Here is a 144,179-nt window from a genome sequence, read left to right as displayed (position 1 = left end):
CCCAGCTGGCACGAGGGGTTCAAATGACACATTTTATATTATGTTCGAGGGTCCAGATAGTCAACGTTTCAGTTAAGGGGTCTAAATAAATAATCAGGACAAGTTCAGGGGTCCATCTATGACTTTGGGCTATTAATTATTAAAAGTGCACAAACACATGCCATGCAACGCCATGCATCTTTCGACTTAGGGTAAACATCAATTTCGAACAATTTTTTACCTCAAGGGAACCCCATACCCAGAGGTGGAAAGTGTAGTATAATAGTTCAATTCACGATCCCGATTAACTTTTGCATATATTAACGGATCCACTAAACAGCTATAAATTTTTTAATATGAATCCGATTATTATTATATTTTAATTAAAATCGTCTTAGTAAATAGTAACGTAACGCATAACTTTTAAAATTTATCACCAAAGAATGTGGTGCAGTGGGTGAGGCTGCTCTCAACCAATGGAGATGCAGGGATTCGAGCGACAGCGAAAAAAATCATTACATAAGTGTGACACAACATGAGGCCTTTACCGCAGAATGCATATTAATCGAGAACAAATAGAGATACCGGACACTAACAAGAAACAAAAAAAGAACTTTTAAAATCTACTCCGCGTCGGACCATATGGTGGGGCTGTGGGGACAAATTAGATATAGCGGAGAAACTTTTCTTTGAGATGAAGGCACACTGTACGTAGTATTAATTATATGCTGGAGAAAGGAAAAGTTTTATGATGGGTGAGGTACAAGTATGACTTGACATGTGAGGGCGACTATTTCTTTTTAAAAAGTGTATTGGTCCCACTTCAATTCTCATTGAGTGACTTATTTCTTTCTCCAACAGCAGCAACTCGATCTCCTCCTTTAGTTATCAGCCCTCCTCTTCTTTATTTTTTTATTTTTATTTTTGATGACATGAGAGCCGTCAATTTGGGTGGCATGGGGTAAGTCAATTTCTTGTGCAATAGCTCAAATCACATAAAAAGGAGTAACCCGCACTAGGCAAGCCCCGTGCGACGAACTCAACCCGGAAGGTAAATCCCCTGCTATCGTTGGCGGTGTTTAATTTCGAACCCGAGGGCCCGATTATGAAGCGCAACTTTCAATAATATGAGCCACCACAAAGCGGTCCTCTTCTTTATTTCTTTCATTCTAATTCTTCTTTTAGATCAATTTTCTGGTCACATTTTTTCCTTTAACTGCATTCTTTTTATATTCATTTATATATTTATCTTCATCATTTGATGCTTGGGACGTGTAGATAGATCTGATTGGTTCGAATTTTTATTTATTAAATTAATCAATTGTGTCGATTTTTTTATATCTATAAACAAAATCAAATCAATAATTTCGAGTTTTTATTCTCAACCTTTTTTATATTTCATGGTTTTCTTAGTTCGATGTGAAACGTCTTAATACAAAATTAATTTGCTTTTTGTGAAGTATGATGCAAATGCCACACTATTTCATACAATCATACCTAATTCAGTTCATTGTAATCTTACGCATAAAACTATCAATCACAACCCCATAAGGGGAACAAATTTCATATAATACATGGTAGCTTTAACTTTTTTAAGGTAAGCTCTTTTTAACTTTATAAACTATATATACTCAAAAAAACTTGATAAAAAAGGGATGGTTAGCTTCCAGGAACTACGAAAACATCAGGAATGTGATATATTCATTTAAGTTAATATATATGGATAGTGGGATAAAATTGTGAGGACAGACATGGTGTTGAATTGTTAAGAAACAAAAACTATGACAAAGTTAAAAAATATTTTCAAATTAGATTTTATAAATATATATATATATAATGTAATGTCAGGTTGATTTGGTCTTGGTTTTAGTTAAAACCAAATCAAATCAATTGTGATCAACCATTAGATTGAGGGGGAAAAATCAAACCATTAGATTATTATGTGATTCAATTTAATTCAATTTTTTGGTTTGGTGCAATTTGTCAATTTTATTTATACACCCCTAATGATACGATGGTAATTATGTGCACTGTGTTGGCGAATGATGAGAAAGTTACTTTTAATGCATGTTTATTGTTTCTCGGACGTAATTTAAAAGTTAAAATTCAATATATTTGTTTTTTCAATATCTTTTTTGTGAATGACTTTAATTAATTAATCACGAAAATATTAATTTCAGGACCTCACAAATTGTTTTCACCGCGTAACAATGTAATTTAAATTAGTGCAATCAAATGGCTTGCGCACACAAACTAAAATATTAAAAGTATTTTTATTCAGCGCTCAACCTAAAGCCAAATGGAGATTAGTTAGGGAGGGAGAGGGGTATCACAGTACAAAAAAAAAAATGCGGAGGTTGAAAGTTACAATTTGTGGGGTTTTTAGCCTCCACTAATTGCTTGAGGAGGAAAGTAAAAGCTCAGTAAATAAATGCAACTTCAACCTCATAAATGTCCTCATTTTTTTTTTTTTTTTCTGTAGTGTGTTCAGGAGGGTGAAGGGAAGAAACAGTAGTGGGTGAAGAGAGGGAAATGTTAAAAATGGAGTGGGACCCATAATGTATACTTGTCGAATAATAAAGACCCTCCCACAAATTTGACATGACATACCTCACACACCATAAAACTTTCCCGAGAAAGCATCAACCTAGGAAAAATAGAAGACGATTCTTTTTTGTTACATCCACATATTTCTCCATCCGTGTGTTGCGTTAAAGTCCATGCATGTCGGCCACCGCGTTTTCTATATTCCTTCTTACTGTTATACACTATGAACAAGGCATCACAGCTTTGTATGCTAGGTATAATTTATACAAGTACATCGATAATATAAAAAGAATTATACTGTTAAGTCATTCAAAGAATATATATAGGGAAATGGACTTTTTAAATGGGGATGAAAAATTCGCCTACCAAGTCTTTATTAATTTACAAATTCTTCCTTGGTTAATTTAATAATAATAATAAAATTGATTGATATTATGATAATATTAGGTAGCATAGATATCATTATCGGAGAAGTCGTTGATGTTGTGGAACGAACCATTTCCTTTCTTTTCGTAGAAAGAAATGATATTCAAGTAAGCAAACATGTCATGGTTTTTGGAGTCTATCTATCACTATAGACTTAAGGGCGTGGTATTTTTTTTTTTTAGAACCCTCGGGAAACAAACGGCGTGATCGTCATCCTTGAGCGGCTTGGATAACCCGTTCACCTGTGTAATAAGCTACAACAACACAGACAGATGTAAAATCGCACGAAACAGCCGGCGACGAACACTCTAAATCGAAAAGGTTCTTTGGTGAGGGAATCGATCCCAGGTCTTCCGCATGGAAAACCACTCACCCAACCCTTGCGTGTTTGATACAATAAAAATAGAGACTGAATCTATTCTTTCCCTAAGTGAAATCCGTAAAAGAAATCTGAGATCATATGGATGTCTGTTCTTATTTTGACTCTTGTATTAGGAATTAATAGGTGTACTAGTAATTGTTTGATTAAAAAGAAAAATATCTATAGGAATACAACGTATTATAACTGAGTATGCCGGCTCTTAGAAAAAATTTAAGCATTAGCAAAATGGACAAAATTGCTTATGAAATACAACGTAACTCCCCATAAAAATGGGATATATGCTCTTGAAATAAGGTAAGCTATCTGCTACTACGGATAAAAGGGACATGCAAGTGTAAAAAATGTTTACATCGTGTTTAATGTAGTAGCCGTTAACCCACTTATTTCAAAATTACATATCTAACTTTTTACGTAAGGATTACCTATAAAGATCTTTTGAATGACCTGATAGTATAGAGAACAGTTTTCACCATCTGTATATACAGATTAAACTCGAGTTAGATTTAATTTATATGCATTCATATGAAAAGAAAAAAAAAATTACACATAAATGTATCATAATTTGTTGATTGTTGTAGTAAGTAACCTACCTATAAATTTCGAGAAGATTACTAATCCCACTTTCACGGAGAGCTACTTGTAATTATTTTTTTTTTTTTTTTTTTATATATTACCGGGATATAAAACTCAATTAGGTTCTGTTGCTGATGCTTGTCCATGTTGATTATCGGGAAGGATTTTGACAAAAGGAGTTCCATCAACTTCATACACAGTGATAGCACTTGTGTATGGTAATACAAAACCGCACAAGCCTAGATATACTCAAGATCCAAGAAGAATTATTTTTATATTCCTATATAAAACGATTTTCCCACCACCCACCTAGTAAAATAACAATAAAAACAAGTCAGGAAACTCAGACTGGGACACACTGTCCACACAGATTACCTAGTTTATCGGCAGAATTGACAACCATTTTGGGTGGAAATATGACCATGAAATCATTTCAACAAGGAACAATATTAAAAACTATGTAAATGGCTGCTTGACAAGAATAGTCTAGTCAAAAGGTCACCAGTTATGCTAATGTACTGAATATGATTGGGATAGCAAAGTCAAGAATAACATACATTTTGCACTAATCATGTGATATTTGAATGATGACAAAAAACAAGAAGGCAGCAACTGCATGAAAAGAGAAGTGGTGAATGAATTTAATTGAATAAACATGATCAGTGAGGGGAGCCTTGAAGCAACGGTAAAGTTGTCTCCTTATAATATAGGTCACAAGTTTGAGTGATGCAATCAACCACTGATGCTTGCTGTCAAGGTAGATTGTCCACATTATACCCCTTTGGGGTTCCGCCCTTCCCCAACCCTGCCTGAACGCGGGATGACCTTTTAAACATGGTCAATGATAATTCATACAACCAATCCGAACTTATTTGGGACTGAAACATAGTAGTAGTGGTGGTGGTTGTTCACCCAAGGGAAGTAAACAAGCCCTCCCCTTTCCCTTATCAACTAGACATTGTGTAAAGAGTACACAAGATGATCAAACAAACAAGTTCACTACCAATCAAAATGAGATTTGAAATCTTTTGAGTCACTATATTCTCAGAACTGTGTCTTTAAAAACTGGCCTTCCAGAAAACTGCTCATCTAATACCACAAAAAAACTCATTTCCATTTTCGATATTGAAATAATCTAGTTACAAGATTCAATATTTCACTTGAATGTTTGTTTCAGATCACATTCCTAAACAAACATGACTCAGAATAGAAAAGAGTTTATAACACTAGATTCCATTTCTCTATATCAACGAGTCTCACTAACTTTCATGTATAACAAAACAAACTTTCCCATCTTATTCATTTTCTTGGATATCATAGAAAACTATAAATGCCGTTTTCAATGAAACTGAAAATACCAAGATCAGTAGTACCATGAGAGCTTTAGATTCCTTATACAAAATGCCAAACCCCTTCATTCATCATTAAGGATCTCCAGAAGATTCTGCAGCAAGTCACATATAATGACAAAAGTCACCACATATATTGGGAATAATATAATCTGCACTTCTGTGTTACCTTTCTCGCTGAAGGATATAATGTTCAGTCAACTTTTTCTTGTCTCCTTTTTCTTTTGTGCATATTGAAAATTACTATATTAACAGGTGTTTGTCAGCTTTGTTGACCACATGCGTACTAACCGTCCACCATCTTTAATATCAATTATCCTCCTTTTACCTTTTCTTTCAGGTTCTGGTGAAGTTGGTTCCGCAATTCTCACAGGTGGTTCAGGATTTCCTGTTCCTGTTGACGCTTCGACAACTTTGTTCACCATTTCCAGGACCTCACTCATTTTCGGCCGTGACTTTGGATTTCTGACCAAGCAGCGGTTGGCAACAATGGAGAGCTTCTGGGCTGACCTTGAGATTTTACTTTCAAGCCTTGGGTCTAATATTTTCTGAAACTTCTTAGAATCTGATATGTACGGTTTTACCCACTCTAAGAGCTTCTGCTCACTCCTGGGACGATTTCGATCTAATGGGCGTCGACCAGTAATCAGCTCATAAAGAAAGACCCCATAGCTCCACACATCACTCTTGGAAGTGAGACGGCCAGTTTGAACATATTCAGGAGCAGCATATCCCATGGTTCCAACAACCTGATACAGTTTTTGAACATGTAGATTTTAATTTTAAAGTATTCAGTTGATCAAATTTAATTTAACTTTAAAGATTAGTCAAATTGACTCGTAAGCGAAAAGTGTCACATAAATTGGGGAAATAGTTTTCAATAATCCATAGAACTGAAAAGGCCAACAAACAAAATCAACGCTAGATTACGCGGGGTGGGGGAAGGAAGAGGAGACTTGGAAAGCATGCTTCTTCTCCGTTTAAAAGCTAAGAAAAAATACATATTTACCACCAAAATTAGCATTCATCATTCAACATATAGGTTGAAACTGGTAGAGTTACTTTATTTTATTAACTAGATATACCAAACCTTATCATCTAGTGAAATGACAAATTCAACTAAAAATAAATTCAATTACTTTGACACAACACCTGGTGCAATTCAAATTAGAAATCGCACTGGATTTTGACATAATCTTTTACTAAAGGAGCGTATATTGTTTAAAATCATGAATAAGATTTGCTAAACTGACAGTGAATCAAAAATGAAGTTATGCAAAAGTTGACGGCAATTTTTGGCAACAAACTTCTTGGCTTTCCGTGAAAAGTAACGGCTGGACCTTTTTTGTTAAAAAAGTGACATGGATGAAAATTAGAATTAAGAGTCAGCGAACTATTCTTGGCAAGGAAATCCAGGAAGAAATTAGATAAATCATAGTTGATCCCACATACGAGTCAGGTCTATATGACTATATTAACGTCTTCTAATATCCTACATAGAAAAAATTAATGAACGAACAAGAAAAGCTGAAAAAGAAGGGAAAGATCTTCAGGCTACATGTATTGAGATGCATGCCAACAAGTTATGGGAGCATACTGTCATGAATGGTGAAACTGAAGTTGCTGAGGTGGATGCCAAATCAGATGCCTTGCTGGAAGAAGAACAAAATATGTCAATGCAAGGCAAACGAATGAGAAACCCCCCTCAAAAGTTAGCTGAATTTGAGTGGAGAGCAAAATAAAGCATGTGCTGATCACGCTGGAAGAATTTGGGACCATCTGGGAGCGAGAGGCGGAATGGGTTCAGCATTTAAGGTTTTTAACATTGAACCAATATATCTTTAAAGTTATGAATTCATATCTATTATTTTTTGCAAGTTTCGTGGATTTTTACATATAAATTTATGTTCTACGTCAACTAAAAGTACTCGGTTCAGATGAACCCGATGTCCGTATGCTACATCCGCCCTCTGGCAAGAGTTAGTTATAAAAGCAGGAATGAGCAGTAGCAATAGCAGGATTTGTTTCTTAGGAAACTTCTGAGCTTCTCATCCCAATTCTCTATCTTGAGATTCAGGTTTTCAGTACTTCCATTTTTCAATGCTTATCAGTTTGTCGCAGTCTTTCAGTTGAGTCATATCTATAATCGTTCATTATCAGTTGAAGTAATAGAAAGGTACCGGTGAGTCTTACTGTTACACATACCGCAGTTGAGACATGGCTTTGACCCTCAGGGGGTCCTAAACGAGCCAATCCAAAATCGGACAGCTTAGCATTCCATTGCTCATCCAGGAGAATGTTTGAAGATTTGAAATCTCTGAAGATGATCTATAATATCAAAAAAGAAAGACATCAGGCTTCTGAACGATAAAAATAGCTGATTCAAAACATTAACAACTTGAGCTAACAAAACAAAAGACACAAAGGGGCTGAAGTTTATTGCTAGTTACATATTTCTCCTCCATCCCAATTTATGTGACACTCTCCTTTTTTATCAGCCCCAAAAAGAATGACACCTTTCTATATTTAGTAAAAAATTACGTTTAAAATGCCCATTTTACCCTTAATGAGATGATTTATAGCCACACAAATATCTTTATTTTGGACCACAAGTTTCAAAAGTGTTCCTTTCTTTCTTAAACTACATGCCCAGTCAAACACCTTCACATAAATTTGGACGGAAGGAGTACATATTTACACTTTATATAGATGTAAGTAGCTAAGTGGAAAAAGCACCTGAACATCCATTTCTTCATGTAGGTATGTTAAGCCACGAGCAGCATCTTGGGCTATCTTTAACCTCATTGCCCAGGAGAGAGGCGTTTCTGACCTAGCTGACAAATGGTTTTCAACACTTCTGTTAGGCATGTATTCATACACTAAAAGCCGTTGGATTCCTCTCTCATCATCTTCTGCGCAGTAGCCAACTAATTTGACGAGGTTTCTGTGTTCAGCCACCCCCAGAAAATTAACTTCTGTCACCCACTCTTTGTGGCCCTGTTGTATACAAGTTATAAGAGTATATTAATTTACAAATGGGACAACAACATGTTTATCATGTTTTCTGTATTAGCATGGTTCATTCCATAGAATTACTGTGAACAGACTGGTTATTCACCGGGTTCACCAAATTTATGTCTAAAAAGATTAACTAAGCAGTAGCTAAAAATCAGAAAATTGGTGTGTGAGTCACAAGAAAACATGTGAAATAAGTTAGTTATTCTGCAGAAACTTCACCATAACCATGAAGAATTGGTCCTAGTGACCAAAGTAAGGACATCATAGAATGTCAAAAACTGAAGTATAAGCAGCTTTCCAAGTACCTTATTCGTGAGCTGGCAATGTACAACTATATACAGAGCAGAAGATTTTCTAGTTTACAACCTCTTTCCACAATTATATGACCTATTAAGTTTATCAGAAATTGACTTGATTAATTTTTGGTGTAGTATTGGATGATAATTGAACTTCTGTCATGCTTATCTATCTATGAAGTTGGGAAAAATAAACCCTTTTCCGTTCTCTATTCTCATTTTAATAGAGGTCATATTGGACAAAACCCCATTATGGAAAATGTTCTCTTCAGGCTACTAAGCAATCCAAAACTAATACCAGCACCAATCACCTGTCTATGTTGGGAAGAATGTTCCAATGGGGCAAGCTAAGCAACTATCTTTTAGGTCATCCTCAATCATCAGAAGATTTGATCACTAGAACTGTATTACCATCACATGTTAGAAGAAATAATTTGACCTTTTTAATTTACCAGCTATACTTCTGCCATTCAGCACTTTTTTCTTAAATGGTACTAATAAATTCTAAGGTTCAGCACTTTCTGTTCAAATTTCAAAAACCTTGCCATCTAGAGTTGTTCAAATATGTCGAGTTTTCCATCTAGTGTGAAATTACACTGGGTATGTTGTTGTTGATGTAGATGGGTTGAGCTGCGAGTACATCACTATACCACAAAGAAAGAGAGGAAAAGTACAAAACAAAAGACCACGTTTTAACATAAGAGATCATCCAAGTCCATGGGATTCCATGTGCACAGTTAGATTATACATTTTGAATAACATCAAGCCAATTCAAATTAGTGAGTATGTATGTTGTGGTGTGGGTCTATAGATGTATAAACATTTAAGTTAAAACATTTCCGTAGCAACTTAATACTGCAAAGTAGTTTGCTTTGTTCTTCCAAGCTTTTCTGTCCTAATCAAATTCCTGAAGTTCTGATTCAGCTCCGTAAATAAGGCTTACATGGGCAGAGAAATGACAGTGATTAAGGTAATATTTCGATTTAGTTTCAGGCAGCTAAAAAGCTTAGATGTCAAAGTGTAAGATCCTAATATTTCTAATACATAATTATTCGAACTTAAAAAAGAAAGGTACCTGTAATCCTCTCCTACCGAGTTGTTTTACAGCCACGTCAATCTTTTTAACTGAATCCTCACCGCTCTTTACAGTGGCCTTATATACACATCCAAATCCACCCTCCCCGATCTTGGTAATACGGTTGAAATTCTTCGTTGCTGCTTTCAGTTCTGAGAATGTAAATACCCTGAGATCGGAAGGCCTATCGGACAGGCTGGGAAATTGGCTCCTTCCTCTGGACTCTGTGCTCGTATCCGATGCATTCTGAGAGCCTGACTCAAGACGAGACTGCCTAAATTCACGATCAGAAAGTGCGGAAGAGGAGGATAGACCTGAATTTGACTTCACTGTGTTAGGTTCTTCCTTCTTCTCACCAGTGTAGAACGGAAAACACTTCATGTCTTTCAATATACTACTAAAATACCCTCCCTGCAGGTTCAAATCCAGAATGGTCCGTGAATATTCGAGTAATTTCTCATAATAGGTAACACTTGGCACGTATTTAAGTATATCCTATTTGAATATCTAATTAACACTGCCTTGATTAAGAAAAAATAAGAACATGATAAAGGAATAGACAACAATGAAAATGATAAATAGGCAGAAGACTAACCAACAATCCATGGAAATGGAAAAGGAGAAACCATAAGTAAACAGTAATAAATCAATTCTCTCCTACCAAACCCAATAACAAATGTTCCATGGCTCTCAAAAATTTAAAAAAAAAAGCTCTAAAAACCTTGAAACTGAAATAACCACTCAATCTCAAACTAATTTTCTTGGCTATATGAATTCTCAATATCCATATGTTTCATTTGGACCACAAAAGTTGAACTAACTGCTTGAAAACAATATTTAACTATCAACACAAGAGCTAATTACAACCTTAAATTTGCATATGTATTTGTTGCCATCACAATCAAGCAAAACAGAAACAACTCAAAAAGCTAAAATTACCAGAGATGTAGAAAACCCACCATCTACAGGGCAAACGATTCAATCTTTTTCAGTTCTTGGATAGCCAAAAGCACAAAATTACAGTTCCTGTGAACATAGAGGTGTTAAAAACTTAAAAACTCTTTGACCCATAAAAACCCCACATTCATATTTTCACTTTGAACGCCAATAGACACAAAAAAGAGGTTGAAAGGGTACTCAAGATCTCAAAAGACTTACCTTTAGGCTTCTAAATTTGAACCCGCAGCATAATTTTTATCTCAATCTGTTCATAAATGGAAGTATTATTTGGAGTTAGATAAATCTCTCAATATCCATTATGTTTCATTGGGAGTTAATTATCAAGAGAAAGCTAAATACAACCTTAAATTTCCATATATATTTGTTGCCATCAAAATCAATTTAAACAGAAACAACCCCCAAAAGGCAAAATTACCAAAAATGTAGAAGACCCACCACCTAAAGTGGACAAGGTTCAATCTTTTTTTAACTCTTAGATAGCCAAAAGCACAATATTACAGTTCCTGTGACTACAAAGGTGTTAAAACTTAAACCCCACATTCAGCTTTTCACTTAAACTGCCAAAAGACACAAAAAATGGTACTCAAGATCTCAAAAAACTCACCTTTAGGCTGCTAATACTGTACCCACAGCATAATTTTTATATCAGTCTAATCATAAATGGAAGTATTATTAACCTTATTGGCTTGGTTATATGAATTCTCAATATCCATTATGTTTCTTTGGACCACAAAAGTTGACCCAACAACAACAACAACAAGTATTTAATTATCAGGAGAAAAGCTAAACCATACAACCTTAAATTTCCAAATGTATATTGTTGACAACAAAATTAAGCAAAACAGAAACAACCCAAAAAGGCAAAATAACCAGATATGTAGAAAACCCACCGTCTACAGGGCAAAAGATTCAATCTTTTTCAGTTCTTGAATAGCCAAAAGCACAAAATTACAGCTCCTGTGAACACAGAGGTGTAAAAGGGCAGCCCGCTGCACTAAACTCCCGCTATGCGCGGGGTCACAGGAAGGGACGAACCACAAGGGTCTATTATACGCAGTCTTACCCTGCATTTCTGCAAGAGGCTGTTTCACGCCTCGAACTCGTGACCTCCTCGTCACATGGCAGCAACTTTACCAGTTCACTCCCCTTCTTAAAACTTAAAAAGACTCTTTCACCCATACAAACCATTCTAATTTTTACTTTGACTGCTAATAAACAAAAAAAAATGTACTCAAGAGCTAAACCATACAACCTTAACCTTAAATCTGATTCCATATGTATTTGTTGCCATCAAAATCAAGCAAAACACAACAAAAAGGTCAAATTACCAGAAATGTAGAAACCCCACCATCCACAGTGAATCTTTTTCAATTCTTGAATAGCCAAAAGCACAATTTCACAGTTCCTGTAAATAAAGAGGTCTGAAAACTTAAAAACTCTCTGAACCATACAAACCCCACATTCAATTTACAAAAAAAAGGTACTCAAGATCACAAAAAACTCACCTTTGTGTTGCTAAATTTGAAACCACAGAATAATTTTTATCTAAATATGTTCTTAAATGGCAATTTAAGCTCCAATAAAAGGCTCTTTCTCTTTTAACAGACGGCAAAGACTTAAGATGACTTGACAAATTAGAAAAGTCTTCACACGGCAGCATTTTCATACCCCACAAAAACAAATGAAAGTTTCTACAAACAATGTACTATATTCACACTGTATTTTTCAAGAAAGATTTGACCCAATTAGTTAATTTACTCACCAAAATGGAATCGTGGATGATCACTTTTTTTGTCTTCTTGTGGACAAACAATAAGTGGTTGGGTACTTGAGTATAGTTGGGAAAATTGGATGTTGGAAAGCTGTGGTGCTTTCAATTTGAGTGTATTAAGGGCTACTAGTTTAGTACCTAAGATAAAGGATAAATAGTTCCGAAATTAAATTTGAGATGAGTTTATTTCACGTTTAGTTAGAATAAAATCGCGATATAACTAATTTCGGGATTGTAGAATTATTTTATTCTTCTGAAAAGGTGAAATAACTAATTTCGTGATAACTAATCCTAAAATATTGGTATAACTTGTTTCCCAACCAAATGATCCGTGAAGGATGGTTTGGTTTGTGGATAAAGGATAACAACCTCATATAAGCATAGATTTTTTTTTTTTTTTTTATGGTAATAAGAATTTTTATTCATTAATAAACTTAAAGACTCGTTATGAAGACAGATTAGTCTAGGCAACATAGTGCCTATTCCGTCTTTTTAAAGTACAGTAATAATAAATGCGGGGGGAATGAGGTATATCATCAAGCTTCCAAAAGTATCGAGCTCGCATCCTTTTTTTTGCTAATTAATCCACAACTCTATTAGCTTCTCGGTATATGTTCTTGATCGATGCCCTTCCTATCTTTAAGCAATAGATACCTGCAATGATCAATCAAGTTTTGGTAGGAACAAAATCAGTGCCTCCATGTAGATAACATGTTGATAAAATAACTAATCTTACAATATTGTAGTGTTATTTTCTTATCACACTTAATGTTGGATAACAATCGTAAGATTAGTTATTTTCATATCACACTTAATGTTGGATAAAATTGTGAGATTACTTTTTTTTTTTTCTTGGGAACCAAATTTTTATTGATCACCAAAGAGAAACGTTACAAAACCATGATCAGCTATCAGTGGCAGAGCGATTTTCATCAAGGGGGTTCGAAATATGAAGAAGTAAACGCGCAAAAATTAAAAAATGATAAAGTGGCGAGTCGGAGCGGGAAGGGTAAAGACTAACCTTAACCCGCTAATTTTAACTCGCCTTGTCATGTCCCCTTTAACATTTCTTCCTACTTTTGCCCTACTCGTTTCGAGTTTTCTTAAAAAAAAAAAAAAATTGCCCTTTTTTCCTTTCACTTTGCAATTTTCTACTTTATTTTAAAGTTTTATTACTTTTTCCGAATTAGTGCCCCTTCAATCATGTAACACCGTTGAGAATCGCCGAGGTTCTTGAATGGAAAATAAATTGATATGATTTATGAATGGAAAATAAATTGATAATGAAATATACTATGAAAAATCTGTTGCTATTGAAAAAATCCAAAAATAATGATATTAATATAAATATTTTCTTACTAGATAAAATAATCTCTGTATTTAATCCCTACACTATAACATTATAGGATATTTTAAAAATATACATCATTTGATAAACTAATTTTTGGGAAAAGGTAGAGATTAATATAAGAAAATAGCAAGAACCATTTAAAGTTGTACATTAAGAAAAGAGAAAATCGTCAAATGCCCCCTCAACGTTTAGTCGGATTAATTATGACGCACCCAATCTTTAAGGGTGACCTATTACCCCCTGACTATTTTTAAACGGAATTATTACCCTCCTGAAATGCTATCACCAGATCTGTATTTGGGTGGTGAAATACACGCGCCTTACATGTGTATTTTACCAGTAAAATATTTTTTAATTTTTTTTTTTTCATCTTCTTTTTGTTTCTTTTCCTAATCTATCTTCTTCCACCGTCCACCACACCAAAAATCACCATTAAAAGATTTGGCCAAAGAAATTAACTTTTCTATTTATCTTGAGCACTAAACAACCTTTGATTTTTTTATTTCTCTTTATCTTCACCAATGATCTCTTTCGACTGTTCCAACTTCTTCGATCTTTCAATTTTGCCATGCTCTATAGTCCAAAAATCAATTCAAAGGGAAAATTGAAAGATCGAAGTTGAGCATAGCAAAATTGGGTTTTGAATTAATTTGTAGTGGAATGAAAATTGGGTTTCAGAATTCAAAATTGGGTTTTGAAAGATCGAAAGATCGAAGTTGATTTTTTGGACTATGGAGCATGGCCAATGCTCAAAAATCACCTCTTCTTTCAGTTTGTCTTGATTTGGGTTTTGAATTAATTTGTAATGGAATGAGATTACTAATTGGGTCTCTTGATATTTCATTTTCTCATCTTGTTTTTTCGAAAAAATGATTTGTGATTAATGAAAATTAGTTTGGAAGTTGTGAAACTCGAAGGGGAATGAAAGACCAAAAAAAAAAAAAATGACCGGGAATTGCATACTTCCGGTGAGGGGAAGTGTGTGTAACAAAGAAGAAAAAAGGAATAAAAAATAAAGAAGAAAAGGAAAATAATAAGAAATATTTTTATTTGCTTCTCACTCTTTCATCTCTCAAAGATGAGAGAGCACTACACTTTCTGTGTCACCTCACCATCTAGGGTGAAATTAATTCACTTTAAAATTGTCCGGGGGTAATAAGTCGCCCGTAAAAGTTGAGTGCGTCATAATTAAACCGGCCAAACGTTGAGGGGGCATTTGACGATTTTCTCTTAAGAAAATGCAAGAAACAAATAGAAAATGTGTAGGTTTCAAGCCTTGATCACTTTCTACTGTTAGATGGAAGAACAAAATTATAAAACCTGATATTTTTGGCGTATTTTTGATGCAATATACTTTAATGGGGGATTAAATGGTGTTGTTGAGTTGAGAATCAAAAATCAGGTATCCAACAGTGATTTGAAAGAACGGGAAGATGAAAAATTATACTTGGGCCTATTTCTAATTAACGGAAAAATGAAAAATTTCTTGTGCCTTGTAAATGTTGGAGAATATCTGCGAAATGGAACCATTTAGGTAAAGCTAAGAGAAGTGAAAAATTGGCAGTGACCGGAATCAAACCAATGACCTTGAGGTGAATTTGAACCCCCTTGACCACTGAGCTAAAATTCTCAATTATGTCAAGGGGTTCAATACAATACATATATGAAAAGTAATCAGAATTCACCTTATATATACAGTGTAATTTTTTGGCAAGGGGGTTCGGATTCCGCCAGCATGGTTGCGCCCCTACCAGTTATAACTCAGTCAGTCATCTAAAACAAAAACACACAAGACATTAGCATAGCAACTTCGGTACATAAACCTGCAAACTAAGTCTTAAGTTTGGTTGTTTGCTCTAACACATATAACACATGCCAGGTCTCGGGCAATGCTTCCCATAGTCTGCTTTTCTTCTCAAATACCCTGAGGTTCTTCTCAATCCACACCCCATGCACAACCTCTGTATAGATCATCTTAAACATTTGTGCTTGTTGAGACTTCCCTTTAGCCCTTTTGATGAGTAGTTCCCAGTTTAACACACCAACTGATAGCTATTGAGCCCATTATATAAGTCTATTAAGGACATTTAAAGCAAAGGAGCAAGAGCAAAACAGACGTTCAACAGTCTCATTACAACATTGACATAAAGAGCACTATTTATCCACTATAATTCCCATTTCAATAGCCCATCTGCAGTTAATAATCTCCCTTGCATTTGTAATCACATAGCGAATTTTGATTTAGACCTTGCTGAATTGGAGAATAATATACATTTCTACGGGACTCTGTCAGTATTATTCAGGAGTTGAGTATAGATCTGCCTTGTAAGTCCCATTTTTGAAACAGTTTGAATCTATACTTGGGAGAATGCGCCTCTGGACTCCATCACTTTCCTCAACATCCAGCTCAAGAGTTGGAATTACCATATCCTCTAGTTGTTGCCCTATGATGTAGTATGTGTGAACCCATTTTATTCATAGCATGTCTTGTTTACGTGCTAGGTCCCAGTAAGTTTTTGCAATGGCTGATCTATTCCATAGTGAGATGTTGATCATATTAGTTATTTTCATATCACACTCAATGTGGAATAATAACTTCAGGCTACTAATTTCAAAATAAAATGTCAAAATTACAAAGATATCCTTTTCCAAAGCTCTTCTCCCTAATCCTTTAAAAAAGTCAAGATTATAATTAAAAATAAAAGTTCATATCAATTTATCTCGAATAAAAACAAACACAAATTTTATATTATACCATATATATCTCATTTTTAGTTCAATGGACCAAATATTTGCCAATAACACTATTTGCACTCAACTCAACCTTAGGCAGCATGGATGTAACAAGAAGTCTTGCTACTTCCTTTCTAAGAAAAGACACAAGGAGAATGGGTTTACCAAGAAGTCTTCTTCCTCTCTGTCGTGGAATTCCCAAACATATATGACGTGTTCATAAGAAGCACATTGCACCAAACTTTCTCTTGGTATTCTTTCTTCCTTAGAAAAGGTTGCTTTGACCATTTATTAATCATGTGATTTTCTTGAATATATAAGTATCTTTTTTTTTTTTTTACCAAGACGCTCTCAAAACGCACGAGTAATAAAATTAGAGTTACACTAGTCATTAATTTCAAGAAAGAAAGTTCTACAACACCGAACGCTTACTTCTAACCGAAACAAAGAAGATTTCTTCATAGGTTTATTCTCCCTTCTTATCATATATTTACTTCCACTTCCCGCTACAGATATAAGCATAAAAGCTACTCTCTTATTTCGAATCGGAAGTATAATAAGAAAATGAACATGAATAACCTCTAGTAGCTTTATCATCATGCTACCTTCATTAGTAGAAGCATAACAAGAAAAGTGCGTAAAAGCATTATACCTTGAAGCATCTTCATCCTCATAATTGAGAAGCATGAGATCTTCATACTTACATTCTTCTTCATAGGATTTGTCGTCTTCATTTGCTCCACATCTTCATCATAGTAGCCTTCATTTTCATCATAGCCATAATATGTGAAGTCGTCATCATAAAGTCCAGTCGAAGTGATGGAAGACATTTTTTAAACAATCAATTAGCAACAAAAAGGAAAAGATTTTATCAAATTCACTTCCTTACGGGCATTACTCAAAATCTAGCACCCAACACTCGTGTACACATGAACTTACTAATTCTTGACTTTTACCTCTAAGAGAACTTCCTTTAATTTCTTAACAACCAACAACTTGAATGTCCCCCATAAATTTTCAAGGATCAATCCTAATAGCGTTTATGGCTTAAAAATAAAGAACAATTAAGCTAATGGACAGGATGTAAACAATTCACAAGAAAATTTCAAGAGTAAAGTACAAAAAAAAATGACACAAAAAGATTAAACTATACTTAATGAACTAATATTAAATTGATTTAATCCAGAGTTATAAAAACATGAATAAAATTGATTAAAACAACAATTAGACAATCAAAAGAAAAATGTTCAAGATGCTGCATAAATTTACTGTCATAATTCTAATTTTCTGAAATTGCTAGGACACTTTGCTATTGCAGTCAACTATGCACTACTGTAGTCACCACTATTAGATTTTTGCTACCACATTTTTCTGTTCGATTTGGCTTTTGAAAATTCACTCCAAATAAAAAGCCATGAAAAGTTTCCCTAATTGAAACTTGCTTAAGACGATAATTTAATAGCCTTGGAGTGCGTACGGACTCACATCACCCTAGTATAAGTTGGAAGGGCCTAAGCCAAATGGTTAAGTGCATAACTTATGAGAATTGGACTAAATATGATGCTAGTACGAGATATTAAAAATGTGGCTTCAATTGTTGGCACGATTGAAGTATGACATATTTCAATGAGACAAAGATTTGGAGGTTTCAAGGACACATGAAAAAGTATAGATACTATTACCAAAAAAAAGGTATAGATACAATTGCCCAACTATGGCCACGTTTGCACTCGGACACGAGAAGAGAAACAACTACTATGAGGAAAACATCACCACTATTCAACTGTAGTCTTACAGAGAGAAGAGAAAGAGGCAACTCTGAAGACCTGAAGGTCATGATCCCCGATTTAAAAAACATGAATTAGCAACGGACAAATTATGTAGCTAAATATCAAAATCCAGCGTTAGTTCTATTTAGCGACGGAATTCTGATAGCTAAGAGCAAATTAACGACGGATTAGCGACAAAGTTGTAGCTATTTGTTTTAAGTGAGCCAATTGTAGGGGTTCAACTATGGATGCAACTGAACCGTTGCGTGTTATAAAAAAACAGGAGAATGACGAGGCCTGAAGGTTAATGATTGCTTGTGACAATGATCATTCTAGAGGAACTCCTTCATATATAATGATGATATGCATACTTACAGAGAATCTTGACGTTGATAAGCTACTGACCTAATCTTAGAACTATGAAAATGATAATATTCTATCAAACAAAGAAGGGAATGAATAGTAGCAATTTGCACGATTGGCCTTATTCGGGGGTGGTCTTTAATTTTTGTCCCTCAAATTGGTGGTCATTAATTTTTGGCCTTCGCTAAAAACCCTTTAGTTTCGGGTTCGAATCCCTGCTCAATAAAAAAATTAAAAAAAACATTAATAAGGTAGTGTTTGGATTCGCAAGACAGAGTTTTGCCTGTAGAGTTTCAAACTTTATCTTAGGCAGAGTTTGCCTCAAACTCTAACTGATCACGCAGAATTTGACTGCAAACTCTATTTAAGGCAGAGTTTTACCTTCAAGCATAAGACAAACTCTCCCTTAAGGCAAAGTTTTACTTTCATTAATAAGACAAACTCTCCCTGAAGGCATAGTCTGAAGGCAAAACTCTAACTTAAAGCAATTTTTTTTTTACTCAGTTGGAATTTTGCATAACTCTGCATTAAGGCCTAACTTTTGCCTGAATAGGCCTAATTTTTCTACGAAACTCTGCCTTGCATTTTTTTTTACTGAGTCGGAATTCGAACCCCAAAACTCATAATATTAGGCGAAGGACAAAAATTAAAGACTAGCTATTTGAGTGGCAAAAATTAAAGAACAAAAAGATGTAACTTCTAGTGCGTACATACGAGTTTTAGAGTATTAAATGATTCCATTAGTTCTTTGAACTCCAAAAATAAAGTTACCAAGGATGAATTAAACCCAAATAGGTCTTGTGAGAGTTATAAGGGAAAAGGGTAAAAAATGCTCCTCTAATTTGGGAAAAGGGCTAAAAATATCATCAATTATAAATTTGGGTAAAAAATACTCCTCTCGTCATTAAAGTTTTCAAATATACTCATGTCTAAACGGAAATTCCCAAAATAACCCGATTTCATTTTTAAACCCGTTTCATTTAACCCGACTCAACTAAATAAAAAACCCATATGGATTACCCACTCCTGTGCCTAATGGCTTCAGATGTAGGACTCTGGAACAAGTTGGTTGCATATGAGTTTTTTATGTAGTTGGTCGGGTTTGAATAGAGCGGGTTTAAAAATAAAATTGGGTTATTTTAGAAATTTGGAGATCTCCGTTAAGACAGGGTATATTTAAAAACTTTAATGACGCAAGAAATATTTTTTACCCAAATTTATAATGGAGGATACTTTTAATCCTTCCCAAAATAGAGGGGCATTTTATACCCTTTTGCCTACTTATAAATATACACTCCTTAATATCAATCAATTATAATCAACCCCTATTTTTTATTTTAGAAAAGGAGTCCAAGACAGCATAGGACAAAACTATCTTGTAAAAACATTTGCATGCACTAAAGCATACAAACAGAAACATATTACTAACATGCAAACATTAATTCTCATCCTCCAATTCAGCCATTAATCTCTCAATGCCATTTCTCTTCCAAAAACAATGCAACTCCTCCCAGAATCTACACATCTCCCTCCCAATCCATCTCTCAAAAATTTTGACCCAAAAAACCCTTTCTTGTTTTTTTTTGGTTCTGGAGCTTCTTGTTGTCTCCATGGCCATTTGAACCCAATAAATAAAATAAAATTGTCCTTCACCCCTTGAAAAAATTCATCTTTTTGGTTCTTGGGTAGTTTCTATTTCCTATTTTCTTGAAAAATTCATCTGTTTGCTTCTTGAAAATTGTCCTTCCACCCTTGAAAAATTTCATCTTTTTGGTTCTTGTGTAGTTTATATTTTCCATTTTCTTGAAAAAAAATCTTTTTGATTCTTGAGTTGTTTCAGTTTCCTATTTTCTTGAAAAGAATCATCTTTTTGGTTCTTGGGTTGTTTCAGTTTCGTATTTTCTTGAAAAAATTCATCTTTTGGTTCTTGGATTGTTTCTACTTTCTGTTTTCTTGAAAAATTGTCCTTCATCCCTTTAAAAATTTCATCTTTTTGGCTCTTGAATTGTTCCTATTTCCCATTTTCTTGAAAAATATCATCTTTTTAGTTCTTGGGTTGTTTTCATTTTCTATTTTCTTGAGAAAATGCCCCTCACCCCTTGAAAAAATTTATCTTTTTGGTTCTTGAGTTGTTTCTATATTCCATTTTCTTGAAAAATGTCCTTCACCCCTGAAAAATTTCATCTTTTTTGGTTCTTGGGTTGTTTTATTTCCTAATATTTTGAAAAATTGTCCTTCATTTATTGAAATTATATATATTTTTTGATTCTTGGGTTGTTTCAGTTTTCTATTGTCTTGAAAAAATGTCCTTCACCCCTTGAAAAGTTTCATCATTTTGGTTCTTGGGTTGTTTTTATTTTCTATTTTCTTGAGTTTAATGTTTCATAAGTGGTGGCATTTTTCTTGGAAATTAATCTTCCTTAGGCATTACTAATTTGGAAATATTAGATGAAATGGGTAAAACTAGGATATGGTTACCCTGTTATTATTTGTTTATGATTCTTGTTTTGGGTTTTTCCCCATGTATTTTGTGTTCAAGTAGTAAACAATCTCCTGCTAATACTGCTGTACCCGTTCTTGCATCTTTCATTTATAATCAACTTGCAAATCTTACAAAGGTATTCCATACTGATATCACCAAAGCTTTGGGATTCTGCATTAATGATGTGTAAGTGTTAATTTTGCATTATAGTTTAACATAATTATGATTTATGTATATATATACTTCTATTTTTCTAATTATAAACTTAATCTTTTCTTGTTTTAGGGATGCTGAGTTGTTTGAGGCATTTAATTTTCGCAAAAACTTGGAATTCTTAAACAATTGCTTTAAAGAGACCAATGGTATTGATTCTTTTTTCGTTGTTGTAATCAATTATGTGGTCACGTACACGTTAAGGTGGAGAGCTCTAAGAGTTTACTAGCTTCATATAATCAAAAACCTTAATCATGCTTAATTGTAAACAAAAATTATAAGTTGTCATTATTTCTTGCATTAGTTTTGTTTATCGTATGTAATTCGCTTAGGCTTTTAGTCACAAGATGCTTTTGGCATGCGTCGATTTTAATGAACTTGCTGGCAATTATTTTGGTCACCACTTTGTCTTCTCAAATGAATTCAAGATTCGGAATATACTATGATTAACAGTTGACACTTGAAATGACCGGTTTTTATCAATTCATGGGGCATATTAAAGAAAGGGTTTATGTTCTTTTCGCTGACACATAACTCTCCATGTTAAGCCTGACATGCTTCACACTGTCTATGTGTATAACTTAAGCTCTAAGGGGTCGTTTGGTTCTGATAGAATTATGCAGGTATTAGTAATGCAGGGACTAGTTATGCAGGGATTAGTTATGCAGAGTTTAGTTATGCAGGGTTTAGTAATTTATGTAATTTGTTATTCCATCTTCTTCCCTACATAATACATAGATTCCCTCATAACTCATACTTGCATTAGTTATGCGGGATCGTAAGTTGGTAACTAGAAATCGTACTTGATGTGCTGAATTTTATACATAGCAACTAAAATGCTACCAAACTTGGTACTGGTTATGCTGATTATAATTCAGTTCCGAACTAGCAACCAAACGACTCCTAAAAGAAACAAGCTACAAAAATCAAGTGGAAGTTCTTGTCATTTTGTTTCCTATTTGTGCATCGAAATTTTGCTTGTTCAAATTCTGATACCCTTAATCACTAACGATATGCTGGTCATTTTAACAGACGTGACACAGAGGCTATGTAACGCTGCAGAGATGAAGTTCTACTTCTCAAGTTTTCTGGATACAAAATCAGCCAAAAAAACTCAAGTCTTAAGACCCAATAGGAACTGTAACTTGACATCATGGGTTCCTGGATGTGAACCAGGCTGGTCTTGCAGTGTTGGTACGAATCAGAAAGTTGACCTTAAGAATGCAAAAGATATGCCTGATCGGACTCGTGACAATCAACCTTGTTGTGAGGGTTTTTTTTGCCCTCGAGGCTTGACTTGCATGATACGTAAGCATATCTATCGACTCCCTTCTCAATATTTTAAATTATATGCACCGGTAGTATAAAGATTCTTGTGTTATCAATGTAGTTTAACCTGTGATAGCAGGTCAGTTATCATAGAGATTTACCAGTTATTACCATATAAGTGAATTTCATACTAGTAGTCACAGACTCACAGTATTGCTCTATAGTTTCTCGTCCTTGGATTTCTACTACTATTGTTGTTTCTTGTACTTTGATTATCTTGTTTATCTGTTGTACCTACTGCTCCTTTTTTCTGCTTTATCATGGCTTTTTCGCTTTCGTTATTTTCATTTTTCATACTGCTTTGAATTGCTTGTCCTTATCTGACCTTTTTTGTCAAGCTTTCTCTTGAGCCGAGGTTCTCTCGGATAAAACCTCTCTACTTTCCAAGGTAGGGTACACTCTACCCTCCCCAAACCCCACGTTGTGGGATTTCACTGGGTATGTTGTTGTTGTACCATATAAATGAATTGATTGTGTAAAGAGGTTTTTTTAACATTATCAGTGTAGTTTAACCAGTGATGGAAGGTTATATACCATTTTTACAAGTTACTAACTAGATTAGAGATTTACCATCATGTAAATATTTTTTAACCATGAATGCGTAGAACTAAAACCCATTCCTCAATAGTTGGCTTGGAAATGTGTTTAGAAGATTTTGTACGTAATATATGTAAGGATTTAAGTTATAAGTACTAAAAACAACCTTTTGGTAACCTAGCTGTTGCAAAAGTATTTAATTCCTCTGTTTGCAGATATTGTGTAATGCTCAATTTCATTCATCTGTGATAAAAGTCACTGTCACTATTTTGCTTAGTTATTATGGATATACGTTACTTCTTGCATGGAAATGAAGGCGTGTTCAGAGCTTTTGTAATGAGTCTAGGCTTGTCCTTGATGAAGGTGTGAAGTGTTTGTTAGTGAGTCCAGTCTTGTCCTGAAACACTCAATCTACAACACTAGCAACCTCTGCATTAACAATGATGTAAATTAGAATGAATGCTACCAAATTAAATTATGTCTTGACAAATACTCCTTTTGTTTCAATTTGTTTGTTTTACTTTCCCTTTTAGTCTGTTTAAAAAAGGATGTCTCTTTCCTAATTTTTCAACTCTTTAGTTTCAACATCCGACATGCTTGAGGTTTAAGACCACATTAAAGGGGATTTGGGTAGATTATACATATCTTTAGTTTAAGACTACAAGATTTAAAAGTCTTCTTTACTTTTTTAAACTACGTCCCCAGTCACACTACGACAAACAAATTGAAAAGGAAGGAGTATATGAATGCTACCAAATTGAATGTATGTTTTGCCAAATAAAATTTTTGTTATCTCTCTTTCAAAAAGCTTTGTGAGTAACTTACATTCCTTATTGAACTCCATCCTACCTTTGAAATTGATGAATAAGCTTTTTAAACCTTGAGGTTTTGTATTTAATCTGAAGGATCCCTATTATATGTTATGCAGCTTGTCCGTTAGGAGCTTACTGTCCTCGTGCTACACTCAACAAAACAACTGGTGTATGTGATCCGTAAGTTTTTCTAGCTCCACTTTTGCTTATCCTATTTCAGCATGCCTTCTATAGTCATATTATGATCAGCTAATACGTGTTTGGTAAAGAAAATTTCCAGATATTCATACCAATTACCTCCAGGCAAGGTAAATCACACTTGTGGAGCAGCTGATCTTTGGGGTAGTGAAACAAGTGGTGGAGAGTTATTCTGCTCACCAGGATCTTATTGTCCGACTACCACCAAAAAGGTTACTTGCTCGGAAGGGTATTGAATTTAACTTGAACTAGAATTTCCGTTGCATTAATTACCATCACTTTGTAAAAACTCTAGTACGATCTTAACTTACTATGTTTCTATTTGTGTATTTCCAGAAATTACTGCAGGAAGGGCTCTACGGAACCGAAACGTAAATCCTCTTGATTCTAGGAAGCTTTGATAGCTTAGCTTGGTAAACTGGAGATTACAACCACTATATATTACTCCCTCTGTCTCAATTTATGCGACACTCTTTCCTTTCTAATCAGTCCCAAAAAATTGATATCTTTCTATATTAGTAACAATTTAACTTTAAACTTTACATTTTACCCTTAATGATATGATTTCTTGCCATAAAAGTTTTTATGGCTTATTTTAAACTATAAGTTTCAAAAGCCTTCCTTTCTTTCTTTCTTAATCTCCGTGCCCGGTGAAACACCTTCACAAAAATTAGAACAGAGGGAGTAATATGTTCCAGCACAGACTGGACTATATCTAATGTCCATTGTTTAGGATCTCATCTAGTCCACTTTATTGTACTAAGTCGGTCTTGGCCTTTAGTTTCCACCTCTCAGTTACCTTTAGAGTCTCATCTTGAGACACTTTAGAGTCTCATATTAGTTGAGGGTATGGGTTGTTGTCTCGACTTTATTGTATAGGCTTACAGAGAACTTATTTCTTAGGCAAACGGTACTCTGATTTCTGTTTAAAAGAAGTCTTATTTAAATATCCAGATAGTTCTTGCATGAAAATGTACAAATCAACACTAGTATCAATTGTTTTACTTGGGGATCTGTTAAGTTAATTTTTTGCTTCAATGTTACATTTACGATGACAGCAAACAAAGATGTTCATTTTTGGCATTTTGACCATTGCAGCATGCATCAAGTTGAGTCAATGCCACGCACAATCAGATAAACAAAAGCTGCATGTATATGGTTTTATCCTTATTGTAAGTGGACTCTTAGTTTAGTCAATTTAATTTCTTTTCATGAAAATACACTATATTCCTTAAATTGGTTCTTTGATTTACATTGACTGAGGATTTACCAAAAGCTGTCACGGTTTTAAGTCAATGTTTGAGGGGGCTTACTCCCTCTGTCCCAATTTATGTGACACTCTTTCCTTTTTAGTTAGTCCAAAAAGAATGACATCTTCCTATATTTTGTACTCCCTCTATCTGAATTTATGTGATACTTTTCGTTTTTCGAGAGCCAAACAAGAACATCTTTGACCACAAATTTTTCGTATGCCCTTTAAATAATTTTAAATTGTTAATTATTGTGACTTATAGTACTTTTTGACTTTAAACTTCCCATTTTACCCCTACTGAGATGATATATAGCCACAAGTATCTTTGATTTATTTTGGACCACAAGTTTCAAAAGTCTTCATTTCATTCTAAAACTCCGAGTCTGGTCAAACACCTTCACGTAAATTGGGAAAAAAGGGAGTTAAAAAAGGCAGGTGTTGCTATGTAGAATACCATTTTATGTTAGAAAACCCGTCCCACATTTTGTGTACGGGTTTTCATAGGAGATTATTAGGTGTTGAATTAATTCAAAATTTCACTTATTATCTTATGGTCTTGGGTTTGGATGCTTAGATTTTTTCAGTGTCTCAACCTCTATCTTTTTCACTGAAGTATGAGAGAGCAACTCTTTTATTCAGAATTTAATGATCGATTTTTCTTAATTGAAATTTGCAGATCTGTCCAGTTTTGCAAAATATGACCAATTTTAGATATCTGGCTACTTTTGCAAATCTGACCACATTTTGAAATGTTTCCAGTTTCTTTTAAATTGCACAACCATTGTTCTTTCTAGTTTATTTTCATCTTTTCTTTTTAACTCTTAACTAGTATAAACTTGATATTAGTTCATATTGAGTTCTATTCTAATTTGCTCGAGTGCTTTATCTTATTTTGTGCTATTTCCTTCCTGTTTTTTTGCATAGTATCTGACCTTTCTTCACCTTTACATGTAGGGTGTTTTGAGTTTTATACTGATCCTCGTTTATAATTGCTCTGATCAAGTCATAAATACTAAGTATCGAAGAGTCGCCAAGTCGAGGGAAGCTGCGGCAAGACATGCGCGAGAAACTGCACAGGCAAGAGAAAGGTGGGGATTAGTAAAAGATGTTGCTAAGAAACGTGCTTTTGGATTGCAACAACAGTTATCTCGCACGTTCTCGAAGAAAACGAGTGTGAAGCAAGGACCAAGAGGAGGTTTCAACCTACCTAAAACTAATGATGAAGCATCATCCATACCACCTAAAGGTCCAAGCAGTTCAGCTGGATCTTCGAAAGGAAAGAAAAAAGGACAAAGTGATCTAACAAAAATGATGCATTCAATTGAAAATGAGTCGGATAATATTGAGGGGTTCCATATGCAGATTGGAGATAAGAATATAAAGAAGCAGGCGCTCAATGCTAAACAACTGCATACGAGGAGCCAAATTTTTAAATATGCGTATGGTCAGCTTGAGAAAGAGAAAGCTATGGAGCAAAAAACTAAGAATATGACATTCTCAGGAGTTATCTCAATGGCAACAGATGATAATACTGAGATTAAAACTAGGCCTCCTATTGAGATTGCTTTCAAAGATCTGACTATTACTCTGAAAAAGAAGCACAAACATTTGATGAGGTCAGTTACTGGAAAACTTATGCCTGGTCGGATTTCTGCTGTCATGGGCCCGTCTGGGGCAGGGAAGACTACTTTTCTTTCTGCAGTGGCTGGTAAGATAACGCAGTGCACGTTATCTGGGATGGTTCTCATAAATGGAAGGGCAGAATCTATGGATTCGTACAAGAAAATTATAGGTTATGTTGCCCAAGATGATATAGTCCATGGAAACCTCACTGTCGAAGAGAACCTTCGGTTTAATGCAAGATGCAGGTATCAGTTAAAACACATTCTGCATCTTGCCCATATTATCTTTGAGAGACTGAGGAGCACTTTCCTTTTTTAAGTTTTGTTGAAATGGAAGTATTTGAATTGTTATTTTGCTTTTCATCCTTCTTTAAACTTTTATTTGCTTTCTATTTACCAGCCAAGTTGAAAAGATAACTCCGGAATTTTGTGAATATAAAAGGAAAGAAATGGTAGAAAACCTTATCAATGAGTGTAAACTTGTGATGTTTCATTTATTTTGTCTTACAATTATCTTAACCCAGGGTTTAGTTGCATTTAACACCTTAGCTATTGGTAAATCTATATATGTTCTCCAGAAATGCATAAACTTCGACAACTCTTTTAGTTTTTCACTCATGGTGATTGTGTCTCCTGAGGGTCATTCTACATTTAGCAAGTGTTTATATGACACTTAATGCCTGTTTAATTTTTCAGTATCTTGCCTTGTCTTTGCAGTAACAACCCGTTTCTTCTCTTTTAAATCTTGTTGGATGAACTGTTATGTAGGGTGTGCTAATCTTAGGTTATATAGGCTCTATTTGAAATATCCACAATTCCACGCCCTGAGTTCGTAGTTGAAAATGTGGGTCCAAAAATATAATAACCTCATCTATTCCTAATTTCCACATGTATAGAAGGTTCAAATCGGAAGCTGTTGGTTCCAACCTGCTGCTACTATTGTGGATACGTCACTAAGGAGCCATTTGGCCATGAGAATTATTCTCTCTTTTTTCTAGAATAATATTTCATTTTATTTCAAAATCAGTGTTTGGTTATAAAATTTTCAAATCCAACTTGGAGTTGAATTCCAGATTTGGGAAAGTGCTCCAAACCTGTTTCCCAACTTTATCTTTATAAATTCCAAATAAAGTGTTCTATTCTCAAAAAAGTAATACCAAACACAAGTCCATCTTCAACTCCAACTTCATAAATTCCAAATAAAGTGAAAAATATTTGAAATATATGGCGAAACGCCTACTAAGGCTTTATTAATTTCTTTGTTCAACTATATCTTGAGGCTCTACTACATGCCTGTTATTAAGTAGTTGGAAAATTTGTCCTCCATGTATTCTACGTTTTTCTTGCGCATAAGATGTTATTCCAAGTGTACATTTGGAGCAAGTTTGATTAACTTGACATCTAAATGTTTGTTCTCATTTTCTTATTGTCATTTTATGTCTTCTGTTGAACCCTCAACATCGTAAAGACTAGCTGCAGACTTGCCAAAGGCTGATAAGGTTCTTGTAGTTGAAAGAGTTATTGAATCATTGGGTCTTCAGGCAGTTAGAGATTCCCTGGTTGGAACTGTTGAGAGGCGTGGAATTTCTGGTGGACAGAGGAAACGAGTAAACGTGGGGATGGAAATGGTGATGGAACCTTCACTGCTGATCTTGGATGAACCTACATCTGGTTTAGACAGCTCATCTTCTAACCTACTTCTTAAAGCTCTTAGACGTGAAGCTCTTGAAGGTGTAAACATTTGCATGGTTGTTCACCAGCCAAGGTGTGCGGATCTTTTTATCGCTAATCAACTTCTAGTATTGTGCACGGCAACTAGATATACAATTTAGTAGTTTTATCGAAAAAGTTATAAATAGTGGGGAAAGGGGCATTTGAACCCTGTTTACAACTATACCAAAACGTATATGTTGGAGCTATAATAAATTAAATAAAACAGCTTAAGCTTGTAGATCAGTTATTCACACACTTAACTTGGTATCAAATCAGGCGGTCCTGGGTTTGAGTTAGAATTTTGACGTGCTTGGCTCATAAAAAGAATCAAGCCCGCACGTGGGGGGCATGGTGGAGATATAATTAATAAAATATAAGTTGTGCTCTCTCTCCCAAACCCCACTTGTGGGACCACACTGGGTATGTTGTTGTTGTTGTTGTTGTCTCTAACAAATTAAGCTTTTTATATGAGATGGCCACATACTTCAATAGTATAAAAACAAAAGAATCACCCCAGAAATATAATTTCTTTCTATGTCTAAATAAGTTGTTCTAACAAAACGTTATTATAAGTTGAGCAATTTAGATAGTTTAAGATGCTTTTGCTTTTCTGTTTTCCCTTTCTTGCTCTATCAGTTTGGTTCCTGTTCATAGAAAAACAAAAAGCAAAAATTTTGAGCTGGCTCAGTAGGCATGTCTTCAAAATCATGTGACTATTGAGACTATGTTGCAACGGAAGGCAGGATTCATGTATGCACAGAATTTGACTATATTGTATTATATGTGTTGTTAATATAATTAAGTAAATAAAAGTGTGCTCTCCTAATAGCTTAAGCTTTTAGATGAGATGGTCACACTTCAACATAGTATCAAAGCAGACAGAGGTCCACGTGCTTGGCTCATGAAAAAAGAATTAGGGCCGCACGTGAGGGGGCGTGTTGAGAATATAATTAAGTAAATAAAAATGTGCTTTCTCTAACAACTTAAACTTAATATATATGGTAGAATGACTTATCCTTATGTTCTTCAGCTATACCTTGTACAAGATGTTCGATGACTTGGTACTTCTAGCCAAAGGTGGTCTTGTTGCATATCATGGTCCTGTGAAGAAAGTAGAAGAATACTTTGCAAGTCTTGGAATCACAGTACCGGATCGCGTAAATCCTCCTGACCATTTCATCGACATCCTTGAGGGTATGGTCAAACCAGGTGGAGGTGTGACCGTGGAACAACTTCCTGTCCGATGGATGCTTCATAATGGTTACCCTGTACCCCCAGATATGATGCAATTGTGTGATCAAATTGCAATGTCCTCCAAGGGCGTTGCAGCAGCTCCTGACCAATCTTTTTCTGTTGATGGATGGCATGAGAAGCGAGATTCTCTGTCTCATAGCTTGTTGAAACCTCATGACTTGTCTAATAGAAACACTCCAGGCGTAAACCGGCAGTATAGATATTATCTTGGAAGGTATTGTATCTTATGTTCTCCAGATTCATGTCATATTTTCCCGAGGGATAATTACATTTTTAGGCCGCTCAAAAAAGTAATAGCCAGCAAATGTATAGGCTTTGTATATTAATAACAACAACAACATACCCAGTATAGTTCCACAAGTGGGGAGTGCCGGGAGGGTGGGGTGTACACAGACCTTATCCTTACCTCTGTGGGGTGGTATAGGCTTTGTATATTAAGTATAAATATACATATAATATACATAATCAGTGTATATGTTTTATATTGGAAACAGCCTCTCTACCTCACACAAGGTAGGGGTAAGATATGCGTACACCCCCACCCTCCCCAGACCTCACCTGTGGGATCACACTGGATATGTTGTTGTATGTTTTGTATATTTTGGCTAGCGCCTGTAAGAAAACCTTACCCCTACTACAATCTCTTAAATTTCTAAAACTGTCAGCCACTTGTAAGAGTTGATGACATGGAAATACATGCAGCTAAAATCTGCTACTCTCTCTCTGGTCCAACAACTGGCGAAAGAATTAACGGAGAGATTAATTGGTTTGGCTGAAACTTGATAGAATAAAAAAAAAATTATACAAATAATCAAGGGAGAGTGAGACATTGGTCTAATGCAATGACGAAGCTTGTCACAGTTTCTGGTTTTTCTGACGCAAGTTATTATATGATAATGTTTAACGCGATTACCATCTTTCAGGGTAGGCAAACAGCGATTGCGAGAAGCTCAAGTACAAGGAGCAGATTATTTAATCCTTTTGGTTGCTGGAGCGTGCTTAGGAATCCTATCCAACCAGAAGGGCGACACCTTTGGATACTACGGCTATATGTATAGTGTCATCGCTGTGTGTAAGTGGAATACTTGCTAAATCCGAAACCAAGACATCTTCTAGCTGAATATATTTTCCTTAGATATTGTTGGATTTAACGTGCTTTACTTTCTATGGAAATATGATTCAAAGTTGTCTGATTGCCTCAAATCTAGAGCACATTTGTATATTAACCAAATAGTCAAACCTCTGTATAACAACGGATATTTTTTGGCTGCTGTAGTGAAATGCTGTTATGGAGAACATATAATGTAACATAACATGAAAAATCGGTTCCAAAGAGAACTTGGCCATTATAGCTTGGGTGACAACTTTTGATTAAAAATAAATAAATAATGAAATGTTGTTATAGAGGATGACTGTTACAGAGAGGTCTGATTGTATATACATCTATTACTTGTAGTACAACTTATTAAATGTGCTGTGCTTTTCTGTTCAAAATACTAGGCAATTTTACCTGCTTATGTCATTCTTGCAGCACTCCTCTGTAAGATTGCAGCACTGAGATCCTTTTCGTTGGACAAGTTAGAGTACTGGAGAGAGAGAGAAAGCGGGATGAGCAGTCTAGCTTATTTTCTTTCCAAGGATACAATAGACCATTTCAATACTCTTATAAAGCCTCTGGTTTTCCTGTCTATGTTCTATTTCTTAAATAGTCCAAGATCAACCTTTGGGGACAACTACCTCGTTTTCCTCTGCCTTGTATATTGTGTGACTGGCATAGCTTATGTGTTTGCCATCTGCTTTGCACCTGGACAGGCACAATTGGTATGTACTACTGTCACGTCTCCATTGACATGATGTTATTTCTTTTTCCTGATTCTTTATGCTGACAACAAGCTTCTTCTTGCCCCTTTCGAACAGTGGTGTGTCCTTGTTCCTGTTGTTTTGACTCTCATTGCAAACCAGGAACCAGATGGTACTGTCGGAAAATATGTAGCCAAGTTTTGTTACCCAAGGTGGGCTATGGAAGCATTTGTCGTTGCAAGTGCGCAGAGGTTGGTAGTTCATAATCGACATTTAGGAAACTATAGATTGATATAGCACCAGTTCTCAGAACTTTTAACATTGTTTTTGGTTTTCACCATTCACATTATGTTAGCATTTCCTCATTTATTTGGCTATGTTGCTCGGACTCTCCAAAAATGTTGTTACCTGTGTCGGATCCTCCAAAAATGAACTACTTTTGGAGGATCCGGCAAGCACCCGTCGGCATTTTTGAAAAGTCCGAGCAACATATTTTTGGTTGTTGTTGATCACATTTTTTGAGCATTTTCTCATTTGTTTGGCTATGTTGCTCGGACTCTCCAAATTTTTTGTCATACTTGTATCAGATCCTTAAAAACGCACTAACTACTTTTGGAGGATCCGACACACACCGTTGGAATTTTTGACGACTCTAAGCAACATAAATTTTTGGTTGTGGATCACATTTTTGTTAGCATTTTCTCATCTGTTTGGCTATGTTGCTCGGACTTATGCACCAGTTGGCATTTTGGAGAGTCCGGGCAACATATATATATATATATAAATCTGGTTGTTGTTAATCACATTTTGTTGCATTCTCATCTGCTTGGTTAAACTAGTTCAGCTAATTTTTTTTTTTCATTTCTCTTCAGATATTCAGGAGTATGGCTAATAACTCGATGTGGCAAGTTATTGGAACTAGGCTTTGATGTGCATAACTGGACTTATTCTCTAATTTTACTGGTTCTCACTGGTGTAGTTAGTCGTTTAATAGCTTACCTTTGTTTAGTGTGTATTAAAAAGAAATAAACCAAATTTTTTTTTCTTCACATCTGTTGTGTTGTTTACAACAAGATTAAAAGGCATAGGTTAGGGGCTTTTGGCATCTAATGTATATCCAAGCAAGTTTTTTTGACACTGAAAATGGGGAGTGCTAAAGTATCTTCATCATTGATGGAATGGTATAAGGGGTGACTTTTTGGACAAATAAAGAAAAAGTCCGATGTCCTAAGTTCTCGCTATGCACGAGGTCCTGGGAAGGGGCTGGACTATGTCGGATCTATCGTATACAATTATTGCATTTCTGCAAGAGGTTGTTCATGTGATTTTATGCTTTCGCTATGCGTGAGGTCCTGGGAAGGGCTGGACCTTGTCGCGTCTATTGTATGCAGTTATTGATGCAATAAAATGACAGTCTCGGTGCATTAAGCTCCCATTATGAGTGGGTCTAGAGAAGGATGGATCATGTTGGGTCTAGGGAAAGACCTGACCGTATAAATTTACAAAACTTAAGCGCAACATTCATTCACACATCTCTTATTAATACACGGTTTCATCTCGCTTTAAGAAAAATAAAAATAAAAAAAATCATCCACTAAATGCCTCAAAATTCTTTAAGAAGTCAAAATAAAAAAAATAAAAAAAATTGAAGTACCTCATAAAAGTTGGAACCAAACAAATCCAAGGCAAATCTTGAGTAATCTATGCTCTGATCCTTTGCTTCCATGGTATATCATAACTTCCTTGTTATGTTTACTCTCCGTTTGAAGTTATTAGCCAATCTAAGAGGACCATCTAGATATTGAAGGCTAATGTGAAGGTAATCCTTCAATTTTGGTGATTAAGAATAGGAATTTTATAAAATCGTGGCATCGTCTATTTAGGCTAGTGTAAAAGCCGAAGATGTGTGATCTAATAGTAAACGAAGTGAAATGAAAATTATGAGAGATCAGAGGTAATAGTTTTAGATGGAATAGTTATGGTATATACAAGATGGTTCAGATATGATCAACAATAATATATACAGTGTCATCCTATAATTGGGGCGCAGGATGATAGCATGACGCCACTATCTTTGTGGCAAGTTGTTTTAGCATGCTATAATCGGATGCGGGATTGCGAGGAAAATAAGGCAAGAAATATCAAGATGATAGGATGTTTGCCTTTGAAGAATAAGCCTTCTACTAAGAAAAGGAGAAGAGTAGGCTGGCCCTACCTTCTATCTTTGTGGGGCGAGAGAGGTTGTTTTCGATACTATTTTAGACTGCTCAATGTTCATTTATTGTAAGTACGTAATCGATGCGGAATACATAGTAATTAATTACTGCTTGGTAAGAAAAATAAAGGCTGACAAAAATATCAAGAATATAAGATTGTGTTTTGTATGTGTGCGTTCAAGTATGCATAAATATATACACGTTTTATTTTCTGCCTCTTAAGAATAAAAAATACACGATACCTAAATAATACTACTAAGAAAAGGAGAAGAGTAGGCTAGCCCCTACCTCTCGCGCACAAAATGTGACAATGAAACTTTTTTTTAACACTCCCATCCCCTATACTAACTTTTAATCCACCCTAATGTTTAATTACTTTGAAACAATTAGCCACTTTAAATTTCTTCAAATAAATATTTAAGATCATTAATTTTGCTCATCCATCTTTATATAAAAAAAGTATATTTCATGCTTAATGTGAAACATTTAATGAATATGTTTGCCAAGAGATGCGCAACTATCTTTAGACTGCTCCAATGTTCATTTATTGTACTAGTACTATACTCTTTTGAACCAAGTAGAATACATAGTAATTACTGCTTTGGTACTAGAAAGGGACTTATGGTCCAATTGTAAAGGCTGACGTGGAAGCTTTTTATTGCGCGCAAATGATGGTCCAAAGAACATAAGATTGTGTTTTGTACTTCTTTTGTGTGCGTTCAAGTCCCAATTTTACATGCATAAATATATATTCTTATCGTTTTATTTTCTGCCTCTTAATTTGATTAATTATGAAGTTTAGGAAAATACTCGAGATTTTCTAAACTTGTGATTTTAAATTTAAAACATGTTCAATGTACCAAAATATTTTGAATATTATGTTATAGTCTCAAATATACACGTGAGATGTTGGAATTAAGAAAGAGTAGCAAAATGTAGGTAGTGACACTCAGGTACGGATGCAACTATATTTAGTTGCGGATTGATTCCACGGAATCGAAATTTTATCCTAATCCAAGATAAATATAAACCCAGCTATCATGAGCTATTTTTGATATGCCAACAAAATTTAAGAATATAAATCTATTTATATGTAAAATTTTATTAAAGTACAACAAATAGTAGGTATAATTCTAATTTGGAAGAACATAAATTCAAATATAATAAAAACTTTGATGAATATAACTTTTATTTTGATGCAATACTAAAAATGGTGGAAGAAATACAAAGCAAGTCATCAGATACTCATATAACTTAAATTCTAGATTCGGAGAGTTCATTTAGCCAAGGACTATGATGACATTCAATTTAAAAATACTAAAAACGAAAATAAAATATAGTATAAATTAAAATATAGGGAACATAAGTTTCAAGTTTTGTCCCATATCCTTGAAATGTAGCGGCCTAGCGGGTAATTATTTTTTCCAAGTAGTGGTGGAGGTTGAATTTTTGTGTTCATATTTTTACTTATATTAAGTTAGGCTATAGTTTGGCCCCCCTAATATTTATTCAAATCATATATTTATGTTTTAAAATTCGAAGTTATATGTATATACATAATATATAAATATATAGTATATATATAACTCACACACACACACACACACACACACATATATATAAGTAATAACCTAAGTATATTGATATATATAAGTACTTTTTTTTAGGTATATGTAGTATAACTTAATGTATATATATATGTATTGTTGTTAGTCGTATATATAAACCTATAAATAAATATAACATGATAAATATACCTACGGATACTAATAAATACTATATATATATATATAATATACAAAAAAAAAAGAGAAGAGGTTTTGACAACTTTGAACCAAACGGTTCTGCTTATTTGCTACATTCTCTTATTTATGTGAGATGTTGGAATTAAGAAAGAGTAGCAAAATCTTAATTGTTCGGGTACGTATATATTTAGTTGCGGATTCATATAGTCACATCTGCTACATCGGAATATAAATTAACATAAAAATTTATTAAAGTCGAAATATAATAAATACTTATTATTTCTCAAAGGTTGGAGTCATATAACTTAAATTCTAAATTCATTTATGGACTATGATGACATCCAATTTAAAAATACTAAAAACGAAAATAAAATATAGTATAAATTAAAATATAGGGAACATAAGTTTCAAGTTTTGTCCCATATCCTTGAAATGTAGCGGCCTAGCGGGTAATTATTTTTTCCAAGCAGTGGCGGAGGTTGAAGCCAGGCTCAAGTTTGGTCCCCCTAATATTTATTCAAATCATATATTTATGTTTTAAAATTCTATATGTATATACATAATATATTTAGAACTCAATTATTAACACTTGAAGTCGACTTTTTTTTTAATTGCTTGTTCAGATTATTAAGATACACTTTACTCCTTCTCTTATTATTATCTTGCTATTATCGCTATTATTATCAATTATTCATGATGTACTTATCTTCTTGATAAAAAGCGAAGCGTTATTGTTGTCGCCGTTGTATTCCGTTCTAAACTTCCAAACTTATAAAATTAATATTCTGGTTTCATCATCGTTCCTAAGCCTATTCAATCAAACATTATAGTAACACTTTCGAGTAAAAAAAAAAAAAAAAAAAAAAAAAAATTTTAACATTACATTAAAAGAAAAAGAAATAAAGGAAAAAGCTTCTAAGAATGTCTCAACTTTAATGGCCTCTATAATTGAAAGCTTGAGTTTAGCCCACACAAAAACATAAAAAAAGAAAAAAAGGTGCCACGTGTCAAAAGACAAAGACATGTAACAACTCAAGAGTGCACTTACACCCTAGCGGACTCCAAACGCAATATATATTACATCAAACTGACAACAACAACAGCAACCTATAACTCCTTTCGATTCCGTCCCATAAATGGTTTTATTGTACCTGCCCCTCTCTATATGTCCCCTTCACTTTCCCCTTTTTCCTGTTCATCATTTTCTCTCTCTCTCTCACACACACACTCACTAAATTTCACTGTCTGTATTCTTCACTACAATTGAACTCACTTTACTGATGAATCAGGTTAGTAATTTTGTGTTTTCTTTTGTCTTTTTTATGTTCTGTGTTGTATTATCATTGTGCCTATGTGGAATTTGTTGTATGACATTAATGTATGGTTAAAAGGGGTTGTGGAATTTGTGTTTGTTGATAGAAAAATGTAGTCTTTTTTCTTGTATTGTGAGTTAATGGACTTAAAAGGGCACTTGCATGTTGAAATTTTTGCTCAATTTTGGTTGTTTTGCTACCCCTTTTGAGTAATTTAGAGTAATAGTGGTGAAGAAAGAAACCATCTTTATAGTAATTGAATGACATAGATACTCTTTCCTTCTATATTTTCACTAAAATTTACTCTCTTTACTGATGAACCAGGTTGGTATTTTGGTTTTCTTTGTCTTTTTTTTAATGTTCTTTCTTGTACTTTGATTTTGCCTATGTAGTAGACATTCTGAAATGTATGGTTAAAAGGGGTTGTGGAATTTGTGTGTTTTGACACAAAAATGTAGTTTTTTTTTTTTTTTTGGTATTGTGAGTTAATGGACTCAAAAGGGCACTTGCATGTCAAAATTGCTGCTCAATTTTGGTTGTTTTGCTACCCCTTTTGAGTAATTTAGAGCAGTAGTGGTGAAGAAAGAAACCATCTTTTTATTAATTTAATGACAAGCACACTCTTTCGCTCTACATTCACTAAAATTGACTCTAATCAGTTTAGTATTTTGGTTTTCCTTGTCAAATTATGTTCTTTTTTGTACTATGGTTGTGCCTATGTGGAATTTGTGTCTGACATTGATGTATGGTTAAAAGGGATTGTGAAATTTGTGTAACAATGTTTTTTGTTTGTGTTGCAAGTTGCTGGACTCAAAAGGGAACATGCATGTTAAATTTTTGCTCAGTTTTCAGTTTTTTGGTAGCCCTTTTTCGAACTTTACAGTTATAGAGATGAAGAAAGGAACCCTCTTTTTATTAATTGAATGACATACATACTCTTCCACTCTACATTTTCATTAAAATTGACTTTCTTTACTGATGAATCAGGTTAGTACTTCGGTTTTTCTTTGTCATTTTTTATGTTCTTTCTAGTACTATGATTTTGCCTATGTGGAATTTGTGTATGGCATTGATGTATGGTTAAAAAGGGTTTACTGAACTCAAAAGGGCACTTGCCTGTTAAAATTTCATTTTAGTTTTGGTAGTTTTGAACTTTAAAGTAAATAGAGGTGAAGAAAGGAACCAAGTCACCAACTTTTTATTAATTAGTAGACATCTTCAGTTCCAGAATTTACTTTCTTACTGACAAATCAGGTGTTATTTTGGTTTTGGAAGTCATTAATGGCTAAAAAGGGCACATGCATGTTAAAATTTCTGCTCAATTTTTGCTGTTTTTGTAGCCCTTTTGAAGAAAGAAACCATCCTTTTTTATTTCTTAGTAGATATTTTAAGTTGTGTATGTGCTTGAAAAAACATTTGAGGCTTGCGCTGTCAACAATTGAATGACAGTTAGCGGGAAAATTTACTTGTACATTTTTGAGTTATTTAAGCCTTCACCCATGAGTAAATTACTTGATTAATGCTCAATGACGTATCATAAAATGGCATAGAGAAGAATCTATGAAAACATAAGTTATAGATAAATAAATAGCACTGGAAAGAACCTTCTTAAAGTGAATTCCTTCCTTGGCATTATGGAGAGCTTGTATCAATAAAGAAGTCTTGGGGTCCCAAAACAGGATATTTAGGTGTGTCTTGAAATCCTTTCCTTTTCGGGGGACACGTGGTTCAACTTGTTTCCCTATTTCCCTTTCCAAGACAATCCCTTTGACTTTCTTTTTTGCGAATGATAGATTAAGGTTGAAAGCTCGGGCGTTTCCCTTTCTGGGTGTTTTCCTGTTTTTTCCAAGACATCCTCTATAACTTCCCTATCGCTGAAAGAAAAGTAAGGTTGGAACCTCTCTTTCGGGAGCCTCTTTTGTTGGGCTGAGTAATGGGACTGCATGTTATTCCATGCACACATGCTTGAAAATGTTGAATCTAGTTTTACCTAATAAGTTGATTGCTTTGGTATGTGGAACAGAACGACTTTGTAATTCGCTAGGGTTAAAAATGACCTGATAAAGGTCCTGGTTTTTTTAAAATTTTGTGACAAAGATAGTGGGTTTTCCTCATAAGTTAGAGAAGCATGAAATGCTTAAAATTGTAAAACCAATAAAAAGAATATAGATTGCTAATTACCATTTGAAGTTTTTGTCGTCTCATTTTGAAAATGACATAACAGATTTTGCTATTGGTAGGGTTATTGGTGAATCATGGTAATTCTAGATGAATTGCAATTTTGAAGTTTTTAACTGATTTGATGGTTATTTGGTGCAAAGGCTACTTGATTTTTATAAGGCTTATTTATTATTTATAAAATTTGTTGCTTGCACCTGTGCCTCGGATGTTCAGGCTAGCCCAAAGATTATAGGACTGTTGTTCTCATTGAAGCTTACAAGTTTGTTGAATATATTCCTTATGCCCATTTTTAATCGCCTCAAGACAGGTGTAGAAGGTTTTCAAAAGTATTTTCACAATAACCCCACTTTTTAAATACTGCCACTTGATGTATGACCTGCCTACACAGTGTCCCATTACACAAATGCTTCATCTGTGGTGACTATGTATGTTGTGAGAAATAATGAAACAGGAGAGGAGATTGAAATAAACTTAGACTAACTTACACCTAAATGCTTTTACAGGCACATATTAGACATTTTTATTTAATGGGGGGCATAAGTCCCTTGGGATGTCCCACATTGGTTGAGGGTTGTGTACTTATGTGGTTTTGGACATGAGCTAGCTTTTGGTGTTGAGTTAGTCTGGGGTGCCTTTTGTTTACGCCTTTTTTTTTTTGAAAACTGGTAAATTGTGTTTTTTTAACACTTAATGTGCTGCATCTATGCATATTTTACAAAGAGCGTCTAACATTTGAACATCTCTGTTTGCAGAATTCGGCATATCGAAGTGGTTTTGCTTCTCTAGGAGTCTGGTTTGATGAATCAGGTACTAACTTTGATGCATTTCTACAATATAATGATTCGAATTGTGGATGCTTTGTGCCGGTGCGAGATGTTAGTTGTCTCATTGTTTAATAGTGTCAAACTACTTGTTACTTCATATTGACTAGTATATCCCTTGTTAATTTGTTTTGTTTTTCCTTTTCTCTTGCTTATGTGATTCAGATACTTTTTTACATTTATGATTGATGTGGATATCCTTTATAGGATTTTCTCGTTGTCTTGCATTACCAATTTGTTATGATCTAAGGAAGTCATTACGGTGTTCTTTCTTGTTAAATCCCAGATGAATATGAAATCTTGGTACATTGATTATTCTGTTCTGGGATTTAATGGCAGCAGGAGTTATGTCTATATTACCGCTTACTTAGATTGACCACAGCGGTAAGTTTGACACCCAAAACTGCATTGGTGTTCTAATAGGTCATTCAGGTTCCACAATATGTGGTTCCAAGCTAATTGTATATGCAGAGAGTAATTATTCAGTTGTATAGCATACCTAGTCAAATATTTTATGTTTAGCCTTTTATATGTCTGATGATAGTATCAGCTATTGGGTTCTTTTATGTGGACTTAATTTTACTCATGCAACAAAAGGAACAAATCTAACTTGAATTAGTGCAGCATGACCATAAAAAAAAGAAGGAAAAAGAATCCAATCCTTATGCAGAGTGAATGTCATGTGTTGAGACCAGCATATCTCATAAAAAGAATTGTTCACAATATATATTTTCTTGATGATTTTTTTGACCTTTTTTTGTGGTATTGTAATTACTGATTCTTAGCTCATATAAGATGAACCTGTGTTTCATGCTTTACAAGATGATACAATTTATGCTGTATGTTGATTTTAGAAACCCGTGATGATCATGCTTCTATCTCTGGTGTCTTGTGTTTTGATGAGAAGAGGGTGTTAAAGGGCATGGAAAGGAAAGGTGTTTTGTACAATATAGGTATGTCATCTCATGTTATTTTTAATCCTTCGGAAGATGTTAGTATAATGTGGCCCTTTGTCTTTGACTGTTATATGTGTTCTTTGTCCATAATTATGCTATGATCACTTCTAATAGTTCCTTTTTGTGGATCTCAGATTCCAGTATTGCGCCTAAAAGGGAAAATGAAATTAACCAAGAAGTATGTCACCTTCCCTTTTGGTAAATTGCTTTTTTAGATTATGGAATATGTCTAATCTTGTTTATTACTTTTTTGTGCTTTTGTTTGCCCTATCTGTTAACACTTTTAGCCCATGTATTTTTTGCTTTTCCTAGTTTTGTTTGGCCCATTCAGGAATTTGATACTTTGTTCATAATTTATGTCATTGTTTACCCCCATTTTAACATATCAGAAGAAAAAGCTGTTATCCCCTGTTTTTTATTTTGGAAGAGCCTGTATCTTTTTGTACCTTTATCAAGTTTGTCTCGCTGTTTCTTTCCTTTTATGTGTATGAAGAAATTTGTCTCAGTGTCTTGTTTAGCATTTTACCGACCCTCTCTTTTAGATATAGGTACCTCAATTTGATATCATAATTTCTTGAAGGCATGGAAGTTACGGGATATCATCTTCCATGGTACCTTGTGAAAATACATCTTTGTGTAACTGCAAGGAGTATTGCTCCATGGTGCTGGTACTTTTTTGATGAATGTTAAATACTTTGGAGTATCAGTAGTTTAGACATCAAAGAATTTATTCCTTCAAATTGCTTTGACATTCTGTTGTATAACAAATTTGCTATGCCTCCCTTGAGTTGATTTCTCTTTCTTTATTGTTGGAATGCCTAAGTTGTTCTGTTCCTCCCTGAAATTTTTTCGTTGTGGGAATTCCTTCCTGTGCATGTTAGGTTCAGGGGTGTTTTTTCTTTTGGGGTACCAATATATGCATTTTCCCTTCTCCATTACTTACGATCTAGGAAACAGAAAATGTTGTTCTTTTAATCATTATTATTTTGAGATCTTTGTCTTTGCTAAATTACCTGGTAACAGTGCCAGGTGCTTGATCTAAAGCGAAGTCACTTTGAAGCTGGGAAAATTCAAGTGCAAAATGATCTCTCCACACCATGTGAAGATTATCTTTTAGGTAAAACTGTTTTCGTAAGTTACGATCTTATTTTTATGACAAAATATTGTATATCAAGAAGAACTACATGTGTTTCTGGTCTTCTTGGAAACAGATATTGAGTTTGCTGAAAGCATCACAAATTTGGATTATGGTTCAAGTAGAGGATTGCTGGACCCTATTTTAGAAAGTCAGATCCCACTATCTAGTTGTGATGATGGAAGTGACACCTGTGGAATGCCATACTCTTCAGGATTAGCTGTGCACGAAGCTCAAAGCCATAATGCTATGTTTGGCCTTACCAATTCAGAGTTGCATGACCTGTCTCGTGACAAATGTGAAAATCAGATTCTAGTGGAGTATAACGCTGTCAAATTCCCTTCTGTGTTCGCTCCAGAAGATATTAGCAATGTGGATGACGTGGCAGGCTTCTTTGCTGAAGCTAATGACAACTTGATTGACCATTCTGCACAAACATCTGACGGAATGTCTTTTATATCCAATGCTATGCGAAATGGGGGGCAAGATTTTGATAAATCCGCAATAAGCCCTCCAGTCACTTCTCAAGTAATGAACATTGACACTCCTGTCACTCAAAAGCGACTGCGCAAGCCTACACGAAGGTATATTGATGAATCCTCAGATCTTAATGCTAGACGTTCTAGGAAAAAAGCAGAGGTTTCTACTTGTGCATCAGAATCAAAGAATAAGCTTCTCAAAATCAAATGTCAGAAGAAATCTCGTGCAGAATCTATGGAAATGGAATTGTTTCCGGAAGAGTCTTCTTGTAAAGCTATTCAAGTGCCTTTTGCTTCTCTTATGAACGAAGAGTGTGATAAGAGGCCAACATCTAATGCAATACAGGTACACTCCAAAAACTTTTGAAACAAAATGTTTAATTGCATTAATGTGATCAAGCAATGTTCGTGTATGAGCACATTAAACTTGCCACTTGTTAGGTAGTATATAATTTCGGTCGTGCAAGTTAGTTCACAAATAATTGCACCCAAGGGTGTGGCCTAGTGATCAATGAAGTGGGATAAGAACCATGAGGTCTCAGATTCATATCCCAGCGGAGACAAAAACGCTAGGTGATTTCTTCCCATATGTCTAAGCCTGCCTTGGTGGACAGAGTTAGCTGGTGGGAGAGTCGAGGTGTGTGCAAGATGGCCCAGACATCACGATTAAAAAACAAATACTAACAATTAAGCAACCTCTTTGCTGACAACTTGTTCAAAATAACACTGTGCTTGCGTGAAATTTTTGGGTGGTGGGTGCTAGTAGGTATGTGTACTATTTGAAAACAAAGGGTGATCTTCCATAGCATTGTGTTATTGAGCAAACTGTGATACCCTCCGTACTTTTCCTGGATCTTCTTGCAGCTTTTTAATATATCTGAATCTTCGATTATCATTTTCCTAAACATGAACGTTGTCTCTTTGAAGGTTGTTCCGAAACCTCTTAAGGAGGAACCATATAAGGAGGCTATAGTTGTGAAGCCTAAAGATGTTGCTATTGCACCGAAGAATTTGGATCAAGATGGTGCACGGAGAAAACATCACAGGCTCTGGACTGTTTCAGAGGTCAGAAAGTTGATTGATGGAGTTGCCCAATATGGAGTGGGAAGATGGAGTCATATAAAGAAGCTTTATTTCTCATCATCTGTTCATAGAACACCTGTGGATCTCAAGGTAAGCACAACGAGTCAAGAAAAACCATGCATCATCCGGTGTTTGCATGTTAATGTACCTAAAGTTGGCACTCTGCTGTTGCTTAAACTTCTCGCAGGATAAATGGAGAAATCTTCTTAAAGCAAGTTATCTACAGAAACAAAGCAAAATAACGGTTAGTTTTCATTTTTGAAATCTGATTAATGATGTTCGGTGCTTGCTGTGAATCATGAGTCACTAATTTTGACTTAATGCAATGGTTTCTAGAAGTTTGAATCTCGAAAAGCGAAAAGTGTCTCATAAATTGGGAAAAAAGGAATATTTGTAATCTCGAAAAGCGAAAAGTGTCTCATAAATTAGGAAAAAAGGAATATTTGTTTTCCCGTTTCAAAAAGGGAATATTTGTTTTGAAGATCTTTATTTGTGTTTGTGCACTGGAGTCCATATATGAGTGTTGGTGAAATTAGATTGTCGTTTAGTTGAGTATACTTTCCACTAAACTTATTTATTCATGTTTAGTTGCATTTTCGTTTTCAAGTAGCATGAGTTGTACTCATCAAATTAGTAGGAAACTCAACTGTCAAGGATCTATGTCCATATATGAGTTTGATATTGTTTAGTCGATGATGATCAATAAAGAGATGCGGAATGTTACGTTGTTCTTTAGATTTTCCAATTGTTTCAGAGTGCTTGCTTTTCTCATGATGGTGATTGGATTGTCATTGATGCAGGAAAAGGGTAAACACAACCTGTCTTGGCGACCTTTGCCCAAGTCTGTCCTGCATCGAGTCAGTGAACTGGCCAACATGCATCCGTATCCAAGAAACCGGAGGTGCAAGGGTTCTCGTTCTCCCTGTGCTTCATCTTCTCCCGAGCATACTAACAGGACTAACATCCAGTGATGACCCAAACTGTCCATCCAAAGACGTTGAGCTTTCTTTTAGCCAACTCCTATGCATAGTTACAGGAGTAACATTCAGTGGCGAGTTTACGTGCAAACTTGGTTGAGCTCTCTTACACCAACTTGCTGCATAGTTCGTGTATAGGGCAGCTTCATTTCAAGTCAAAAATAGGTTTTCTGTATAATCCTCATTACCTCTAGAAATGCATGTCACATCTGTAAACCATTTTGAAATTTCAATTGATACAGGGGATTTAGTTTGTGCTGCCGCGCTGATTTCTCATTTACTTCTAGAGATTTTTGTGCAAGAACTGAAACATAAGGAAATTGATTCATGTCACATTCTTTACTTCAACCGCTTTCATAGGCCGACAGTTTTTCTGGATCGAACTATGGGAAGAAAATAGAAGAGGTAGACTGAGTGAGATCAACTTTTGTATTCCACATTAATGTAGCAACTTGGAAATGGAAGGCTAGCCAAGAGCTTAACCATTTCTTAAGGGGTTGATTGATTAGTCTACAGGGTAAGAAAAATTTGGTAAAAAATACTACATTGCATATCTTATAAGCACTTCACCAATTGTTGTTGTAGTTCTAGTTTTTGATTAACTAGTTAGACATGAACTTTCAATTGTTATTCAGTAGAAAAGTTATGAAGAAGTGCTTATGACATACAATTTGAATAGAAGTAAATGAGCCTACAAAGGTCGTGTTTTATTTGAAAATTTCTTGTCTTACCATTTACTGATGTCCTACGAAAAATGTCATATAACCAAATTAGTAGTCGGAGTCCGGGTCAAGAGTAAAATATCAGTCATATCCATTTAGTTTCTTACAACTTACATGCAATGCCATTACAACAGATGCTTTTACTCAACTATTCATCATTTGGAGTATGCCAATGATGAGATCTATTTGGTATCTGGAACTCACTGATGTAATTCGTATTGAAAATTTGCATGATGGATTGATGGTAGGTAAACTTGAGGATTAAAACACTTCTCATAAGGATTCACAAATTTACATTGAGTAGGTACATTAAGGGATAAAGCGCTCCCGTTTCATATACTGTAGATGGAAGGTATTGATACTCCTAACAAAGCTGGAAAGACGAAAACACACAGAGTTACAAGGCGTACAAAGTTCAACGTCTTCCGGTATCACCATTATTGCCACCACCATCACCACCACCAGTTGCAGCTCCTCCGGTAGAATCACTTCCCCTTTGATTGTAGTATTCTCTTGGTATGCTATGATGATTGTCGATATCACGATTGGGGTACGTATGCTCTTTCCCAACACCAATTCCCACTTCATTGTCCATTACATGTTCTTGATGTCGTCCTCCTATCAATGCTTTTCTAGGATATGCCACTCCCAAGCAAGAACCAACCATGAAGCTAATCAACACAAACACTATGAATATTTTCATTGTTTAAATTTTGAATCCGCTTCTGGTCTAGGATAACAAAATACAACGCCCCCAAAAAGGAAAATACAACGCCCCCAAAACGGAAAAGAAGAAAATAAGGCTTGAAAGTGTGTGTCTTTCCTATTTGTACTTGACGAGAAGATAATTGTGGAAATTTAGGTTTCAAAGTTGTTAGGTTATAAAGAGTTGAGATGTTATGTGGGTTTTATGGGGTCTCCACCATAGAAGAAAATCATAAGTGGATTTTATGATATTAAAGTTGCACTTCTATTTTTTCTCAATACATCCTTCCAACAAGATGAAAGCAGCCTAAACAGGAAAATCCCACATAATGAAGTGGAAGTGGCAAGACTTTAGTAAAGTCAACAGAAGCATCATTAATTTGCATTATTAGCTGCCCTACTCTATTATTATAATTAACTTAGTCTGAAGTATAAGGTCAAACAACATTTATTTCTCAGTTCCAAACAAGACCGGGTCGGCTATAAAAAACTTCACTGATCATGCATGTTTCTCTAATAAGCTCAAATTTTGAGAATGGATCATGAATTGACACTCTTTATGCTGACTGTAATGGTTAATTTATCGCAACTCTTCTTCTTTATTTGAACTTCAAAACCGGCAACGTAAGTAAGCTCACATGCAGCGTTACTATTAAGCCCACTCCCTACAAGTACTGTATGCGGAAATTGATAAAAGACAAATTGCTTTATTTTGGCCTAAACCAAATCTTAAAAAACTACGTTTTCTTATAGTTGAAGAAGTGTGATCTCGGACAAGGATTACATTATCTACAGTTTTTGGCACTTAAAAGTTACACACACACACCTTTTTAATATTTTTAAATTATAAAAATTTGAGTGTGCAACTCAAAACCTTAAGGCGAATGGTGAAGCGGTTCAGGACATTATAAATCAGGTTGCAAACTTTTATACCGTTCTACACGTGTAATCAGAGGGTTTACACGTGGATGTACTATCATTTCTTAATGTAGAGACCCTATTTGTTTTAGATAGGAGGAGACTCGATACGGCACTACTAAAAAATCTCTATTTTACCTAAAAAATGTTCAGTGGCTATTTGTCACTGAATGTCCATGGAAAAAATCTAAATAGTAGAGTGAAATCACACGAAAAAATTAGAAATTTTTTTAGCGTTTCAATGGAAACCTGTTTCCCACCATGCGTGTCCTCAGTGAGCTGGTTCGGTAGGAATGAGGTGGAAAAATCATGTTTTGTGGTACAATTTCTCACTGAATATCGATGGAAAAAACCTCTATTTTAATAGTGCGAGTAGGCTTGGCATAAAAGCAGACAAAGTAGATACAAGTCATACAACAGATTAATGAGTGGAATTGAAGCAATATCAGTGTCTCGATAGACTGAATTGCAAGAGAGATGAAATGAAGAGTGAAGAAAGAAAACCGTAATAACCTGTGAATACATTTTTAATTATATCATGAGGGGATAATTATAGCATTCTCTTAATTAACACATATCATGAAGCAGAGATTATTCCTTTTTTTGCACTTCTAGTCACGTGTCTTCGTAATTTTCTGATTTTATTTTTGTTGCTTTTTTAACTCATCTGACTTTGAATAGGACATGATGTCCTAAATATTCACCTCTACTATGATGTATGATGAATAATATATACAAAGACATATTCAAAATTTGAACTGTAGAAATTTAAGATTCTACGACTGTGATTCAAGTACTAATAACTAGGTTAGATATTAATATTTATATATATTTACTGAATTTCTTAATATGTATATAGCATTAAGGTCAAAGCTAGTGAATTCGATCGAACTCATAATTTACACTATAGATCCGCCCCTGAACACATACAAAAGTTGACAAATTAGATTGAACCAATTACTGAACGTAAGCAAACTTGGTGGGAAATTGAAGTGGAAACATATCCCACCAGCTACAGAACTTCCTACCAACTTATACAATAAAACTTATAGATTCATCTTTGTGATAAAAAAGTATCTCAGAACCGATTACATAAGCAAAGTAATTGCTTCTCATAACTAATATTTTCTGTCTCAATTTAGTGTCATGTTTTTCTTTCGGTTTGTCAAAAAAATGTCATACTTATTTGGTATTGATTTAACTTTAAACTTCTTATTTACTCTTACTGTAATGATTTATAGGCACACAAATGTCTATGACTTGTTTATACCACAAGTTTCAAAATTATTTTTTTCTTAAACTTTGTGCCCAGTCTTTTACTCTTCATATATAAATTGGGACGAAGGGAGTAACTTATGTTACATGGAGTTAAATACGTGTACGTACATAAGTAAATAACTGATACGGGTAAAAGTACACGTATATAGATATGTAATTATTATTATTGCTAATTTTTAATGTATTTTAAAGAATCCACACCAAGTATATATTCATAACCATATTATACTCGTTCGATATGAGTGGGTAAAAGCAAATGAAGAATCATTAAGCATGTAAAATAGGGGCTCAAACATTACATGTCATGCATTTATTGGTTGAGTGTAAAACACCCAAGTGTGAGTAAATTTTCACCTAATACACTTTGCAATAGAAAAAGTTTTGTGCTCATGACAACCTTTTCTATATATAAACACCTTTTATCCAAAAGAGCAATTTCCTCCTACTTATAATTAGAATTGAAATATAGGAGTCCGGAGCATAAATGACACAAAATTGGACCAAAATTTCCAAAAGGGATTGTGGGCTACACAATAAACCAAAAGGGGTTTATCGTGTAGCCCTACACGATTTATCCACTTTTTAACTGTTTCCGTCTTTTCATGCATGAAATTTAAAAAAAAAAAAAATAAAGGGCAAAAGTATTTTTGCAAATCGTATAGATGTACACGATTTAACCTTTAATTTTTGCAGACTACTCTTAGCGCAAACTTTGTTTTCTAACAGCTAAGAAAGGAGACACTACTAGAAGAAAAGCCCTAGCAGCTTATGATAAAAGCTGGACTTCTTATACTTACTGTTTTTGGACTTCTTATACTTACTCTTTCATCGGGAAAAAATACCCTTTGAAAATCATATTAAAGCTAAAATAGTTTTGTAATTGATGGAAAGTTAACTATATATGTTTGAATAATGAAATAAGATACTCCCTCCGTGTCAAATTATTTGTCGCTTTTTTGTTTTACACGCCCCTTAAAAAATATTAATTAGGAGGGAATTTTAACTACTTTATCCTTATTTAATTATGTCTAAGTTATAATCTATCTTTATTAAATATTTACTCTTATATATGTGTGTCATCCATTAATAACAAAATTCTACTAAGGGTAAAATGAGATAAATTTAATTAATTTAGTCTTGAACTTCTAAAGCGATAAATAATTTGAGACAACTATTTTTAGTAGCCACGACAAATAATTTGAAATGGAGGGAGTAATAGCAATTTGTTTATTGTACAAAGTGATTAAATGAAGGCATAAAAGTTATTGTTACATGTCGAATTTAAATTAAATGGTGTATTAATTTATAGATGCTAATCACTCTTATCCCAAGATTATTAATGATTCTACACAGAGTTGATATTAAATACTCCCTCCGTCTCATATTAGTTGTCCAGTTTCGCTTTTCGAGGGTCAAGTTGACTAATTTTCGGAGTTAAATTTGATTAGATCAATTCAATATTTTAAAATTATAAATTAAATATTTAAAAACTACACGAAAAACACTACAAGTTACAACACTACAAGTTACAATCCTTCTCATACTAATATGGTGGAAAATATATCTCAAACTGTTGGTCAAAGTTTATACAGTTTGACTTTTAAAAAAGAAAAATGGACAAGTAATATGGGAGGGAGCGAGTAATCATCTACATTGGAAATTGGAATATGGGGTATTTCAATTGAATTAGCAGTAAAAGGATACTTGGTGAGTACAACAGTAGTTTACTTATTATAGTCAATTGTATATAACCGATTAGGCAAACTGATGTACAATTGTTGCACTGTAAATGTATAGAAATCATATTCCAAGAAAACTAAAATTGCTCGTTGAATTCATTGACATGGGATGAATTAAATCGTGTACATCTGCACGATTTGCAAAATGAATTTTGGCAAATCGTGTAGTGGTATACGATTTGCCCTTTAATTTTTTTTTTTTTTTTTTGTAAACTTTACGGCCGGAAAGATAGAAGCAATTAAAAAATGGGTAAATCGTGTAGGGCTATACGATAAACCCATTTTGGTTTATTGTGTAGCCCACAATTCCTTTTGGAAATTTTGGTCCAAATTTCTGCCATTTAGGCTCCGGACTCGAAATATAGTGACCATAAAACCACCATAAAAAGTATGGAGGATGAGGGAGTATTTGGTTAAGAATATGGAATGATTTTTATTAATTATTAGACCATGCACACGAATGGATTGTCATTAAAAGTTGGTGAGGACAACGATTTGTATCTCAACTGATTTTTTTGAGAACATGGATTGTCTCTAGATCACATCGAGGGAAAAAGGAAGAATGGGCACCTTCCAACTCTTTTTTTTTTTTTTTTTGATAATAGAATTTTAAATTATCATTGTGATATCAATTGTACAAGTAGAATAGACGAGTGAAATGTAGAAAATTGAATACAAAATGTACGTAGTCTATAGGTGAAGAAGGCAAGCAAAGTTAAAATTGGAAGAGAAGATTTTTCGATTCACTCCATATATTTTCTCTTACATAAATAAAGGTCGTCGTATTTCGAATCTTTCTTTGTTGTGTTTCCACCGCAAAAAAAAAAGCATGGAAGAGGAATTCTCAACACGTGGATCTAGCGTATGAGTAATCGCTTATTTAATTTTTCAAACTGATAATCCTCCATTTTATTGTTTATTATAAGCCTATCCTTTTGTATATTTTACAATTTAATTAGAAAAAGAATTCATGCATAATAATTCAAATAATTCGTTGAGGTAATACTTATAATAAATTTTAAGGTCGTGCTTGAGTTGATTGAGATACTAATTAGCAAATTAAGTGGTATAATTCATCACGGCCTCATAGAAGAGTTGAAGCCACAGCATGTTACACGAAAGCGCTGCTTTAACCAACCACTTGAGCTAACACATAAGCTAGTATGTTTCGACTCAAAAGTCAAATCTTGTCACATTTTTTTGTGAATCATTTTTCTAGTTACTTGAAATAACGTAGCAGAAATTTTAGAATGACCTATTTAATGTTGAATCGTAAATAATTAAAGTAGGATGAAAAGGGAAAATATGCATTAAAATGCAAAAAAGAAATAAAATATATACACGTGTAATGAAAATGCACGAGTCCAATCAAATCATTGTTCCTAATTAAATGGTGTGATCCATGTCTGAGTTGGCCGGTGGGCTTTGTTTTGTTGCATTTTATAATGAAATGAAGTGTTGCACAACATGCATGTTTGCTTCCTCTTCCCTGTGGTAGTAGGCCCATTTCTTCATGTGCTCTTCATTACTCTTTCATCAATGCTTCCACACTCCCCCCCCCCCCCCACCCCCCCCCCACCCCGACATACACACGCCCCCACACCCTCCCCCCTCTCTATGTCATCCCTTTTTTTGTTGGTATAATATAATTATCTGGTAACCGAAATTTATTGACCTAACTAGTTTAGATTCACGCCGTGTAGAAGCCATAAAGGAGGAATCACTCTCCAACCAGGAGTTTCTCTATTTTCAGGACTCGAACGTGAGGGTTGAGATCTAGTTAAGGATGAAGGTATCTCATTCATCCCATCACATTTTGGTAGTATATGTCCTCCGTCATAGGCTACTGTTTCATTTTGTTTGTTATAGTTATTTCTTTCACAAACTGGCCAATTATATTGAATCGTGATTGTTATTGGCCTGGTTGGCAAAACATTCAAAATTTGCATATTTGGAAAATGCTTTTCGAAAATGTGCTTCTGGAGAACAGTAGTTTATATTTGGCTACTTAATTTTAAAAAAGCTCTTTTAACAATATTGAGAACAGTTTGTGCTTGGCCAAACACCTGAATTTTCAAAAATAAACGTTTTTTTCTTTCCAAAAGCTTGGCCAAACTTCCGGAATCTCCTCATTTGGACCAAAACTGAAAATGCATAAAAGGAGTATGTTTGAATTATGAAGAAATATTTTCTAACAAAACAAAGTCAAAACTAAATATAATCCTTGTTCTCTCTCGAAAACAATGCAAATAATTAAACCTAGATTTTGACTTTTGCTTCAAAGTGGACTTGCTGAGAAACTTCTCAAATGTAACCACCAGGTTTCCTTGATTAAGACATCACATTCTTGTGGTATGTTACAAAAAATCCATAACTGTAGGTAGCAAGGCACATACAATGCTATTATAATCTTTATTCCATATGAAAAGCATATGATTATTTTCTATTATGTGACCAAATATTCTTTCCTTTTTAATAATGTTTTGAGAGCAAAGATCCCTCTCCTCCTTATCTTTTTTTTTTTGTGTGTGGAAATTTCATGGTCACACTGTGGACAGTTTTATTAGTTAAAAGAAGGTTAGTCGAATTGAGAAACCTTTTTATTTTGTTTCGTGTTATTTACTTAACGGTCGATAAATAACAAAATAAATTTTATAAATAAGTCGTTACATGTTTTGATAGAGTACTGAAGTCGATAACAAACAGTTGATGTATTTGGTAAAAACAAAATATTGATAAGCAGCCTTTATGTTACAATGACTAAAATAACTTTACGATTATTTATAGTAATAATTATAAATTAAAACTATTTTTACAAGGAGAAGGAGGAACGACATATACAGATTGAATAGAGAGTTAAGATTTTTGTAGGGAAGAATATCTTGAGAATTAGAAAACATGTTAGGAAATAAAATTTCTGATTAAACTAAAAATGCTTATAAAGTGAAAAGCTATAAGTTGAGTAATACATATTTATGCAAATAGGCAAAATCTATGAGTGGAGGGCTTCTAGCCTTCAAAAGAACAAATTACTTCCTCTGTCCAGAAAACCAGGCATACACCCTTTTTTTTCCCCCCTCTGATTACACTCATGTTTACGCTAACCTTATGCGTATATTGATCATGGATGATCACCCAAATTTCACTTTATTGCATCAATATCACAAAATTATATTTTGTGACGAAAAAGTCAATCAACACTACCTAAGTATCATAAAAAGTCATTGCATTGTTTTTTATAAGGAAAAAGCTACTCAACTCTACCTATATAACAGAAAGCAATTTATGAGAAAAAAAATAAGACATTTTCTATGATACCTTGTCAAAGTTGAGTAACTTTCATACAAAAAGAATTGTCAAGTGTCTTTCAATGATACTTAGATAAAGTTAAATCACTTTTTGGTTATAACAAATGGTTATAACAAATTGTTAAAAAGTAGCTTATAAACTAAAAGCCAAATTGGTTTATTTTTGTACTTTTCATGCTTAAAAGTAAGTGCTTTTAAGCACTTTTTATCATTGCTAAACACCATAAAAACTAGAAAAATGCTTAAAAGCCAATAAGCACTTAAAATAAGCCTATTCAAACACCCTCAAATATAATACTCCCTCCGTTTCAATTTATGTGAACCCATTTGACTGGGCACGACATTTAAGAAAGAGTGAAGACTTTTGAAATTTGTGGTTCAAAATAAGTCTTGAATATTTGTGTGGCTGTAAATCATTTTATAAAGTGAATTTGTTTCCAAATTAGAAAAGAGGTCATTCATTTTGACACTGACTAAAAAGAAAATAGGTTCACATAAATTGAAACAGAGGGAGTAGTTAAATAGAGTAGAGTGACTATCAGGAGAATGAACCCAAAAGACACCGCCTACCAGTTTTTGACTTTGCTGGCACTTATCTAATCTCTTGTAATTTTTACTTACTTCATTAACCGTTAAGCCACACCCTCAGTTAAAAATAAAATTAGTTGCATTATTACAAATGTGTCAGAGGTTCACTCTATGATTGGATAATGCTGACAAGGTGGTTACAGTTGGAGAGATTTCATCTTACAAATGATTGATTCTGCAACTGAGTGTCCTCTTCTTCTGTGGTCAGTGATGATGTGGTGTTCTTCTCCAAAGACCAAGTGTCCATCACTTCACACTTCATATGAACAGTGTACTTGTCTTTAGAGGATGAATCCATGTGCTGGCTTCTGCAAGTATACCACATCAATTTATGAACAAAAACCAAAATCACAAAGTAAATTCATCGAGTTGGCCTGCATATTTATTTATCTTTGAATCTCACAACTCAGATTTGGTAATCTTTCTTCTTTTCCAGACTAGAATTTGCATTTGGCCCTTCAACTCATTCCAATCATTTTATCGTATTGAATTAGAGGCGATCTCTCCTTCCTTAATCAGAGATTTCGAGTTTCAACCTCAGTAGCAGTAATACCCCTTAGTGACCAACATGGCGCAAATTTAAACTAGTCGAACCAATATTTAAACCAGCTCAATAGGTGGAATAATACAAGAATGATTTTCTTTTAACCTAGTCATTTACTTATTTTACCTAGTGTATACATTTTTCGAAAGTATCTTTAATTGCATAGTGTACAACCCAACAAGCATAACGGTAGAAGTAATGTCGGATCCAGAATCTAAACATTGTAAGTTTTGAGCGGAGATAACGAGTTCTGAAATGTATCGAGTTTTGAAATGTATATCTAACTGTATCTATGCTTAATTTTCATACATGTATACAAGATTCGATCCCCCAATGAGTTCCGAGCTCTACCAATGCATCATGAGTTCATCCATAAAACAACTTAATTGCCACCAGCCCATCACACATTTGAGAAGAGTATAAGTTATATGCATTGACAATGTAAAGAACTTTTACACTAGCAGTGTAATCTGGCTGATGTAAAGAACTTTTACACTACAGTGTAATCTAACCGGTTATAACACATTATTAGTCTATTTTCTAGGTTACCATATCTGCTATTAAATGTTAACTTAAGCTAGTAGCGTAAGAACTCATTTAAGAAGGGCATTATATTCTATTGACTTCGAATGTTTGATTGGCAACAAAGTGTAGAAAAAAAGCTAGCAGATATATCCAATATGGAACTGCACTTTGCCTCGAAATCACTGCAAAAATACTACAACCTGCAAATGCCAGTACAATTTTTTCTCCACTTAAGTTTGTCCCATACACCATCAGATACAAAAGTTCCTCAAATACTATACATGCAATGTATTAAAATTTGGAATCTTTGATGTCAGAAAGTTATGTGCCTACATAAGGATTACCTCTGTACGGCAGTACGCACTACCAATGCTCTCTGTTCAAGATGATAACTTGTTCTACCTTTATAATAAGCAAACAGAATCAAAGAAGCTTTTAAAAAAGAAAAGTGCATTTTCATAAAGAGAGTCAAAAAATAATGAAACTTTGGTTCATTCTTTCTTCTATAACACACAAATATATGAGCAATTTAGTCCTAATTGAATAATATAAACCACAAATAAAGTTAACAATTGTCATAAGCCACTATAACCCCGTTTCGATAGCGATCAGCCTCTTCCTTCTTTCTTTCTCGATCATTCAAAGAGAGTCAAAAAGAATGAAACATTATATAATCTTTGCTTTAATAACACACAAATTGTGACTGTCAGCACTACTATGAACCAAAATAATGAGCAATATAGTGCTAATTGAATGATATAAAACACAAATAAAGTTCAAAATCGTCATAAGCCACTATTAACCCCGTTTTGATAGCGATCAACCTTGCTTTTCTTGATCATTCAACATTTACAGAAACACGATTCAAATTCTATATTCGCGAAGCCCTCACTTTTCCTCCTCTCTATCTCTCTCTAAACGTCCATAACTTATTATATCTAATTAGATGACAAGAACTACAAGTGGGAAATGGGCAATAGCACTGTGCCCAAGAAGCTTATCCCATATTTCATCTTTCCTACCTTATCTACTACTCATTCACCATTGTGGGGTCTAAATATTCAAGACTTCAACAGATTATTTATCTGGCATCACTCCCCACCCTGGGACATCATCAGATCACAAAGGAAGAGAGAGAGCTAATGCAGATTTTTGTGGCACGATCTATACATGTATATGACACTTAAATCAGGCAATGCATGTTCGTACATGATCGTATCAAGAAGCACTATCATTACAGAAACAGCAATGCACAGGCAGAGAAAATGTCAATAATAGTCACTTATCTTTGATAGTAGGTTCAAAATAGTCCCTTAAGTATCAGTTGAACAATTTTGGTCCTGTAAGTTTGCCAAAAGTGAGCATTTTCGATCTCCGACTAATATTTACCAAACTCTGATTGTTAAATTTAACTAGAACTGTGAAATTTTATTTTAACTAGAGACACTAGAAATTGCCGTCAAATGTTTAGAAACTGCAACAGAAAGAACCACACCATATACAAAAAATAGTCCAAAAATTGCACATAAAAAAGTTGCACTAGACTCTTGAAAGAGACCAAAAATAACATAAGCTATAAAATTTGTACTTCCACTTCCAGATGTGAGTTCATGTTAAATATTTTTTATTTTCACAATTTCGATTAAATTTGACAATTGGAGCTCAATAAATATCTTGAAAAAAAAAAAAAAGTGCTCATTGCTAAAACTACTTTTTGAACCTACTATCAAAGATGAGGGACCATTTTTCTCATTCTCATTTTATGATATCAGTCATATTTAGTTTGCCTCTCAGCTACAAAACCGTCATACTATTTAATGATTAAAAAAATATTGGATCTTCCAAACTCTTGTATATATACCTGTCTCACTCTCACAGACAACACCACTGTACTTTCTCCTCTTCCTCCAGTTTTATTGTAGTGGTCCATTTCCTGCATAGTCCATGCAAACTGATACGAAAATGATGGACAAGAAGTTTCTCAAGGCATGCCAAAATAAATGGCAAAAGATAGGTGGCAAAGTCATACCTTCATCAGCTTGCGACAAATGTTGTAAATGGACTATGTGGCCTTTTCTAAAAGAAGAGGAGGCGATTCCTAGGGATGTTCCAAAAGGTCACGTTGTAGTTTATGTAGGGAAATATCAAAAGAGGTTTGTAATCAAAATCACCTTGCTGAAGCACCCACTCATCAAGGCATTGCTAGATCAAGCTCAAGAAGTTTATGATTTCACTGCTGATTCGAAATTATGGATCCCTTGCGACGAAAACATCTTCATTAGTGTCATCAGATGTGCTACATCACCAGAAAGTCGACGCATCTCAATTTGCTTTTGATGGTCCAAATCACAAAGCTCGTCATAGTAATTCATCCACGATGATTAACTCATTGCTTAGAAGGTTGACATCAAAAATCATAACCTGCTGTATACTATATCTATTGAATGTAAATTCATTGTCTACGAAGTTGAGAATTACTTCTTTATTCAAGAAATCACCGATTTCTGATTGAAGCTACTAAGTCAATGAAAAAGAATCTAGAATAAGCACTAATAGGCACAATTCCTCATGCCGTAATAAGTTTAGGGACTAGGAAAAATTACAAAATCTACAGTGCATCAGATGCTATTAATTTATTTTATAATTTATTAGAATGCAAGAACTACAAGCATTTCATTCACAATATGCAGAACGACAAGCTAAACTGAAGGCACAGAAGCCTTTATACACCACAGCCCAATTCGTACGGGCACTGAGAAACGAACAATTTGATACTGGAATAAACTGCACTATAACTGGTAGATAAAATGTAATGCTTGATCAGTTCCAGGAAGAGAGAACAGGCATAAACATTAAGCACATCATGGCATCTGATGGCAAGAGAGAAAGCATCCATCCATTGAAAGAAGGGGAAAGGCGGAATACATCGGCAGCCCCTTAAACTTGCCAGTAAATTTCATTTAGACACTCGAACTACGACCTGTTCCGATTGAGCACATGAACACATGATAAAGTGTTCTTGTTAGAGACTTCCAACTCAAATTTTGGAAAAGCTTATGTGTGTTCTTAAGCATTTATTACGTAGATAAGTTAACCACTTAAAATATATCACATCCTTTGATTTATTATATGCATTAGCTTCAATAAGTCGAAAAACTCAAGCTTGTTCCTCTAGAGACTAGGCCTCTTCCAATTAAAGCCAATGTGTACAATTAAAGGAGGTGGCATATTTTATGTGATTAACTTATTTACGTAATGGACGCTTGTAAACAAGCGCACATACTTTTCCATGTGTTTCGGTGCTAAATTGGAACAGGTCGTAGTTCAAGTGACTAAAAAAAATTACTGATAAATTAAAGGGGTTGTCGATGTATTCAGCCAAGGAAGGAAAAGAAAAAACCAAGCAATACAAGCCAAGTTTGTATAAAGCATCTGACAAACAGCCCAACAGCTCCACAGCCATTTTAATCAACAGGACAATAATGTAGCAAGGAAAAGTAAACCTCCATAATAGAGGAGGATAAACAGTCTCAATGTTGTATCAGATCCAAGAAGTTGACAGTGCCACGATAAGTATCCTTTCTTCTTACATTGTGTTAACCAAATAACAAGAGTAGATGAACCTGCAGATCTAAAAGCTTAAATTGTTAGAATTTGGACACATTTATTTATTTATTTTAAGTGTGAAACACGGCACCGTACGTGCAGACATAATTCCTTTTTTTAAGCCAAATATGTGAAAAGTTGTGTGGGTTAACGAACCAAAACTTACGCCTAAACTAATAGTACTTATTGAACATGTTGAATTGTGTTAATTGTCTCATCTTAAACTTTGAGATGTGAGACTTTTATTTATTTATTTATTTTAGGTACAAGAGCAAGCACCCAAAGCAATCCGTTTCAAATGAAAAATGAAGATTTTTGAAAAGACAACTAATCAATCCTCTGTTCTGGTCGCAAGCAGAGTTGAAAGCTGAATGTTCCATCTCTTATGACAGATCTATATCTAACTCAAGATTTTAGCTACTCTTAGCCATCAACTTACTACTAATAACAAATTAAAGTATATCAGGGTAAGTAACGTAAGCGACTATTTCTTATGACACATTAAAGTAAAGAGGGGAAAGTTGTGTAAATGGAACCAAAATATATAGAAAGAACTGTAAGGGATAAAAAGTTCTCCCAAATTCCGAAGGTGAACTGGCAGAATGTTTCTTTATCACTCATCCAATTCCCCTTTTATTACTTTTCCAGGAAAATAATTGACTATAAGAGCCCCATAGGACTAAATCAGAAACTATTCCTAAAACTAAGAATGGTTTTACATTCATTATTATATTCTCCACACCATTTAGTTACACTTACTGCCCCATTAGGCGCCTCACGAAAAGTTTGACCTATTTACTTAAATGGAAATATATTTTTTTCCCTCCAACAGTTCAAACTATTATTACTTTATATTATTTCAATCTTGATGTAACATCTTTTCAACAAATTCAACTATTTCATAATTCAATTATATCTCCCACCCCTATTGAAGAATTAACCTAAATAACCGTCCATCCAACCACTTACACTAAAAATAACCAGCATCCATCTATGGCTAGGAAAAGTAAACAATGAATCTGGCCGGCTATTTAGGTGAAGATCCCATCTATTTAAACATTTTACTCTATAGATCTGTGCAAGTCAAAACAACTCTAACTTGTATTGGGATCTTCAAAACAACTTTTCCTAGCCATAGATGGATGCTAGTTATTTTTAGTATTGGATGGAGGAATTCTTCAATAGGGGAGTGTGATACTGCTAGGGTAGGGTGTTACAGAGCCTACATACTAGTGAAGCTTCAAAGAATCCAGACAACTTGCACAATGCAACCGGAGATAGATGAGATTAACAAGAAAAGGAATTGCAAGATGACATTATTTTTTATCTAAAAGAGTTCTAAAATCAACCAAGTCCAAATTTAACATGATGAGCTAAATTCATTTTTAAAAAAAAAATAAAGAACTATCAAACATAATCATCCATTTCACAAATTCCTTTGAATGGATTAACTAATTCCACAGAAACAAATGGAAAAGATACAAGCCTATGAGTGAAAGCATGAAAAATACCAAAAGCGTGAAACAAGTCACTGCAGTCGCAAATACTCGAGACAAATTGTGGAAGACCAGCTTTTGCAGGACCTTTCCACATTTAAATGTTGAAGACATAATTTTAAATAAATAAAAGTGTGCTCTCTCTAACGGTTTAAGCTTTTTGATGAGATGGCCACACAACTTTAACAAATATCTTCTGGAGTAGGAGCTTAAATGAACTGCGGTGTTACCTACAGCCTATGCGTTTACACAGATTCACAATTCTGAACCAGGAAATATACAAACAGCATAAAACAAATGAAAGAAACACGCTCTAAGTTGCTTGGCTATAGTGGAAATTACTGATTAAGTAAATGGTGGATGCAAACTTTGTAATATGCATGTATCAATGGAAGATTAACGCCAAACCATCCATAATCATATGAAGGAAGGGGGGAAAACTCAGCTCAACAAACGGGACCCAGCCACCGGGTAAAACAGGCAGTGAACACCAGAGGGAAATCCGCAAAATATCATCATTCAGAACTGAACGTGGAGGCACAAGCAGTCTAACTAGCAAACTCTGTAAATTCCAAAGTACATTACCTCCTGACGAAATGTTAAAACATAGCTAAATACCAAGAACAAGGAACGTTGTGAAGTTGACAAATATGGTCGGATAATCCCTGAAAGGTGAGTAAGAGGTTAACACTGGAGATACAGAACAAGTTCAGGCAACCTATGAACCTTAAGCATGAAGATATTTTGAAGCAAGACCAGAAAGACGAGCCATAATAGGCATAATCTTGAAAAGAAACCGAGCAGGATATTACAAACACAGAAGATATAATAGATGCGGTATGTTGATGAAATAACAGTTGGTAAGAAAGTGATAACGCTATTGAATTCTATTCTATCCTACTGGTCTTATGTAACCAACACGGTGGTATTTCAAGAAGCACACCATCTTCAAGACTACCAGAAGTTTCATAGAGTGAAGTTGATCAGATTCGCGACCCGTAATTTTTTTTGTCTTCTAACATTATTTTTTTCATTCTTAACTTGCTGCTGAGTTAGGTGCTTTCTCACCAAACATGTCACTTAGTTGGTTAAGTCATACCTTGAAGGTGTCGTTAAATGTTGCCATTCTAAGATCAAACCCTTTCTATTGCTTCGAGTTTGATAATGCAACTATCAAGAAAGGAACAGATGAAAAAAGGAATATGCATCTATGAAGAAGAGACGGTATGAAAAAAAGGATATGTTGGAGAAAGTTGAAAAAATCCCATACCTGTTCCACTGATCAAAATGAGAAAGAAAAATGAGCTTCTTTGTAGTGAAAGAGATTGCTAGATGTAGACTGTAAACTAACTCTCAAACCACCTAGACCACAGAATAGTCAAGTTCAAAAAGCAAGGAATGAGCTAAAGACCGAAATCACATCAGGTGATATACATAACAGTATTCAAGCACCCTGGGAACGGGAATTTCCTTCAGAGTGCAAATTTTGTTATATGTTAACTACACTTAAGTATTAGCAAAATAAGTGGGAAAATGCTAAAATTTAGTCTTCCCACGAACTGATGGTGAACAAGTCAAAGTCTAAAGAATCGGAATGCACAAAAGTAGAGTTTCAAAATAGAACAATCTGCTCATAAGTAGAGAGAAATACCAAATAAATAGAGTAATATTCTACTTCAATATTATTAATCTACTAAGACTTTTCGTGATTGCAAGAAATGTCTCAACCCAATCTCTAGCTTAGAGCCAATCTTTATTGTCAGATCCAGCCTTCCAGCTATAAAGTATCAGCACCAATTTGTATTGTCAGTCCCAAGCAAGGAATTCCACAAAGTACATCAATCCATCTAACAGCATAGAGATAATGTAACATGCCAACAACTACCAAGAAAAATAAAACCTGCGAACCTGACCACCTCCCTGGAAAAGGGGATAATCTGTTATAAACTTGAAGTGACAAAATTTGGTCAAGGAAACAATTTTCTGGGACAAGTTAGTGAGACTGAAACATAGAAGGACAAAGACACTTGTCCATGGTAAAGAAAATTAGTAAATTCAAAGTACTACTCCAAAACTTATAGTTATTGTTGCAGACCACTTTCGGTGATCGGGTAAAATCTTTCAAATAAAGACCTAGGTAATTAGGCCAACTATGCCACTTGCAAATTCAAATCAGAAAATGAGTTTCTGGATCCAAAAAAAAAAAAGGGTCTGTCTTGAACTATCAAAGTAAAAACCAATATTCCTCCAATTTATCAACATCAAAAATTATTATGGAAGTGTGCATGTGATTGCTAAGACCTCTTAGGTAGCAATTCAAGATGACTAATATTGAGCAATCAGCTTTCGTAAAATGGAGCTAAAATAGCAAGAGGTAGCATAGGTTCTATCACCTTTTGAGCATGTCTGTTACACAAGTAGGACTACATGAGTCATTCCAAACATTTTTGGATCCCAATATAAGCAACATTTTTTTCTGAGAAGGTAAAGCAATTTTATAAATTAGAAAAGCACAAAGGATGTGCTGTTGGAACTGTATAATGTAGAAAAGGAACAAACAACAATAGTGTGCCCCGTCTAATCTTGTAGGGATTCTAATGTTTGCGGAACTGTTTCAGCCTCATCTACGTGTTCCATCCTACACCATAAGCAAAACAAAAAATATACAATTAGACTTTATTTTGTTGGTGGAGCTAGCAGAACCTTCAAAATATCTTCTGTTTCTTTCCGTCCAGACAGTCTGCCGAATACATGCAGGTGTAGTAACCACAGTAGCTTCTCTAGAGGCCTTTTCTGTGCCAACAGCTCAGCAAATATTTTCTTGACCTTGGACCCATTGCAAACCAATCATACTTGAGAAAAGCTGCCACAATTGCATAGTAACCTGGTAGCGCAAAAACAAGTGGCTGATGCTCTCTGAATTAGAGTAGGACCAGCAGTTAGGAATGAGAGCCTCTCTAAATTAGAGTTCTAAAAGACCATTCTAACTTTGACTACCACATGGAGAACTTATGGATTACCAAGTTTTACATCAAAATTGTTACTGTAATAATATTGAGAGGTATTTCAGTTACCTCTGTCTTATCTTATATATTTATTATGTGACATCAGCCAAACATGTGAAAAAATTACTAGAAAATTGATAATAATTATCCTGAGCTTTAACACCCTGTTGATGGAACGTAGAATGAAAACTGTTTGGGACTTGGAATGACTTCTCTAGGGATCATTCGTCCAAGATCACTCAGCTGGACATGTGTTATGCCTCTTCATTCTGTCCGTGAACCAAATCCACCATTTTCAACTAAGCCATCAATTACTGATATTGTTATCATTGTACAAACTCTTTACATAACTCTAATGGAAAAACAGAGACTTTTAGAAAACAAAATTTACAACAGGAGAATGATGTATCCGGTTATCAAAACTCAGAACAAGTTGCTGATGACATGACATCCTGATGGAGCTAGCTTAACAGTGTTCTATATACTGTATCTACTAACTTCTAACAGAAAAGGTTCAGTGAAGCATGAGACGAATTAGAAGTTGTTCTTTCAACAGAGATTTCAACGAAGGGATTCAGGAATATCTCTACGATAGCCTATAGAACAACACTCTTAAAAAAAAATATGCTTATAATGGTCCAAGTAACAAAATGCTGACATATATATATATATATATATATATATATATATATATACACACACATAACATATTCCAAAACATACTTAGCTGAACACGAAATTTCTAAAAGCTGAGAGATCCACCCACTAATGTACATACAACAGATACAGAAGGGTGAGGCAATCTATGATTGCAAGTGAACTCCTATGAAGGTAAAGATATAGCGAGAGAAGCATAATAAGTAACTTCTTGTAAAGGTGCCAAGTTGAACAAGAACAAGCTGAAGAACAATGTTTTTTAAAAAGCAAAGTTTTGTGTGCTGTGTTCAACACGACCGATCTGTTCCCTTCTGTTAGTGAGTTGTAGCAAATTTGACACTGAAAACATCATTGTGCTCTCCAGGTTACCTCGTCACTTTCATTTGATACAACCACAACGTTCCAGACACTTGTTTCCCTACATTGAACACTTAGCATCCATCTCTTCTAAGAAGCTCAGCTACTGTCGCCTCCTTATTCCTCAAATCATTGTAATATGGAACAAGTGAGGAAACTCGTCTGTCAGAGTTGAGTGCCCACACCATACATCCTACCAGAAATAGGATTCCTTACCTGACTCTAAAGCCTATACATGCTAGGGAAGACAAACTTTGATATGTGAATTACCAGAACCACCTAGTTTTTTAAGAGATAAAAGTATTAAAACCCTATTTCAGTTTGTAGACACCTTATTGGTTCTTTAAGGAGGCACAGCGTTGTTTTTTTCTGTAACTAAGCAAGCAAGGGGCAGAAAAAAGAAAGAAAAAGTGGAACCATCTAGCCAGAAAATGAAAAAGGAACAATATGAATTCTTCTCAAGCAAACATGAGATTTTTTTTAGCATTTACTCAATAGCACTAATTCTTCAAATATTAAATTCTTCCAAAATTACAAGGTAAAGAATCACTTGAATCCTAAAAACTTCAAGCAACAAATGTCCAATGTTCAAACATTAACCAAAAGAAAGTTCAAACTGGCTACTGGAAGCTTTAGTTTGATCTTTTCCATGGAGAGGAGTGGAAAGGTTTAGTTCAACGATAACCATGTATCATTATACAAATCAAACTTACTTAGAAACAATGGAATCTACAACAGAAACGTGATCAAAAAAAAAAAAGAGGAGGGCTCACCTAATCTCTTACCCTTAGTGGTAAAAAAGAAAAGTACAACAATTACAACTAGTTTTCAGGTTTCATCACCATGAAAGACTTGTATGGTAAATCATATACTCTGAAACGGACATGGAATAGTCAACAAGAATTCCCATGAAATATACAAGTCAAATTGCCTCAGAACAGAGTAAATACAAAGCGTAGCTGGTGACTTCTTAAACAATGCTGTGCTGACTCAGAATTTCGAAGCATTGAACGTCAAAAGCACAAAAAGATTACCCCACCGGCGCGACAGTCCATCCAGTGAAAGCTTCTTTCAATGAATCTTTAGCAAAATTCCCACCAAGTATCATCTAACGCCCTCGAGAAAGCCTTCCAATTCTCTTCGACCAAATGTCCTCCCAACTGAGGAAGCATCATTATACCTTGCAGCCAAGTAAAATGTCAACCAAGCTACCATGAAATAAACTTCCATAACAGACTGAAACGCCAATGCAAACACTTCTCCAAATAATCGACCCAATAACCATCTCGTACACCATCCACAAATCAAAACTTCCCAACATTTAATTCCTATAGCAGGATACACCATAATACCCAACAAATGACACCCTTCTTTAACAACCTCCCTACCACTTTTCCTCGAATCAACAATCGAAACCCAAGAATCAACCGCAAAAATAAACCCCACTACCAACTCAACCAAAAACCACGATACAACAAAACAAAAGCTTTCCTTCTCATACCCTTTAACCCACGGCGCAACATCCGAAAAGGGCATCAATTTCATCCTAACGAAAACCTTAAAAAACGCATATTGATCCTCGATTTCTCCAAAAACCCAAATACCCAATAATTGAGCTAACGCATCCCTTACCGCCCACCTCATCAAAACAAACCCCGATAACCTCCTTAAACCCAAATTAGAACCTTCCCAAGCAGTCCTAAAAACCGACCGATAATTCCCTAACACATTATCCAACACTTGCAAAAACACAATCCCATGTACCCAAGTATAAGTAACCAAAAAAGCTAACACAACATAAGCATAAGCACCAGATAACAAACTAACAAGAAACAACAATGACGTGGCATCATTATTTTCAATACCCTTTATCAAGAATTGCAAATCAACAACACCCTTTTCATTTTCATTTTCATTCTCACTATTATTATTATTTGTTGTTTTCTCCTTAAATGAAATAAACCCATTTCTAACAACTTTATTCCAAAAAACCCCATTATCAATGATTTTATTTTCTTGACCCGAAAACCCTAAATTCGGGTCAAGAACCAGGTAGGTAAAATTAGGGTTTTGTTTAATAGAAGGGTAAAACAGTGATTTCTCAAAATCAGAATCACTAGAAAAGAAATCATCATCTAGGGTTCCAACACGAGATAAATGAAGAAAAGGGCGTCGATTTTGTTGATTTCGACCCGAATTGAGGGATTTCGGGTCAGGTGAATTGGAATTTAGGTTAATGTGAGATAAGAGGGATTTTAAAGAAGGGTTGTGATCGATTAAGGAAGTGATGTAATGGGTACCGTTTTGGAGATTGGAATGAAAAGTGAGGATTAAAGTGGAAAGGAAGAAGAATAAGAGGGTGTTTGAGAGAAATGTTGTGGTTGATTGTTTGAGGATTGAGGTTGTTGTTTGGTGGTTTATTTGTGGTGGTTGACGGTGGTCCATGGTGGTGGAATTTTTGGTTTTGATGATGATGATGATGATAAAGTTTTGATTTGATTTTGTAATTGTAGTTTCAGGGGTGATATTGATCAATTTGAGAACATTTGGGTGTGGAAGTTAATATATTATATTTGCAAATTGCAACGTCGATCCAAAAACGGAAAGATGTTGAGGAACAGCAGCTCAACTAGTAGGATGGTACGGTAGGTAATTTTGATTTTCAGGTTTTACAAGAAAAATTACCATTACGGGCCTGTTTGGAAAGCCACCCAGGTAATTGGAATTGGGTATAATTACACACTTTGGCCTGTTTGTTTGACCAGATAATTATACAGTTAGGTGGGAATCGGGTGTAATTGAGACGATGTAATACACTCTCCAATTCTCATAAATAGAATTGGGTACATTACACCTCGTAATTACGGTTATTTTTAGTTTATTTCGTTTTAATTTGTTTTTGAAATGCTATTAACTTGTTATTTCACATCGTAAGTATTGTTTATTTTTCACTTACAAATGATAGAATTATTGTCAAACATTTGAATAGTATGGCATTTTTAATTTTTACCCATTGAATAGTATGGCATTATATTTATAAATATTCTTTTTTTGTCAAACATCCAATCCCATGATGTTCTCACAAAAAAGGTATGCTTTTAAGTTTTATAATCAATTAAAATTAAAATATTATTAATTTCAATTATATATCAATTGTTTTTGACAATATTAGTTACAAATATATGATTATTAATTAACATATTTTTAAGAAACAATGTATTATTAAATAACTAATTTAATATCATTTATAAAGGCACATATTTTTTAAATATTAATTTTAATTTTTTTATAATTAAATTTTATTTTTAAATTAAACTAACTGTGTAATTACACTTGTGCAACCAAACAGCGCGCTTGTAATTACACTGTACTTACATTATGATAAACAAACAGATCGTTGTAATTACACCAATTCCAATTACCAGGTGGCTTTCCAAACAGGCTCTACATGTTTTTAAAAATGGGTGAAAATGATTTTCATTTCCTAATTTTGCTTTACAGATCAAATTCTCTGTCACGACCCAACCTAGGGCCATGACAAGTGACCGGGCTTACCCCGTCTGAGAACTCAACCTTTACTACTTACACTCGAATATGGCGATCAATAGTTTTTTTTTTTGAGATTCTCGATAAAATACTAAAGTCGATTTATAACTCAAGCGTCTTAAACGTGCCGACAAATACGCACATACACAAATATATACATTGTACAAGACAAGGCGGGCGAAGAGGCTACGCATTTTCGTACAATAACATAGTGTCCGACGAAACCAAACAAAGACTCTACAAAGACCCACATCGTTCGCGTACGTCTAAAAGTACGACTTACCGAATATATACACAAAATTATACCAAAATAGAACAACCTAACGAGTGGAGTTGTCCGACTTCTGTGAGTCGAATCCCCCTAAGTACCGGATCGCCAAGTCGCGTCCCCGTACCTCGGCGGCATGAACGCACTGAAGGAAGCGGGCCGTACGGAATATGTATCGAATATGTAAAGCGAGGATAGATAATAATCACCGCGCAATTTAGGAAGGAAGAAATCACAATCAATCCGTAATACTGGCAGCCTTCGCTTGGAACACATAAATAAATACACAGAGTCCCAAACAAGCTTTAAGTAAATAATGCAATCTAGAACACTTTTTCTAAAAGAGTAATGCAATACATCACACGTGCCGCTTCCGGCAAAATTATGATAACCCCCGGCAACCGCTTCCGCTCGATATCAATAATGGCCCCTTTCGGCATGCCCGCTCCGCGTAGGAACGATGGCCCTTGCGGCATGCGCTTCCGGCATAATAATAAAAATAGCCCGTTCCCCTTCGGCATATTAGTAATGATAACGTAAACATAAGTAGTAAATGAGATAAAATAGTAAAGCCTCGCACCCCCTTTCGAAAGGTTTAGAAAGTTTAGAAAATAAAAATCAATTTTATGTTTCTTTGTGCACAACTAGTTATTTAAAAAAATCATTAGTGAACCACAAACGCGTTTCCGAAGCCATCTTTGGAAAACCGAAGCAATAATTATATTAGTAACGTTGTTACACAACAAAGTATATTATAGAACATAATGAGGTAGTTCAACAACCGTCCCGTAAATGTTGTACGAGAATAAGTCGAATGGAGCATTACAAGAGTCTCGGGGCCGCGGGGCCTACCTCGGGTCAAGTCGAGGCGGCGAACATAGACAAAGATTAGGCTCCCTAAAGCCATCCATAAAGGTTCCGTGAGCGATTCGGATACATCAAGTAACCGTTACAAAGGTTTAAGCATTCTTTTAACCAAAGATGAGGATTTTAGTTCAATTGCACAATGAATGAATAGTATGCGAAATCAAACTCGGGTTTCCAAGAGCAGACTATTCCCGAGGTTCCGATCTTCACCTAGTATGACTCAGACATGCCAAAAGAAGGAAAGGTAGGCTTTACATACCTTATTCGCGTCTTACGTCCGTCCGAGCTCCACTCCCGTTTTTACCAAAATCTCACAATTGGTCATAATTACCAAATGGGAGTTACAAGCTTTAAGAATTCAAGTTAAATCCATGTTTGCCTACCGAAATTTCGGAAGATTTCCATATATATAACACCCCGAGAATCATCTCTGAAGCTCAAAATATCAACAACAACAACAACAATCATCAACAACCATCATAAACTATATTATGGCACAAAAAGTCCCCTTACTACATAGTTCAATAATTTTCATCCAAACTTCACATAATCAAACTAATACCAACATTTTCCATATGCATCAACTACTTCAATATCATTCAAACATATTCCAATAACATTCTATACATTATTTATGAATTCATGTATTTCCACCAATTCCATATTCCATCCAACTCTTCCACAAACACAACAAAACCTCCAAATCACATTGCCTATCCTACAAACTTATTAGCAACAATCATAATTCACATTTAGAACCTTACTTCCATCATTATATAAAAATCATATAAAATTCACATAAATTCCCATAATCACATACAAGCAACTTCAATGCCATTTCAAGTCATTAAACCTTTGTTTGCATTACTAAGATCACAACAACACAACTAACAAACTAATTAAACTTGAATTCATTTCTCTTCCATATCCATATGGCTCACGGCCAACATGCTTTTTCACACACACATACGCCATGCACACACACACCACACTTTCATAATTCTCGTCTAATTCTAATCATTATAACATACTCACATCTCCCATAACATAAAACATAGAATTCTTACCTTTTTCCTCAAATTCCAACTTGTCGCAAACGTAGTTTTCTTGCTTAACCAATTATACCACGTCGAAGAGCGTCTTGAGCTTGTTACTAATTCAAGAAGAACAAGATTTTTGGATTAACTTAAAGGGCTTGGAAATTTTTTTTTCTTTTCTTCTTTCTCTTTCTCTCTTGGCGAAGGCCTTTTTTTTTTTTGTTCTTGATTTCTCCTTTGTTCTCTTGAAGTTTCCAAGATAATCATCCTTATATAATTGGCACATGGTAAAAATTTGATCAACTTATGGGTTTGGGCCACAAGTTGGCCGGCCACCCCTTCTTTGGGCCTAGTTTTCTATTTTTTTTTTTTGGCCCAACAATTTGGCTACTTTGCGTAATTCATAAAACGAATTTCCAAAATCCCAATTGTTGCCCTTAGTCTTGCTCGATATCCCCGCATCCATACTTCCATAAGCAACATTCACATATAAAAAAATATCCAAACATGACCTTATTCCTCATAAGTCAAGGTTATTTCCAAATTTTCGAATACGCAAAAATGCCGGATGTAACATTCTCCCCTTAACTTTGAACAATAATCATTCTCCCCCTTTTATCCTAATTAATTTTTTTGAATTCCTATTTTACCCTTACATTATCAACTTATCTTTTTTACTTTTACTTCTTTAAAATCATGATTCTTTTTATCTCTTTAATTTATGTAAAAGGTTTCCTATAAAAAAAATTATCACTTTTGAGACGGAAAAAGAAAGATGAGAAATACTAGTTGAGTACATAACTTAATGCCATTTTATAATGAAATAAATGAGAAGAAAAATAATTCCTTTTTATTAATAATAATCAAAACTCTGATATTTATTTATGCAAGTAAAAATAACCGATAATAATAACTTTATAAATATCTTTCAATGTAGATAATACAAAATAATTAATAAAATAGAGGTATATTCCATAACAAATTCCTAAAGATCATCTATTTATATTATAAATGAATTTTAAATTCTAATTAAAAATATTCCATTAGTGACAACAAAACTCATTTATATATTGACAATAGAGAACAAGAGAGAAGTGAGACTTAAATATACATATATATGTTAAAATAACAGGTAATATGCGAGTGAGTGTGTGCATGTGTGTGTATTAAAATATCAATCATAAAAAGTAACATTAGCTTTTGTGATAAATTCATAAAAGGATTATTCTACTTATAATATGAATTTACATAAAAATAAATTTTATATAATATAAAAAGGTATTACATAGATGGAAGATTGAAAATGACAAGGGTAAAATAGACATTGCTAGGATAAAGTGGGGAGAATGACTATTGTTCAAAGTTGAGGAGGGAGTTTGATTTTTAAAGCAAAGTTGGGGGTGAAAATTATTTTCACCCTTTTAAAAATGCATATCAAATACCATACTAAATATCATAATACAAGAATCCCGATATAGAAAATTTCGACTTCGGTATGGTAATCGGTATATACCGACTATTCCCACCCCTAATAACATGTATCTAATACTCACTCTGTCTCAATTTATGTGATGCAGTTAAAATTTGAAAATTCAAATTTCTAAACTTTGATGTAAATATTGAGGTGGAAGCTTTAAGTTTTTTGAATTAAATTTTATATATTTGAATACTACGTAAAAAGTACTATAATTCACAATAATTGGCAACTTAAGATATTTAAAAGGCATATAAAGAAATTCCGATAAAAAATAAACTTAATTGACTTTTGAAATTTCAACGGTGCCACATAAATTGGGACAGAGGAGTAATATTATTAGGAATCGTTTGGTTAGTGAGATAAGGATAATAATTCCGAGATAAGATGCAGAGTTATTTTATTCTCCATTTGATAATGGATATTAACCAGTCTCGAGATTATTTTATGCCACCGTTTCCACTAAAATGGTGGAATTAGTGTCCCATCGGAATCCTTGCTTAGAGGTGTCAAAATGGGCTGGCCCAACCCAACCTTAAAGGGCCAACGAATTAAAAGAGGCTAGACGGGGCCTTTGTCTTTCAATCGAAGAACTGCAAAATGGCGACCTAACCCAAACTAAGCGAGTCAAGGGGTTAGGATGGGCCAGCCCTTTAAGTTTTTTCATCTTCCAAAATAACATTTTCTAAGTGATTTTTGGTATAATTTGAACATGAAACTTTTGCAATATGAAATAGAATCTTCTACCACCCATTCTTGCGCAAATCCATATCATAGAAGAAAAGATTCAAGAGAACAAATATAAATTATTATTTTTAATCACTAATTCAGATCACGTTCAAAAGAAATTAAACATAATATAAATTCTAAGACTAAAAAGTATTACTCGAGTTTCTAATTACTATTCTTTTCTCATTAATTTTTTATCTTTTGGTTTAATTTACTTATATTTTTAAAAAAAATTAATTAATTTATTATTCTTTTACGCCCTCAAGGGCCCTCAAATACCCTTGAGGTTTAAGAGAAAGCCAAGAGAGGTTTGACTTTGAGCCTCACTTCATATGGGCTAAAGAAATCTTAAATTTCAACCCTAGTTAAATAAAGGGTTGGGTTGGGCAATCTGTTGGCCAAGTTCTATATTGGCTTTCTATCCTCATTGATCTCATCCCATGAATAACTTACTTCTTAGCAAACAACCCCATAAGTTATTATTGTTTGGTGGTTGATTGGTTGTATTAGTAGTGGTTGACGGTGGTGATTGTGGTGGTTCATGATGGTTTGATTTTGATTTTGATGATGAAGTTTTGATTCCGGTTCAGGAAATTTGGTAATTGGGGTTAATTGTACTTTCCGATTGTAGTTTGATTGGGGATGGTATTGATCAATTTGAGAACACTTGGATGTGCCAGTTATAAAATTGGATTTTATATATTTGCAAAGAAGTAATAACGGAAAGAGTTTGAGGAACAGCAGCTAATCTAATAGGATATCCATATCATCATAACATGCGTATTTAATAATACGATTATGAGCAGTTTGGTTGTCGGTTAGAGTTATATAGGTATTAGTAATGTAGAGATTAGTTATGCAAGATTTAGTCATTCATATATATTTGTTAATTTTTCTGCTATACTAGTTATGTAGGATTGTGTATATTGCCATGACTTCATTACTTTTGTTAATTTTTGTCTGACCTTCTTTGAAGTGTTTTTTCTTGAGGCGAGAGTTTATTGAAAATAGCCTCTCTACCTCTCAAGGTATGTTACGGGATGCGTACACTCTACTCTGGACAAACCACATTTATGGATTATATTGTGTATATTGTTGTCGTAATTATGTAGAATTGTAAATAAGTAACCAAATACCGTATTAATATGCTGAATTTTATATATAACAACTAAAATACTACCAAACATTGTACTCCCTCCGGATAAAAAAGAGTGTCTACTTAACAAATCAAGAAAAAATTAATCTTACTTTTCCAGATTTGCCACTATTAAGTGTTATGGGATCAAATTTCAATACCTATTTAATTAGGGACAGTTTAGTCAAATTACCTATTTTTGTCTAGAAGTTAGTATTTTCTTAAGGGGTGTGCAAATGACTAAGTGGACACTCTTTTTGATCCATAAGGAGTATTATTTATGTTGATTTTTATACACGAATAACTTACTTCTTAACCAGCAACCAAACAATCTCTTGTCTATTATTGTTTGGTGGTGGTGGTGGTGGTGGAGGTTGTGGTGGTTCGTGATGGTTGATTTTGATGATGAAGGTTGATTCCAGTTAGGAAATTTGGTAATTGTAAGTTGATTGGGGTGGGATTGATCAATTTGAGAACATTTGGGTGTGGAAGTTAAAAGTTTTGGATTTTTATATTTGCAAAGAACTAGTAATAACGTCTATCCAGAAACGGAAAGAGTTCTAATAGGATATCCATAGCATGTATCTAATAATAATACTATTAAATATATAGGGGTCTCGTCTTCGAGTCCGCAACTTTCATTCTTGATTAATGAAAACATCTTTGACAAATGGTTTAGTAGTTGTTCGTCTTTCAAAAATTTAAAAATTTCACCTCTGACTATAAAATACGAATGTCAGTGTGATAGGATCGGACCGAAATGTTTGGTTGTTGTTATATAGGTATTAATAATGTAGGGATTAGTTATGCAGAATTTAGTTATTCATGTATTAGTTATTTCATTTTCTATCCTGTATAAAATAATACATAGATTTACTCATAACTTATACATGTATTAGTTATGTGGAATTATAAACAGATAACCAAATACCGTAATTAATATGCTAAATTTTATACATAGCAACTAAAATACTACTCCCTCTGTCTCAATTTATGTGGCAGTTTTCGCTTTTCGAGAGTCAATTTGACTAAACTTTGAAGCTAAATTGAATTAGATTAACTCAATATTTTAACATTAAAATTCATATATTTGAAAATTACATGAAAAAGTACTATAGGTTGCTACTTTTCCAATATCAATTTGGTGAAAAACTACATCTTAAAATATTGGTCAAAGTTCATGCAATTTGAATCTCGCGAAGCGAAAAGTGCCACATAAATTGGGACAGAGGGAGTATCAAATATGATAGCATTAGTTATGCTGGTTTTAATACATGAATAACTTACTTCCTAACCAGCGACCAAACAACTAATTTATCATTGTTTGGTTGTTGATCGGTGGTGGTGAAGGTGGTGGAGGTTGTGGTGGTTGACGATGATGATTGTTATGGTCCGTGGTGATTTGATTTTGATGAGAAAGTTTGATTCCGGTAAGGAAAATTGGTAATTGGGGTTAATTTGAGAACATTTGGATAAAGTTGGTAATTGTAGTTTGAATGTAATTTGAGAAAATTTGGATATGGAATTGAACTTCTTGGATTTTATTACCGTCTATCCGAAAACGGAAAGAGTTATGAGGAACAGCAGCTAATATTCATATTCCATAGCATGTATGTATCAAATAATATTAATTTACAACTCCTCAAATTTGTCACTAAATTTTACTTAAATACTCAAACTATGACTTGTTTCGATTGAGCAATTGAATCATGATAAAATGACATATTAGACATTTCCGACTCAAAATTTTGAAAAAATTACTACACGTGTTCTCAAAGATTCACAACGTAAATAAGTTTGTTGTTAAAATATCACCTCCTTTAATTTCATACATTAGCTTCAAAAACTGTAAAAATCTCATGTTTGTTTCAATTGGTGTCGATGTGTATAATTAAATAAATTCAAATTTTATTGATTTCTCAATTACTGTATGATTGACGCTGTAAATATCTAAAGGAAATAATTGCACTATAACATGAAGAAATAATTTCATCAAACATGTAGTTGTTCTTATCGACAATAAAATATGAAACAAAGCTATGTCTCCAACAAGACAACATAAGTGTTAAAACCTTAGGGGACCATAATCATAGAAGTCACGTGCAGATAAAATGAAGAAGTTTTGGCATTATGCTTGAACAAGAATAATCTATAAGATTATTTAAACTTCTTTTGATGAAAGTTATACGGTCACACGTAGAAAAAGTTAGTACAAAGTTTAGTAGTGAATAGTATTATAATAAATTTGTAGCTTTTTATAAATTCATTTTTTAAAATTTTTTTATTTTATTTTATACATAAAAAATCTAAAATAATACACAAAAAATTGTGAAGGGTCATTTTCTTCTAATCAAATTTAAAAACTATAGCCACCTATTTCTTCTTCATAATTTGACGATGCGACCTCCATGAATAAATTCATTTGTCAAACTTCTAGTAAAGCGATAAAAGAATTAGACCAAATAACATAAACCTTAGAGTTTGACTCCCTCTAGTTTATATATGTCTTCATTGACTAACACAACTAACTTAGCATAATTAATTTACTGCTATGTGTTTAACATTTAATAACGGTAAAAGAATTAAATCTTATACTGAACTATGCAAAATAATCTAAATATGTCATCCATTAATAATTTAATTCAATCATAATTTTTATAAGTAATTCTTTATTACTATATCTTTTGCACGCGATTGATGAACAAGAGAATGAGGGAATAAAATTGGTTGCAAAATGGGGTTAATTTGCTAGAAAGATCACATGTTGACACCACTCTTGGTTATTTTGCAAAATACAGTAATAAACAAATTGGCGCAGGAAACAATTTAATTTTTCTAATAGAATGTTATTCTCAAATGATATCAAAAGGCAACCAAAATTCCTTACAACAAGCCAAAAGTTTGAGAATAATAAGCCCAAAATTTGGAATTACTCGGTCGAGTTGAAAATAATAGAACCTGAGAATATGTTCTCTCAAGTAAGGCATAATATTGGAAACCAAAAAATAAGAATTATTTTATGCAAAATCTAATTTCTCAGGGTATGTGCATCCGTACCTCTGGATGATAATGTTTGATGCGTAACAGCCTGCTCTTACACAAATTATGATGGGTTTTCCTTGAATTAATTGTGACAAGAATCCTCCAACAAATACATCCCTTATTAAGTGAAGACAAAACATGTTAAATGTAGCCTAATGTAACATTAAGACGACTGAATACATTTCATGGATTAACATTAGGATTTATTTGACATCCCAAAGTTAGTTCCTTTATTTAAGTTGTCTTTCCTTCTCTGTTTGTTTTGTGTTTCCTTTGATATTCAATCTGTGCTTTATCTGCTTTGTGATATACTCCCTCTGTTTCAATTTAAACCATTTGGGGAGTCTTCGAGGTGATTTTTTGACCATGTTTTTATCATATTTTTTCTAAATTATTTGAATTATAGATTATCATGACTTATGGTACTTTTTAGGTAGTTTCTAAATATATAATTTTATTTTACAAACTTGAAAATTTTATGTCAAAATTTACGGTCAAAGTTATAAAGTTTGACCCTCGTACTTCAAAAAAGTTCACATAAATTGAGACGGAGAGAGTATCTATTTTCATGTTCCCTCAGTTATTCTTATTGTTTTTTGTCAAATGATTTAATAGATAATGTAATTTGTCAGTTCACACTCTTAAACTAAAAAACAGATTTGATAAACTGAAATAGATTAATTGGGTTAACTGAGTTTCTGGTTCATTTTTTATTTTGCTAAGGTATTTGATGATATTCCTTAAACAACTTAATTATGCAAGGAAGTTGAATTCACGTTTGTCTCTCGCGCTAAAATTAATCAACAGTTTTTAGGAGAAATATTCTCTTCCAAAGCAACTTCTTCTTTCTTTGGTTATGTCCAATTTTATAATAACAACACATGTTTTCATCTTTTATTCCTTGCAAGTTTTTTCTTCTTTGTCTTTATCAATGAAAGACTGCGGGTCTGCACTCTTACTCGTCATGTCCAATACTACTAGGTAAGAAGAAAGTAAAAGAATCAAGTTGATATGACTAACTTTATTTCATTATGATGATTACACTTTTCTTATCACTGCAAAAGAATCTAGCTCAAATTCCAATGCTCTAGCTTTGCTATAACGAGAATTGAATACCTTTGAGCACGACCATGGTTGAAGTTCTATAAAATTAATGTGCAAAAGGCCAATCTCCAATATAACATCTATCAAGTGTCTAGGGTCATATCACCAAACACCAAGAGGTATGATATAAAGAGTCTATAATGTGGTTTTGAAACTACTTCAACGTGACGATGCTTCTATTGAATTCCTTGAATTAATAGTCTTTGTCTTCTTGATGGTATTACGTAAATTATCTTGGACGGAAAATGGCTAAGTTTAGGGAACTGTGAGAGATGGAAAAAGAAAATTAAAACATCTTGACATGTTTTGGAAGAGGTATGTTAAAAATCTTTCCTGTACTTCATGGTTTCTTTTTTCCTCATTACTTTAATATGCATGTGGAATTACAAATTTAGTTAATTATTTGTTTTAGCTGGTAATTGTACCAACTTTTGGCAGATGATATTCAGAAATTCTGAACCATCTTAGAGGGTAAATTGCTTAATTTTCTGGTGTTTGTGTCTGTGCCTATATGCTAGGTTTGCTTTAATTATCAATATACATATTGGTGTGCAATTATTTAAAGAGGAGAAGATTGAACATTGATGGACTAAAAGATAAAAGCATATGAAGGAACTGATACTCTACTACACCTCTCGGAAGGAAGTCTTTAACAAGATAAAACGTTTGCGATTTGATATAAAGGAACTAGAGTCCGCAAATCGCTCACATCGACGGGCGTACTCATGATAAACATCGATGAATAGAACTTTCTAGTTTGTGTATTTGACTCTATTGTGAATATTCCTCTCAATATTTTCTATCATCATTTGACTTAGCTGCAAAGTGCCTTGTTGTTTTGGAAAATATGAACCCTCAAACATAGTTTTAAAATTTTAAAAGTAGTTATGGAAGTCGAAGATCAAACAACAACCTTGTATTAAGACGTTGACTGATTTATTTTTACAAACAAAAGTATGTTCATCGTATCCTGATGAAAACTATTTACACCGAGATCGATGATGTATGATTCACCGTTATTGACTCTTTACATTTCCCATTCCTTTTCCAAAAGACTATTATATGATATATGGATATGAATTACAGTACGTTCCATTGAATATGTGATACATGCAACATACACCGTAACTAGGTGTCTTCGGTCCTGAAGAATGTATTCGTATGCTCGTTCGTTTGTTTATGAGTTTTAGATTAATTAAAACTTTCATGATTCTTTTATATATATATATATATATATATATATATATATATATATATATATGTTACCAATCAATCCTCAATTTATAATTATATTTTGGTATAGTATACATTAATATGTTATGTGTAAAATACCCATTCTTTTGTGAGAATGCTAGACATCATGCCATCTGAAATTGTTTTAACATATATATATATACTTTATCTGCTTTGTGATATCTATTTTCATGTTCCCCTCAGTTATTCTTATTGTTTTTTGTCAAATGATTTAATAGATAATGTAATTTGTTAGTTCACACTCTTAAACTAAAAAACAGATTCGATAAACTGAAATTAGATTAATTGGGTTAACTGAGTTTCTGGTTCATTTTTTATTTTGCTAAGGTATTTGATGATATTCCTTAAACAACTTAATTATGCAAGGAAGTTGAATTCACGTTTGTCTCTCGCGCTAAAATTAATCAACAGTTTTTAGGAGAAATATTCTCTTCCAAAGCAACTTCTTCTTTCTTTGGTTATGTCCAATTTTATAATAGCAGCACATGTTTTCATCTTTTATTCCTTGCAAGTTTTTTCTTCTTTGTCTTTATCAATGAAAGACTATGGGTCTGCGCTCTTACTCGTCATGTCCAATACTACTAGGTAAGAAGAAAGTAAAAGAATCAAGTTGATATGACTAACTTTATTTCATTATGATGATTACACTTTTCTTATCACTGCAAAAGAATCTAGCTCAAATTCCAATGCTCTAACTTTGCTATCATGAGAATTGAATACCTTTGAGCACGACCATGGTTGAAGTTCTATAAAATTAATGTGCAAAAGGCCAACTTTCTAATATAACATCTTTCAAGTGTCTAGGGTCATATCACCAAACACCAAGAGGTATGATCTTTAAAGAGTCTATAATGTGGTTTTGAAACTACTTCAATGTGACGATGCTTCTATTGAATTCCTTGAATTAATAGTCTTTGTCTTCTTGATGGTATTACGTGAATTATCTTGGACTGAAAATGGCTAAGTTTAGGGAATTGTGAGAGATGGAAAAAGAAAACTAAAGGATCTTGACATGTTTTGGAAGAGGTATGTTAAAAATCTTTCCAGTACTTCACGGTTTCTTTTTTCCTCATTACTTTAATATGCATGTGGAATTGCAAATTTAGTTAATTATTTGTTTTAGCTGGTAATTGTACAGACTTTTGGCAGATGATATTCAGAAATTCTGAACCATCTTAGAGGGTAAATTGCTTAATTTTCTGGTGTTTGTATCCGTGCCTGTATGCTAGGTTTGCTTTAATTATCAATATAAATATTGGTGCGCAATTATTTAAAGAGGAGAAAATTGAACATTTGATGGACTAAAAGATAGAAGTATATAAAGGAACTAATACTGATGATAAAGATGAATAGGTTTGTTGACCTATTGTGTAAGAACAATTTGACTCTGCAGTGCCTTGTTGTAAAATATGACCAAACATAATAAAATTAGAAGTATCGAGATCAAACAACAACCTTGTATTAAGACTGAATGTATTTTACAACAAAAGTATGTAAGTGTGAAAACCATTTAGAGATCATGTGATTTTTATTGACCCTTTTACAGTTCCCATAATTGAATCTGTGATAACTTATTGATGAACTAATCAACCTAAATTTATAATTATAATAGTTTAATATGTAAAATATGCTCTCTTTGCGAGAATGCTAGACATCATGTCATCTGAAGTTGTTTTAGCATAATAACATCCTATGTCCCTTTTGTCTCTGAACTTGCCTCTACTTAAACTTAAGCTTATCTACCCTTCTGCTATTTGATATTTTGAGTTCTTGACCTATCGACATTTCAATTTATGATTTTCTGTTTGTTTGTTTTTTGTTATTTGGGATTGATGCATCTTTTTGTTTAGCAAGATCATTACATTGCTTCCCACATGCAGATTCCTAAGAAAAGGAAGATTTATTCAGTGAATGAAGGAAATGCTAAGAACTGGAATGGTCCCACATCCAAGTATGTGAAATGACATTTTTTCTTTTTCTTTTAGTAATGTGTTTGTTCAGATCTACTTGAGGCATACCAAATTCGTTGATTTTAAAGAAAAGAGCGTAACCCTTGATAATATTCATCGAATTTAGGGACTGTTAGTAATGATTTATGAATAATGGTAATTTCAATTTTTAAGTGGAAAGTAATTCAGTGATGGCTTTGGCATTTTCCAGCTTTTGCAAAAGCAGATCAGTAACTTCTATTCTTCCACTTTCCTTTGAATTTTTGGTTCTCTTTAGATTTTACTTGTTACATAAAAATATTAAGAGTAGCACTTCTGTGCTATGCTTATTTTTGTGGTTATTAGTTCAGAAAAACATAACAAGTGTTCCTCTTATAGAACTCTAATGTAATATCTTAAGATTTATGCATTGTTTCTCTATCTGCTCTTTGAGTTGCGCATCTTCATAGATTTATTTCCTACCTGCTTTTGCAAGAGAAAAATATCTAAAGAAGTTGTCCTGAGAAATTGAAGTAATGTTATGTCAACTTCCATATTTTGCCAATGTCTAGCTACCTCTCTTTATTTCCACTTTGAATGAAATTACAAAATATTATTCCAGGTCAAGATAATAAACTTACTTTTGTAATTTTTGGATTTGATAATTGTATGAGTTTATCTTTTTGGATGATGTTAGGCTACTTCTACAAATCAAATAGTGAAGGTTAACAACAAACTCTTTTTCTAAGCTCTTGAAGCACCATCTTTCATCAGCATGAATACGTGCTTCATAGCTTCCTATTAAAAAAAATAACTGCTGATCACCTACGCCGAAAGCAGTAGTAGCAAATGCATTTTCTCATAGAATAGATCGACACAAAGCTTATATAAAGCTTTAATTCATTGACTCATATGTTAATTTAGATCTTTAGTTAAATTTACATTGTGGCATTAAAGTTGTATAATTTCAAGGGAGTGATATCTCAAAGCAAAAACTTGCTCATCTTCTACAGTTAACAAGCAAAAACATGCTTTGCAATCTTTTGTTATAATTAGCAGATAATTTTGAATTGTAATTTGTAGGGCCCATGCTGAGCATCATATATAGTTCCATGAACTGAAACAAATAACAATACTCCTTCAAAACATAATTTGGGAAAAAGTTTGAACAATTGGAAAAGGTTTTCCTGAAAAAAAAAAAAAAAAAAAACTTGTGCAAAAAAAAAAAGGCCTTTGGTTAGTTAAAGTATTTTTGAAGATTTATAAGTATTGTGCGACTGGAAAAAGAGTTTCTGAAAAAAGATTTTGCAAAAACTTTTTTGATAAAAGTTAAACAAATACTTCTCTTTGTAGATTTTCAAAGCTATTTCTTCAACATTATTGGCCACTGCTATCCATTGTCCATATTTTTTTATTTTCTAACATGTATCTGTTTTGGCCAAAAAATGTTTTACTGATTGTATGTTCTAATTTTAATGTGTTTTGACCGAAAATGGTTTACCTATTTTAGGAAAAGAAGGAGAGGGTAAAGTTAATTTTTAAGTGAGGCATGTCCATCCCATTTCATATAGTATAGTTTAGACGCAAATTCGACTATTTTCCAGTTGCCAAATTTTGGACACGTGGTATTAACAAAGGGCATTCCTTTTTCCTTTTATATATGTCACGCAAGTTACCAAATTGTCCATAAATTGTAAAGGGTAAAACCTTCCATACTAAGTTCAGTGTTGTGGTAACCATCATTCCGTTACTTCAAAATCTATGATAATAAATAAATAAATTTGCCCAGGAAACAATTTAATTTTACTAATGGAATGTTATTCTCAAACGATATTTAAAGGCAACCAAAATTCCTTACAACAAGCCAAAATTTTGGGAACAATAAGCCCAAATTTTGGGATTACTCAATCAAATTGAAAATAGAATTCGAATTTTGTTCTCTCAATTAGGCATAACACTGGAAATGGAAAAAAAATAAGAACTATCTTATGCAAAATCTGGCTTCTCAGGGTATGTGCAACCCGACCTCTGGATGATAACGTTTGATGCGTAACATCCTGCTCTTACACAATCAGCAATTGGTTTTCCTTGAACCAATTGTGACAAGAATCCTCCAACAAATGCATCACCTTATCAAAGTAAGAACAAACATGTTAAACAACAACCTAATGCACGTTAAAACGACTAAAATACACTTCGTCGATTAGAATTAGAATAGAGTTATGCTAACACCATATTAGTTCACTACTAGGTTTTGATGAAAGCGTTTTGTCCCAACCGTGTAATACTGATACTAGCTGTAAGAACTAGCTCTAGCTCATAAATTGAGAATAGTCAAAGAGCATATAAGAAGACAACACACCTTATTTCTTCAACTAATGTGAGACACTTGACACTATTATAACATTTTGGACAAACTTTATGTAGCTAGCTGAAAGGAGGGAAAAACTCAAGAGGATCAGTCTGGAATGGCTACCACTCTGTGTCCTCTAATAGGGAACAAAACTGGATTAAATATTTTGAATATTCTGTGAACATCTTTAAGATTTTGTGAGATTCTGTAATTTCCCATGAACTTCTGAAGAAAATAACACTACTTCAAAACAGACTTTGGAAAAAGTTCTGAACAAAGTTTGTGCGAAACAAAACATCTTAGGTTAGTTATGGTATTTTTGAAGATCTGTAAGTGTTTTGTGAGTGGAAAAACTATTCTTTGAAAAACACCCTCAAACGCGAAAACTTTTTGATAAAAGTTAAACAGACGCATTCTTGGAAAAACTATTTGAAGAATTCAACAGAAAAAAGCCACTTAAAGTTTCAGACAAATGTTAAAACAGAACATCATAATGTTACAGTAACTACCCAAAGAGTCGGAATATTGGATTTAACACACTTCTCGTTGTAGTATGTTTACACAAAAGATTGGCTTATTAACTCAGTTAATATGGTATGATTTTATCATGATCCAAAGACAAAACTTAATGAATACCACTTAATCAAGATTGGTTGATCCTTATATTTTGTCAGTAAAAGAGAGGGTATTCTAACTCTATATAAGCAGAAACAGGTATAAAAACCATAGACAACATACCAGCACCATTGGTGTCAACAAGTTTCTCTTTTGGCAACGGTATAACAGGGAACAACTTCACCTTCCCATCCTCAGCAACAACAACGGGATCAGCACCCTGTGTGATAACGGTAATCCTCTTGTGTGTTCCAGATGCCTTTGGCCATTGGGAGATTTTCAATGCTATTTCTTCAACATTATCAGTCTAGTAGTCAAAGCAGCACGTTAGCCATGTACCATAAAAGTCAAACATCAAAGTGAGAAACATCAAGCTAATAGTCCTTTACCTCCCAGCCATGTACTTTTGAGAAGGTTCTTGCTTCTGTCTCATTTCCAAATACAAAGTCCATATACCTGAAAAACAAAAACGTCAATCCCAAGATCAGTATATCTTCTACCTTCATTTACCTTGACGAGGTAGGAAATTGGTCTTACGGCAAGGCTTTCTCTTGAGGATCTCTGAAGAACTCGCAGATGAATGGCGCTGAAAGGTTCATTGAGAAGATCTGCAGCAGGACGGAATATTATGTTTGATTGTTGTCATGCACGAACTACCAAAAAGCCCAAAAAAACTACCGAAAAGACCAGTCACACATAAACAATAAAAACTGCATACCTTGTTATTGGCAGCTGCATGCTCAGCAACAAGCTGAATAGATTCTGGGGAAACGGTGAGAAAGAATCCAGCAATGTAGTAAAACTTGGCCTTCTCAACTGTCCACAAATAGATGTGTTAGCTTTAAAATAGACTGAATATCTAAGGTCTAATCTGCATAAAAACAGGAATGCAATTCCTACCCAAGGCCCAGTTCTCTGGCTTTTTCAAATGGTCAACCTTGTAGCAGTTTGCAGCTGATAAGTTGGCTACCAATGACCTGCATATTCAATAGCAGATCATCACCTTAGCAAGAAAGCATGTGGAAATTCATGGATGAAAAAAAAATATTAATCATGTATTTGAACCTTAGTTAGAAAAAGTAGAATGTTTCTTTTTCTCTTCCTTTCCCTCATTCGTTAACAAAAAGGAAAGACTAAAATCTACACAAGAGCCATAGTACACATAACGCAAAATTGTGTAAAACTAACCTCTCGCCATCTAGCACACAAACAGCACAAGTCCCTGTTGGAGCAGTCTCATCCTCGTAGTAATGAACCTATTTTAATCCAAACATAAAGACAAGTTGGGATTAAAGTATGTCTTTATCATGTTTTTTTTTTTTTTGAAACTGGTAACTATTGTATATATATATATATAAGCGGGCAACACAGTACATGGGTTGTACTGAAACCATATTTACAATTTTACTTCAGAAGCTAAACTGATCTACCTCATATTGAATCTAGCACATCAATTATGGTAGCAGTATCATCTGAAAATATCTGTTTACACCAAAAACTTAATAGCAAAAGACAATTCAGTTTGATCTTCTGCATGCTATTCTCTATATTTTTAAAACATCTTGAATTCCTCTCCTTCCAGATTGTCCACCAGATGCAAGCAGGGACAATTCTCCATCTCCATCTAATTCTCCATCAAGTATGTCTTTATCATGTTATAAGTTCAAAACCGTAGACAAAGGCAAACAATGAGCAATAATTGCACTTATAAATCCACAATGCACCGAAATACAAAAAGATAGTCAAACTAAGAAGAGAAAATTAAGGACTAAGAACTTACATTAACGCCAGCATCCTTGGCATTTTTCTTCATTTCCTCCCCATACTTGTCCTTCCCAACAGAGCCCATGTAACTTGTTGCGCCTGCAAATGGTAGCATCCACTACAAATCCCAAAGGAAAATTATTCTTCTGAATTGTATGTTCATGTCAGATTGCAAAGAATCACTAAAAACTTATGAAGACAAGACACCTGAGCCACTCTGATTGAGTTTTGTGTTGCACCTGTATTGCAGAATTAAGACCATGAGATCAATGATTCTAGTATCTTCAATGCACAAAATTAACAAATACAATGTGTCAAGTTAAAGGGAAAATTACCTCCAGCAATGTATTCAACAGTGGGCTTGGCTGACATTTCATCATACCTGGTATATAAAAGATCATTCAATATTTTTGAAGAATCAAACAGCTTTTTGACTAAATGCATAAAACTAACTCTTTTCTTCAGCAGAACGTGGTCCGGTAGCCTCTCTTACTTAATGTTATTCTATCACAGTTTAAATCAGCAATGACAAGAGGCCCATTACTAATTTTTGTAGGCTCACCGTTCACATAGCTAGTTGGACATGTTACCCAAAATAACACCTATTTAAGAAATTCCTCCATAGAAAAGGTATTCTCACCAGCCAGACACTTACGCAGACACTTACGCAGGAAAAAAGAAAGCCCAACATCCGAAAACTTAAGAAATTTCAAAGATACAAAATTTTATTTCTCCAAACAAATTCTACCAGAAAAGGATACTTATGCAACTATAAATCTATGGAAGTTGAAGATCTGTAAATTTACTCGGCACATGTATAAGCTAATCTTAACACCAAAAAAAACATGTATAAGCTAATCTCAATCTCAAAAAAAAAAAAAAAAAAGTATAAGCTAACCCCTAATGAAGTATTTACAGTAGGGATCTAGTAGCTCAGTTGGTTGGCTACCTGAACTTCACCTTGTTGGTGAGAGTTCAAATCCTCACATTGTAATCCCCTCCCCTACCCCTCATGTAATTAAAAAAAAATGAAGTATTTACAATTTAAAAAAACAACTACGACAAAAAAGAAACCACTTACATAGGCAAGTGCTTTTCCTCAGCAAGAATTGCATTGTTTGGCTTGATATCATACCTATGAGTTAAAAATCAAGTCATTGAAATGATAAAATGAAAGGAAACAAAGAGAACCTAAAGCTGCAAGTAAAACCAATGCACTTTTAGACTATGTTACTCGGACTCTCCTAAAATGTCATCGGGTGCATGTCGGATCCTTCAAAAGTAGTGTATTTTTGAAGGATCCGACATGGGTGCGGCAACACTTTCGAAGAGTCCGAGTAACTTAGCTTTTAGAACTAAAATCAACAGTGTAAGTCAGAAGATGTGGAGTATCATCAAATCCACATGCTAATTTATTATAAATGCACATTTATGAGAAATTGTTCAGCTATACACATAACAAGAGGAGGGTTGTGGGTTGACAATACCAGCTCCCCTTATACAGCCACCCTTGTAGTAGAAGCAGATGCAACTTTACTTTACCGGGTTCATCTGAACCCATTACTTTCAGCGCGGAGTATAGTTTATATGTAAAAATCCACTAACAATGTAACAAATAGTATATATGAACCCATAAACTTCAAAAATATAGCGGGTTCAATGCTAAAACCTTAAGGGGTCGTTTGGTTGGAAACAAGTTATCCTAGGATAACTTATCCTGGGATTAGTTATCCCGGGATTAGTTATTCCACCCTCCCACAGGGATAAAATAACACTACAATCCCGGGATAACTAATCCGGGGATTAGTTATACCACCATTTTATCCCAACCAAACATGGGATAAATTCATCTCAAATATAATCCTGAGATTATTTATCCTAAAGGTTGAACCCATATAGCTTAAATCTTGGATGTGCCTCGGCCCTTTAGGCTCTGAAACACTAGCAGACTACAAATACACAGATATTATAAACACTAAGATCCAATTTAAAAGAAAAATGAAACCACATTGAAAATAAGAAATAGGAATGAACATAGTCAGATTGTTTTCATTTTGTCATTTCTTTTTCTTTTGCCATCTTATTAAAAAAAAAATTAATCCAAGATAGACAAATCTAAGATCAGTATACACATACCACCATATCAAGCACACACATAGATAAGTAGATAACCATTATGTACATAAAACTTAAGGAACTAACGATGGAGCTAAAAATAGGGAATTTAGACATATGGGGTGGCATGAAATGTAACAAAGAATATTACTTGTTCAAGAAATCTTGATCTACAACAGCTGAGATGTCAAGTAATGGATTTCCCATGCCCAAAAGAATTCCATCATACTCCATTCTTGATTTTTTTTTTCTTTTTTCAGATCTTGAAGTAAGTGTGTGTAATACTGGCTATGTGTATAAAACTGATTATATAGTAAAATGTGTCGGCTAGTGGGTTAGTGAGTGACAAGGGTTGTTGATGCAGTGTGTGCCTATAGTTTATTTTTTTGAGATCTGAAGAATATCAAAAGTAGTGGGTGCAAAATGTCCATTGAGGGGTCTACTTACCAAACCCTACGATTTATTTAATTTTATTTTTTTTGGTCTCCTTGAATTAATCTTTTTCAGTAAATAAATTTGTATGAGGGATAGAAAATAATAAATTGTGACAAGAGTGAATGAAATTCATTAATTTGTAATTACTTTGTTGGTATGCGAATAAAATCACACAGTAATAGTTGAAAATATCGAAAAGTTATACTATATAAGTATAAGAATATTTTTAACGATGTGAGTTTTTTGAAAAAAAATCAGGTTTGACCCAAAATAAATAATATCATCAATGATTCGATGAGACAGAGTATGGGAACACGAAATCATGGTATGGGACCCAGTGGACTACCTTTATCATGTTAAAGGTAGTTTAGCGCATAAGAAGAAACTAACTCTGCACTTTGATAACCATAGATGTTCGACATATGTGTGACATACAGTGGCTTTCGAAAATTGACATGTAACTATGAGCTTTGGTGGTCATAAGCTCAGCTCTATGAGTAAAATGCAATGATTCTCGAAATTGATCTATGGATCATGGTACGTAGTAGGTCACATGAAATTTAGTTTGAGCAGAGATCATTAGTATGCGAATAAAATTTCACATCTATAGTAACAAAGATTGAGAAACTACATATCGATGTATAAATATTTAATGGTGTGATTTAGCTCAAAGAGAACAATATATCACATATGTTAAACATGAAAATTTTGAATCAAACTCTTAGAAGTAAATAAAATCAATCCTGATAAAAAATGTTTTTCCTCGTAATTATTATTGAAAGAAGTGAGCAAAGAGAAGAGAGAGAAAATTTCTATGACTTGTATGTAATACACTCATTTAGACCCAAAGAAAAAGGCAGCTGGAAGAAAGTCAAAAGTTGTTGGATTCATGATAATATAAAAAAGAAAGTAAAGGTGAGAGAGTAGTTGAGCTCATGATATAGAAAGAAAATGAGAGGTTCAATAACAAAGGTTATTCCGTAAGTTTAGCCGAAAGTAAATACTGATAGTCAGAGACAATTTTATACTTAAAATTTGGGTCACGTGAACAATATAGTCATTCATTAAACTCGATATATTATGTGTATAATTTTAAAAATATATCTAATATTAACGAAGGATAGCATGATCAAACTAAAATTATGAGTGGAGCATTGGTTAGGGAGGGACTATGTATATTTCTCAAGTCTTGGGATCAAACTCGAGCTTTGCGTGTATTTGTTTTTCTTTTATTTTCTAAAGCATCAATTTATTTTAACTTTCATTTTTATATTATTCTAAATTCTTTTTCTTCTATAATTCTAATTACTCAAAAGCAAAAAAACGTGTTTTTTTTTATATTACATCTAATGACTTATTTTCCCCTTTACTTCTGATTACCCCAAGTCCCAAAGGCAAAAGAAATAAAAAAACCATTGTGATTGTAGCAACGAACCTTTTCAAAAGAAATCAAAAAATCTCATAGCTAATGGTAAATCCATCCTCTTGAAATCCTGGATTCGCCTCTGCTGATAGTTTTTTGTTCTCAAGATCAGATTATCGACACCGATATTGGGGTAGCAAGAATATATATGCATTGACTGATAATATATCCATCACCGTTCTTCGGCCTATCACCATAACATGCTTCCCATTGGCTTCTCACTATACAATTGGTCGCACGGAAGATTGACACGAGAAGTCGATGTGCTTGGTACAATAATCCAGGCTTGTTTCTTAATTGTTTAATTTGTTAGGCATTAGTATGAGCAAGAAACATACAAGAGAAAGTCAAAATAAGGAGAAACCTTGGAGAGCTAGTGAAAAGAAATGATTAAGAAATAACACATATGTGATAGAAATCGAAAATGATTAAGTAACTAGAGACAAGATACTTTTGTGCGTCAAGTCATACACTAATTGGAGTAACTTCACTACCCGAAGAAAAAAAGTTGCGGCTATTGAGTTATTCTATTGTCTGCCGGTTAGCGAAACTTTTCCGGTCATACAAATCGCTACGCTTCTCCTCTTCTTATATGATAATATGCATTTTTACTCAATTTTCAATAAGCATATTCCTTTTTGGAAAAATACTATATACGATGCTCGATAGTAATACGAAGCCAAGAATTACGTTTACTTTTTATAGAAAGAACTTTAATTTTAAATTTATTAAGATTTATCATATAAGTCATGAAGTTATAACGAAACAGAAATATTCAATAGCAACAACATGGAGTGCTGATACAAAAATTATTTTGCTTATTCTTTAAAACACATCCTTATTATTACCGGAGGTTGGAGCGAATGTAGAGGCGGATTCAGAATTTAAATTCTATATGAGTTCAACTTTTAAGGTTTTTAACATTGATTCTATTATATTTTTAAAATTATGAGCTCATATCCACTCTTTATTGCAATTTTAGTGAATTTGTACACATAAATGTACACTCTCTATTGGAAGTCTTTGATGGGTTCATATGAACTCGATACTGAATGTTCATCTTTGAAGTCACATTTATTTGTTGTAGCAGGTAAATCTATTTTATTTCAGAAATTACAAATCCATATTTTAGGAGATTTATCCATGAATATTATCTAATAATGTCTAAAAAAAATTACTTTAACAAAATTTTGTCATACCTTTCCTTGCTGCCCATATTTATTGCACAATAGCATGCCTAAAATCCCTGCTCATTAAGCGTCTAATCTTCTATATCTATATAAAGCTAGGCATTAGAGCAGGTGATGTGGCACTCTCTTAGGCCAAGAAAAGGATTTATCTTTTTTCTCCTTTTTTTGACATTTTCCTTCCATTTTTCTATTATGTGTTATACTCAAAATGCCAAAAGTCACGTATTTTAAATGCTTTTAATAATTAATGAACGGTTGCAATTTCAAAAGGTGCTAGGCAACTGAAAGGTTGGCGGTTAAAAATTTTGACGTTAACTAAACAACATTTAAACCCAATAAACACATTACACTCTCCATGAGGCATATAAAAATTTAAACAGACATGCTAAGAAGACTAAAAGACCTCTTCTAATGAATAGTCTCCGATATATGGCCACCACTTTGATGAAGGTCGGAGAATTTTTTCTTTTTTTTTTTTTGTAAGAAAAGATCGGAGATATATTCTTAAGAATTTCGTCTTCTGACATAACAGGCAGACACAAGTTCTCTTCAAGATGAAGATATGAAGAAGGAAGTTTAATGGCGGTGGAAGACTTATCGAGAGAGATGATCAGGTTAGTAGCTAAGCGTAAGTATACCATTCAGTAAGTTTTAGTTTGAACTATTGACAAATAAATTTAGATATATTTTTTGGTGCTTATTTTAGTAATAATTGCATTTATTCATCTCTCCAAATACAAGATATGTACCCTCCAAGAACAAGGCTCTATCACAAAGTTTTATAATTTGTGTTTCAAGGGCCAGAGGAAATGATTCGACTTTTTATTTTTTTGCTGACATATATATTCGCCTAATTATTTTTTTGCTGACATAGATAAAACTATGTATTTCATTATATAAATTTTTACCTTCTAAATATACGACTAATAATGATTTAAGAATTTCTGTTATTTGTGCAATAAGTAATTTGAACATGAGGTTTATATGCCACTACTATTCCCTTCACAACTAATCCTTTACCCTTTTTCCTCTTCATAAAGCACAGTACAAATTATTTACATACTTACACCAAAGATTTTTTTTTTTTTTAAAAAAAAAAACTCAGAGAAATTAGAGAAGGCTTTGGAAATATTGGGTTTGAAGATTCTACTACTGCATACAGTATTACTTAAATTTCTTTAGACTTTTCTTAATCAAGTGCTGGCAGTTTTTTATGGAACATGTTAGTGTTGTGATAAAATAAGAAAATTATATAAACAATTACTCTAAATCTCACTTACCAGATTTCATTATAGAAGACGCAAAAATATTATAATCTCTTCATTTATATAAAAAGGGTCTTGGGCATTTTAAAATAGTAAGAAGACTTCGATAACATGAGAAACAAATCTTTTATGTATTTACCTTTTATGAAATGAAATTTAAAAAATGGGTAAACTTTTATTCTGAAAATATTTATTCATTTTGATCTAAAAAAAAATTATACCTTTTGAAATTTTAAATAGAAAATGAATACAAATGACTTGATAAGTTGACTAGATTCTTTATGTATTGGCAAAATACTTTTACCTAAAACTCTTAAAAGGTAACGATGTTATCCCTATTCGCTTAAACCTCATATACAATAAAAATCATGCACAAATGAAACTTCGTCTAACTAAGTACATTTAAGATAATTTTGACATTTGAAGCGGAAGAATAAGTAAATAAACTATAATAAAAATGATAAATTCTATATAACAAAATGTTATAAGAATACAAATATCTTACAAGTTTGAAGTCTGCAAGGAAGTTATTACTAATTAGTTGATTTATCTTATTACCAAAATCACCATTTTCCCATTAACCCTTAATTTTATTTTTCTCTATCAAGTATGTGAAAAGGTTTGTTAGAAGATGTCTTGCAATTTTAGATAAAGATATTGTAGGTGAGCCAACAATCTGAGTTTTTTCATGTTCTCTTGAGAAATTGAATATGTTGAGACTCAGCAATACATACCGTAATGTTTTAACATTATTTTCTGAGAAATATATTTGAGTTTTATTCACTTTATATTTGACAATTTTGTTCTACAAATTTATGGATAGAGAAGTACAAAAGAAAAATGTTCCCGGTTATAATTTTTATTTTAGAGAAAACATAAAATCATATCATTATCATCAAATCAATTAAACTTGAACTCTAAGTATATTTGACGAGTAATATATTTATGTTAGTCAGATATTGAAAAAATAACATTTTATGTTTTAACGACCGCGCACAGCGCGGATAATTCACTAGTGTTTTATAGGTCTATCTTTTAAAGTTGTTTGTTAGTAATTGTTTTGCTAAATTTGCCCATGCATTTCCTGGCTTTCGTGAAATGCTCTAAAGTCAACACAATTTTAGTAGCTTTTAGTTTATTCTAATTCATATTTTTCTCTATCCTATCTTCTAAAAGTTGAAAGCCAAAATGAAGTTTGGAGCACATAATATATTAAAAGGGGTGGTTTGGTTGAGAAACAAGTTATCTAGGATTCTGGGATTAGTTATCTCATCTTTTCACAGGAATAAAATAACACTATAATCCCGGGATAACTAATCCCGGAATTAGTTATACCACGATTTTACTCCAACCAAACGTGGAATAAACTCATCTCAAATTTAATCCCGAAATTATTTATCCTTATCCCGCGTACCAAACGAGTCCTAAGAGTCATAAATCACTATTAAAAAAACGCAAATTCCTGAAGGACGTCCAGTCTTGAGCCGAGAGTCTATTGGAAACAGTCTCTCTACCTTCATAAGGTAGGATAAGGCCGTGTACACGCTACCTACCCCAGATCATAATGTGAAATTACACTGGATATGTTGTTATTGTTGTTGTCTCCCCGAAGAATGTCGGGTGGGTAATTGACGAAAAATTCACCGAAAACGTTTCTTACGAATAAATTTCTGACGGTACCGAAGGGAATTTGATTTTTCTAGTAGTGAATCCTGTTTGGAGATATATTGATAATAACATTTTGCGTTGCAAATAAAGTGCCGATTAAAGTTAATGAATTCTCTAAACTAATTAGTGCTTAAAATAGCCTAAGCTCAAGCGTAATTATGCAATGCCAAAATAATATACTTTCAAATGTTCTTTCTCGATTTTAATTTAACATATTATTATTTATTTTTCAAATATTATCTTCATCAAAAAGCTGCTCTATTGAAAGTTTGGAGAGAGAGTGATTAAAATGGTCCTTAAAGTACTACTTAATATACTTTCAAACGAAATTAAGGATCACATAAAGATTTTTATCCTAAGAGGTGTTCGGAAAAAAAGAAAGCTAAATATACAAATAATTTTTTAATCAGGGTGTTCGAAAGTTAATATATGCACATAAATACGGTAAAATTTACCCTATATATACATGACATTTTTTAAATGTTCGGGTAACACCCTTGGTTAGCCTAAGCATCCGCCAACACTTTCAAATGTTCAAATGTTACACATTTCGATTTTAATTTAAAATATTATTAATATTTATTTTTCAAATATTATCTTCATCAAAAAAATCGAAGATTGAAAACTTGGAGAGAGAATGATCAGAATGGTCCTTAAAGTATGGGAGTTGGATTATTTTAGTCTTTCATATATATCATGCAATCGAAATAGTCCTTAGTGTATGAGAAACATAATTATTTTAGTCCTTAATATATACCACATAATCGAATAGTACTTAACGTATTCAAAAAAAGTGATCATTTTAGTCCTTCACATACACTACGTAACCGAGATAATCCATAATGTATGACAAAAGTTAATAGTCCTAAACCTTGAAGGTAACAGTGTGAGTTAAAAAATCTGTTAAGTTTAACCAAAGAACGTAACTCACATGAACTATATAAAAACATAAGAAATAGGAGTGAAATCTTTTGACCATAACCAAAATCTTATATGATATGAAGAAAGGTCAATGTCTGCTACCTTTAATGAAAACTCTTATATCAATAATTCGGAGTGAAACTCATGTGTGAAATGTAACACCTCGTGCCTTCGAGCTATGGTTTGACTCGTAAGATAGGGATGTAATGGAACCAAGATGGGAAGTGTAGGAAGTGTTTTGAAACCTATAAAAGCTATAAGAAGAGTCTTTTGGGCAAATCGAAGCCGGAAGCTACTCTACGGAGCATGTTTTCAAGTGAGTTTGCGAATATCACTTAAATCGAGTTTACGGATAAATCTATAAGGAATTTGGGAAAACTTCCTTTGTGAAAGTTGTAGCCCTTTGAAATGCCTTTTCAACGATATATGGCCCAGATCAATCGAAGCTCTGTGCTAAGAGTTATGTATATTGAACTAACACTGGTCAGAGCAGAATTTTCAGATTTTAGGTTACATTTTTAGCATTTTATCACTCGAAGTGAGACTCCTTATTTTATGAAGTAAAAATGTCTCTAACACTATTCTAAACCCTAAGAGACTATTTATACTCTTTCTACCTCCATCCCTAAAGAACCTAGGCACTCCGATCCTTCAAGAACCATTTAAGAAAAATCAAGATTGGCAATCTAGTTTCCTGAGGTTTCCTCTAAGGTAAATCTTTCAATCAAGAACCTTTGAATTTTGCAAGATTGCATCGTTTCTAAACACTAGAATAAATTCATCCACCCTCACCTTATATAATCAAGAGTCGTGAAGAGTTAGAGAAAACCCTAGTATTTTCTGTAGATTTTCACTCCGACTGAGTATTCATAACATATAATTATTAAATATGAACGGTGGAGATTTGATTTAAGATACAGAGCACTTCCCTTTGATCTACGAACATTAGCTACGAAAATCGATAAAAATTTGTAAATATTAATTGTGCAATATTCAAATTGGATGTAGAGTGATTAATTTAAGCGCAGAGCTTAGATTTGGAATGTTTTAATGGGATTTAAGGTAACGAAGAAGAGCAGGATTGTGATACAGGTATAGAGTAGGAGAACTTGCTGCTTTCTAGACTTATTGATTAAAGTCGAAAGGGGTGAAGAACGTTGTAGTACGCTAAAAGGCCGGAATTGAGGTATGTAAGACCAACTCTGTGGAAACGTTATTGATCTTCCCCAGACCTCGTTTTTCATTATTTCTATGAATTACATCTGAAATATAGATTATGCCCTAGTTCATGAAAAGTTCAGAACTTCTATCCTTTGAGAATATAGTTTCATTGTTGTTCATGATTATCATTATGAATATTGTGAACACAATATATAATCAGTATAAACTCGTGTTTGACATCCCATGAGTCTCTGTCATACACCACAAATTTCTTATGTAAAAGTTATACTTTAAATCCCATGAATAGTTCATTAATCCATGTCTCAATTCAATATAGAAGTAGTTAGTATTCCATATCAGAACCTTAGTATGAATTCATGTTCAGTATCTCATATTAGTATTTCAGTATGACTCTCAAATCCATGTTAGAACTACAGTATGACTCCATGTCTCATGATAATAAAGAAATGTTCAGTATCCATGTCAGAACTACAGTATGATTCTCAAGTTCATGTCAAAAATTACATAGTGATGATCACATGTATTTGGGCCGGAGGCCACAGTTTATTTTTATGTATGCTTGGGCCCGAGGCCACGGGGGACCCCCGCATCTTTATATGGGCCAGAGGCCAGAGCTACATACAATTATATGGGCCTGAGGCCACAGTTATATATATAATTATATGGGCCCGAGGCCCCAGTTACATACAATTATATGGGCCCGAGGCCACAATTACATACAATTATATGGGCCCAAGGCCACGATTATGAACTTATAAACATATTGTTTCCCATGTTCGGTGGGGTACTTAGTTTGACATCCCGCAGTCTCTTTGTCATACACCACAAATTTCTTATGTAAAAGTAATACTTTAAATCCCATGAATAGTTCATTAATCCATGTCTCAATTCAATATAGAAGTAGTTAGTATTCCATATCAGAACCGTAGTATGAATTCATGTTCAGTATCTCATATTAGTATTTCAGTATGACTCTCAAATCCATGTTAGAACTACAGTATGACTCCTTGTCTCATGATAATAAAGAAATGTTCGGTATCCGTATTGATTACGGTATGATTCTCAAGTTCATGTCAAAAATTACATAGTGATGATCACATGTATTTGGGCGGAGGTATGTATTTTTATGTATGCTTGGGCTTGAGGCCACGAACGTATATATGGGCACGGAGGCCGAGCTACATACAATTATATGGGCACAGGCCACGATTATATATATAATTATATGGGCCGAGGCCCGATTCATACCTTATATGGGCACAGGCCACAATTACATACAATTATATGGGCCCAGTTGTTCATGATTATTATGAACTCTTATAAACATATTGTTTCCCTATGTTCAGTAGGGGTACTTAGTTTGACATCCCATGAGTCTCTGTCATACACCACAAATTTCTTATGTAAAAGTAGTACTTTAAATCCCATGAATAGTTCATTAATCCATGTCTCAATTCAATATAGAAGTAGTTAGTATTCCATATCAGAACCTTAGTATGAATTCATGTTCAGTATCTCATATTAGTATTTCAGTATGACTCTCAAATCCATGTTAGAACTACGGGTATATATGACTCCATGTCTCATGATAATAAAGAAATGTTCAGTATCCATGTCAGAACTACAGTATGATTCTCAAGTTCATGTCAAAAATTACATAGTGATGATCACATGTATTTGGGCCGGAGGCCACAGTTTATTTTTATGTATGCTTGGGCCTGAGGCCACAGAATTCTGCACTTATATATGGGCCAGAGGCCAGAGCTACATACAATTATATGGGCCTGAGGCCACAGTTATATATATAATTATATGGGCCCGAGGCCCCAGTTACATACAATTATATGGGCCCGAGGCCACAATTACATACAATTATATGGGCCCAAGGCCACAGTTATGAACTCTTATAAACATATTATTTCCCTATGTTCAGTAGGGGTACTTATGATTAGGATTCGCACGTTCAATTCAGTTATCCTTATGTTCCAGTTTACAGTTTCAATTTCGTATTACTTCATGTATCTATGTTTTTTATTTGGGTTGCCCATTCCCTGAGCACCCCACAACTATTTATTCTTTCAGCTGGTTTTACATACAAGCATAATTCAAATGTACTTACGTCCTTTTTCCCAGGGCCTGCATTTCACGATACAGGCATTGATTTACAGGACGACAGATCTGCTCGTTAGAATATCATTGTATCAGCTAGTTGGTGAGCCCTACTTAGAATATCATTGTATCAACTAGTTGGTGAACCCCACTTGCTTCGAGGTGTTGTCTTTACTTTCAGTAGTCATGTCATGTTAGACTGCCAGGTATGCTAGAGCCTTATCCCAAAAACAGTTCAGTATTTTAGACTTATGTCAGAGGTTTCATAGACTAGTTGGTATGTCATGTTGGGTATTCAATTATGATCAGCCTTGTGGGCTACACTATTATGTTTTCAGACTATCTCCGCACTTACAGTTTATAAAGTATTTTCAGTATTATTATGATGTCACATGTTTTATTCAAACTATTCATGTTTTAACTTATATTCCGCATCAGTAAATGTCCCATTGATTCATCAAGCCATGTGGTTCGCTCAGTCACATGCAGTCAGACATCGAGTTTCGTGTTACGTCTAGGCCTAGGTTCGGGGCGTAACATAGGAGCTGTATAAAAAACAAAATTGTGTTATATGGAAAGCAAAAAAATGTCTACTCCATTGTTGCAGGCGGTGGTGGTTGGAGAGAGAGGGTAGTTTTTGTTCCCACACCTTAGTTAGTTGCACGTGAGTGACTGGTTAAACTTAACAAATTATTTGATTTACACATTCATTTTTAAGGTTTGGACTAAAATGATCATTTTTTCCATATATTAAGGAATATTCGATTACGTCGTGATATATATGAAGGACTAAAATGATCATTTTTTCCTTACATTAAAGACCATTTCGATTAAGTGGTATATATGAACGGCTAAATAGTCCAACCCCCATACAACAAGGATCGTTTGATCATTTTCTCTAAATTTGAACTTGGCAATATTCAATTCAAGATCAAAAAGTGCGTGTTCCAAACTTGTAAGGTACAACATAAAAATACTTGTAAGGTGGACCCACTTTGTCGTTTCCTCGTATGTGCACTCCATTACATAAATCCCGACGCAATTAAGGGCGATTCATGTAAAATTCAGCAGAAATAACTTAATAATAAGTTAATAACACAACAAATTTAGTTAATAATATGCATAAATACCAATATGCAGACAAGTAAGGTATTTCTCAAAATAGTAATATGTTGTGTTATTTATTCACCATATAAATATCCGTGTGTATTTATTTTACATATAACATTTTTCATATTTATTAGTTTTCATATAACAATTATCTAGTATAACTAATTATCAATCAACTTTCTTTGATACAATGGAAGTACTAAACAAAAGCCTTAGGCCTCATTTGTTTTCATTAAGATTAAGACGTCTGAATCTGAATGCACATTTGAATGATTAAGTTGTTGTCTCTAGGTCTGAACACTGAATGATTAAGACTGTTTGTTTTTCAACATCTGAATGTGCATAATGTATTCATTTAAACATAATAAATATACAATTTAAATAAAAAATAACTAAATATCAGAAAATAAATACAATAAAATAAAATATTATTTGATAAAAAATGAAACACTTATGTTCACTAGTAATGGTGGAGATGATTTGTAGTCGTGGTGGGTGGTGAGTGGAGGTGAAGGGGTGGGTGGGTGGTGGGTGGTTGGTGTGAGGGGTGGGAGGTAGTGGGGTGGTGTTGGTGGTGAGGGTGGTGTGGAGTGGGGTTGGTAGTGGGAGGTGGGGGTAGTGGGGAGTGAGAGTGGGGTGGGTTGGGGTTTAAATGGGGGGAGCGGGGGTGGGATTGGGGTTGGTCGCGTGGGGTGGTGGGGAGTGGGGGTTGGAGTGGAAGGTGGGTGGTGGGGTTGAGGGTTGGGGGTAGGGGGTGGGTTGGAGTGGAGGGTGGGAGGTGGGGAGTTAGAGTAGGGGTAGGTGGTGGAGAGCGGGGGTGGGTGGTGTGGGGTGGGATTGAGGTTGGTCGGATGGGGGGTTGGAGTGGAGGGTGGGTGGGGGTTGAGTGGAGGGTGGGTGGTGGGGTTGGGGTTGGGGTTAGGGGTGGAGCTTGTGGTAAAAAAAAAATTCATACAAAAAGACCTATTAATGATATTAAGACTTGGTTTAAGATCTTAATGATTAAGAGCTATTCAGATCCAATAAGTGCTTAGATCTTAATGCAAACAAATGAACTTAATAGCCTAAGGTCTGAACTATTCAGATTCAAACCTCTAATAAGTGCAAACAAATGAGGCCTTAATATCGTTTGTAAGTTGTACAGTTCAAATTTCTAAGGAAAAGAAACTCTATATCCTTAAGTATATCGTTTCGGATCAGTAAATTTTCTTTATGTTTGTGACCGTTGTTTGTTAGGAGGTCGGACACTAATTGACCTCACTCGAGATAGTTTTAATGGATGTCTTTCTTACTTCGAACAACTATTTACAATCTTTAATAACAGTTCTTAGCGGGCGACACTATTTGTTCTTCATTAATAAGTTTGTTGGTCAGAAGACAATCTACCTCTAATAAGTAGACAAATATCAATTTAAACTTGCCTCTTTTTTTTTTTGAGTTTTAAGAGGTTTTTTGGTACAACTTAATAACCTAAACTGACTTAAGTTGGTGAATTTCAGGATTTGGAACTCAAGAAAGGCATTCAATAGAGAATTTGATCAAGAATGATGAAAAAGCTGAAAGTTGGAGCAAACGATTAAGAAGACAAAAAAATCGTGCCCACATTTTGCTTTGGTAGAGTCGTTTCTGATGGTAGAAAAACCTGAATTTGCCTAAGCACAAGAATGGCCGTCCCAATCCACGAAAATAAACGGCTAGACGAAATTGATCAACGAAATTGAAAAGTTTAAAGCTACCAGGGAGACATGGAGATGAAATAAAAAGGTCTCCATGATTTAGCTCCATCAAAATAAACGTGGTGATGGTTTTGGTCCACAAAAATTACTTGGAGCTTGAAGAAAAAAGACTTGAGGAAATTAAAGAAAATCAAAAGGAAAACGAGGAGACGAAAATATTCCAACTCCACAAATTTGGCAGCCAGGGGTATTTTTGTCAAGATTTTCAGACCACTATAAATAGAAATTAGGTTATTTTAAACGAGGAGACGAAAATATTTTAACTCCACAAATTTGGCAGCCAGGGGTATTTTTGTCAAGATTTTCAAACCACTATAAAAAAAAATTAGGTCATTTTATAACACATTTGCATCTTCTGAGAGTTGAGGAGCGGCCGTAGCTAACTCTGGAAGGATTTGGAGATTTTTCACCATATTGTTCGTGTTTCTTCCTTATTTAGTCTTTAATTATATTTATCCTTGCATTTGTTCTTTCATTTTTCATTTCTAGTATGAGTAACTAGATTAAATTGTTGGAGTTGTAACTCTCACGACATTAATGTGAATGGGTGTTTGATTATTTTGCTTTTTATTACTTGAGTTGTGATTATTTACTTGCTTATATATTTTATTGTTGAATAGGTGGTTGCAGATACTAAATTGAGCCCTTGTATATCTGTTTCTTCTTTGGAAAAGTAAAATTGGATAGGGTGTTTAACAAGTAGCAAGGATTTATTCTTATTAAGGAAATAATGAAGCTTGATTAATGGAATCAAACTACGAATATGGTGATTTCTACTTGGGTCATATTTAATTGAGGTTTAATGCAACCCTTTGGTTTTGGAAAGACTCTTTGACAAAAGCTTACCAAAATTGAAAAATTCTAGTGGCTAACTAACAATTGGTGTGCTGATATGTGGTTTAAATAGCCTTGGGCATTCCCACATTAATAGCTAGCTTTTGGGGTGTGAGTTAGGTCCGGGTATTAAAAATCATGTTACCTTATGTAAAAGAAAGTTAAAACCAAATTAAAATATTTGGCCTCTAAGATGGCTTCGAACTCTCTCTAGGTCAAAAGTATATAAAATCTGTGAAATGTGTATTTATTGGGTACCAAAAGACCCAGGCTTTTAAAAATCAAATTCTAAAATATCGGAAAATTACGTCATAGGCGTGGCACCAAGGTGGCACGTTGATGGCACGCCCAAAGTGTGTCTCTAATGTTTTTACAGGCTGGTCGTGCCACTCAGCATGACACGTTGGGTGGCGCAACCAACTCTATATTTTTAGCTTTTGTCCAAATCTCTTTATCTTCATACCACTTTATTCCTACATAGTAAAGATATAAGATTAAGCACAATTCATTATAATCAAAACTCAAAAGATTATTAATAATATTAAAATATGAGGCAAACAATGAGTAATATATGCATTTTTGGCCGAACATCAAGCTTATCTGCAAATTACATTGTCAGAAGTTACATATAATAAGATAATATTTATTTAGAGGGTTCAATGAAAGATGTTACATCCCACCCCCATCAATCAATTAAAAAATGTTAAATCGGTTAATATCAACATTAAAGATTATATCAAGTCAATTACGTTAACTCGGTTGATATCAACATTAATTTGTCAATAATGATCCCTCATCACGCTACCAAGTACCAACGAACTACTTTCTCTGTTTATAATGGCTTTGCACTTCTCTTAAAAAATGAAGTGCATATTTAATCATAATACTAATATTGATTGGTAATTTGGTATATAGTTATAATGGACATAGGAAATAATATGAGGAATAACTAGTTATTCTTAGGGGTAAAATAAAAAAAATAAATAAAAAAAAAGGTTTTTCTCCTTTTCTCCTCTACCGTTACTGCAACCTTTCTCGACAACAAAATCAACACCATTTCGTCTGAATTCTCACTGTTCTCTTTTTTTTTTTCTTTTTTTCTTTTCTGTAAATCCAAACATCATATATCATTCCATTTAATTACATCTCCTCCTATCTAGGAGCGGAGCTAGCATTTGTGATACGGGTTAGGCTGAACCCGATAACTTTTATCCAAACTTTATATTTATCTTAAAAAATCCATTCAATGTGTACAAATTATTAGTTTAGAGTCCAATAACTTAAAGTGGCTAGAATTCTGAAGTCATAACTGGCTCCACCTCTGATCATGTCAACATGACACTCTCAACAATCTTATAAGTAGGCGTTTGGTCATAACAATCAATATTTTCCACTTTATTTGAAATTTTGAAGTTAGAGTTGAAGATGGAGTTGTATTTGGTTATAGTTTTTGCAATTTTTTTTTTGATTGTTTGGATATACACGAAAACTCAAAAAAAGGGGGAAAACTAAACTTTAGTTATATTTATATACCCCCCTTAACAACTTTCATATCAATTATTTTCCACCCTAAAAATTTTCAAATAAATTGAAAATGAATTACACTAGCGCCAAAAGTGAAAAATTACCAACCCTTCATTTTTTATTTTTAGTTTTTATTTTTTTTTTCTTCAATTTAGGTACTCAAATTGTAACCTTGTCTCTTTGTTCTTCCAAATTTCACCACCGCCGGTTATATAATTTTTAATCTATTCATTAAGTTCCATTATCATCAACAAAATATATATAATATCACGACAGTTAGCAAATTATTTTTATAATAAAACTCACTTAATTTTATCTAGATATTAGTGTAAAATAATTAAATTATTTTTAGTAACTTTCGTCCGAAAAACCACCTAAAAACAACCTCTCTATTGTCTCAAATGCCTAATTAATCGGTATGTATAACAAAAATCATCATCCTATTTCAAGCCCTCCAATCTTATTTGTAAAATTACACTGGGTTTTGTTATTGTTATTATGTGTAACTTGAGTGATCTTTGATTACAAAAAGATGATTTATTACTTTTTGTCCATTAAAATTGATAAAACCAATATTTTTTGCTATAAACAATAATTTAAAGATTTTAATGCAATAAAGAAAAAGTTGAGGGGGCGGTTCAATAAAATCGGCACAATCTCTCAAAATTTTCTGTTTTATGTTTCTTTAACTGAAAGTACTAATTTGGTGAAACCATTTTTTCTCCCACAAAAAATTATTCAAAAAACTTTATGGATCTATCAACTTGTAAGATTTTGTGGTGGTTTAAAAAAGTTACACAATAAAAAGCTAGTTGTTCCTAATTTTTCTCTATCCATTAACTGCATGCATAGTGTTGCAGGAGTGGAAGAGTGGCAGTTATAGTACAGGCAACTCTTTTATTTTTATACTAGTTATGTGAGGCCGTCTGGGTTTAGAAGAAAGAGAAAAGGCCCATTTTTATTTTATTTAATTTGATTTATTGTATAATAATAATATATATATTAGCGGCTCACTTTTTTATGCTATTTACTTATATAAATTTCTTTTTTTTTTTTCTTTTTTGCCACACTCCTTTATATTTTAAAATAATTTAATGAAAGTTATTTAATTAAATCAAATTTGGAACCAGAGTTTTGACATTATAACTTATGTATTTTCTCTAATTTTTAAAGAATTTTTGTTTGTTTGGTATACTAGAATAAATAAATCTATACATAGTTAATGAACTTTTAAGACAAATACATAATTTAACTTTGAAATTTCAATAGCCAAACATTTTCAAATAAATTGAAAAGAATTCCCGAAAAGAAAGTGAATAATTCTCATGGCCAAACATGTCCTAGTTCTTAGTAATACGGATATCGAGCACACAATGGGGAAAATCAAAAATGGTGAAAAATGAGGTAGGAGGTTACATTAAGTTATTAAATCATTCAATTTTATCTTAAATCAAAAACAAAAAATTTTTATAATAAATAAATAATTTTAACTTAGATAAGTAATTAATTAAAAAAATTTTAAAAAACTTTGAAAATTCTTTCTATTAGAAACAACCCCTCTATTGTCACAAGATAAGGATTTTGAAAAGTATGACTGTACAAAACATCCTATCCAAATTGACAAATAAATAAAATTAGGACCGGGTTTAATGTTGTTTTTAAAAATTTGTAAATTGATTGTGATCTTTGATTACAAAAAGATGATTTATTACTTTTTGTGATATTTAAAGAAAATTGAGTGATTGTTTTGCTATAAACAATAATTTAAAGATTTTAATGCAATAAAGAAAAATTACTGTATTTAACTTTATCTTAATAAAATCGGCACAATCTCTCAAAATTTTCTGTTTTATGTTTCTTTAACTGAAAGTACTAATTTGGTGAAACCATTTTTTCTCCCACAAAAAATTATTCAACCCATATTTGGACCTATCAACTTGTAAGATAAAAAAAAAAAAAAAAGTTTCACAATAAAATGCTAGTTGTTCCTAATTTTTCTCTATCCATTAACTATATATATTGTTTTTAAATAATTGCAGGAGTGGAAGAGTGGCAGTTATATAAATTGGCAAGTAGTATTTTTATAATCATTAGTTATTGAATTACTATTCTTTTACAAAAGAAAAATTACTGTATTTAACTTTATCTTAATACCAAGCAAACTATTTACACAGAATAATGAATTTTTAGTACTACCTCCATCCGAATTCACTCTTTTCTATTTAGTCAGTCCAAAAAAAAAATCATTTTCCATATTTAAAAACTGTTTAATTCTAAAATATCATTTACTCTTAATGAAATAATTTATTGCCATAAAAATTCTTTAACTTGTTTTAGATTACAAGATTTTTTTTTTTTATTAATATTATTGAGTGACGTGGACAAAAAATACCTCATATATAAATTGGGACGGAGGGAGTAGTACTTTTTATGATATTGATGTTTTTGCTATGAAAAGATGAAAAAAAAAAAAAACAGTAAAAGATTTGATGCAATGAAGAAGAAGTTGAGGGGCAGTTCAATAAAATTAATGCAATGTCTTGACTTTTTTTGTTTTATTTTTAACTGATTCTAATTGGAATGGAACTTTTTTTCTCCTACAAATTAATGAACCCATATTTGGATCTACAAGACAAAAGTTTCACTGTTCTTCTCATTAATTGCATGCACAGTATTCCCTATAGCCAACAGGTGGCAGATTGGCAGTTATAGTGTACGGAGGAAACAACTCTTTTGATCACAAAAACATGATTTAACAAGTTTTCTTGATAATTAAATAAAATTTAGTGCTCAATTTGCAAGAAAAATAATTTCAAGTTTATTGTCCGTTTGATTTTTGTTATTATCTGTTATTTTTTGTCCTTCAATTATTTTATTTATCTATAGTAACAGCTCGACTACTTTATCCTGCGCTTTCACTAGATCATTTCATATCATGCGTTTTTTTTTTGTCATGCTTTTTCTTAAGGGGTCTTTTAAAATATCCTTTCTCTACGTACATTTTACTCTCTTCAAACTCACATTTTCGAATTTTATTGAGTATGTTATTGTTGATGTAATAAATAAAAAGTTGAGAGGGTGGCTCAATAAAATTAATGCAATCTCTCAAAAATTTTCTGTTGCAGGAGTGCTACCAATATCTCAAGGTGGCAGAGAGACACGCTGGCAATACGCTTACAGGAAACGTTTTTGCCATTTTCAGCTAAAAGACAAAAATAAAGCAACATAAAACTAAAATTACATAATTGTTTTGAGTAATTTGAGAAAAAAAAAGTTCATCTTCAATGGAGATGGAGAAGAAGAAGAAGAAAATGACTGGCTACAACTTTAAACAATTGTTTAAACAACAAGCAAAACAAAGATCAAAGTTCTCAGGTTGATTTTTTTTTTGGAAAAAACACAATGTTACAACTTATAAACAAATAGATATAGTTACTTGTTTTAATAAAAGTAGGCGTTTGGCTATTGAAATCAATTATTTTTCACTTTATTTGAAATTTTTTGAAGTTGGAGTTGAAGACGGAATTATTTTTAGTTATATATTTTTTGTAAAGAATATTTTATTATTCGAAGGTATGGAAAATGAAAAAAAGGTAGAAACATAAAGTTTTAGTTATTTTTCAAATTTCAAATACAATTTTAAGTTTTCACGACCAAAAGCTGATTTTAAAATTTTTGGGAAAAAGTGAATAACAGGAATTTGTTTTTAAAAGTCTAATCAGTAATTATGGAGTAGTTAAATCTGTTTTTTTTTTTTTTTTTTTTTTTTTAAAAAAAACCCATGTTCAGAAAATGCTGCCAAAAGGGTGGCTCAAGAGGAAGACCACCATGAACAAGTAGCCATAAAAGATGCACACAGGTATGGTGAAGCTAAGAAGCACAATTTTTATTTTTTTTATTTATTTTTGAATAAATTAAATTATAAATACTAGTAATAAATACAAAGTTTGAGCCAAAGCTACGGGTTTCTTTCCTGCCCATAGCTAAAACAGTAGCTCAATTTCTAATGTTCTTGACCGACCTTTCAATGTTTTTTTTTTTTTTGGCCTTTTTGGAGTGGGGTTATATGCAAAATTTTATACTACTTGTTATGGAAGATTTTGGTTCTCCATTTTTTTTTTTTTTTTTTTTTTTTTTTTGAATGTTTTGTAATTTTCTAGCTTATCTTGCACATTATTATCAAGAAAATCTTCATTCATAAATGAACTTAAATTGAATAAGGTGAGATTCATATAGCCGACCCAAATTTGTTTGGGACTGAGTAGTAGTTGTTATTGAGTATTTTTTCCCTCCATATTCATTGCTTTTTTTTTAATTTTTTTTTTTTTTTTTTTTAACTCTTTTTCAGGGTGGATGTGCAAAGAGGGAAGCAAATCTCAGGTGGATTTTTTTTTGGATAAGCATATTAAGTTGCAAACAAATAGATATAGGAGTATTTTATCTGAGTTTTTAAAGGTCTAATTATCAGTACTATGGAGTAGTTAAATCTGATTTTTTTTTTTCTTTTTTTTAAAAAAAACCTGTTCAGAAAATGCTGTCAAAAGGGTGGCTCAAGAGGAAGACCACCATGAACAAGTAGCCATAAAAGATGCAAACAGGTATGCTATGTTCTAAAAGCGGAGCTAAAATTTTTAGTTTATGGGGTTTGAACCACAATCTTTTTTGGTTTTCGAGTTTTGGATAAATTAATTTATTCATATTAGATAATTTTTTAATCATAAATACAAGATTTGAGCCAAAGCTGTTGCGTTCTTTCCTACCCATAGCTAAAATAGTGGCTCCACCCCTGATGCTCTTGACCGACCTTTCAGTTTTTTTTTTTTTTTTTTTTGGAGTAGGGTTATGTGCAAAATGAATAAGGTGAGATTCATATAGCCGACCCAAATTTATTTGAGACTGAGTAGTAGTTGTTATGTGTATTTTTTTCCCTCCATATTCATGTTTTTTTGTTTTTTGTTGTTGCTCTTTTTCAGGGTGAAAGCGCGAAGAGAGAAACAAACCTCAGGTGGATTTTTTGGATAATTTTGTTACTCAGTGTGAGGTTTTGAAGGTCTAATCAGTAACTATGGAGTAGTTAAATCTGATTTTTTTTCTTTTCTTTTAGAAAATCGCTGTTCAGAAAGTGCTACTAAAAGGGTGGCTCAAGAGCAAGATCACCATGAAGATGTAACTATAAAAGATGCACACAGGTATGCTATGCTCTAAAGGCGGGGTTTTTCAATCATCTCAGTTTCTCTTTGGTTTTAATTTGGCTTGGTTAATACTTGGTCCTTTATTTTTAAGTCGAATAAGAATACTTATGTTACTAGGATTGCCATTTGTTACGAAAAAATTATCAACTTCAATATAACATAAAAAATTCCAGTTCTCGTGTTAAGTGTTGATAGATGAAATGAGCAACATTAACTTTTAAAATAGACCTTCTTTCAAAGTGTTTTAATTTTTATTTGGAGTATCATGCTTTAAACTACTATCATGAAGGTACACCTTGAAATCCAAGTTCATTGAATACTGGGTTCCTGTCAAACTCTCGAATGAACAAATTGAGCAATATTGCCTTTGCCTCGTTTCAAATTCAGCATGGCTTCGCTCATGTTTGAAGAATGATATGCCAAGCTCCCCCCATGATATACTTGTATCTACCAGGAAGGTTAGGCTTGGTTTGACTCTTTTCAGCTTCCAGTAATTCAGCCTTTAATAGTTAAACCTTTAGTTATCGTATCTCTGACAGCCCCACTTTGTGGGATATCACTGGGTATGTTGTTGTTGTTGTTATAATATCTCTGACATGGATTTTCACTTTGTTCTCAGTCTTGTGATCACCCGTACCTCGAAGATGATGGTTCTCTTCAGGACATAGTTATGAAAGGCAAATCTGTAGATCAGCAATTTGATGCTGAAATTAAACTAAGTGGAAAAATGGAACTCCTCTATAAGATTCTTCAGGAGATCAAACAGCAAGGACAAAGAGTCCTCATTCTTTTTCGGGTATCTGCTTTTACTTCAGAATTTTCTTTCATTCTAGTTCCTTTCCGGTTTCCATATGTGACTTTGATATCCCCAAGTGACTGGACGCGACCATATAAATGATTATTGGTGCCCCTAGGAGCTCTCTTGTGTATTCCTTTTTATTTTTTATTTGTTGAAATTGATCTAATATACACGTGATCTTGTTTTATTTGTCTCCTATTGCTTTGCTAAGGGCTAGTTCCAATGTTTGCAATTTCAACTGATGCTATGTTGTTTATGTTACAGTGTCTTGGTCGCTCGGGTGTTATATCTGTCGGGGATATCTTGGATGATATTGTTTATCGGATATTTGGTGAGGATTCTTATACGCGCATTAGTGAGAATTTTAATCCTAGAATGAAGGAAGCTGCCTTTAACAAGTTCAACAATAAGGGAAGTGGGAAGTTCGCTGTTTTGATGGAAACCCGTGCTTGTAGTTCCAGTGTTAAGCTTTTGGGAATAGATATTGTTGTTTTGTTTAACAGTGACTGGGACCCAAATAATGATTTAAGATACCTGCAGAAGATCTCAGTATATTCACAGTTGGAGCATATAAAGTTACTCCGTCTATATTCATGTTTTACTGTTGAAGAGAAAGCACTAATTCTTGCAAAGCAAGGTCTGACAATTGACAGTAATATAGAGAATGTAAAACAGGCAGCTTGCCGTGAGCTGCTAACTTGGGGTGCCTCTTATCTTTTCAATATGCATGATTGTTTCTATGTACAATCTTCAATCTCAAAGAGATTATCTGAAGTTGCTGCTTTAGATGATGTCTTTGCTGAATTTTTAGGCCTAATGTCTAGTAACTGTGAGAACAGTGATTATAACAGCTGTTCAAAGATATTGAAAGTACAGCAGAATGGAGGGACTTATACAAGTAAAATATCTCTACTTGGTGAACTGGAATTGCAACGAATGAATGATGATTCTTATTTAGTGAGAGGATTGTTGGAGAATGAATCTCCCCAGGTTTTCTGGACAAATCTGCTGTGTGGAAGGGTTCCTAGGTGGAAACACTTGCCGAGTCTATCAGGAGGGATTCGAAGGAAAGTTAGATTCCAGGGTGATTTGTATCAGCCATCTAAAGGGGAACAAGTTTCTGAAAAAGAGGGAAATAAAGTTCATCTTACTCCAGTGCGCAAGTTAAGGACGAAAAGGAAATTGCATGTTCAGGGAAAGAGACACAAACTTGGTAACATAGTGCCTATCTTATGTCTTTGTTTACGTCAATTCTCCTTTATCATCAGACACTGACATATTTGGTTTTTGATGCCGAATGCATTTACTAGGGACGTCTCATTTTTCTGATGGTAATAAGCATAAATTCAGGCGTCTTGCTACTGACAAGGTTCAGTCCCAAGTTTGCTCAACCATGGTTGATCAGCATCCAAGCGAAATTAGTTCAATGCAATCGAATCAGGTGGAGGAAATCTTCCTGAATTCCTTCACTTTCAGAATTATTTTCCAAAATGCATCTGGAATTATTTTTAAGTTCCAACAAGTATTCATAAGAAATCAGTTCCCCGAATCCTATTGCTAACCGGCCAAGCAAAAGAAGGAAGCAATGCCTCTAGCATGAACTTGTGACCTGACATTAAATGATAAAAGGTTAAATTACTGGATGACTCTGCGTAACTTACACACCATGGTAAATATTAACAGAGGAAAGGTAATATTCTCAATAAAAGAAGTATTAACATGAAGAGATTGTGCAAGTTATAAAAGTTGTTGAAAAGAAGTTCTAGAAAATGTTGAAATCTCATGGTTTCTTACTCCAAACTGGGAAATTATGACACCTTTATATACTCTGAAAAAGCCTTTATCATGAAAGATATGACATTTATGATCCTACCATGCTCTCATAGCATCTTACTGAATTACTTTCTCAAACACTTTTGTATAATTTCAAATTAGATTCTTTATGAGAAATTAGAATGTGGCTAAATGTTGGCTATGGTCCCTTATACTGCACTGGCTTGTTTCCTTCTGACAATCATCTCATGCTGGTGGTTTATTTTGTTCGCCTCTAGTATCAATGGGAAGATCTTTCATCTTTGTTCTTGGTAACATGAAGTTTCTTGCATAAGTGGAAGGAGTTTCTGATTTACTAGACTTTTTAGATTCTCGGATGATCTGAATGTAATGGATTTTAAGTACTTTGTAATGTTGTTTTCTGGTGTTTCTGAATTACGTCCTTGGTTCTAGCATTAATAAGATTTACTTGCCTTACGTTTTTGAAACTGGTAACTTCAAAAAAAAAAAAAAAAAAAAGGTTAAGTAAATCTTATTAATGCTAGAGTTACTCACCTCATAAAAAAAAAAAGTAGTTTCTTCCATCAGAGTGGGCAACTGATTGTTTTCTCGAACTTTCTTCTACCTATCTCAGCCACCGGATGCCAATACGTCCGCCTCTACTCACCGTGATCAAGCTCATCAATTTGTGCCCACTGACCTTCAGTTGGAGGATTCGAATTGGCCAATAGACTCTTCTATTCAGCAGTCTATAGGAAATTTGCCACTGCAACAAAACACGAGTATTGATGCAGTAAACGGTTCTAGTATGAGAAGCAGAAACAACCACGAAGATCAATGCCGTCCTGATGCCTCTCCAAATACACCTAATCTGTCTCAATCCCCTTACGTACAGCCACTTCAAACAGAGATGGAGAGGATACAAAAGGAGAGAGGACACATTAAGAAATTGCACGAAGATATGGTTTGTCCTGTCGACCTCTGTCCTTTCTTGTTCATTTATGTGTCTTTTAGTTTATTGTATGCATTACTAAAGGTTTCAGTTATAAAATGTTGCAGAAATTGTTGCTGAAATCTGAATTTGAGAAAGAACTAGATTTGTTAAAGAAGAAGTATGATTTGCTGCATCAGATTGCTGAAATGGACTTTGCTCGAAAGCAAAAAGAACTTGATACGATCTATGACAAAGTGCATGTACATAAATTACTAGCTGAAGCTATGACACAAGTAGAAGATACTGCTGATACATTTGGTACGCATTTTAATGACTCATTTCTTGATTATAACTGTGGTACCTGCAGTGTGCTTGACAAGAAAAACACTTCAATCAATCTGTTTCTGGAGCCAAGCTTTTATAACTTTTATTGTTAGCAGTGGATAACATGTTCAAATATAAAGCTATAGTCTCATATTTCTCCTTTTTCTCTGTTCTGATTCTGTTTATCCAGACAGACTGAACTTGTCTAGTCTTGATAATATTTGGGATATAAATGTGAAATATAATAAGGATAAATAACATCTCAAGCTCTCCATTTCCTGTCTCTCTGATATTTTGTCTAGTTTTATAAATGATATCTAAAATCTGTGCTTTTCTCCAGATGTTGTTGGGAAGACTATTACCGGAACTGGACAATCATCACCAAACAGACCAAGTAGTGTCCCAGCAATGACTGCATTCATCTCAGAACCTGTCAACTCAGAGCACCCACCTGCTGATCCTCAAATATCCTCTGAGAATTTTCCAATGCCTGCTATTCCATCTCCAAATGCTGAATTTCCTAGAATGGAAGAGTCAGCAGTAGTTCCGCGGACAAGTGCAAGGGCCACTCTGCAAACGGAATCCTCTGCTAATCTGCCAAGAAGTGGTTCACATGTGAGCATGACCCCAACACCAAACTATCAGTCCGTCATCCTTACTCCATCAACTAGCTTTCCATGTCAACGCTCGATTCAAACATTGAGTTATGTGGAGAACCCTAGAGCAGGCTGTGAACAACGGAGACCAGCTCCGCATCTGAGACCATTTAGACCACTGCCAACAATTAATTCTTGCAATTCCAGCCTGTTGCCCAAGAACTCAGTGCACAATGAAGGTGATGAAACTTCTCGTTGGTATGACCAAATAGGATTTGATTATTCAACGAGTGGTAGACAGCCAGCAGGAATTTGATCTATTTGATTATCACGCACAAAACAGATGATACAACACCTGCTCCGATGCCATGCTGTGAATTGAAGCTATGAATGAACAGTAATTAACATGAACATAAACTAATCTTCCATATAGAAGTTATGGAGATTACAAGAACAGAAGTGAGAAAGACTAGAAGATAGAGAAGAGAGGATGAATGAACAGTAATTAACATTAACATAAACTAATCTTCCATATAAAAGTTATGAAGATTACAAGAACAGAAGTGAGAAAGACTAGAAGATAGAGAAGAGAGGATCAAGTGATTTTGTGAGAGAGAAAGAATATGAATCTTATTCATGAAGCTTGGTCATATGCATACAAGTATACACCTTATATAGGAGCTGTATACACAGTATACATAACTGTTTTCCGGAAAGGACAGTTATAACTAACTGACCCTAACTAACTTGCACATAGAAAGACTAAACTACCCTCCAAGTGTATTACTTCATTCAACAAAAAATTATTTTGCTTATTCTTAAACACGCCATTATTACTACCAACGGTTGGAGTGGATGTAGAGGCGGATTCAGAATTTAAACTCTATATAGGTTCAACCTTTAAGGTTTTTAGCATTGAACTTATTATATTTTTAAAGTTATTAGTTCTTATTTATTTTTTATTGCAATTTTAGTGAATTTGTACACATTACTCTCCTTATTGAAAGTAGTGGGTTCATATATATGAACCAAGTGCTGAGAGCTCCTCCATTTTTGGAGTCACATTTATTTGTTGTAACATGTAATCTATTTTATTTTTAAAATTACAAATCAATATTTATGGAGGTTTATCCTTAAATATTCTTTGAGTGACCTGATAATATCAAAAAACTTAACATGTAATCTTTTTATAACTTTTATTGATAGCAGTGGACAGCGTATTCAAATATAAAGCTATAGTCTCATATTTTTCCTTTTTCTCTGAACTGACTCCGTCTATCCAGACAGACTGAACTTGTCTAGTCTTGATATAATTTTGGGATATAAATGTGAAATATAATAAGGATAATAACATCTCAAGCTCTCCTTTTCTTGTCTCTCTGATATTTTGTCTGGTTTTATAAATGATATCTATATTGTGTGCTTTTTTCCAGATGTTGTTGGGAGGACTATTGCCGGAACTGGACAATCATCACCAAACATACGAAGTAGTATCCCGGCAATGACTGCATCCATCTCAGAACCTGTCAACTCAGAGCATCGAGCTGCTGATCCTCAAATATCCTTTGAGAATTTTCCAATGGCTGCCATTCCATATCCGAATGCTGAATTTCCTAGAGTGGAAGAGTCAGCTGTAGTTCCGCGGACAAGTGCAAGGGCCACTCTGCAAACGGAATCCTTTGCTAATCTGCCAACAAGTGGCTCACATGTCAGTGTGACCCCAACACTAAACTATCAGTCCGTCATCCTTACACCATCAACAAGCTTTCCAAGTCAACTCCCTATTCAAACTTTGAGTTATGCGGCGAACCCTGGAGCAGGCTGTGAACAACGGAGATCAGCTCCTTATCTGAGACCTTTTAGAGCACTGCCAACAATGAATTCTTGCAATTCCAGCCTGTTTCCCAACAACTTAGTGCACAATGAAGGTGATGAAACTTCTCATTGGTATGACCAAATAGGATTTTGATTATTCAATGGGTGGTAGACTGCCAGCAGGAACTTGATCATTTTGCTCTATGCAAGGTGCTAGTATTAGGTTTTTGACTGATATCTAGAATAGTGAATTACAGATCAGGCTTGTCAAATTTCTAGGAACTCTAGGCAGTGGACAACATTCTCTTTTAGGTGCTTTAAACTTAGTAGCCTGAGACCATTCGTTGCATATAGTAGTAGTATACAGGTAAGTGTTTTTGGCCTTTCACCCATTTGTTTCGAAACTTTGGCGTCATGCCTATTGAATATTTGGTATAATAGGCATGAAATTGCCTATTTTGTACAAACTTTTGAAGATATGCTGTCAGAAATAGCATTAGCTTTGATGAATCAATGTCTTATTTGCTTGTATGTTAAGATGAGAGTCAGCTTCATGGTCTTGTATGCTATTGACTGTGTTACCCTCCAGCTGAGGGGGGAAAAAACTTAAGCACACTCGAATGTGTCTTAATTGCATATGTGAAAGAAACCTGACATTTGTTACAGGTTTCAACTCTCAACAATCTACCAATACACATTCACCTTTTAGTACCCATTGCCATTCCTTTTTTCTACACTTTAAGTTGTCATGATTTCCTCAGTTCAACATCAAGCAATAGTAGTACTAGTTAAGTAAGTATAGTTAAAAACAAGAAATTTTATACTATTGCTTTTTTTTTTTTTTCTCTTTTGACTTATCAAGAAATCATCATTATATAATAATTGACATAACTGGTGCTACCACACAATTAAAAAGTGGTCTTTTCATAATGTCAACCAAGTCTGGAGTAGTCACATCAATGGGACTTCCCTAAAGTGGCTGCACATGGCCTCCTTTCATTTGGAAATGTTCGTAGTTGTGTGTATGTCTCTTTCAATATGGCATAGACACGTGGCCTCTTTTCATTGCCTTTCTAAATTTCTTGTGCTAAATGAAACTGTGTATGTGAGTTTTCTAGCATTGCTGGTCTCAAGCCCTGATAAAGAGGAGGGTTACGGTAGGTTGACAGCCAAATTAAAACTTGTCAATTCATGATGAATCTTCCTAATACAGAATGATGGGGACATGACTTGAGCTTAAATGGAGAAATGAAGATTCATTAAGCCGACTAATTTTTTTGGGACGGAGGCGTAATTATTGTTGTCTTACGCTAACATTGCTGGTACCAAACCCAGATAAAGGAGGATTACGGTAGGTCGGCAGTCGGCATAAAATTTGCCAGCTCATGATGAATCTTCCTAACACAGGACGATGATGACGTGAGTTAAATTTAATTGAAGAAGTGAGAATTCACATAGCCGATCCCAATTTGTTTGGGATTGAGGTGTATTTTCCATTATGCTAAAATGAGACTAATATACAACTTGGAACAAGCATATCCAAGAAGAAGAAAAAACAAAGCCAAACCAGGACATCTTTTTCACAATTACTTCCTTGTTGCTTCTGAAAAATGTTGTAACCTTACTTGTTAGCCCCTACAGTTGTTAGTGCTTTGAATATAACAAGAAGAGGAACTTGATTGGACAGAGGAATTGAATAGATATAAGCACACAGTCACTTTTCATTAAGTTTTTACTGAAAAGAGACATATACAGCTACAATCAAACATATTTAAGAGAGTTTCAACACTCTTTTAAGTTGAACCAAAAAAAGATGTAAGTTCACAACATATTATCATACTAGTAATTCACCATAAATTAAAAAAGAATCTGAAAAATAGCACTTGACAAGCATTAACAAAAGGTCCTTTCTTTGGCAAACACCTAACAGATTGGAAGAGGAGCACCATTCCAGCTCTTGAGACACTCTAACAATGGATCAATGAGCTGTCCATTGCACATTGCTGTGAACACCTTGTCAACCTCCTCGCCGGGTGATCGAACTCTTTCTCCTGTCAACAATTCTGTTCCAAGTTCTTTCCTCACAAACTTGTACAATGGATATGATCTGCATTCTGTGATCCTGTTAGGAATTGAAGGGTTGCCACTTTCAAGAACAGCTCTTGCACTCTCAACTTCTTTAGGCAAACAAGCCTTCAATTCGTCCTCGAAAGCACCAATCTTTTGGAAGATTGAGCTGTTCACATTCTTCTCACTTTCACCATTCTTCAATGCATGATCAACAAGTACTTGTCTCAGCTTCTGCATCAAAGGGTAAGTGCAACTGCAAGGATCATCAGCATAGGCAAACAAGTACTCCCTATCCACAACTCGTAGCAATTCCTTTTCGCAGAATCTTGCTGGATGAAGTTCACCATTGGCACCCATTGTTAAAGTCCTTTTAGCTACTTGGCTAACTGTGTTTTTAACAGCATTCCTCAAGTTTTCCTCCATATGCCTCAAGTCTATCGCTTGACAAAGAGCCACTAGATAGGTTGATGACATTAGCTTCAAGATATCGACAGCCTCGGATGTTTTCCTAGCTGAGATTAAGCCCAAGGAGTTCACATCTTGGTTGTGTTGCTCAGCACTTTGGACATGGTTAGTCACTGGATTTGCCAAGAATTGAAGTTCCGAACAGTAAGAAGCCATAGCGATTTCAGCACCCTTGAAACCATAGTCCAAGCTTGGATTCCTTCCTGCTGTGAGATTCGATGGCAACCCGTTGTTGTAATAGTCGTTGACAAGTTCTGAGAATTGAGCGAACATCAATTTCCCAATTGATGCAAGAGCCAATCTTGTGTTATCCATGGAGACACCGATAGGGGTGCCTTGGAAGTTGCCACCATGTAAGGCCTTGTTTCTTGAAACGTCGATCAATGGGTTGTCGTTCACTGAGTTAATCTCCCTCTCGATCATCTTAGTTGCAGAGCGAATGACTTCAATTTGAGGGCCAAGCCATTGTGGAGATGTTCTGAGAGCATAACGATCTTGCTTTGGTTTTTGTAAAGGGTCCATTTCATGTAGCTTCTGAGCTGCCTTAACATAAGAGCTTCCATCTAAAATGTGTTCCATAATAGCAGCAGCCTCAATTTGACCAGGGTGATGCTTCAACTTGTGTGTCAAATGATCAGTGAATTCGGGCTTCCCGTTCATCACTTCAGCGAAAATTGCTGACAAAACTTCAGACATAACAGCAAGAACGTTCGACTCAAACAGGACCATTGATGCCATACCAGAACCAACTGCTGTACCATTCACCAGTGCAAGTCCTTCTTTAGGCTGCAACTCAAAAAATCCACCACTAACACCAGCAACTCGGAACGCTTCCTCAGCGTTAACGGTCTCACCATTGGGTCCCACAGCTTTTGAATTAGGCCTGCCAGTGAGCAAACCAGCAATGTAGGACAAAGGGACAAGATCACCCGAGGCAGTGATCGTGCCACGGAGGGGCAAACACGGGGTGATGTTGGTGTTGATAAGTTTGGTGATTGCTTCCAAGATTTCAAATCTAATGCCAGAGTAGCCTTGAAGGAGAGTGTTGATCCTAACAAGCATTGCTGCCCTTGTTGCTGAATGTGGCAATGTGTGTGAAGTTTCTGTTCCATTGCCAAAAACTCCAGCATTCAAGAACCTGTCAAATCATAATTCATCAAGATCAGATTTTGAACTGACTTTTAATATATTAGATGTGTTGTTTTTAATTTTAAGTGATACAATCAAACTTGAAACTTATTTATATGAGAAAATGATTAAATCTATTTCAGTAGACCATATGATGTCGATTGTCCGAGTTGGAGCACTCAATGGGTTAGGGTGGCCCCATATCGCCTTAACAGCCCTAGTGAAACTTTTTGAATACAGACCTAAATTGTTTGTACGGACAGACTTAAAAATGAAAATGTCTCATCATCTCCATCATATTCAATGTGACAAAAGGTCATTTCAACTGGAACACACATTTTATATAATTGCAGCCTTGTGGTAGGTAGAGGGAAAATGGACAAAAAAGGGAAATTGAAAATTTTGAAGAGCAAAATAGTCATTTCATAATTATTTTATCAATTCTCTTTTAAATAGATATAACAATACTTATTTATAATATTTTTATATGTCAAAATAAACAGACATCTGAGTTCAAGAGATGGCACACGGGAGTTAGCATTAGACCCAAAAAAAGTTGGAAATTGAACTGTCTACATAACCCCACTTGTCAATCATCTATTTTGTGAAGACAAATATAGAAATTTATTTATTTAAAGATGTTTATTTAAATTATTTTCTAAATTTAGAAAAATAATTAAAAAATTACTGAGTAAGTACTCACACGTCCCTCCAAGTTGGTAAAAGAAATAAAATAAAGCAAAATTTGAAATGACTAAAATCTCCCTCCCACCTACCACACTCACCTTTTCCAACCCCACATGAACAAGTCAATCTTAATATGAAATAAGTCTAATATGATAATCTGAAAAATAAATTAACAACTTGCTAAAATGATTAAATTGCACTGGTATTATTTAGTTTTTCTTACAATATTACGATATATAACTTAAAACTTAAAATAGTTATTGTTATAGTTATAGTAGATCATTTATAGCTATTGATTCAAAATAGTGATATTATTATAGATCACTAAATTATTTGCTCAAAAAGAACAGTTGTTGTAGAAGTTATAGTAGATCATTAATAGCTATTCTCAAAATACCATATTTCTTGTCTGATATAGAAAAAAAATAGTAAGAGTTTTAAGTTTCATTCTCCGCCACCATAAGTTTTATGCTATTTAATCAGTAACGCGGAAAATAAGACAGTCGACATGCTATACCGAGAGCATAAAAATCTCTTCACGATATTAATATATAGTATAAAACAATTAGATGCTATTTTTTAAGGGAAACATGAGAGTTATAGTAGATCATGAATAGCTATTGACTCAAAATAGTAAATGATTACACTATCAGATCACTATCAGCTCACACAAAGATAATTATATTTATCGTTAGACGTCATCAATGACACAAAAAAACAAAACTAGTCGACAAGATATGCCAAAAATGTAAAAAAATTCTTTACGCTGGTATATATATATATATATATATATATATATATATAACTTGAAGGGACAAAAAGAAAGTTAGATGAAAAGTAGTTTACCTAATAAGTTCTTTTTGAAGAGCACCACCATTCTTGGTTCTTCTATGAGATGTTGCACCAAAACCAGTAGTAACACCATAACTATCTGTTCCTTTACCCATACTATCCATAACCCAATCACTACTAGCTTTCACACCAGCCCTTGCACTTTCAGAAAGTTCCACTTTGACCACATTAGTTTTATTATCAGCACTTGCAATGGATGCAACTTGTGCCACTGTCAAAGTTTCACCTCCAAGTTTCACAATTGGCTTTCTAAATTCATCCACCATCTTTTTCACTTCATCCAAATGACTCCCTCTTAAAGATTCAGCAGCCATTTCCCAATTCAATGGATCATGTACATGACTTGATGATTTCATGCACAAATCCATTTCTCCACTAACATGTCCATTTTGTTCAGTTGATGCCATTGGATCAAGAAAATGGCTAGAAAGTTGTATAAATGAAAATGGAGAATTTTTGTGAGGAGAATTTGGAGAAGAGAAAAATGGGAGTTTATTTATAAATTAAAAATGTTGTGAAGTTTAATTTTTTTTTTTGTTGTGGTAGATGGGAAATGTGGTGAGTATAAATAGAGAGGAACAAATGATGGTAGGTAAAGAAAATGGGGAGAGGGGGTTGTCGGGGAAGACTAAAATGGTAGTTGTTGGAAGATTAATTTTGGCCCTTGGATCTTTAAGTTTATTTAACGGTTGAGATTTGAGAATGATGTGGCTACTTCATGCAACTTGGGTTTAATTTTTTATTTAGGAAAAAAATATTTTGGGGGGTTGGTGGATTTAGGGGAGTGTTAAGAGTTGTTTTGGGTTGTTGGGAGAAATATGAGGGGTTAAAATGTAATTTCACACCTGTCCTTTTTTTTTTTTGATATTGAAATAAATAAAGGATTGTCATAATTTCTTTTGTCACAATAATAAATTCTAAGATATTTGTATAGTTTAACTAATTTATAGGGCTCTACTCTGGATTAAAGAGTATGATGAATTCCGTAAAGTAATAACATCATGGTAATTTTTTCCGGATAAAAAAGGCGTTCCTCCTAGTAGTAGTTTAATCTACTTAATTCTATGGTAGAAATGTAAGCCTATAGATAATATTCATAAATGCTACTCCTAGTAGTATGAGTTTAGAGAATTACTTATATTTGTTTCTTTTGCAAACCCTGGTTTTGTTGTTTGATAAATGCTACGTTTATAACATATGTTAATTATTTTATAGATTTACTTTAATAAAAAGATTATCACAATTTAAAAATAGAAAATTAATAATTTAGTGTGAAATGAATTGTAGTAGGAGGAAGTTAAAAAAGAAATAATTTACAATGGACATATTTTTATTTTGTTTTTCTTTATTATCCTCCTAGTTAAATTGAAAAAAAAAAAAAGGACTATTCTACAAATTAGTAAAAAGTTGAATTCTCCTCTCGAGATTTTGGAAATCCAATAAATGAAGAAAAAAAAATTAACATGTCAAAACAACTTACTAAACAAAATTTCTTAACTTTCAAAATTTACTACTAACAACCAGAGTGCTTTTTCTTTATTCTTTCTTTGCCCCCTTTGTTTCGATAATGTCAACTTTTTAGTTTACTCTCTTTTTTGTTTTCCCCTCTCAATTAGTACGAGACAAGAACGCGTCCACAAAAGCTCAAGCCTCCATTTATTGAAACGTGGATTACTATTGGCCCTGTCTCATATTAGGTGGAATCTCACTAAAAATAATAATTAATAAGTCAAGTGTAAAAGAATATATATATATATATATATAATAAAGCTAGGAATAGAAAAGATAATGTGGAACCTCTCTTTGATTAAGAATCCTATTTATCTATTTTCTTCTTTTTTTTTTTACTTTTTCTCTCAATTTTTCTATTTTTATATTAAAAAGTTATTTTTATAACTCATATCTCTTCATCATAACTTTTCTATTATATATAAGTGTCAAAGGAGGACCAACATAGCATTAACAAATTGTACATAGAGCATTTCATGTTGTACCTATCTATTTTTATTGTATTCTATTCTATATTATATATATTATATTATATTATATTATATTATATTATATTATATTATATTATATATAAGTACCAAAGGAGGATCAATACACTATTAACAAATTGTACATAGAGCAGTCCATGTTGTACCCTATTTCACTAGTGAAGGACACGTTAGATTGTACTATAAAATTTGCCAATTTCATTAATGATGAATGGACATGTGTTTGTAAAAAAAATTCAATTTTAATTCTCCGACACATTTATTTTCTCTGTGCACTTTTATTTATTCACTTTCGACTTTCACGTTCTTTAAGAATGAATAAATAAAGTACTCCCTCCGTCCCATATTACTTGGCTTTAAGAATTAATAAATGAAGTACTTTCTTCGTCCCATATTACTTGGTCACATTACTATACTTGACTTTTCACGTTCTTTAAGAATTAATAAATGAAGTACTCCCTTCGTCCCATATTACTTGACCACATTACTAAAAATATATGTCTACTTTTCTATTCTATGTTTTTCTTATGTATAATAAACGCCCAAGGTGGACAAACACAGCAACAATAAGTTGTACAAAAAGCAACTGAATTCAGAAGTTGAACATTAATTCTACCTCTTGTGTATTTACTTTTTTAAGTCCCCACGGGTCCGCAGTGTCTAAATTGTCCTTTCATTTCCTTCATTTGGCATATACTCCCTCTATCTCAATTTAAGTGCCTACGTTTGACTAGACATAGAGTTTAAAAAATAAAGATAGACTTTCAAATCTTGTGATTCTAAATTAAAAATGTGAATAATATAATAAAATATCATTTGAAATCTTGTGATTATAAACTTGACATGTAGGATATTTGAATTGTCAACTTACTAAATATAAAAAGAGGCAGGCATAACCAAAATAAGACAATTTTTTTTAATTTCTTATATATATTATATTATATATAAACACCTAAAGTGGACGAACACAGCAGCAATAAGTTGTACAAAAAATAACTGAAATTGTACTCTAAGCAGGGACTAATATATGTATATATTTTACTATCTTACCCCTATCTCTCTCCAATAAATACATTCTAATCAAAATTGACTATTTTCAAGAACATTTACTAATAACGGTAAGATGGGAAAGATTTAATTAATTTTATCTTGATTTTGTAAATGAACAAGTAACTCCGTCCCATATTAATTGGCCATATTACTAAACTGCTTTTTTATCCCACGTGGACATATGTCATATTACTGAATATTGATTTTCTCCTTATGTATACACATATGCACTTCAATTTTGATTCTCCGACACATATTTATTTCCTCCGTGCACTTTTACTTACTCTCTTTTGACTTTTCACGTTCTTTAAGAATTAATAAATGAAGTACTCCCTTCGTCCCATATTACTTGGCCACATTACCAAAAATATATCTCCAAATTACTTGTTCATTTACAAAACTAAGATAAAATTAATTAAATCTTAGTTTTAATTTCTCTGTAACAATTCTTTTTATCTATAATTATTAATATAAAAAATTATAATGTAACTAATTTACCCCTTATTAACATATTTTTTAATTAATTTAATAAAAATATTTTATTAGTTTTGCTTTTTAAAAATCCAATATATACAACAATGGTTCTTATGTTTAGAACTCAATTGTTTAGTTAATTGAGATGGATATCAACTCCGTTTCGTATACATATAAGATATTAAAGAATTTAAAAGAAAAAATCTATAATCAAAATATTAATTTTTCCTCATATTCATACTAATTTTCTTTTTCACATCGATGAACAACTTTCATTGTGTCCGACTCTTTCCATCTCAAAGACTTAATTCCATCATTTTTTAATTATAACTAAAGTGATGGTACACAAAATACATTTTGTATATGTTGCTGTATATAATAACAATTAGAATGTTTTTAAAAGTTATCTACAAAATACAAACCTTAAAGACTGGCTAATTAAAGTGACGGAGTTTAAGAAATAAAGATAGACTTTTGAATCTTGTGATTCCAAATTAAAAATGTGTATAATATAATAAAATATTTTTGAATCTTGTGATTATAAACTTGACATGTAGAATATTTGAATTGTCAACTTACTAAATATAAAAAGATGCGGACATAACCAAAATAAGAAAAAATTTAACAACAATTGAGAAATTAAGGGGAAAATAAGAGGAAAAGAAACGAAATATGGAGACTCACTACGGAGAATCACGGTATCTTTGCAAAATATACAAACCATAAAGACTAACTAAAATGAATAATCAAATTAATCATGTTGGGCCTGTGCATTGCACGAGCATAGTTTGCTAGTCTACTCTTAATTAGCATTAGTAATTAGTAATATCCATAACTCCCAACCTTTCATGTTTATAACCCCCAATTATTTAATGTGCAAATTGATCTTTGTTACATCTCTCCAATTATTTAACTGTAATAATATAACCATTACAAAAATTTAAGATTACGGTATCATTTTGGTTACAACAATTACGGCTGCAAGCAATCCTTCATCAAGGATTTTGCTGGTTACTCTTTTTTTTTTTTTTTCGCTTTCTCTCTTTATTCCTTTTTATAATTTTGGCCATGCACATTATTGCTTTTGATATCCAACTGTGAATTTTTTGCAGATCGAAAAGGATTCTAACTGGACCTAAATCTGTTTTGCCTATAGCCTTTTCAGTTATTTATTGATATATTGTTTTTTGTTAGTAATTATAGTTTTCTATTTTGGAGTCCAGAACTGCAGTTTTTTTTTTTTTTTTTTAATGGCTATTACATATGAATTTTTTGCAATTGAAAGAAGGTTTGTCCAGGTACTATAGTTTCTGATGTTAACTGTCTTCTATTTTTAATTTTTTTTTGAAACATTTATACTTCTCATTCACTTTATTTTTTTGAATAAACAACCTGGATTATGCCATCTTTCCAGGAATTTGCATATGCCTTGTCCGTGCTTTTCCTCCCATTACCTACATCCCTTCACTACGTAACTTTTATTTGTCAATTTTAGTGTGTGAATATGATGTTTCATCCATAACAGTGACACATATATAGGAAAATATTGATAATCTTCCATATCGTATCTTCATTTTGTTTTCTTTTTTGATTAGTGCCAGCTTGCCTTCATATCAAACAGAAGGATATATTCAAGAAAACAGGGGAATCTCAATAATTGGGATTAGGGGTGTATAAAGCAAATCGACAAACCGCACCAAACCGATAAACCGAATCAAATCGAGAAAAAAATTCGACTAGTGGTTTGGTTTGACTTGGTTTGGTGTTGAAAAAAAAAAAAAAATCCGACATAATTGGTTTGGTTTGGTTTAGCTAAAAAAAAGTCAAACCGACCCGACATTACGTGTATTCGATTTTTAAAATATTTTATACATAAAAATATTTATTTGTAATATAATTTGTAAATATTTCTTAAATTTTTTCATAGTTTTTTGTCTTTTATCATATTATTTTAAGCTTGAACTTAGAATTTTGAATGTCAATAAGTTTTATATCCCATGGATGCTAGTAACTCAAATAAAGTCCAAATCAAAACCAACTCAACACTAATGCTAACAAAAGAAATTCAATTCTAACACTAGGAATGACAGTAATGTTGGATATCTATTCTTTAGTTTTGCGTTTCTTTTGTTAGCATTAGTGTTAGTTTTGCATTGTTGAATATTTTAATACGATGTCATCACCCATCTCACATTTTGTGTTATTTTCTTAAGAAACACCTTAGTTATATAGTTGTATCTTACTAGGACTAAAGAAATATTTGAAGTAAAAGTCCTATGTTTTGTATGAAGACTTTTTTGGAAAAAAATCCGAAAAATCCGAAATAACCGAATAACCCGAGAGAACCCGAAGTTGAAAAATTCGAATTTTATTGGTTTGGTTTAGTTTATAAACTTAAAAACCCGACGCAATTAGTTTGGTTTGGTATTTGAAAAAACTGAACCAACCCGATCTATGTACACCCCTAATTGGGATAACGAGCATATCAAGCAAATTCGGGATTTCAAGAATATGAATAGTTTTTAAATTTACAGGATTAGGATATTTAACATCCTGGTTCCAATTCCTTGCATCCGACGGCTAGAGTCAAAGAGACCTTCTGCCAAGTGGTCATGGTGGGAAAAGTTAATTAAATTACTCAACGCTAAATTACAAAAATCATTTTCATATCTTTGAATTAATATGGACTAATTTATAAAATGATCACTTTTATATATATATATATATATATCTTTTCTATTGATACCGATTACTTTCATTTTAGAGTGGTAATTCTTGTAGGATTTTAATTTTCTTTGTTTTTTGATCCAGCCAATGTTCTCAGAAAAGGGTTTTGAGGCTAACAAATATGTGTTAGATTCTTATTCCCTTTTTCTTTTTTCTCCATCTTTTTCTCTTACTTTTCAGTATATCTACAATTTTTGTGCTTTCAAGCATGTTAGTTCTACATTTTGTGCATTTATATCGTACAATGCTATTTTCTTGGTCGAAATAATTACTCCCCGTTTATTTCTGTGAAGGGGTTCGGGCCAAGATAATTAATTTTATCTATGACTGTGGGTATAAATTTTTTAAAATAAAATTTACAATATTTGAAAGTAAATTACACGAAAAATACTACAAGTCGGTATAGCTAGTGAATCGCAATGTAAAAATAGTTTGAGAAAATTATAATAAATTTTTTTGTTTCACTTCCAAAACAGTAATATCTTCACTTAAAATGAGATGAGGTTTTGGATTAAATGTGCGGATTAATGTCATATTTTTGTATTATTCAATATTGTTCTTCCATTAAATTTTTAACTTTTGTATTTATAAGATCCTTATATTTAACGACCGGGCGAAGCGCGGGGATGTACACTAGTTATAACCTACTAACATAACGTGTAGTGGGAATGGGATGGACGGAATTCTTTCATACTGAGTAGGTGCCATGAACATCAAATATTTTTTACTTTATTTGAAAATTCTAAGTTGGAGTTGAAGATGGAGTTGTGTTTGGTTATACCTTTTGCAAAAATATTTGAATGTACTAAAAGTGAAAACATGATTTGTATTTGGAAGTTTCATGGTCAAACGCGGATTTCCAAATAAAGTGAAAAAAACAATTCCAGAAAAAACTGAAAAATACTCGCGGCTAAAAAGGTCCTTAATTAGAAGTTTTTTTTCGAACCTTGATAATGAAGTATTTCTTGGTAGGGAGCGTTTTCCCCCTAAATTGATCTATCGCGCAAAAAAAAAAAAAAAAAAAAAAAAAAAAAAACAGTTTGATCGAAACAACGGGTTGCGGATACTGAATGGTTAATCAAAATTTGACATTATATGAGTAATTGTTGAACTGATAAAAATCATTACAATAAATATGGAATTCGTGAGAGTAATCGAATTTTAGTATATAGTTATTTTACGGATTTCACCATTTTTTTTACGATAAATTTATTGCAACTCAACCATTCAAGGAAATCATGTTCCTCAACCTAATAGCGAGTTCACTATTCCAATCGCGTTAACATGTGTCTAGGGGGTATATTTTAAAGTATATGATATTGTACAAATAATGTCCCTCAGCCTAATAGCCAAGGCTAATCCACCCATTAAAAATGAGTCACGCGAACATTACCACCCACTAAATTCCAGATATTATGATATAATCCTTAAAATATATCTAATATTAACTGAAGGAACACATCATTAAACTAGATTGAGTGGAGCAAAGACGATTAAGTATTGGGTTTAATCCCTTAAGGCTGTGGGATCAAACCCTATTAAATGCACTTTTGCGTCTTTTAAAAAAAAAAAAAAATTAAGATGAATTTATCTTCTTGAAATTCTGAATTCGCTTCTGCTAGTCCATTATTCCAATTGAATTGAAGTAACTTGTGCCTTGGTGAGTATGTTTTAACGTATTTGATATTGTATGAAATAATGTTTCCCAACCTAATTGCAAATCCACGATTTCAATCGTGGTAACATAAATATTTTAACGTATTTGATATTGTGAAAGTTCATTATAAATTAATTATTTTTGTGTTGATTGTCAACGTAACCTAGCAAAAAATTTCTATTTTTATCTGAGTTTGAGAAAGACAATTTGAGCAAACTCACAGGGTAGATCGAATTAGTTTGTCGCCTTTTCACATTATTTAATTGTATTTATGTGGATCTGTAATCAATTTATTATAAGCTACAAATGAAGATGTTTTCGTTAAGCTCTGATTTTATGAAACTAACAATGATTTATATTGGAAGCCACCTTAATGATTATATTGCAAAGGACGAATTAATTATTGTTAATATAAAGACCCAAGTAATTATTCAATCCAAAATCAAGTCAAAACCCAATATAAGTCAAATTTAACAACTACTATATATTACAAACCCAGTGATTTCCATGTTACTGCTGTTTCTTCTTGTTTTTTTTTCCCCCCATTAAAAACGTTTTAATTTGACTTCTTTTAATTGACCAGGATTAGGAAGGTTGTTAGAAAATTAGTGGCTTTGACTAGGAAAGACGCTTGAAGAAAATAAGGTGAGAAAAATTCAAGAAAGTTTCTTCGTGAACCAAGTGGGTGCACTTTCGTTAGGTTTGTTCTATATGGATATTAATTAAAATATGATTCGAATTGCTTTCAAACTTGAGTGTTCACCTAGTGTGAGTTTCCACTTTATTAGATTAGTCAAATACTTTTTTATTATAATTTATTGGTCCGATTAATTCAGATTTTCATTTTGAATGATCCGCATCCTATCAGAAATTTTTTCAATCCCAGGACTCAAACGTGAAATTATCGTCGGTTGTCCCCTCTTTGGACATCTATTTAGTAAATTTCTTTTGCAACTTATGGATCTTTTAGACCACGGTTTAAGTATTCCTTTTGAGCAAATTGGTTTTTTTTTGAGAAAACATTAGACCACGGTTTAAAATTTTGTATGTTATTCCAATGTTCGACGACAATCTAATATTTATCTGTAACATTGAGCAATATATGAGCAAGCTCAGACCGAGTGTAAATTATCCTTAATTTAGAAGTTGTGCAATACAACTCCTGAAAAATTAAAGGTAAGTTAGTAAAAATACTTCTTACTTTCTAGAAGTGAGTGAATTTCTTAAGGGGTGCGCTCAAATTAAAAACATCATTTAATACGAAGGGGGAGGGGTAACGATAACAAAGTTATAGATAATTAGCAAGCGGAAAAGTGTAATTAAAAGAAATTCGGATGTACTATTCAGAATTAACTAATTTTGTGTTCCGTTATAATTCGGTTGTAATTTTATTAATTCCGTTCTTAGGAAAAAGTCTTATTTTTAGTTTTAAAGGCGGAGCCAGGATTTGAGGTTTTTGGGTTAGAAATTTTAAAACAGGACAACGACCTCAAGCTAATATATACTAACCGGCAAACTAATGAAAGAGTACCGATACTCAGTATGTATTTTAAAAAAGCGGCGAACCACTTAAACATTCAAACAAGATTTTTACTTTTTCTAAATTTCAATTTCATGTTTTGTTTTTTAAAATTAAATTTTAAAAAAATAATAATTTAGAAACAAATCATTATTTGCTAGGCAGAACGTACCGGTTGAAAAGAAACTGTTAAAATTTTAAAAAGAAATCTGTACTTATATGCAGCTTTAAAACTTTATGTTTTCTTAGCAAAATTGAATGAGAAACTGCTGAAAGTGAGTTTTGAACCCACACAATTACGAAGACCGTTTCAACCCACTTCCCCACCACTGAACCACCAGCTTGTTTTTACATGTACGTTCACACCGTAATATTTATATATATATTTACTGAAATTCCTAATGCAAATATCGAGTCTATGCAAAAGTTATTAGATTTGTCCGAATCTTTGTGTTACAGTGTAGCGACGCTCCTGTTTTTACCCTTAACTCCTAATGAACTCCAAGTTTAAGTTTAATAGAGGGTAATAACAAACTATAATTAAAAGTAGAGAGGTAAATTTGGATCTTTTTCCATGAAGTATTTTAACACGTGAAGTCCACTCATTTCACGTTAAAACTGTATTATTAATAAGGCAAATACAGACAATATGCTAATGATGATAAAGGTATGAACAGACTTAAAAGTATAACATAAGACGAAATTGAGCAATTTCAAACAATACATATCGGGTTTGGACCTTTCCATCTAATAAAAATTATATGTTTATGTTGGTCTTTAAAGAGGATTGAATTTTGTAAGCTATGTAATCCATCTTTCCTATTAATTCAATTAAAGAGTTAGATTCTCCCTAGCTATCCTATCACCTCCTATTGTATGACTTTTCATGTTACTAAAAAAAGGTTTAATTATCATCTCGAATATAAATTAAAAATAAATTATAACAAACTCATAATGATCAATCCGTTCAAAATAAATATGTAAATACGTTTTCGGAATAAGAAAGAGACAAGGTTTGCGTGCATCCTATCCTCCCCGGACCAGTGGCGGAGCCACATAGAGCCGAGGGTGTTCGTCCGAACCCTCTCGGCGGAAAAAAATATATTGTTTTTACAAGGTTAAAATTATTTTTTATGTATATATAGTAGATGTTGAACCCCCTTAGGCTTTTTTATATGTTTACTTTTTTATATGTTGAACCCCTTCGGCAGAAATCTTGGCTCCGCTACTGCCCCGGACCACTTGTGAGATTACACTAATTATGTAGTTGTTGTATTTACGCCTTTACTAATTACTTAGTAAGTAAAACAAGTTAAAATGCAGCATGTGCAAACCCGTGCTTATTTTTTTTTTAAAAAAGGTGTCTTAATGTCTTTTTCATTTGATTGTTTCTGACCCAAACAGCCGTATCTTCATCCTCTCTCAAACCTTTCATTTCATTGTTAGTGATCTCCATCTCTTTTTTGCTTTTTTTTTTTTTTTAATTATTGATCAAGTTGTCGCTCTTCATTACCCTTTATGTACTCAAAACTTAGTTCTTTATTTGCATTTGTTATTGCGTCGAAATAGTGAAAGAAAGAGGACGAAGGGCTTGAGAGAGAATAAGGGTTCGATCTTTCGAATTTGAAAGAATCAAATGAAAAAAGACATTAAGACTCTTTTTTAGTTTTGATTAAACACATGTTTGCATATGCTGCATTTTAATTTACTTTCTTTAATACGTGACTAGTGAAGGAGATAAAATAAGAAAAATATAATTTAGGGAGTTCAGGTCACAGGATCCCCATAATACTACTATATTTCTAGTGAACTGGATGGACAAACGCGTCCACGACAAGACCATAAAGCCTACCAAGAAATTTCTATTTAGAGCAATAAATACATACATACTGGCAGGTGGTTGAAATATTGTTTTAAAGACGGTGGGTCCGGATTAATTTACGTGGCTCTCAATTGTTCTCCTACAGTAGTAAACTTTTACTTGTTCACAATGTTGCATTCTCCTTGAGAAACAATAAATGAAATACATATTTTATCATCATATCAATGTTAATAGTGTATAGTGTTAATGGAGTTGTGAAATGATTTGGAAAATAAGTAATTAATGTTAAGGGTAAAATAAGAAAAATAAAATTGTCTCTCTTGATGTTAAAGTAGATAAGTAAAAGTGAAACTTTATTTTTAGTATAGTGAATAAGTAAAAGTGTACGGAGAGCGTTAAAATTTCAAATTGAAAAAAGATTAACTGGATATATACAATTGTTCACGAGAGTGACTTTTAAATGAATTGGATACATGCTGATGCTATCTTTCACGGTATATAGACCGGACAATTTTGTCTGCCAAAATTTGGACAAATAAAAAAATACCTAATATTTGAATCGAACAACTTTATCTGTCAAGACTTAAACAAATAAAAAGGATCACCTAAAATTTAAGCAAGCTAAGGTGGTTTAGATATTTCCACACTTAATCAAAATTTTCAAAGTTCGACATTTAAGAATAGAAAACTTCTTAAACACAGAACAATTTACGAAATGTAGCGCTTATCCAAGGGAATTAAGTTAGTTGGTTTTAGCCATTTAATTTCGGGTGGGTACTGATGTAATCTAAAAGAAACAAAAAATACAAGAAAATACATTCAATGATGCAAAGCGGAAATATCATCATTTTAGTTGGTTACCTAACTTTTGAAATATAGTACTATAAATACTAAAAATGAAAAAAAAAAAAAACAGTTCTCAGTGTTACCTGTGTTTTTCTTTTTTCCTGCTTAGTCAAATCAATATTTTTAATGCATGGCCTATATATGTGCATGAACTTTGTCCTTTCAATGGTTTATGTTTATAAGAAAAACAAGAACACACGTACAAGGATAACAATCAATATCTATACAAGTTATGAGCTACATCTTTCTTTGTTTCATTAATTAGTCATTAATGGAAAAAATATATAAATTATATCGAAAAGTTTACGGTCTACATGTGATCGTATTCGTTACAGAAGATTGTTCCAACACGTTTCGTAGAAGATTCTCCAAAAAATTCTTCAATGGAACTTTAGGAAGAAGAAAGTAGTTCGCATTTTTGTTCTCCAGCTTCTTCTTTTTTCCGAAGAAGGAAATAAGCTATCGGTTAAAGCAGGGGCGGATCTACTTGGGGGCCAGGGTGTTCGGCAAAAATTTACAGTGTATATATAGGATAAATTTTAAACGTATTTATGTGCATATATTAACTTTTGAACGCTCTTGACAAAAAATTATAGTGTATATTTAGTTTTTTTTTTTTTTTCGAACACTCTGAATGAAAATCCTAGATCCGCCACTGGGTTAAAGAAGGAAGACTTATATACAACAAATAGTATATATGATCCATGATTTAAAAAATGTAATAGTTTCAATATTAAAAACATTAAAAGTTAAACTCATAGAATTGAAATTCTGAACCCACAAATAATTAACCTAAAGATTGCGCAATTAATTAAAATCCACTAGCACAAAAAAATCACATCTAGAATATACGTAAATGGGTACAATATTTTAAGCTTCAACATAAAGGCATATACATAACCACACAGATAAATGGGGGGAAATACAAAACCAAGGAAATATATTTTTTTAGAAAAATCCAAATTGCAAGCTTGAAATTCGTTCTAAGCATAAAGATTTCACATGTTTATATAGTTCTGTTTATTTTAGTGATGAATCATGCATATTTTGCAAATATAATAGTGACATGAAGATGAATTTAGTCTGTCCAACTTGTCTGTCACAATTTTGTACAACTATAAAAAACAAAAAACAAGTTGTTATTATTAAAACGAATAAATTTGTATGAAAATGGCCAATATATATTGGTCTTGAATGGCAGGTGGAGGACCTGACGGTCAATCTTCTACCTTTGAGAGTCAAACTTAACTTTTTTTTTTCTTTGGAAACCGTGTTTAATTCTTTTATTTTAGTAGTAGTAGTATTTAAATTTCGTTACGTTTTCTATGAAACTGCCTACGATTACTTTATTGAAAGAACGATGTAACACGAATATCATCTCTATTGGCTATTAGCCAATAAACCACCATTTTAGTTTCAATAATTGATAATAAAAATAATAAGGACAATATCATTTTTAGTCCCTTAATTATAGATAAAGTATGACTTTGTGATATCATTAAATATAACCTTGATTAATTAAACTGTAACTTTTTAGTTCCTTTAAGTATGTTATATTTGGACAACTTTTATAACTATGTTACCGTCAGATACCAAGTAACAACACAAGCTTAACATAATTTTCAAGCATCAAGTTGTTTAAAATGCGTCTAAACCCCGAGGGCTACCAACCAAACATCCTAACAAGTCACAGAAATAGTATAATCAACATATAAATATGCTCGAAATACCGACTGAAACGCAAATCTGATAAGAGAAGTTGTTCAAGTGCTAAACATCCTCCAACTCCAACCCTGAGGTTGCGAGTTTGAGTCACCAAAGGAGGAAAGTGGGGACCTCCTGGATTCTGGAAGGGGTGAAAAATGCAATACTCAAAACAAGGAGTTGATATATATATATATATATATATATATATATATATATATATATATATATATATATATATATATATATATATATATATATATATATATAAGTAATTAAATAGTAGAGCGATTAATAATTATGATAAACATGATAATTAAATATCACGTTCATATTCACTAGCAAGTAAAAAAAAACCTCAGATTTAATATTAATTTAAATCCAGTTAAGTGCAGATTTTAATTAATGAAATATCAAATGTGTATAATTAAATATCACAGGAATTAAAATCAATATTACAATAAATGAGAGGAACCAAAACTACTATAGACCTAAGATGATGATGATAAAAAACCTCAGATTTAATATTAATTTAAATCCAGTTAACTTCGAGGTAATTTGTTCGACAAAAATCAAAGAAAAAGAGCACGTGTAATACTTGGGGTTTACAAGCTTGAAAATGATGATAACATAGACCATAGGGCAAATTAAAGCATGTGTAACTTGGGGTGGGCATGGTAAGTATAGTAGATAGAGTCATTCTATTGAAGTTTGAAATTTTTGATATTGCGGTTTCGGTATTATGATATTTGGTATGACATAATTTAGTATGCATTTTTAAAACTTTTGATTTTCGGTACGGTTTTCGATATTTATAAAAAGAATACCGAACACCGTATCGGAATGTATAGTGTTACATATACAATTCATGTATATTATTATAATACTAACAAGTATATAAACTAATAGCAGCACAAAACTAATTGTTTAGACATTGAAATTTTGATGACTCTATCTTGATTGAATTTTTTTTTCGTAATTGATTATCAAAGAAAACTGCTTGTATTTTCTTTTGAATATTTCTACATGTATAAATAGGGAAAGTTTCATAAATGGTGACTCTGCTTGATGAATTTATGTAGTCAAGTTACTTTTTTTTATTTTTATAGAAACAAAGTCACTTAACTTATATCCTATTTTACTGCAAAGTCATCCTGATTGGAAATACTACTTTTCCACTGAATACATGTAGAAATATTCAAAAAAAAAAGTATAAGTAATTTTTTTTGGTGACAATGCTGTGAATCTCTGGGAGAAACAAGGAAATGATCTTCCGTTAAAACAATATGACTCATTTTGCTTGGTATTGGGTGGGGTGGATTTTTTCATTTGGGTAAAAAAATTGATACCATGGGGTCCATCTAAATGTGATTTCCAATGAAAAAAGTAGTATTTCTGGTCAGAATGATTTTGTCGAAAATAAGAGACAAGTTAAAGTGACTTTATTGGTACAAAAATAACAATGATGACTTTACTAAATAAATTCATTAAGTTGAGTGATCATTTGTGAAATTTTTTCCTTACATGTGTAAGGTGTTAGTGTTATATAATTGAGATTTGAAACGTTTCTTGAAATGTCAAAGTCATATTCTCTATTATAAGAGTGTATGTAAGTCGAATTCGAAGAAATTATAAGTTCTTTTTAAAAAAAAAATAAAATATCGATCGAACTTAAAAATATCCAACCATATCGAATTAATTTAGCGTGATAATGATATGTAGCAGTAATATCTATTAAATAAAAAATTGGAAGTACCGAAATTTTCAATACAATATTTATAATTTACCTATCCCTAGACTTGGTAACTGTAATCACGTATTTGTAGTAATTAAGGTACAAATCCAGTTATTCACATCGACAATAATTGCCAACGTTGACTAAAACAATTTACCTACCCCTAGACTGGTACTGTAATCACGTATTTGTAGTAATTAAGGTACAAGTCCAGCACATTGACAATAATTACCAACGTTGACTAAAGTAATTTACCAACCCTAGACTGGTAACTTAAATCACGTATTTGTAGTACTTAAGGTACAAATCCAGTTATTCACATTGACAATAATTGCCAACGTTGACTAAAATATTGAGCAAAAGTTCAACTGCCTAGGTGTTTACACCAACTAAACGAATTTCGGATGGATCATCCTTGTCCATTTTTTCTCTTACATTTTAAAGTTACCTATTTGGATGATAAGACAGATTTCAAACGTAATTAATGATTGAGATCTAATTTCTCAAATCAATGTCCTAACCATTGTTAGAATAACAAATATTTTCTTTATTTACTCTAAAAAGATTTGACAATCTCAAAATTCTAGCTAAAACATTATCTCGCCTATAAATTAATCCTAAAATTTTCTTTCTTTCCTATTTATTATGTGATGACTTATAAATTTTCTTTTCTGGAATTAAAATTAAAGTATCTCGCCTATAAATTAATCCTAAAATTTCTTTCTTTCCTATTTATTACGTGTCATATAAATGACTTATAATTTTTTTTTCTTGAATTAAAATTAAAGCACGAAGTTACAAAAAAAAAAAATATGGGAACATATCTAGATGGACGTGTGGGGGGGGGGGGGGGATTGTTCAAAAGAAACAAAAAAAAAAAAAAAAAAAAAAAAAGGAAGAGCACGTAATAAATAGGGAAAGCAAAAAAAATTAGGATTAATTTATAGGTGAGATAATGTTTTAGTTAGAATTTTGGGATTGTCAATTTTTTTTAGAGTAAATAAAGAAAATATTTATTATTCTAACTATGGTTAGGACCTTGATTTGGGCAATTAGATCTCAAATTAATTATTGACTAAACATGTTGTCTTTCATCCAAGTAGGAACTTGGGTGTTTACAGAACTGGAGAGAATGCTATTTGTACATTTTTAATACACACCTTTGTGCTACGTGTTACCAACTAATGAATGCTACATGTAATTTCCATGGACACCTTAAATTTAATTGAATGATATGTATTTTTAATTTAATTTTAATGTTATAATTCAATTATTTGATTTAAAGTAAATATAAGGGATGGAAATGATGTGGTAATGTAAATATTTGTTTGCATTAGATGTTTATACAAAATCATATAAGTTTACTTATTTAAGTGATTTAGTGAGATGAAAATGTATGTTAATTAACTATGATTAAATGGTTGAGTCTATATACAAACACAGATCATGCCTTTATTAATATTGCTTGATAAAAATACTGAGCGCAGATAAACTTTTACCAAATGATTTTCACCGAAAATTAAACCCTAGCATAATTGCAAGCATGTGGTTTTGGTTATGATATGATTTTATTTTTTATGAATCAAGGTCAAAGTACTAATTACCTATAAACGTGCCACGAGATGATAAAATATAAACGAGATCTGTAGATCTCCTTGATATTGTAGAGGCTATCTATTCACACTCATTATTTGTTTGTGATAGTAAATGCGACTTTAATATATTGGCATTTCAAAAAATAATAAACAATTCGAATATGATATGGAAATGTGTCACAATGTGCCACGCGGTGACAAAAATATAAAGAAATTCATAGATCTCCTTGATAATGTAGAGGATATATATTCACACCCATTATTTATTTGTGATAGTAAACGCGAATTTATATATTGACTTTTTAGCAAATAAGTAATAATTCGAATATGACTATATGATGATACTTACATAGAAACGTGCCACATGGTGACAAAATTTTAAAAAATTCATAGATCGATCTCGTTGATATTGTAGAGGATATATGAATATTATCTCACGCATTCATTATTTGTGATTTTGTGGTATGTGAATCTACTATATTCAACTTTTTAAAATTAAAAAAATTGAATCGAATATCATGTGTGTCTACCTATCTGTCGTCCATGAATACTGCTTATTAAGTTGGCTCTATTATTTAAAAGGATATAAGGTAGTATATATATTAAATTTTATATACAATATGAAGGCCGTTAGTATTTTTATTAGATTACTAAATATGCCAAAATCTAGACATAATTATTTAATAAGTGATCTGATTTGATATTACTAAAATTTGAATTAAAATTTTTAAACAATAGAATAAGTGGAGGATGATGAAGTCCATACGTCAGCTTTAGCAAGGTCTGTTGCGAAGATGGGCTTATTCATTTCAGTATTCAGACATAAAACTATTCATTATATATTAAAACTATAATCATTTCATTTTCAGAAAAGTCTTACTAATATTTTTGTTTTGTGTTTGAGAAAAAGAATTATAAACAAAAGATAAAAAGAAATTAGTTACAAATCCATCGCTAATTCATTTAGGGGTCGTTTGGTAGCTGGACAAAGACAAGTTATTCATGTATTAATTTCTGCATTAACTTATACCATGTTTGGTAGCTAGTAAAAGAGACATCTTATTCATTTATTAATTTCGATATACTTATACCGCGTTTAGAAGCTAGTTAGGAAGTAAGTTATTCATGTATAAAATTAGTACAATGTTTAATTTGCAATTTAGAAACCCGCATAACTAATATGTATAAGTTATGAGGGAGTCTATGTATGATTTTATGCGGGGTAGAAGATAGAATAACTAATAGTATATGAATTAAAAAGTTGAAATGACAATATTACCCTTATCATTCCCCACTTAAATACTTACCATATTTTATATAATTTGTTCATATAATTTTTTACTTTAATATTTTAATTTTGATTATAAACAAATATTTTAATTTTAAGAAGTATATAATATTTATTAACTTTTAATACAACAAACCAACATCCAAAGAAATAATATATGCATAGCTAAACCTTGCATAACTAAACACTCCATATATAACTAATACCTGCATTACTAATACATGCATTGCTAATACATGCATAACTAATACCCGCATTATTAATACCCGCATTACTAATACATGCATAATTCTAACTAGCTACCAAACCACCCCTAAGAAATTACTTATGAATTTTCATGATCTTTACTAATTCATCGCATAATAAAATGGGCAATTTGCACGATTGCCCTTATTCGGGGGTGATCTTTAATTTTGCCCCTCAAATTGTTGGTCTTTAATTTTTGGCTTTCCCTAAAATACCCCGAGGTTCTGGGTAAATCAAACCCCCGCTCAGTTAAAAAACAAAAATCGCAAGGCAGAGTTTCATAGTAAAATTAGGCCTATTCGGGCAAAAGTTAGGCCTTAAGGGAGAGATTTGCAAGAATCCAGTTGAAGGTAGAGATTTGCCTTATGCCCGAAGGCAAAACTCTACCTTAAGACAGAGTTTTCCCCTTATAAGGCAGAGTTTGAAAAAAAGTTTGCCTGAAGGCCTAACTTTTGCCCGAAGAGGCCTAATTTGGTGCAAAAGTTAGGCCTTAAGGCCTAATTTTGGGTAAAAGTTTGCCACTTTGCTTTAAGGCTTAAATTTTGCCCGAATAGGCCTAATTTTGCTATAAACCTCTGTCTTCCGAGTTTTTTTTTTTTTTTTTTTTTTTTTTTTTATTGAACCGGGGTTGGAACTCAACCTTGTAGATATTAGCCGGGCAAAATTAAAGAAGAGGGGCAAAAATTAAAGACCAGCAATTTTGAAGGGCAATCCACTCAAAAAAATGTAATAAAATTAGTAAGAATTTTTTTATTTAGCAACGAAATTTTTTTGCTAATGTAACTTTTCAGTAAATTAAATTCCTCGAAATGAAGGAGATACAATACTGTGTGGATAGAAGTCGGTAACGTCAACGGCATTATTCTCAACTACCTCAACTCACTTAAACTGCAGTCATATTATCCTACTGGTGTTTGGATTTAATTTTGTATTATTTTGTAGTATAATATATTATCAAAATGTGCTTGAACGAGAACTGCATCTATTGGATTCGGTTTTGGATTATAGTAATGATTATGCTAAGGTTTTGTTAGAGACGTTGTAAATAATATTTAAAAGGAAGTGTCTCTTATTGATTAGGAAGAATTTATTTTTCAATTTAAAGAAATTGTCCTCTTGTGGACTTTGTAACAATGTAGAAAAATAAAATGGCCTCGCACTCTGTGAAATAAAAAGTGGATTTGCCTCCTTGAGTGTGAGGTATACATGAGGCCTAATTCAAATTTGATTTCACAAAAAATATTTTTATTCTTTTGAGCTTACATCAAAATGTGTCCAGATGTATTCCCTTAAGTGTGTAAGTGTGTCTTATTAAAAGAATCCATTATTATTATTATTATTTTATTATTATTATTATTATTATTATTATTATTATTATTATTATCATTATCATTATTATTATTATTATTATTATTATTATTATTATTATTATTATTATTATTATTATTATTATTTAGGCATTGTAACGTTCTGATATTTCACCTATATATACACATATTTGTCCATATAAAATACAGTAATACAAAAAATATTCTCCTTCTTTCTTTCTTATTAGTTGGATTTTCTATTACTAAACTATTATTTGTTATTTAGGTTCTAGTTTATATTAAAGGAGCTAGTTAACTCTTGAAAGATATAACTATATAAGGTGAAATATCTTTAAGAACAATGTTATCACCGTCTTGCCTCAAGCTTGAAAAGAAATGTCAAATGATCAGTCTTAGAAAATCAAATGTGAGTATTTTACTTTTTTTGTTTAGCCATGCATCTTGTATACTGAACTAGTTTCTTTTATAAAAGCAACGTTGATTACCTACTTTTCAGGATCTAGAGAAAATGTTACTCAAAATTTCCTTGCATTTGCCTAGTAATGTCCATCCACCTTGTAAATGGACACATATCATTTTCATGATTTGCCACTGGAAACCCTTTTTCCTATAGTATGTACGCTTGTTGTCACGGAAATTGCTACTATTCCACTGGACTGAACATTTTATTAAATACTTGAGTTTCCTTCTGCCATATGTAACATTCTAATGGTCACGGGTTCAGTCGTGAAAATAGTCTTTTGCAGAAATGCAAGATGAGGTTGCGTGTAATATACTCTTGTGGTCCGGCCCTTTTACGAATCCCGCGGATAGCGGGAGCTTAGTGCATCGGGATGCCTTTTTTCTTTTTTACTTGAATTTCCTTCTTGTTTTCATTGTAATTTTTTTCCGATTAAAGACAAGTTGTGATCTGCTTGGTGCACTACTAAAAAATCTCTATTTTCCCACTGAAAAATATTCGGTGGCTATTTCCCATTGAATGTCGGTGGGAAAAACTTAAATAGTAGTATTTTCATACAGAAAAGGTTTGAAGTTTCCCAACGTTTCAATGGGAACCTGTTTTCCACCATGCGTTTTCCCAGTGAGCTGATTCGGTGGTAATGAGGTAGGAAAATCATGTTTTATAAAGACAAATTTCCCATCGACAAAAACATCTTTTTTTAGTAGTGGTGAAGTGAATGGTATCAACAAGTTTCCATTTTTAAGTAAGGACCATCTTGTGCTTGCCATTCATTTTGTAAGTGCAAGCAATGTAGACATAATTTTAATATGCATTTAACTTCATTTTCTTTCACATTTATAGTGAAATTCTTGGAAAGGGGACGGAAAAAGTTGTCAAGATGTTGACTCAAATAGACAGTGTAGTTGGTTGACCTTTTTTTTTTTTTTTCCTTTTTAAAAAAGAGCCAACTCTTCTATTCAATTAACATGGACTTTGAAGTCAGAGTCAACAATGGACTAAGGTTGTTATAAATCTCTAAAACTTTTCTTTAATTTATGGTCGATGTTTTATAGTCGACTACAAATTTTATTCTAGTTTAGTGATCCTGCATAGAAGATTAAGATAAAATAACACAAAAGACCTGTAAATAAAATACATGAGACTAAAATAACACAAAAGACCTATAAATAAAATACATGAGATTTTTGTAGGGTTATCTTTTTCTATTAAAATTATATAGGTGGACATAGGAGATCATTTCTTTTTTGGCATCGTCTTGTTCATCCTATTTTCTAAAGGAAGGCATCCAATAAATCATCGAAGAGTTTGTGTGTATAATAAAATGGTTAATATTACACCTTCTAAACTCTCCCATGACAATATAGTACTTTAAGAAAATGATGTGAAAACCCCCAATAAAGAAATAAAGAGATCCTTCTAATTGAATCTTAATTAAAAAACAATAGAAAAATGTTTGGATCGATCACACGTGGTAAAGAGCCAAAATAGAATAATTTCGCCTGTTCAAAACCAAGAGGGGAATCTCCTACTACTAAAATTGTGATATGTGAATCTACTATATTGAAATTTTTTTAATTAAAAAAATTGAATCGAATATCATGTGTCTACCTATTGGTCGTCCATGAATACAACTACTACTTATTAAGTTCTATTATTTAAAAGGATTTAAGTTATATCTATTAATTGTATAATTATTTTGTATTATCAGTAAATTTTGTACTATATAATTTGAAGCCCGTTATAATTTTATTATATTACTAAATATACAATTTTTTATATAATTATTTAATAAGTGATCTAATTGGATACTACTAAAATTTGAATTAAAAAATTTAAACAATAGAATAGGTGGAGGATGATGAAGTCCATACGTCAGCTTTAGGAAGGTCTATTCACTCTATTGCGAAGATGGGCATAATCATTTCAGTTTTCAGACAGAAAACTACTCATTATATATTAGTACTATAATCATTTGATTTCAGAAAAGTTTTAATGCGATACTCCCCCATCTCAAATTATTTATCGTGATTGTTAAAAATAATTATATCAAATTAATTGTTATTTTAAAAGTTCAAAGCATAATTTTTTTTTTCATTTTACTCTTAGTAGAATTTTGTCATTAATGGAGATGACACATAAATAGAGGAAACATTTATTGGAGAGAAATTATAACTTGGACATAAGTAAGAGTAAAATAAGTCAAATATCTTTCTCAATTAATATTTTTAATGGACGTGTAAAACAAAAAAGCGAAAAATAATTTAAGATGGAGGGAGTATATTTTTGTTTTGTGTTTGAAAGAAAAACAATAAAAAAAAGGATAAAAAGGAATTTCTTACAAATCAATCTCTAATCCATTATGAAACACTTAGGAATTTTTGATGATCTTTGCTAATTCGTCGCATAATAAAATTAGTAACTTTTTTTCTTTTTTTTTTCTTTTAATATTTAGCGACCAAATTCGTTAGCCGATATAACTTTTCAGTAAATTAAAATCATTGAAAATGAAGGAAATATAATAGTATGTAGATAGCAGTCGGTAACGTCAAGGGCATTATTCTCAACCACCCCAACTCACTTAAACTGCATAGGCATATTATCCTACTGGTGTTTGGATAATTGGATTTAATTTTGTATCATTTTGTAGTATTAGTGTATATGAAAATGTGCTGGAAAGACAACTGCATATATTAGATTAGGTTTTGGATTATAATGATTATGCTATTTTTTTGTTAAAAACGCCGTAAATAATTTCCCTAAAGGAAGTGTCTCTCACTAATTAGGAAGAGCTTTCTTTTTCACTTTAAATATAGTCCTCTTCTGAACTTGTGACGATGTAGAAAAATGGAAACCTCGCACATGTGAAAAAAGCAAAAATAGTGGATCTGCCTCTTGCGTGCGAGATATACATGAGGCTAATCTAAATTTAATTTTACAAAAAATATTTTTATTCTTTTGAGCTTACCTCAAAAGGTGCCCAGATGACTTAACTCCATATAATGATCATTATTTAAAGAATTACCACGTGCACAGTGTATCGTTTCCGATATTTCACCTATATATACACATATTTGTTCATATAAGAAATAAAGTAATACTGGGTACGTTGTTGTTGCTGTTGTTTTTTTCTTATGAGTTGAATTTTCTACTACTTAAGTCTTACTATTTGTTATTTTAGTTTCTAGTTTATATTAAAAGAGTTAGTTAGCTCTTGGGAGAATCACCTATATCAGATGAAATATCTTTAAGGACATTGTCATCACCGTCTTGCCTCAAGCTTGAAAAGAAATGTCAAATGATCATTTTTAGAAAAATCAAATGTGAGTATTTTATTTTTTGTTTAACCATCTTGGATACTGAAGTATAGTTTCTTTCAAAACCAAGGTTGATTGCCTACTTTTCAAGATCCAGTAGAGAAAATGTTAACTCAAAATTTCCTTGCATTTGCCTAGTAATGTCCACTTGTAATAGGAGAAATACATATAGCATTTTCATTTGTCACTGAAAACCCTTTATCTTGTAGTGACATGTACACTTGTTGTCTGGGAAAATTTCCACTAGACTAAATTTTAATTAAATACTTGAATTTCTTTCTCATTTTCCTTTTTATTTTCTTGGGTTAAAGACAAATTGTGATCTTTTTTGATTGACTGATATCAACAAGTTTCCATTTTTAAGTAGGGACCATATTGTGCTCACATGCCACTCATTTTGTAAGTGCATGTAATGTAGACATTATTTGAATATTCATTTAACGTCATTTTCTTTCACATTTATAGTGAAATTCTTGGAAAGGGGACGGAAAAAGTTGTCAAGATGTTGACTCAAATGGACAGTGTAGTTGGTTGACCTTTTTTTTTCTTTTTTTCTTTTGAAAAAGAGGCAACTCTCTATTCAATTTACATGGACTTTGAAGTAAGAGTCACAATGGACTAAGGTTGTTGTAAATCTCTAAACTTTTCTTTAATTTATGGTCGATGTTTTATAGTCGACTACAAATTTTAATCAGTTTTTTTTTATCCTGCATAGGAGATTAATATAAAATAACACAAGACCTGTAAATGAAATACATGAGACATTTTGTAGGGTTATCTTTTCTATTAAAATTATTTAAGTGGACATAGGACATCATTTCTTTTTTGGCATCATCTTGTTCATCCTATATTCTGAAGCAAGACAGTTAATAAGTCATCAAAGATTTAGTGTGTATAATGAAATGGTTAATGTTACACCTTTTAAACTCTCCCACGGCAATATAGTACTTTAAGAAAACGATGTGAGAACCCGCAATGAAGAAATAAAGAGAT

At 33.1% G+C, this 144,179-nt stretch overlaps 8 protein-coding genes across 19 annotated transcripts; 4 read left to right on the top strand and 4 right to left on the bottom strand.

The window, feature by feature from the left end:
- Positions 1 to 5,000: 5,000 nt before the first annotated feature.
- On the bottom strand, positions 5,001 to 12,397 carry LOC132057311 (serine/threonine-protein kinase PCRK1-like). 8 transcript variants are annotated; one of them, XM_059449861.1, is made up of 8 exons: positions 12,111 to 12,289; positions 11,949 to 12,010; positions 10,804 to 10,843; positions 10,585 to 10,671; positions 9,646 to 10,056; positions 7,993 to 8,253; positions 7,462 to 7,584; positions 5,001 to 6,005 (listed from the first exon to the last, which is right to left on the bottom strand). In XM_059449861.1, exons 5-8 carry the CDS (start codon positions 10,024 to 10,026, stop codon positions 5,505 to 5,507), a joined length of 1,266 nt encoding a protein of 421 aa, XP_059305844.1. In that variant the 5' UTR covers positions 10,027 to 10,056; positions 10,585 to 10,671; positions 10,804 to 10,843; positions 11,949 to 12,010; positions 12,111 to 12,289; the 3' UTR covers positions 5,001 to 5,504. The 8 variants fall into 8 exon arrangements, with proteins under 8 accessions (XP_059305844.1, XP_059305841.1, XP_059305842.1 ...); XM_059449858.1 differs by having other exon boundaries at positions 10,605 to 10,671; XM_059449859.1 differs by lacking the exons at positions 11,949 to 12,010; positions 12,111 to 12,289 and adding an exon at positions 12,368 to 12,397 and having other exon boundaries at positions 10,605 to 10,671; positions 10,804 to 10,849.
- Positions 12,398 to 20,897: 8,500 nt separating this feature from the next.
- LOC132058529 (putative white-brown complex homolog protein 30) lies at positions 20,898 to 33,331 on the top strand. The gene is made up of 14 exons (XM_059451002.1): positions 20,898 to 21,260; positions 21,360 to 21,436; positions 22,320 to 22,595; positions 24,082 to 24,145; positions 24,246 to 24,392; positions 24,500 to 24,534; positions 25,262 to 25,335; positions 26,370 to 27,283; positions 28,506 to 28,802; positions 29,781 to 30,218; positions 30,928 to 31,076; positions 31,536 to 31,825; positions 31,922 to 32,055; positions 32,677 to 33,331. The coding sequence occupies exons 1-14, from the start codon at positions 21,046 to 21,048 to the stop codon at positions 32,831 to 32,833; spliced, it is 3,267 nt and encodes a 1,088-aa protein (XP_059306985.1). The 5' UTR covers positions 20,898 to 21,045; the 3' UTR covers positions 32,834 to 33,331.
- A 3,549-nt stretch (positions 33,332 to 36,880) lies between these two features.
- On the top strand, positions 36,881 to 44,973 carry LOC132057310 (uncharacterized). Of its 4 annotated transcripts, XM_059449853.1 has the most exons (10): positions 36,881 to 37,054; positions 40,012 to 40,066; positions 40,367 to 40,464; positions 40,935 to 41,033; positions 41,171 to 41,214; positions 42,060 to 42,153; positions 42,248 to 42,996; positions 43,578 to 43,823; positions 43,921 to 43,977; positions 44,534 to 44,973. In XM_059449853.1, exons 4-10 carry the CDS (start codon positions 41,003 to 41,005, stop codon positions 44,702 to 44,704), a joined length of 1,392 nt encoding a protein of 463 aa, XP_059305836.1. In that variant the 5' UTR covers positions 36,881 to 37,054; positions 40,012 to 40,066; positions 40,367 to 40,464; positions 40,935 to 41,002; the 3' UTR covers positions 44,705 to 44,973. The 4 variants fall into 4 exon arrangements, with proteins under 4 accessions (XP_059305836.1, XP_059305833.1, XP_059305835.1 ...); XM_059449850.1 differs by lacking the exon at positions 40,367 to 40,464; XM_059449852.1 differs by lacking the exons at positions 36,881 to 37,054; positions 40,367 to 40,464 and adding an exon at positions 38,042 to 38,065.
- Positions 44,974 to 56,847: 11,874 nt separating this feature from the next.
- Positions 56,848 to 57,527, top strand: LOC132058528 (protein SMALL AUXIN UP-REGULATED RNA 12). The gene has a single exon (XM_059451001.1). It carries the CDS (start codon positions 56,982 to 56,984, stop codon positions 57,372 to 57,374), a length of 393 nt encoding a protein of 130 aa, XP_059306984.1. The 5' UTR covers positions 56,848 to 56,981; the 3' UTR covers positions 57,375 to 57,527.
- A 7,299-nt stretch (positions 57,528 to 64,826) lies between these two features.
- LOC132057309 (uncharacterized) lies at positions 64,827 to 66,705 on the bottom strand. The gene has a single exon (XM_059449849.1). It carries the CDS (start codon positions 66,601 to 66,603, stop codon positions 65,263 to 65,265), a length of 1,341 nt encoding a protein of 446 aa, XP_059305832.1. The 5' UTR covers positions 66,604 to 66,705; the 3' UTR covers positions 64,827 to 65,262.
- A 15,617-nt stretch (positions 66,706 to 82,322) lies between these two features.
- On the bottom strand, positions 82,323 to 87,758 carry LOC132057308 (adenosine kinase 2). The gene is made up of 12 exons (XM_059449848.1): positions 87,541 to 87,758; positions 86,356 to 86,409; positions 85,610 to 85,656; positions 85,482 to 85,513; positions 85,291 to 85,392; positions 84,699 to 84,766; positions 84,411 to 84,487; positions 84,229 to 84,326; positions 84,048 to 84,118; positions 83,900 to 83,966; positions 83,634 to 83,817; positions 82,323 to 82,671 (listed from the first exon to the last, which is right to left on the bottom strand). The coding sequence occupies exons 1-12, from the start codon at positions 87,621 to 87,623 to the stop codon at positions 82,529 to 82,531; spliced, it is 1,026 nt and encodes a 341-aa protein (XP_059305831.1). The 5' UTR covers positions 87,624 to 87,758; the 3' UTR covers positions 82,323 to 82,528.
- Positions 87,759 to 100,781: 13,023 nt separating this feature from the next.
- LOC132057306 (uncharacterized) lies at positions 100,782 to 114,747 on the top strand. 2 transcript variants are annotated; one of them, XM_059449845.1, is made up of 15 exons: positions 100,782 to 100,844; positions 105,912 to 106,161; positions 106,576 to 106,645; positions 107,135 to 107,166; positions 107,315 to 107,384; positions 107,760 to 107,791; positions 107,891 to 107,975; positions 108,268 to 108,436; positions 108,598 to 108,774; positions 109,042 to 109,990; positions 110,088 to 110,218; positions 111,185 to 111,514; positions 111,610 to 111,802; positions 112,149 to 112,643; positions 113,838 to 114,747. In XM_059449845.1, exons 2-15 carry the CDS (start codon positions 106,071 to 106,073, stop codon positions 114,371 to 114,373), a joined length of 3,360 nt encoding a protein of 1,119 aa, XP_059305828.1. In that variant the 5' UTR covers positions 100,782 to 100,844; positions 105,912 to 106,070; the 3' UTR covers positions 114,374 to 114,747. The 2 variants fall into 2 exon arrangements, with proteins under 2 accessions (XP_059305828.1, XP_059305829.1); XM_059449846.1 differs by lacking the exons at positions 106,576 to 106,645; positions 107,135 to 107,166 and having other exon boundaries at positions 100,784 to 100,844.
- Positions 114,748 to 115,911: 1,164 nt separating this feature from the next.
- On the bottom strand, positions 115,912 to 119,970 carry LOC132057307 (phenylalanine ammonia-lyase). Its single transcript, XM_059449847.1, has 2 exons — positions 119,416 to 119,970; positions 115,912 to 117,892 (listed from the first exon to the last, which is right to left on the bottom strand). Exons 1-2 carry the CDS (start codon positions 119,826 to 119,828, stop codon positions 116,143 to 116,145), a joined length of 2,163 nt encoding a protein of 720 aa, XP_059305830.1. The 5' UTR covers positions 119,829 to 119,970; the 3' UTR covers positions 115,912 to 116,142.
- Positions 119,971 to 144,179: the final 24,209 nt, after the last annotated feature.

The sequence above is a fragment of the Lycium ferocissimum genome, chromosome 5, assembly GCF_029784015.1.
Source record: "Lycium ferocissimum isolate CSIRO_LF1 chromosome 5, AGI_CSIRO_Lferr_CH_V1, whole genome shotgun sequence".
NCBI classification, from domain to species: domain Eukaryota; kingdom Viridiplantae; phylum Streptophyta; class Magnoliopsida; order Solanales; family Solanaceae; genus Lycium; species Lycium ferocissimum.
The sequence above is the reverse complement of the archived record's forward strand: the minus strand, read 5'-3'. Positions and strand labels throughout refer to the sequence as shown.

Excerpts from the sequence above, each read along its gene's own strand:
- LOC132057311 (XM_059449859.1), bottom strand. Across the intron at positions 8,254-9,645 it reads TCGGTAGGAGAGGATTACAG|GGCCACAAAGAGTGGGTGAC; the intron begins GTACCTTTCTTT and ends TGTATACAACAG. Across the intron at positions 6,006-7,461 it reads AAAGCCATGTCTCAACTGCG|GTTGTTGGAACCATGGGATA; the intron begins GTATGTGTAACA and ends AAACTGTATCAG.
- LOC132058529 (XM_059451002.1), top strand. The coding sequence starts at position 21,046 with ATGGGTAAAACTAGGATATGGTTACCCTGTTATTATTTGTTTATGATT. Across the intron at positions 27,284-28,505 it reads CGGTTTAATGCAAGATGCAG|ACTAGCTGCAGACTTGCCAA; the intron begins GTATCAGTTAAA and ends AACATCGTAAAG. Across the intron at positions 28,803-29,780 it reads ATGGTTGTTCACCAGCCAAG|CTATACCTTGTACAAGATGT; the intron begins GTGTGCGGATCT and ends TATGTTCTTCAG.
- LOC132057310 (XM_059449850.1), top strand. Across the intron at positions 41,215-42,059 it reads AAAATGAAATTAACCAAGAA|TGCCAGGTGCTTGATCTAAA; the intron begins GTATGTCACCTT and ends ACCTGGTAACAG. Across the intron at positions 43,978-44,533 it reads AGAAACAAAGCAAAATAACG|GAAAAGGGTAAACACAACCT; the intron begins GTTAGTTTTCAT and ends TCATTGATGCAG.
- LOC132058528 (XM_059451001.1), top strand. The coding sequence starts at position 56,982 with ATGCAAACTGATACGAAAATGATGGACAAGAAGTTTCTCAAGGCATGC.
- LOC132057309 (XM_059449849.1), bottom strand. The coding sequence starts at position 66,603 with ATGGACCACCGTCAACCACCACAAATAAACCACCAAACAACAACCTCA.
- LOC132057308 (XM_059449848.1), bottom strand. The coding sequence starts at position 87,623 with ATGGAGTATGATGGAATTCTTTTGGGCATGGGAAATCCATTACTTGAC. Across the intron at positions 85,514-85,609 it reads TGTTGAATACATTGCTGGAG|GTGCAACACAAAACTCAATC; the intron begins GTAATTTTCCCT and ends TCTGCAATACAG. Across the intron at positions 83,818-83,899 it reads CAAAAGTACATGGCTGGGAG|ACTGATAATGTTGAAGAAAT; the intron begins GTAAAGGACTAT and ends TTTGACTACTAG.
- LOC132057306 (XM_059449845.1), top strand. The coding sequence starts at position 106,071 with ATGGAGATGGAGAAGAAGAAGAAGAAAATGACTGGCTACAACTTTAAA. Across the intron at positions 107,976-108,267 it reads ACTATAAAAGATGCACACAG|GTACACCTTGAAATCCAAGT; the intron begins GTATGCTATGCT and ends ACTATCATGAAG. Across the intron at positions 108,775-109,041 it reads GAGTCCTCATTCTTTTTCGG|TGTCTTGGTCGCTCGGGTGT; the intron begins GTATCTGCTTTT and ends TTTATGTTACAG.
- LOC132057307 (XM_059449847.1), bottom strand. The coding sequence starts at position 119,828 with ATGGCATCAACTGAACAAAATGGACATGTTAGTGGAGAAATGGATTTG. Across the intron at positions 117,893-119,415 it reads CTTCAAAAAGAACTTATTAG|GTTCTTGAATGCTGGAGTTT; the intron begins GTAAACTACTTT and ends ATGATTTGACAG.